This window comes from Pipistrellus hanaki, assembly GCF_964339955.1.
Source record: "Pipistrellus hanaki genome assembly, chromosome: 8".
NCBI lineage: Eukaryota > Metazoa > Chordata > Mammalia > Chiroptera > Vespertilionidae > Pipistrellus > Pipistrellus hanaki.
This window is the reverse complement of record NC_140510.1, coordinates 67,461,827-67,587,586: the sequence shown is the minus strand read 5'-3', so window position 1 is coordinate 67,587,586 and position 125,760 is coordinate 67,461,827. Positions and strand designations below refer to the sequence as shown.

Genomic DNA, 125,760 nt, shown 5'->3' with positions numbered 1-125,760 from the left:
CGCTGAAATAATGATTCCTTCCAAGGATAAATGAATCAACTTTTAAAGCAAAGGAATCTATGGGTGGACTAGAGCTATAATTTATATGCAAATGTATAGGCAAATTATATGCAAAATGTCATGTGTATGGGAATGTGACCTTTTCCAGGGAGAGCATCCACAGCTTTCACCAAATACTCAAAATGATGCTTGGCCCTCCTCCAAGGGAACAGACAAGGGTCCCAAATGGCTGTGGCTCCATCTCCTCAAATACTCTCTTCCTTTAGCAGACTTCCTTCAGCACAGACACCCATGTGTGGCTATCATCAATCTAATATCTTTTTTGAACATATGTATATTTTGCAGACAACTCAGTATTCTTCCCCAACTCTTTGAATAGCAATAACAAAATTAATAGTAAAATAAAAACTTCTATTGACATTTACTGAGCACTTACCATGGGCCAGGCAGTGTTGTAAGGCCTTCACATGTACTTTAATCCTTAAAACAGTTTATGAGTTGATCTGGCTTGTCTTTTATTTGGCCTAAAATTATCTCTTTTTAGGTTTGGGGGTCAGCTCTTTATTATATTACACTTTAGTAGACCATGTTATGGTCACCCTTTAGAAATTTTCATACTTCCATCAGACACTCTCCCATCCCCTCCCCACCACTCACCCAGAGCAAAAGATTCTGTTCATTCAAAATCTGTTCATTTCCTAATTGGCAGCATCTCCAAAAACTCTGATTAGATTCATTCTGTCTTAGATTCGTTCCTTCCTCCCTCCCTTCCTCCCTCCCTCCCTCCCTCCCTCCCTTCCTCCCTCCCTTTCTCCCTCCCTTCCTTCCTTCCTTCTTTCCTTCCTTCCTTCCTTCCTTTCTTCTTCCTTCCTTCACAAAGCATTTACTAAATGCCTGTTAGTCACTGGACAAGAAAGGTAAGGCCCCTACCTTCAATTGTGGTGTGTACATTCAAATGGAATTAAAGAAATGCAAGCTGAGGAAACAGAGAAGAGGGTCCCCTTACTTTTTGCTACTAGATGGCTTTGTAGTTTCATTAATGATTCGTTAATGCCTGTGAATTCAGGGCTCTGAAAAAGTCTCCAGTCAGCACATGGAACATCCCAGTGAGTGTAGAAGAAATGAGAGAGGATGAGGTAGAAAGCTGGCCCAGGTCAGTGTTTAGGGCTTAGAAGAGTGAGCACTGGTCCTGGAACAAGGAAAACTGGGTTCTGGTATCTGCTTAGATTCATTTGAGATGGGAAAGTTTCTCCAAATCCCCAAGCCTCAGTCTCCTAACCTGTAAAATGAGGGTTATGCTAACTATTTCACAAAGTTAACGCCAAGCTCAAATGAAATAAAGGATTTGTAAACATAGATAAACTTATGTTACTATAATTAACAACCATAACCTCCACATTGGCCCACACTACTCTTCCAAAAGACACACATCTGCAGTCTTTATGCAAGGCTGTGGTGTTTTTTCAATCAAATTTTCTAATTTCAAGGACTTTAAAAAATATATTGTCGGTTTGTTTTATTTTCTAATTTCCAATCTAAAAATTCCTAAATGACCAGTAGGAAAAGTGGCAGGTCGTTGCGTAGAGTTGGGGGAGGAAGAAATAGGTAAAATGAAGGGACAGGATTTACTTACAGCTGTTCCTCCTTTCTCTTCGGGATCCTACTCTGATTGATCTCGTCCAAGTCTCAGTTCCACGGGACTCTGAAGGGCAAGGAGGGGACTCCGGGCCACTTCACTGAGGAGGCGATCTCCGGGGCAGATAATCTTCCCTGGCCACTCACGCAGCTCCTGAATCCCTGAGATCAACGCTCAAAACTCACACTGCCGCCTTGTTGTCGTCTCCATAGATACAGGACGCCAGGGCGCGGATTCCTGGTATCCTAGGGCAACTACGGCAGCCCAAATGAGTCATGGCTCAGAGAAGGCGAAAGCGCTGCCCAACTTTTAATTGTTAATTTTACGACTTCCCTTGCAAATAGTACTGGGCTTCTACCAGTTGCAACATGGTATGTATAGTATAGTCCCTTATTTATCGCGACATCCTCGCAATCGCGACTTTAATTGACGACCAAATTCATAGGAAGCTATTACATGACTGTGGGAGTCATTCCTGTTCTTTCCTGACATTAGTTGGTGACACTGAGTCAGAATCTCAAGCGGAACTTCATTCTGTAATTGCAATTGTTAATTTAAAAGCAGCCCACAGCATTTCTCATTTGCACATTGCTTTGCAAATGGCTTCCTTTTGCTGGTTGATGAAAATGTGTCCTTATGTCCTGACCAGCACAAAGTTAACTCTTTGAAGGGATCTGAAGGTTAATGTATGAAGAAGGCACTGTTATACATATTATGGATTTCCGGACCCTTTGTTCATTAGTCTGGATGAATTGTGGGGGAGGGTCTCATTTGGTGAAGATGCCTTTGACAGTTGAAGCCAAAAGTCTCAAAGTTAATTCGTGGACAATCAAAGATGTTTTACTACCCAGGACAGTAATGGGGACTGGTGTTAAGGGGAGAAACCTTAATGAGTCTAGGGGTAAATCCAAAAAATAAATTCTCATTTTGGGAAAGTTGGGGTTTACTCATGAAAGGTAAAAGATAGACTTTGTTGACAAAGTGAACTGAGTTGGCCTGGGAGATCACATGGCCAGATGCTGGCTGGACTGGAGGAAAGGGACAGGCCAAAGGCCTGTTAAGTTATGAAAGCACAGTTAGGAGTTTATTTGGGATTAAGGAATGTAATAGAACTCTGAGCTTTGAACTGGTTTTAATGTTATTCTCAGAATCTGAGACCTGATATTTGGGCATGATAAGTTTTATGCTGTTTATAGTTTCTATAATGATTTCATTTTTGTTTTCCCCTATGCTCTTTTGAAATGGTCTGACTCAGCTGGAACGATGGGACCTGTTTTTTCATTTTTAGGTAAAACAGAAATAGGGATCAGTGACTCTGGGGCAAGGCTTGGTGGTGGCCTCAAGAATCTCAGAGACAAAACCACAAGCAGAGCCCTAGCCAGTTTGGCTCGTGGATAGAACGTCAGCCTGCAGACTAAAGGATCCCCAGTTCTATTCCAGTCAAGGGTACATTCCCAGGGTTGTGGGCTGGAGTTGCGGGCTAGATCCCTAGTAAGGGGCATGCAGAGGCAGCCCACTGATGAATTATCTCTCATCATTGATGTTTCTAGCTCTTTCTTACTCCCTTTTCTCTCTGAAATCAAATTTTTTTTTTTAAGTAAGAAGAAAAGCTCATGCTAGGAGCCCACTTGTGTCCTTGTGTGTCCTTGTGTCTCTTCACTGGGATCTGCCCAAACCTTGGTGGATTCTTGACTTGGGAATTCTTAGTAGCATTGACATAAGAAACATTCAAATGTTTTTATGAATTTATCTGAGCCAAACTGGCAGAAAGCAAAATTTCAACGAACTGAGAAAAAACTGCAGAATGGCAGTTTAGCAGCTTATTTTATACATTAGAATTAAAGGAGGAGACATAAGGAGGGTTACATAAAATACATAGATGGTAGATTAAGGGAGCAGGAGAAAGCAAAGTAAGGAAATCTCTAGGACTGAATAAAAAGTAAAACAGAGAGATGCTTACTTCTTTTGCATTGGTGGGTGCAACATAGTTAGTAATTAACAATTACAGCACATAGAGATGGTATTGGGGGAACAAGATAACAATGAGGGGGTCTGTGGCCTCGTGCTCTGGTATGGGGATTGTGCCTTCAGAGGTCTGGAAAAGGAGATTATTCTGACATTTCAAAGGTATACCTTAGATGCAAAAAGAGACCCAACCTGGACTTTGCCCCAGGAGGTGAACAGCATGGAAAAGAGCATGGCAAGGAGTTGAGCCTGAGGATGGGAGAGGATGTCCCCGCAATCATGATTTTAACTGAGGTTTGCTTTAGAAGCCTCTCTTTTCAGAACTTCAGAACCTATCTATATATAGGAAAGTCTAAGTGACCATTCAACCGTTTGACCATTTGGCCAGTAGTTATGATGCACACTGACCATCAAGGGGCAGACGCTCAGTGCACAGGCATGGAAACATGGAACAGACTGATGAATCTCAGAAAGAAGGGGGAGGGAGGTGGGAGGAAAGAAATTAACCAAAGGTATTAAATGCGTACTAGAGGCCCGGTGCATGCACCGGTGGGGTTCCTCGGCCTAGTCTGTGGAAATCAGACCGTAACCAGCAGTCCAACATCCCATGAGGAGTCCCAAATTGCAAGAGGGTGCAGGCCAGGCTGAGGTACCCCATCGGTGCATGAATCTGTGCACCAGGCCTCTAGTAGGAGATAATGGGTGCTGGATCCTAGTGTCTATATCCTTCATGGATCTAAAAAAGACAATGGGGGTGGTGTTATTTGGTTCAAGGTTATAAACAAAGGTGACTAATAATTCAGGAAATTGACAAAGACCAGGATGTAGGAGAATGGGAGGAAGAAGGATGAGTAAGAGATGGACTCAAATCCTTCCAGTAGGAAGCTGGGCATAGGGGTAATAAAGATAAAGTGCACACACACAAAGTGTCTTTTCTAAGTGTTTTTTCCACATACATCCACACCACCCATCACTTGCTACTCCCAACTCCCATGACTATGGAATAGAGAAGACTCTGGTTTGAGAAATCAGGCAGATCTGATATTAATCCTGACTCTGCCTCTTACTGGCTGTGGCTTTCGATAAGTCACATGACCTCTCTGAGCATCACTTTTCTCATCTGTTAATTATCAAAAGGCTGGTGATAATTATCAAAAAGCTGGTGTAAGGACTGAGTAATCATGAATGTGTAAAGTACTTGACACATGCTAGACAACAAAATTAGACACACATGCGCGCGTGCACACACACACACACACACACACACACACAGAGCCACTGATTGAATGGAAGGTCCCTATAAATAAACCACTTGGCCTGTGCACCCTCCTCTCTTACCACCTCCCAGCCTCTCTGCTGCACACTGGAGAGGTGAGAAGTTTTTCTCCTCTCCACATCCTCCTCTTGTTTCTCCAAGAAAGAGGCTGCCTTTCTGCTGCAGGGTGGAGAAAGACAAAAGGAGATGCCAGAGTAATCTACAATCCAGATGGCAAGGCCACCCAGCTCTAACACTTACAAAACTCTCTCCCACCTTTCTCTCCCTGTAACTGACTCCATTTGGAGTGCTGGTTCAGAAATCAGGTCTTCATCCAAGGCATATTTAATTTACAGGAAGGAGATAAGAGGTGAAGTTAGTGGAATAAATATTCTAAGCCCAGACCAAGGGGTGGAGAGTGAGAGAAGACTGCAGCCAAAAGGGCCACTGGATTGGTTCAGGACTGGATCAAGGAGCAGGCATGGAGCACTCTCTGCATTAGAGTGTCATGTTCCCCTGGAGCAGCAGGGGATGGGGAGAGCATTAAGAGATCTGAGATCCGATGGCACCTCCAGCTTGAAACAGTTACCATGGCACAAAACTAGCAGGAGTTTGGGGTAGGCTGCCATATGGCAAGAGAATTCAAAGAAAAGTGTTTTATTCTGCCTGGGACTGCCAAAGGGTTTTCTGAGTCTCCTGTGCCAACCCATGCCCCCTAGATAACTTCTCTTACTATTCTTCATCCCCACAAAAAGTAGATAGACATACAGGCCAATCATAGGGAGATGAAAGAAAAAGAACCTGAAGTTCGATCCAGAAGACTTGAGTTCAAGTCCTGATTCTAACATTTAGTAGCTGAGCAATTTCAAGCAAATTGTTCAACATTCTAGAACCTCACTTTCCGCATCTGTAAAATGGGGATAAACAGAGGTAAAATATTTAACAATTGATAAGGTATGGGCATGACCTCTGAGAAGGGGCCTTGAAACCAGAGCAGAGTTCTGGGAGCCCACATTGTGCCAGGCCTTAGCCCTTTAGTTGCTGGGTCATGGAGGAATCTGGGAGTACAGGGAGGGACTGAAAAAGCAGCCACCACAGCAGTGGAGGACTCAGTCAGTGACTATTTACCAACTAGTACCAAAGTATTTCCAGATTTCAATAATCACTATAGCTATACTGAATACTATTAGTTGCAAGTTAGCCCTAAAGGCAAATCCTACCTCACTGGCTTCTTTCTCCCTCTAATTCCTCCTCATTGGTGAAGGACCTGTTACCACATCTAACCGCTCTTTCCTTCTACTCTGAGCAGTGCTCCTTCTCTGTGTGAGACCTCCCAGCAGCCTTCCCCTACAGTCTCCTGCTGGCCCTCTAGTTCCAAGTCTTTCTGACCAGCACCCTGGACAGCTCCTGATGACCAGCCCATCCTAAGCCATCCACTTCCTCCTGCCTTCTATCTCCTCTTTCCCCACCCACAGTGCAGAAACCTTCAGGTACGAACTAAATGAGAGACACCCCTGAGAAGACAGTGCAATGGAGTGATTGAGAACAAGCAGATTGGATTTGAATCCCAACTGCGCCGGCTTTCAACTATGATCTTGTTCTTTCCATAAGCAGGGAAAACTTTAACAGCTCAAAGGTTGTGAAATTTAAGTGGAATAAAATATTCAAAGAACTTAGCACAGGGCCTGGCTCATTACAGGCTCTGAATGAATGGAGAACACCATTGTTCTGTTACTTTACAATTCTATCTAATTCCTCAAACCCTTTTCTAATCCATTTCTGACCAGGGTCTTCTCTCAAGTAAAGGAGTCATGACCACTGGCTTCCTTTGAGTATGGAAGTTTGCTTGAACTTCATGTATGCTAAAGGAGACCATCTTTGACTAGTCTATGAGATTCTATCCTTTAGATGTTTTAAAAATTGTGAGTTAATTTTAAATATAAATAAGACTTACAAAAATAGTATAGGGAATCTTATAAACCCTTCACCCATCTTTCCCTGAGGTTAACATCTTATATGATCATAGATAAATTCTCAAAACTAAGAAGTTAACCTTGCTACAATAAATACTGTTAATGAAAGTATAAAATGTATTAGATTTCACAAGTTTGTACACTAATGTTCTTTTCCTATTTCAACATCTAATCTGGGATCCCACCTTTGCATTTCCTGAGTTTTCGTAGTCTTTCATGACCTTGACTTTTTTTACGAATACTGTCCATTATTTGTAAAATTTTCCTCAATTTGGGTTTATTTCTTATAATACAGTGAGGTGTCCATTATGGAGAAACATATCAGAGAGGTGTTATGCCCTTCTCAGTGCATTGTATCAGAGGGTACATGATGTCAATATGTTTTATTGGTTATATTAACTTTGATTACTTGGCTAAAGTGGTGTCTGCCAGAATTCTCTACTGTAAATGTGCTATTTCCCCATCTTTATTAGATTTTGATCATTCCCATTTTGTGATTTTTCAGGATTATGAATTCAAAGCCAAGAAATCTGTCCTTTAACTAACCATTCCACCCCTACACTCCCAATCACTCCCCAGAGCCACACCCATGTCCCAGTATATGTCTGATCACTTTCCTCTGAATTTACTTAAGTTGGGCATTTGGAGGTGTGTGCAGAGCCAGATGCAAATACACTTGAAGTTTAGTAGGGCAGCAGGGTGCTTCTAGTTTGTTTTCATGGACATTTTTGTCCAGGCCCTGCAAGCTTCTGCTTGCAGGGGCACTCTGGAAAAATGTGGCCAACAACTGTCCACAGGAATATCAAACTATTTTCCAGTCTGTCCCTGATCTCTGAGCACTTCCTTTAACTTCTACACTGGGTTTTTTAAAACCTCGAATAGCATTTCCTCTTACTTGGCCATGTATAACTTCTTGCTGGCCACTGGCCCAAATACATGAGCTTCTTTTCTTCCAGAAAGTTCTTTATTCCTTCAAGAATTTGCTGTCATGAGAGATCCTGCCACAAGAACAGATACATGAATAACGTTTTTTCAATAAGTTGAATGTGAAGAGATGTGTTTATCAACTCTTCCCTTTGTCTCTATCTCTATCTGGCCCAAGCTTAGTCAGTGTGCCTTCTCATGCTGCCCCTTTAGAAGATGAAGAGGCATTACACCTCCTCCAACCTCATGCAGGTTCCATTTAAAAAGCTTTTATGTAAAAGTGTATTAAAGGCCCTGGAAAGCATTAGAAGATGCCTTCACCAGTTCCCATTCCTTCTTTGCCCTTTGTTCTGTTTACTATTGCTGTATAAGAAATTATTCCAGCCGAATCTTGTTTGGCTCAGTGGATAGAGCATCAGCCTGCGGACTGGAAGGTCCCAGGTTCGATTTCGGTCAAGGGCATGTACCTTGGTTGTGGGCACATCCCCAGTAGGGGGTGTGCAAGAGGCAGCTGATTGATGATTCTCTCTCATCAATGTTTCTAACTCTCCATCCCTCTCTCTTCCTCTCTGTAAAAAATCAATAAAATATATATTTTTTAAAAATTATTCCAAACTTCAAGGTTCTAAATAATCATTTTATTTTGCTTATGCATTTGTGGGTCAGGAATTCAGGAAGGGTGTGGCCCTGCAGCTCTCAATGGGAGTCTCTCATGCAGTTGCATTCAGAAGTTGGCCAGGCTGCAGCCATCCAAAGGCTCCATGGGGCTGGTCGTCCAAGATGGTGACCTCCATGGCTCTAAATTTGTGCCGGCCATCAGCTGGGCACTCAGTAGGCTGTGAATGGGAACACCAATCTATAGTTGCTTCAGCTTGACAATCTCAGGGTAGAACCAGGAAGAAGCTACATGGCCTTTTCTAGCCTCATCCCAGATTCAAGGGGAGAGGAGAGTCAAATAATTGAGAACCTATTTTAATAATTGTCACTCCCACCAAAATTAGATTTTCTCATAGTGTCTAGAACCTTATTCCTTCAAGACCACTTTCCCTCACAGGTTCTTGGCCACCCCCAGCCTCATCAGATCTTTTAGGCTGATGCTGGGGGTGACTTCCTCCCATCTTTCTGGGATGATGACTCATCAGTTCCTACCTCCCTCAGTTACTGCTGCAGAGGACTTGAGTTCTGGTTTCAACTACTGTGCCACCATGGGAAAGTGACTTCACCTCTCTGGGCTTCTGGACTTTACCTTTCTGCAAAGTAGGAATTAGGAACTCTCTCACTTTGCAGACTGCTAGGATTTAAAAAGATACTGTAAATAGCAAACCTAGCACAATTGATGCTCCTGATTGTGGAGTAAATAACTATGGGTGAGTCATTTTTCCTCTAGGAGACTTAGTTCATTTATCTCTAAAAGGGGGATAATCCCCTTAGCCTGCTTCCCCATCCAGAGGAGAGGTCTTAAATGAACAAAGGGAGGGTCAGCCCAGAGGTTAAGTCTTTCAGACCCAAACCTGAGCAGGAAGCATCCTGCATTTAAGCCAATCTGAGGGAAGTTCATTATGGGTGCAAGGCAGCCTGGGTGTGGTTTGGGGCTACTATTGGCCTAACTCAGCCTTATCAGGTCTGGGCTGGCCACAGCTCATCCCAGTAGAACAAAGAGACTTTGAGAACCAAGCTGGGGTATGGGATGTGGGGCCAAGCCCCAGGAGGTGCATCCCACCCAGAGGGCAGAGCAGGGTTAGGGGAGCTGCCACCACGAAATAGGCACCTCTTCATTTAAAAATGTCCCCTGAGGAGATCTAACTAGAAAAGGCAACTCATTTGGCCTGGCACCCAGAGACCCTTGTGCACGGGACATGGGTATGGAGAGGTGCCTATTTCCAGTTCCCACACCTGAGCTGCTGTGTTAGCAGCAGGCCTGGTTGCCTAAAGGGTTGGTGCATTGGGCTCTTCCTTTCCCAGCACAGCACCATTTACTGTCAGATGCCATGTGCGGGCAGGCAGCACCTTCAGGCTGTGTTGGGGAAAGGGGGGAGTGCAGGCCCACATGGCTTCAGAAGAGCCATGGCCAACGTGATTGAGTCTTTCCAAACACAACAGAGGAGCATGCAAGGACAACTTGGGGATGGGGATCTGAGGAGAGGTCTCTGCACAGGGTACAGCGGCCTCTATGTGGAGGTAGTCTGCTCCAGACGCCTCACAGCCAAGGTGGGATCTCAGGCTTAAAAACCTGAAATTAACTTGGGCCCTTTACTCACCCTTACTGCTCATCCAAATGGGCTTCAAGTCCTGGCCATTTTCCTGCCAAAATGTCTACAATCCATTGCCTTTTTTTGACCCCATGACCACCTCTTCAGTCCAGAAGTTAGTGAACTTTTTCACCCAGTATATAGACTCCTGCTTCCATAGCTGCCTTCTCTGGTCTGTCCTCCACACTGCAGCCGGGTGAGCTTTCTGAAACAATCTAGTTGCAAGTTCTCCCAGCTTCAACCCCTACAGGTGTTCACCAAAGCCTCAGGATAAAGTCCAAATGCATGGAACACAAGGCTCTGTGTAGGCCACTCACCTATCTACCTCAGCTTTGCCAAACCCACTTGCACTGAACAGCTTTGCGATGCTGACCTGGTGGTGGTTCCTTCAACCCCCCAGCCTCACTCAAGCCTGAAATCCTTTGCACTTGCTGTGTCCTCAGCCTGGATCCCTTTCTTTACTTGCCTGCCATGCAAACCCTTCCTTGCCCTCCCTGAATAGTCCTCATCTCCAGGACCTTTTCCTAGCTCCAGCCTCTCTGTGGCACTCCAATAGCCCCTATAAGGATGTCAGGCACAGCACTCAGCACATGGCATGGACATCCCTCTCCCTGTGCTGCTCCCTGCCATCCAGTTTATTGAGAACAAGGACTGCCTCTTTCCCTCACTCTGGCACAGCACCTGACACATGGTGTCCAGTAAACAATGACTAAAGGCTACAACTGTGAATGAAGGTCACAACTGTGGATGCAGCAGCCTTGGCTAAGGGCTGAGCATGAGCCATACTTTGGATCAGTAGCTGCCTGGGCCTAGACTCTATGATTGACCTTCCACTAAGCCTTGGCACCGTACAAAGGTTGGGCGAGCTGGGTTCTGGAGGGAGGGATTGGGGCCATCACACCACAGAGGTGGAGGGCGACTTTTTAGGTTGTTTCTCCTGGTCTCGCTGCTCACATAGTTTCCTAACACCTGAGGCCAGGATTCCCAGGAAAGTTGCAGGTCTCCACTTTCACTCCAACTCACATAGATTCAAATCCTACTTATCACTTGTTGTATCATCTTGAGCAAGTTACTAACCTCCCTGTGCTTCTGTGTTCTCGTTTGGAAAATGGTAATATTATAGTATATACCACAGTGGGCTGTTATGAAAATTAAGTGGGCGCTTCATGTGAAGCACTTCACAAAGCCTGGCAATGGGGAATCTTCATTAAATGATAACAGCTTTTATTCATCATAGCCTTGTGGGGGCCTATTCCCCAGATGACACAGTTCCCGGGGAAATGAAGTTTTCTCTGGAGTTTTCCTCTATGGAGATGGGGATTGGTAAGATAAGAATCTGAGCAGTCACCCCAGCACAGTCATCTCTGTAGGAGGTGAGAACCTTGGCAGTGGTAGGCTCCAACAACCAGATCACCACAGTGTGAGGAACCCTAATTTGTAGCATACACCAATTTCCATGGTATAAATAGTCCCACCATGGCCTATATCAATTGGCTCATGAAGTTCCTGAAAATTTAACAATTGTACCTCTGAGCCTGGGAATCGGCTAACCTGTAGTGAGCATAGGACCCTGCCTTGACCCCAAGATTGGTCTTTTGGGCAGGGCTTGCAAAAGTATCATCCTATTTTGGCAATAAACTGGGCCTTGGGCCATCTGCCATGTTTGGAGTGTTTGTAAAAGTAAACTCCTGGGCCATCACTCTGGATCTAATAAAGCAAAATCTTGGAAAGAGGGCCAAGAATAAGTTTTAACAAGCTGCCCAGGTGATTCTAAAGTTTTGGAAACTTCCAGGTTAGGGACCCCTGATTTATCCAAGAAGTCTGAAGGCAGTTGTGATATCTTCAGAATAATTTCATGCCATGGTCCATGATCACAGTGAAGAGTCAGAAACCCAGGCCTCAAGAAAGACTTGAGCACTGTGACTAGAGGTGGTGGTCTAGATGAGCAAAGTGACCATGAACTAGTTACCTCACCTCTCTCTCTCTGGTCCAACCTTGGAGTCAGCATGCTAAGGCATAAGAATCTGGCATGAACACAGCTTTCTTTTGAGACTTTGCAGAGCTTTGATGAGAATGGACCTGCAGAGGGGGTGGAACACTGGATGTTTTGTCCCTAGGGGAAGGTGAGCATATCTCTGGACAGGACCACCCCTGACTCCAGACTATGCAAGTATTGAACCCAGTCAGCATTCTGGACTCTATGGCTCTAACAACTTAAATAATTTTTATTACAAAAGGAAGAAAAGACCAAAACATCCCTCAAATTCTCCCATGGCTTCCCCCTTGGCGCCAATAAATAAGGTGGGGGAGACTGACCAGAGGAGGGGGAGTCATGGTTCAGCAGAAGAGGGAGCTTAGCCTGGGCAGGGATGGGAAGGACATCCAGCCCACTTCCCTGTCCCGGGCACTACGGTCACATTGGCTGGAACACAGAACTCTGCCCACTGACAGCAATAGTCTCTGGATGTGTCCCAAGGAGTGTGGCCAGGGAGGAAGAACATGTCTCAGGATGGCCAGGATGGCTGCCCGACCCTGCAGCCTTCTCAGTTCCAGGCAGCATTGAGTCCAGCCAGCTCCCTGCTGGCTCCCAGGGAATCTAGCAGCATCAACTGAGGTGCAAGCCCACCAAAGGGGGGGGCCTAAGACAGATGGAATGGGCTCTCCGCATTGAGGGAGGCAGGTATGAACAATCGTAGTGAGAGCTGGCTGGGTTGGGACCCACTGTGCAAGTCTAGAGGTCTATAGCTAGAAGGACAGACCACCCTCTTGCCAGCTCAGCTTGTAGCTCTGTCACTACACCAAGATGGTGGTGGAGGACTCTGGCATTGCCCAGCCGAGTCTCAATGGTATATCTCTGTAGGGGAGGCAGTGGTGGGATCCATTACCTCCGCTCAGGTCTCTTACAGGGCCAGTGCCCTCCAGGTAGGGAGGCCTTTGGATCCAGTTGGGCAGTTCCAGGAGGACAGTGGAGGGATCTTTTCAGGTCCCCGGCCCAGCCATGCCCAGTGAGTGAAAGCTGCTCTCTTCCAACAAGAGCTGTCCCAGGCGGTAGAGCAGCTGGGGGTACCAGTGCACACCCTCCCCCAGGGTCCAGCTGCCCCACGTCAAGCTGTGAAACAGTCGAAATGGCCAGAAGGCCAAGTGAGCCAGGCGGTGGTCAGCCACGGCCGCGAAGCAGGAGGCCACCACATCCTCTACCACCAGCGTCCCGTGCCTCGTTAGTGGGGCATAGGCCCCAAGGGCAATATGTGTGGAGACAGCTGCCACTCGGGCAGGCTGCAGGCCTGGCACCCCAGCCACCAGCACATACTGGCCAGGCTGCACTTGACTGGCGAACGTGGCCTGGAAGTGGGCCGCCGGTTCTGTGTGATTGTTGGCAGTGAAGAGCAGATGGGCAGGTGTGAGTGCCAGGCGTCTCGGGGGGTCCTGGGTCTCGATGACCTGGAAGGCCCTCAGCTTATCTGGCTCACGATCCAGGAAAATGAGCACATCGCTGAAGGTGGGGTTCCCATCCTCCCCCATGGCCAGCACCCGGTCTCCTGGCCTCACAGCTGACAAAGCCACACGTGCCCCGCTCTCCAGGCGCACCTGGGCTCCCGCAGGGAAGCAGCCACCTGTCTTGGCTGCAGCTGAGTGCTCTGTGGGAAGAAGGGACATGAAGGTGTTACTACTGTGGAGCTCAATTCCCAGTCATAGCACCCTTCCCAAGCCCAGCCAGTGCTCCTCCTGCTCCCAGAGAGTCCCCATCACCATATCTTGGCTCCTATCCCCTTTTCCCATGCAGCCTTGAACCCATTCCAACCCACAATGTGATCTCTGCTCTTCCCCCGAGTCTAATCCTTTGCCAGTGAGAGGAACATATTGTGGCTCCAGTGAGTGAGAAGGAAAAGGCCATCCTGAAGCCCAGATGAAGCCCCCATCTGTTTTCAATCCTGACAATGTTGTGCAGCCGTCAGAGAGGTCAGAGGTCAGCTGAGCCAAGCAATGGCCAGCTGTGATTGACACCCAGAAAGCTTCAGCCTCGTGGAGAAGGTGAGTCACTTAGCTCCTCTGGGGTCTAAATGTGCTGTTATTTCTCACTCCCCCAATGGTGCCCTCTCAGACTGAAATGCCAAGTTCTGTGCCAGAGCTGGCCCTTGGAGTCTATATGGAAGTGAAAGGAAGACCATCCGTGGGGTGAATATAGACTCCAGGGAAGCCTGGCTCAATGGCAAGGGTAAAATCACTGTCTCAATTCATGTGCTGGGTACTTATGCAGGAACAGGACACCGTGGCATCAGTGGGTGGGATGGAGAACGGTGTTTGGGGGTCAGGAATAAGGAATGGAAGTGGCCTCTCTGGGAGCTGGCACTGGGCCAGTATTTTCAGGTAAAGGGTGGTTGTGACTTGAAACAGATACCACGGGCAAGAAAGTGCTGAGGAGAAGGAGAAGGGCAGTGTGTGTAGGGGGGGGGGGGGGGGAGCAGGGGGGGTTGTCATCCTCTGGGCCCAGGTGGGATCAGGAATAGTAAAAAGGGGCCTGGTCTCCGTGTGCAGCGTCTGTGCATGTGACTATGCCTGGTACCAGCACTGAGGGCTGAGCCTGGAGCCCTGGGGCCAGGAAACATTTGAAGCATCCATAACTGGATTCAGTGTGGTGACAGGGATGCTGACAAGATTTGAGAGAGGGGCAAGGCCCCAGTGCCTGCCAATTCGGATCAACAAGGCGGCAAATCTGGGAAAATACACTTTATTGAGTCCACTCTGTTTATTCTGGCCCTCATGGTTGGCTTTGCCCCCAAATGCCCAGTTTCGGGGCCCTGAGGGAGAGGTGGGGATGCCTGCACCCCCTGGGAGGAGCCTGGCCTGCAGCCCCATTGTAGGTTCTGAACCTCTGGGTTCCTGGTTCCTGGTCAGACTTGCTGATGTCTGGGCAGCCCTGGCCCCTGCCCCTTCACCACACCCGTCTCATTCTGCACCAGGCTGGGTGGGGAGGCTGTCTCTGTCACAGCCTGGGTTCCACATCCGCTCAGCTCGCTGTCTTGAACCTCCTGCTGCAGGCTCTGGACTGTGGACCTCAAGGTCAGCACCCAGCAGTGCCAGGACAGGGCCCTGTCTCACTAGGCACCCAACATAGACACTACCAGGCACGGGAGGAGCAAGAGATCACAAGCGGAAGTGGGGAGCGCCGCCGAGGTCCTCTTTCCCGGGGTCCCCGCCTCCATCCCCGGGAGGGTCTCTTCTTCTGGGCCCCAGCGGGCCCCGCGCCGCCTGCCCACGCCCTGCGGCCCCGGCCCCGGGCCCAGTCCCCCGGCAGCGGCTCACCGGACTTGACGGAGCAATGCACGTGGGCCTTGGACTCATAATACACCCAGTCGAAGCCGGCCTCCACTGCCAACCGCGCCAGCAGCCCGTATTTGTTGCGGTCGCGGTCCGACGTGGTGATGTCCACCGCGCGGCCTTCGTAGTGCAGCGACTCCTCCGAATGGTGCCCGTCTTCGTCCCAGCCCTCCGTCACCCGCAGCTTCACGCCGGGCCACTGGTTCATCACCGAGATGGCCAGGGAGTTCAGGCGGTCCTTGCAGCGCTGCGAGAGGAAGGTGCGGGGTTAGGGGGAGGAGCTGACCCGTGTGCAGGTGGAGGAGTTGTGGCCTCGCTCTCCCAGCGCGACCGCCGCTGGAGGTGGGAAACCGGGAAGGTTTCTCTCTCTTTGGAACTCAGAGCCCTCGCTTACTTCCCTGTTAGCATCGGCTGCCCCGCGGTCCTGGACCGCAGTGACGCTGCAGAGCTGAAGGGCGTGGCAAGCCCTATACCCTGAGGGCTCCTTTCTCGGATAAGGGGCCCCTCTCCTCTGTGCCCCGCTGGGTACCAATTCCTTCCACAGCCTACACCTTTCCGTCCCCCCTGTTTCACGGAAGCACGGGAGACCAGGGACGGCCTGCTACCTGGAGGCGGGGAAGCAAGTGGCCTGCGGCGGGCCTGCTGGGCGTGCAAGGCCAGGGATGCCCAGTAGGTGTCACCGTAGCCTCAGGGCTGAGGCCCGGGGACACTAGCCCCGAGGCGCGGCAGGTGCGGAGACCCAGCAGCATGGGGGTGTGTTGGAAGGAAATCCCGGGGCATAACCTGGATCCCTCGAGCGTCACAAAACATTCCTGATGGGACTCTTTTACGTCCAAAATTTGCCCGCACCCCTGCCCAAGTAGCGCAGCCCTGTAACCAGAAGTTGGTAGGACTAGTGCCCGGCCTATTGAGAGCGACGCGGAGTGTCTCCCGCTACAAGGGTCTCCGAAGGGTTGATAATCTTAGCTAACGTCCCCCGAGCCCAGAGTCCTCCGCGTCCCGGCGCTGCTCCCGTCTGGGAAGGGACTCCAGAAATCGAACTCCTAATCTCAGGGAGCCGCCTCCACGCTCCGCCTCACACGGGGTGGGAGTAGAGCCGCGCCCGCCCGCGGGAAGGACGGGAGAGATCACCTGTCTGTGCCGACTCCCCGCGTGCCTGCAGCCCAAGGGACCCTGCAGTGGACTGGGGGGAGGGGCCGCCAGGGAGGGGGCCCTCCCACAGTCCTTGACTCTGAAGCTCGAGGTGCCGCCAGGCGTGGGTAGCCCCTGTCTCAACCTCCCCCCACCCCTCAGAGCCGGGCCCCACAGACCCTTGGACTCCGTCTCCCAGGAGCCAACAACGTTTACAGCCCAAGGCCCGTAGTCCTCCTCGGCGGCGGGCAAAGCTAGTTGGGGCGCTCACTGCCCCAGGGGGAGCTCCGTGTGCTCTTTATTGCCTCCAGGCTTCCAGCCTCCCACCTATGTTCTCGGGCGGCCCCTGCTCTCCGCCTCTCTCTCTCCCACCACCCCCCCTCCCTGCCCCTTCGGGTCCAGAGCTGGGGCGCGCGCTGTCAATGATTGCCCAGCCCGTGGCCCGGATCCTTATCTGCATTCCTATGCGCCCAGCCCGGCCCGGCCACCAGCCAACCTTCGCCCCGACACTGGCCGGCAGGCCCCGGCGCCAGGGCGCATGCCGAGGGCAGTGGTCTAGCTGCTTTTCCTAAAGCACTTAGAACATGGGCTGCCTTCCTAAGGGGGAGTGGGGGGGGGCGAGGGGGGAGCGCTGAGGAAGGGGACATAGGTCTCTTCCCCTGAGGACCTAGTTGCAATGAAGAAAGCTTGCGACTCCCCCCAATCCCACCTCCCCTAACCCCCCCCCCCCCCCGCCCTCCACTGCCCCAGCGCTGGTCCCAGCATGCAGAGACTGACTTTAGCTCTACTCCTTGCCTCCCTGCCACCCAAACCCCTCCCTTCTAGCCCAACCCGTCCCCACCGTCAAGCCCAGGAGTCCCCCAAGTTCGGCCCCAGCGCCCCAAAGCCCCCGTCCCCCACCCTTCAACCGCAGGGGCGCCTCTCAGCTCTCTGCACAGACACGTGGGCTCGCCCGGCAAGTTCTCTTTCCCACCTTCACCTTCCTCGCTGTTCCTTAACCCCAGTCCCCAGCGGGGACAGCGCATCTAACCCGCCAGGCGCAAACCTCCGGGACAGGAGCTGCCACCTCCACAGCGACTGCGAGGGGAGGAAAGGAGCTGCTTCGCCTCGGGGTGCCGAATGGCTTCTAAAATGAAAGAGGCGCAGCCGTGCGGAGGGTTAGGCCAGGAAGTACCGCGTGGATCCCGGTGGCGCAGGAGGCAGCCAGATCGAGGTGCCTCCGGGTGCCGGATGCCGCGTATGACCCGAGCTGCCAGCGCGCCGCGCCGGGCAGAGGGGCCGTGGCCAGCGGGCTGGGCTGTGGCGCTCGGCAGCAGGGGGCTCTTCTCCTAGCCACCGGCACGATCGATCGGGAATGCCGACACGCCTGCCGGGACCCCTGGCTGTCCCGTGTGGGCAAGAAGCAGCTGGGTTTGGCGAGAGGGGCAGGTGCCAGGGGGCGTGCCAGCCAGTGGAGCAAAAGTGCCAGGGAGGGCGGGTAGGGCCGGGCAGGTGGCGGTGCTTGGGCAGTGGCGCCCTGGGAGGGCGGGTCGCGCTCACCTGGGTCATGAGGCGGTCGGCGCCCGTGTTCTCCTCGTCCTTGAAGATGATGTCGGGATTGTAATTGGGGGTGAGCTCCTTGAAGCGCTCCGAGCTGCGCGCGATCTTGCCTTCATAGCGCCCGCTGGCGCCCAGGGTCTTTTCGGGCACGTTGGGGCTGAACTGCTTATAGGCGAGCGGCACGAGCTTGCGTGGCGGCCGCCTGCGGCTGCCCACCACCCGGCCCGGCCCGCAGCCCCGCGCCGCTGGCACCAGCAGCAGCAGCAGCAGCAGGCAGAACCGCAGTCGGGGCCGGAGCCGGGCGGGAGACATGGCCGGGAGCCCGGGAGAGCGGCGGGCGAGGGCGCTTGGTGGGCTGATGGGTGGGCTAGTCGACCCGGGCCCTAGGGGGCTCAGGCGTCGGGGTGGCTTCGGGGGGCTCCGGGTGGGGGCGCCATGGGCTGCGCAGCGCGGCGCGGGGCCGGCGGGACTCAGGTGCGGGGCGGGGGCCCGGGGCCCTGGCTGGTGGCGGCGCGCTGTCCCCCTCGGCGCCTCGACTCTGAGCTGCCCGGCTCGCCCGCCGCCAATAAATAGGCCGGCCCGTTTGTTTTGGCAACGCGGCGGCGGCGGGGGGCGGCGGACGGCGGGGCTGCGGGCCGCCGGGCTGGGCTGGGTTGGCCGGGCCGGCGGGTTGGCGGGCCCCGCGGTTAGCACCCGGGCCCGGCGGTCAGGCGGCTCGGGCGGAGCGGGAGCTGCTGCTGTCTGCGGCGCAGCCCGGGGCCGAGTGAGAGGGGAAATGGAAGAGATCCGGGCGCGGGCCCCGCGCAGACCGCACCCTGCCCATGTCCCTGCCTCCTGTGTGCTCGACAGCGAACCTGCAACAAGGGCAGCGCAGCCTCCTCCCCCTCCGGCGGGCGGCCCCCGGCACCAGCCAGCCCTCGTCCTGCTCGCTCCGCCACCGCGAGTCCACCAGCCCGCCCGCTGCCCTCAGCGCCCCCTGCGCTGCCTGAGTTTGCCCTCCCCGCCCGGGCGCGCCCCACCCCGCCTTGGCCTCGCCTCTGGGCTCCCCGCGGCTCCGGGGTGCCCCGCCAGGCGCAAACCTCCCGGACAGGAGCTGCCACCCCCACGGCGACCGCAACCCACGGCGCGGCCGGACGCGAGGGGTGGGGGGCAGTGGCCGGACCGCACAGCCGCCTACGGTGTCCCCTGCGGGGAAGTAAACCCAAAAGGCAGGAGGCCGCCGGTAACCTGGTGCCCCACCCTGGCGCAGGAGGCGCGTCCTCTCAGCCGCCGTGTGTGAGGCTGGGAATGCTGTTAAAAGAAGCAAGATGAAATTGCAAAGGGAGACGTACGCCAAGGTATAGAGAAGTGCAGCCAACATAGTGCCATCTACAGAATACCAGAGAAACCCCCACTGGCCACCATAAAGAGGGGGCAACACAGGGAGCTTGCTAAGAATGAAATGAAAAAAAGCCAGTGGCATACACTAAATAATTACTCTCTTCCTTCTACTTTGCAAATTAACAAGTACAGAGACTATGTAGAGGCAGCTGGAGAAGTAAACATTGGTTGTGTGTTTATTTTAATATGCCATTCAGGAAAGCTGAATGAATTAGGTTTCATTCTGCTAAAACAAGAAAAGGCAAGTATGTAAAACACACACACATCACATACACATACACATACACCCCCCAAAACTACATATATGATTTAGTTGTGTATATTCTACAAAGTCAATAGCAATAGGAATAAAAGGCTGAGCAATTAAAAGGTTTAAAAACTCTCATTCCAAGAATATGATACAACAGGTACATGGAAACTATTAGATATTATTACTTGCAATATTTAATTTAAACTCACAACCCCAAATGAGCTAATATCCCCATGTTATAAGTGAAGATTTTGAACTTCAGAGAGGATAAGCAACCTGCCCCTGGGGATTCCACTGGGGTTTGGGGAGGGTCCTCAGAGCAGATATATTGGCCCTCTCTCTGTGCAGCACCTACTCATTCAGTACAGCTCGGGTTTGGGGCTAAGATGGCTTTTCGCAAATGTACTCACATTTTCTCTAGATCAATTTTGTGAACACAGATTCAGAAAGGGGAGGGACTCACTCAAGATAAGGTTTAGCCCAAGCACTTCATATTACAGAAAAGGACTGAGGCTTACAGCAGGGAATTTAGGATGGCTCCACCAGGAGTGGAGTGGCATGTGTCTTTGGGAAACAAAATGGATTGTTTCCTCCCCTTTTCCTCCCCTTTTGCCCATACTTCCTCCCCATGCCTCATTCATTCTCGCATTAGCATGCAGATTCTAAGTCTCTGACTCACAGATCACGCTAATGTTGCTTCTTTTCCTTGAAAGCTTTCAGAGTGTTTTATGTTTTCCAAGGTTTAAGAATGATCCCTGCAATATCCCCCCTCCCCTCCGATTTTCTGGGACAGACCATGCAGCCAGCTCAGTACCTCTTCCAGTCCATACAGACAGGAGCTCCCTATTTTGATGGAGTTCCAAAGGAGAAAATCCTGTAGGGTTGCAAGGTCACCTACCCCAGTCTTTTATAATCATCTTCTATACAACTTTTGCCTCAAGTTCAATCTTTTCTTCTTCCTCTCTCTCTAATGCAAATTCATCTCTTTTTTTCTTTTTCTGGCCTTAGCAACTCGGGCTATTATCCTGTTTGTTCTCTCCTACCCATGGACTTGAAGGGTTGTTAGACCTTCAATCTTCTTTTCTTCAAGTGAAAGACTATTTCTTTAAGATCCTCTCAGAAGTTCTCCTTTATAATGATTTATTAATTTTGCCTTTGTTGCTCTTTATTTCTCCTCTTAAACTGTGGTCTTCTTGAATACAAATCTCTGGTAAAGATTGGATCAGTGTCAAATAAGAATTACTTATGTAGTGCTGATGTCGTTTGGATGAGGGTGCTTCTGCAGCTGCGTGACCTTGGCTTAGATTGTACTGCACTAAACTTAGAACTTCTTCGATCTGACGGTCTTTGGAGCAGTGATAAGGGTGTGTACTGGGAGAAGCAAATGGAGCTAACATTGACCAAATCTTTTCTATTATAGATGCTTTTAAACACTTAGTAAATCTTCACAATAACTCTCTGTACACAGTAATTATTATTCTCATTTTACGGATCTACAACTCTGGAGCTTTAGTAGTAAAGTAGCTTGCCTGTGATCACACAGTTAAGATTCGAACCTGGAGATTTTTTTACTCCAAAGCTGTAGTCTCTTCTCAGGACACAATGGTGGTTCAAGAGCTGAAGCTCAAATTTAGATCAACATCAGTCCAATAGCCTTCAGCAGAGGAAGGGGGAGAGGAAGTGAGAAACTAGAAGCATTATACCTTCTACTGCAGTGACCCTGCAGCAGTGTTAATCCAAGTTGGGCCTAAGAACCCTGATCATTTCTTGGCTGCCTATGTTCTTAGCTGTTTAGTAGATGTGTGGTAGCTTTTGAATTGGGCCAATCCATTAGATCTATCAAATAACTTCTGGCTCTCTTTTTGGACACTTTCAGGCTCTTGCCAGCAGGGAACCTGAGGAACTGAGGCATCCACTCTGGAGGCACCAAAGGCCTGGGGTCTGGGCAGACATGGCAGGGCCTGATTAGGGCACCTGATCTGGGTCCTGGGCCAACAGGTAAAATCACTTTCCTGCTCTCACTTTTAGAGCTCTGTTCTCCTCAAACATCTCTATTTTGAAAAGAACAAAGTAAAATATATTTCTTTGGATAACATGATAAACTTTTTTTTGTTCCCAAAAGTGGAAGTTGGAAAAAAATAGGTTGGAAGCAAAAGGAGGGAGGAAAATACACCATAGAACCTGATCATTTAACATCTGTTTAGTAAACTACCACATTAGTATTTTCAGTCAATCTTGACTGTAACGATCTCATACAAAAATAGTGTACATATAGTGATGTATTCATATATATATATATATGTAAATATATATGTTATGTATATATTCACATACCCACTAAGTCCATACTTCTATATTCAACTAGTCTTTTTTCTCCTAATCCTTCCATTTGACCAAATCAATTCACTCTAAATCCATGGGTGCTGAGCCACAACCAAAGTAATGTGGTCAGAAAAATATACTCCCATGACTCAGTGCACAGCAGCTTTGGCCAGTAGAAAGAGTGCTAGGCCTGGAGTTGGCAGATCTGTGCCTGAACACTGTCTTTGAGACTGACAACCTGCGTGGTCTTGGGTAAGTCATGGGACTTCTCTAAATTTTAGTTTTCTCATCTATAAAGTGAAAATTAATATCACCTACCTCGTGGGGTTGTTGAAAGGATTAAAGTACAAATCGCATATATAATTCATTTTTATTCTCTGCTGGGTCCACTAGAGGCAGCCTATTACCCGTCTAGGGTACTCATATATGTTCTCCCTAAAACAGTAGTGGGGATTAGGAGGCTCTACTACTTTCTATTAGGGAGCATCTACCATGTACAAACAAGTATTATAGGTTCATAAGGATAGAAAATGCAAACAGAAAAGTAGAAGACACAGTTGTTATTCTCAAGGAATTCATTATTTATGCCTAAGGATAAATCATGAAAATAAAGGCAGTTACAAATCCATAAATGCCACTCATTAGTGAGTACAGAATAATGTATTACAAATCATATAGGTTAATAGATAAGCTGAACTTGGTCTAGAAGAATATGGAATTGAGAAACGTATGCCTGATGATGTATGCTTGAAACTAATATAATATTGAATGCTAACTGTAATTTAAAATTTTTTAAGTTAAAAATAAAAAGAAACGATGAACCTGGGATGAGATCTCTTGCAGAAAGAGTCCATTTTGAAGGAGGAGGAGAAATGACTGACAAGAATGAAGAAGATCCACAGAAAAGGGCAGGGGTCCAAGCAAAGATGATGGCACTAGTAATGATGAAGAACCATGCTGGATGATCTAGTAAAGGGGAGAAACCCTATTATCATCTGACATAACCTTCATGAAAAACAGATGCAGTTGACACCATTATCTTCATTTTTATGAATAAGAAACTGAGGTGCAGAGCTTGTCAGTAAGGAAACTGAAGTTGGGATCCAGGCTTGTTTAACTCCATAATAATCAGTATCTTGGTGAGTGATTCCTAGGACAGGCATGTTGGGCTGTTGACCTTTGTTCAAGTCACTCATTTTCTCTCTACATCTAGGGGACTCTTCTGTTATCTTCATCTTGGGCTTTTAAGACTTCAAGCTCTATTTGACTGACCTCTTCCCCAGCTAGTTGGGTGCACTCTGAACTTCTACTTTGGATTTTTTAAGAAGTTAGCAGCTCCACCAAATGCAGAAATGGGAGCATGCCTGTCTTTCAAGCCTCAGATCAGTCCAGAATGCATTCAGAGATCCAATTAGAGCCACTCAAAACTAACAATGCTTTGAAAGCTAGCTATTGATTAGAAATGGGAATGTCAAGTTACCTTTGCCCAAACAATAAGCTCATTACAAGGCACTTCAGAGAGCTCCAAGCATTAAAGACCTTGCTTTGATGACTTTGAAAGGGGAGGAAAAGGCAGCAGAATTAGTTACAAAAAGAATGTGTTTTCCCCTCACATCAGAGACTAAAGATTGTGGGAAACTCTTATAGACAGGAAGACATACCTATAAATATGGATAATAACATATTTATCCAATAATGAGCTTTATTTCCACCCCAGTGTCTCTACTTGGGAAGAAAGAGTTGCTTAAAGAGAATCTTGGAAAACACTATCCATTGAATGTTCCATAAAGTGGGATAGGGGTACTACTCTTGATGCCCAAGTGATGCTCCTGGCATGCCTGTCGGCGTTCTGTAATTGGGTTTATGCTGGTCACCCGCCTCACCAGTCTCTCTTGGTAGAGATAGCACCCTAAGGATGCTGGGGCTCTGTAGCCAAATAAGGAAAGTATATAGGCACTGACTTTTTAATAAGTTGTATTCTTACCCTAGCAGTTTGGCTCATTGGATAGAGCATCAGCCTGTGGACTGAAGGGTCCCAGGTTCCATTCTGGCTAAGAGCACATACCCTGCCCGGGTTGCAGGCTTGGTCTCCAGTGGGGGGCATGCAGGAGGCAGCCAATCAATGATTCTCTCTTATCATTGATGTTTCTATCTCTCTCTCCCTCTCCCTTCCTCTCTGAAATCAATAAAAATATATTTTAAAAAATAAGTTGTATTCTTAGTTTCTGCAAAATGATAAATTTGCTCCCTTATGGCTATAACTAACAAAATGATATTTACCCAACTCTCACCTTACAACTGGTTGCTGCAAACAACAAAGATTACATCCATTTATCTCCACAATTTTCTAAAACCACTTCAAGATACTACTGGTGTGAGCAGATGTGTGTATTGGTGTGCATGTAAGAGAGATAATCTCTTCATTTACTCATTCAACAACTATTTTTGAACAACTACTAAGTGCTAGACACTGTTCAAGGTGCTTGGGGTGTGAGAGAACAATAAAAACAAAACCCTAGATTTCTGCTCTTCTGGAGCTTTATTCAAGTGGAAGGCAGTCAGGAGACAGAAATCAAACAAAAATATAAAAATAAGTAAAATATATAATGGTGTAGAAGAGATTAAGAAAAGACTCTGAGCACAGAATATAAAAATAGTGTAAAAGGATTGGGAGCACAGCCAGCTTGTGAGAAGAGGGTAAAAGGTCAGGAAGCAGGTGTTCTACCTGGTGGGGTGGTCAGTGGAGGCCTCACTGAGAAGGTGGGACTTAAGCAAAGACCTGATAGAGGAAAGGGCTTAGCTAAGTGGTTAACTGGGGGGAAGAGCATTATAACAGAGAGAACTGCATAGAGCAAAGGCCCTAACATGCTTGCATATTATAGAAGTAGCAAGGAGACCAGTGTGGTGGAAGATGAGGCTACAGGGGGAAATGGAGTGAGTAAGCTTGACTCTCTTTTATGATTTTGAGGGTGGTTATCAAACTTTTTATAAAGCTCAGCATGAAGATAATGTACCCTTTAAAGAACTTGGTGTTACATGGAAATATAGACACAATATAGTTGAGCAAAAGTAAAAGCAGGTAACAAATACCACTTATACATACAATTCTTTTAAACTTGTTTTAAAAAAAAAAAAGAAAAAAAAAAGAGGTACATAGTCATGGCTCTCACTTTGTATTTCATATGCTTGAAAATTTTTAGGAAAAAAAAAATCCAACCTTTTAAAATCATCTTTGGATTGTAGTTTCCTTGAAAGCAGGAGTATGTCTTTGTGGCCATATATATGTATGCATGAACATATATATGTAGCATAATGCCTATTGGTGAGATGATAGTGAGTATATTTATGACTTGAGTAAGTGCATTTTTAATTATTCCTGTTTCTTATTGAATATGAATTTTCTTTCTTTCTTTTTTTAAATTCTCACCAAGGTTATTTTTCCATTGATTTTTAGAGAGTGAAAGAGAGAGGGAAAGACAGAAATACTGATGTGAGAGAAACACATCAATTGGTTGCCTCCTGCACGCATCCTGACCAGGGCCCAGGCCAGGGAGGAGCCTGCATCTGAGTTACCGGGCCTCGACTAGAATCAAACCTAAGACCCCTGGGTCTGCAGGCTGAGCTCTATCCACTGAGCCAAACCAGCTAGGGCTTGAATGTGGATTTTTCAATCTCATTCCCCACACATTTCCTACAAGGCTGTGCCATCTCTTTGAATTCCTTTGTAGTGACCCAGGATTTTCCTGTTGGACTTTCCCATTTGCAGTTCAAGTCTATGTGTAGCCTAAGGTTAAACCAACTATTTCAGCTTCTTCATTTCCCCTCTCAGTCAGGAACATGGCCCATTCTCTGAAGCTTCCATTGGGGATCATTCTTCTCATTGAATTATTTGCACTAGTTGCTCAAGTTGCTCAACTGTTTAAATGTTTTCCATCATTAGATGTTGTTGTTTTTTAAATATTTTTATTGATTTCAGACAGGAAGGAAGAGGAAGAGAAAGAAATATCAATGATGAGAGAATCATTGATCAGCTGTCTCTTGCATGCCCCCCACTGGGGACCAAGCCTGCAACCCAGGCACGTGCCATGACCAGGAATTGAACCATGACCTCCTGGTTCGTAGGTTGACGTTCAACCACTGAGCCACACCAGCCAGGCTCATTAAATCATTTTTATGTCAGTTTCATACTTTCTACAATGCCATTTGATGTCTGCCATTAAGTTACTTTTGAGATTCCTATCCATGAGCAAACATACCTCTCACTATATTCCACATGTCTTTGTGGTGTGAAGCACAGCCCCCACCAAGCAGCCCCTGCTTTAAAATGGCTTTGATGAGTGATCCACAGGAACCATGTCAGGCCCTGAATTATCTCATAGCACCCTAGGTGAGAAACATCAAGTGCTCTTTGTTGTTCCTCCATCCCCATGCTGTATGAATAGATTAAGTAAATATAGTTTCATTTGGCACAGCTCTGCTATTTCATTCTTCAAATCCTAAAAATGACCCAGTGGTGCAGTTCAGTGGTTGGGCATCAACCTATGAACCAGGAGGTCACAGTTCGATTCCTGGTCATGGCACGTGCCTGGGTTGCAGGCTTGGTCCTCAGTGGGGGGCATGCAGGAGACAACTGATCAATGATTCTCTCTCATCATTGATGTTTCTTTCTCTCTCTCCCTCTTCCTTCCTGTCTGAAATCAATAATAAAAAAAATATTTAATCCTAAAAATGCACATTCACTTTGACCATTCAATTGTCCACGATGCAGCATCTGGGGCCTCACTGTGCTTTACCTCATTGACTGCTGACACTCCAAACAACTTGCGCCCAGTGCATCCTGGATGCTTGATAGCCTAGTATGATCTCGAAGTAGACTACTTCACAAGTCAGGTATCTATCTGCAAGAGGAACGTTCTCTGTCTTTTGGTGAACATATTGCCATGCTAATCCCCCCACCTTTACATTCTTTATTTTTAAAATGAATTTGATTGGGGTGACAGTGGTCAACATGAAGATATAGGTTTCAGGTGTGGGTTTCTATGTTACAAGATCTGTATATATTGCACCGTGTGCCCACCACCCAAAGTCAAATCTTCCCCTGCTACCATGTATTACAACCTCCTTCTCCGCCCACCCATCCAGACCCTGCATCCTTTTTTGATTCACAATGTCACTGTACAGCTTATCTAGTCCCATCCTGCCACATTTAATTTGTACTCTCTGTAGAGAACATAATGGACATCAGCACTGCCAGAAAACTCCAGTGAGGGTACCAGTATCACCTTCACACATCATCAGAGTATTGTTATTTATATTGCTTACACCAGATTACTAATCAAACACAAATCCTTTTTGCCAACTCCCCTTCCCCCAACCAGTGCCTTCCTATTTGTCCCATATGTGACATAGGACAAATTGGCATTGCTTTGTGCCTTAAAAGTGCCAGGCAGCCATAATAAACTGAAGCAGCAGTCTTTTCTGTCTTGGATAAGGGAACTCCTTACCACCCAGGATTCCCAGAAGTACTGCTCCTGACCCCTGAACACAGATCCAGACCCTGTGGGACTTCCCCACCAACTCCAGCTCCTTTCACCACCCCCTGCTCACCCTTCAAGGCCTAGGGTGGGAGGGGAAAGGCAGGATAGAGAGCCAATCAAGAGGATTACCCTTCCCCTACTCCATTCTCCCTTCTTCTCCCGTCACCAATTTCTGACCGCTGTCGATCCTATCAGGGGTCCATAAAGCTAGGAGGACTCTGGCCCGGGAGAGGGGGGTAGAGGTTAGGCAAACAGGCCAGGGAGGCAGTTGGTTGAAATTTAACCACAATATTCTTGGTCTCTATTGTTTTGAGTGAGGCCCAATATTTCCACAGCAGGATTATAGGATCTGATTAACCATGTTAGACAACAATGCCGAGCTGGGATGGGCTTCCCCTTCCAGCTGCCAGTATGAAAAAGTAAATACAACACCCAGATTTCAAAAGGGACTCGAAGCAGCCCCGGAGTCCTAGTCCCCAATTCTAACCCTGCTACTGATTTTGGCCCGAGTGCAGGGAGGAAGAGTATGGTACTGCATGCTCTTTTAACTCCTGGCCCTTGGCCCAGTCTTCCCAGGTGAGTCAATGGCTGGGTGCTCCCCACACCCTGGAGTTCTTCCAATGCCTCTTCCGGGTTCCCCCAGGCTAGCCCAGAGCCTTCAAAACCCATGAAACTTAGGTGAGGAGAAGTGAGCATTCATTCAAAGAGAGTGTGGAGAGCACAGCAAAACCTGCTGCCCTCCCAGAGTTACTGAGCGCAGGTAGGATTTAACAGGTTGGAAAAGCAATGGAACCTTTGCTAGAATGCTTCAGAAGTCATGCTACCTAATGACTCCCCATGAGCCTTAGTAGATACATGAGACCCCAGAATTGAGGGGAAGCAGAAAGGACCACCAAAGCAAAGTCTTAGGAGATGAGAAAGTAGTCCTCCAAGTTGTGGGGTGAAATAGGGAGGCTAGATGGGCTTGTGGTTCCTCAAGTAGACAGGGATTCTCTCAGATCCCTCCCCCTCAGACATGGACACCTCACACCCTCCCAATCAGGGTTGGACCTTTGAAGGCCCTGTCCAAGAGAACATGAAAAATAGAGCAGCAGGAGCCTTCAACAGGAATACCCAGTAGAAGTTCCCAGGTGGTCTTAGAAAAAACCCTTCCTTCCAAGAGTGGCTCCCTTCTCCTCTGGCATTTCTCTCTGTATCTAGGTGCCTGGCATGATCCATTAAAATTTTGTGAGTCTGAAGGTTTACTGATGTTGATACCAGGGACTAGGAACCAAGGGCCTTGAGCTCTGAGTATGGTGGCTTCCGTGTAGTGTGACACTTACTCCTTTTGAACAGTTTTTTCAGGAAAATTCGAAGGTTAGAGAAGCATCTCCTAATTGTATCAAAACCCAGTTTAAAAAAAAAAAAAAACACTGGGAGAAAATGGGAAACATAATAATTGGAAAGAAGAAAATGCACTGGTGACAATGTTAAGGAGATTGAATCAGGACCAGAAAAGGCATGACTTTTTATTCCTGCTCCTTCTGCCATCTTCCTATGGATAGTGACACATGGACTCCTGCTTATCTCCAGAGGACCAGTGAGGAGGAGGAGGATATAAGGGCTTCGGAAAATGGGAGGTCTTAATGAATTAAAAAGGCAAGAAAAGGGAGTTCAGATGTACCACAGGATAAAATTAAGAAGCAGGAGGGCTAAGTATGCAGGAGACTTGAGTATCTCACTGTGGGGACCTGCATTGGATGCGTGGGAGGCTCTAGATCTGACAGGGAGAGATTCCAGGTGCAGAGCCAAGGAGCACCAATTCACTCTCTGCCACCTCACACCCTAAGAACTCCAGGGCCAGCCTCAGAGTTCAGTAGGAAGACAGAGACTAGGCGCTCCTTCCTACCTTCTCAATAATGTCACTGTCCTTTGGAAACACTCCTTGATCTGGGAGACTGGCTGCCTGTCACGGGGGAGAAAAGAGAATGACCCCAATGGGATTTACCAGGACCCAGCTTGAGCTCTGCCTTCAAGGATGGCTGGGAGAGCCCTCTGTGAGGCCTGAGGAAAGGGAGATGCTGCCCAGCTGGAGTGCTAAGGGGTGAAGATTTCTCTTCCAGCAAAGAGCGGGCCAGTCCTAGCTGACAGTGGGGGAGGGGGGAGCCGGCCAGCCAGGCCAAGTAGGCCTTGCAGCCTAGGTGGCGCTATTTCTCTACTTTTTAGGTCAAGTTCCTGCAGGAACTTCCTCGAGGTCTCTAGTCCTGCTCCTGGTTTGCTGGCTGGCTCGTGTAAACCACCTTATATTATTTTTTTTTCTAAAAATACTCCAAAGCAATTGAAAGAGTCCCTTCTCCCACCAGCCAGCCCTGGCCCCAGCCCCGGCCCCGGGGAGCGGGCGGGCAGGCGGGGAGGTGGGCCACTGCTTTATTAAACACAGGGAAAACTAATATTTACGGAATAAAATTTATGGAGCAGCCACGAGAATTCGACCCTTTTATGTGCATGTGGAGTGGGGGTTGGGCCAAGCTGGGGGCCTTGGGGAGGGGCCCAAGCCAGGGGGCAGGGCTGGAATACAGCCTGGTTAGGCCAATTTGTCAAGGCAGGGATTTCCCTGGAGTTGCCCTGGGACGAAATATTCTCAACCACCACCCCTAGGTTTTGGGGGTAAGAGGTTCAGGGTAAGAATGCCTGAGGCAGGGCCTCTGGAAGCAATGTTTATAGAAGGTTGTGTTTGGGCAATATCCCCATGGAGACAGCAACTTTTGGGGGATACAGTGGGCAGTGGACAGAGAGGTGATTAGGCATATTTTTACTTAACCTTTTTTAAAAAAAAGTACACATTCTTTTGAGAACATGAAACAAAGTTATGCTTCTAGAATTTTACTTATAATTTGGGGGGACTCACAAACCCCAGAACCCCCTGTGATAAGAAAGGCCTACTCTGGAGACTGTGCTCTTAAGATAGAGGGGTTATCCAGGTGAAGAACCCATATTTCCTCCCAGCTTGCTGGGGAAGTCTTTCCACTTTCCATGTGGTCTCATATCTTGTAGATCCTTGAATCTGATTACCTAAATTATGCCAAAAAGAAACTAAAGAACAAAATGAGGCATCTATAGATTGATTTCACTTGATTCCCAATGACTTCATTTCAATGACAGTCACGACTGAGTACACCCTACGACACTGAGGTCTGGAGGTAAAGAAAGTTAACAGCAGCAACTGGGATGAGCTCTGGTGACACTCTCCAACTGTACCAGCAGGCAAGGACATGGAGGTAAGTTCCGGAGTCTTTAAAGTTTCCTGCCTTGAAGAGCAATGAAGACTGGAACATCCTGTTAAAAGTAGGCAGGGCCATTGAAGGATGTCACAGTGAAAGATAGGAAAGGAGAATCCGGCATCCTCCCAGGAAAATGTTTTCAGTAATGTATAGAATGTGGAACTCAGCTGCGTGGTTCAAATTCTTACTTATAAGTTGTGTGATAAGCCACTTAATCTCTCTCTCTTTTGTTTAAATATATCTTATTGATTTTTTACGGAGAGAAGAGAGAGGGATAGAGACTTAGAAACATTAATGAGAGAGAATCATCGATCAGCTGCCTCCTGCACAACCCCCACTTGGGATGCGCCCTCAACCAAGGTACATGCCCTTGACAGGAATCGAACCTGGGACCTTTCAGTCCGCAGGCCAATTCTCTATCCACTGAGCCAAACCGGTTTTGGCGCCACTTAATCTCTTTAAGACTCCATCTCCTAGTGGGTTAGCAGTATCTTCCCCATCTGATGCTGTGAGGAATCAATGTCAGGCACTTATTAACCTGGTATACATTAACTGCTCAATAAATGTTATTGTTATTTTCTTTATAATCATTATTTTATTATTGCTTGGACTGCCCACTCCCCCAGAACTTGACATAAGGACAGAAACACCAATCCCAGAGAGAATATGAGGGTGAGGAAGTATTTGACCACCATATGTAAATAAACCAGAAAAGGCCTCTGTGGGTTCTGCCCCTGAACCCCTTCCTCTACCCTACAGAGCCCAGTTACCATCTGAGTTCTACTTTCCTTCCTGTCTTTCCAAGATAGAGTTTCAGATGGTATACCCATATAGGAAAACTTAGCAGAGAAGGACAAGGGATTTTGCCAATCTGGTTTGCTACATTGTCCAAATCTGTCAGAGTTGACTTTCTAAGATTCTGACTATCTCATACAGCCTTTATGTTTTTTCTTACTAAGCACTATTCATTCTATAAGTCAATTATGTTGTCCCAGAGAACTCCTGTGGCAATTTCCTGTTCCCTGTCATCCTATCTTTTCTAGGTCTTCTAGTTACTATGTTATTTGAAGTGGAGCAAAAGATGGGAAGGTAAAAAAGTTTTTTCTCTCATTCCAGTGGGAAACTACCTTGGCCCTACTGTAGTTTAACCTGTTGTCTATGCCTTAGAAACACAAAAAACCACCACCACATCAATTAGGCAAAAGAGAGCATAAGCCATCTGCTCTTTCCTGTGCCCACCATGGAGACTGTTCTCAAGATCAAAGTTCCCACATGGAAGCTTAGCACAAGCCATATTAGAGAAGCATATGAGGAACAAAATGATTGGGCTGAGGCCCTAGACTTTATAAGAGACAACAATGGAGTGGGGTCCAGTAACGTGAAGTGGGTAATGTGTTCCAAAGGATAAGTACTCTCAAAAGCAGGGGAGTGTGAGGGCTTTTTGTTCCATGCTAAAGAGAGAAGTGGGTCTCTGAGGAGCACCTGGAATTGGCTAGGGACTCGAGAAAGGTAGGCAAGGCTTCCTAAGCATGTTGTGCTGACTTGTTCTGTACACCTAAAGTCCATGGTAGGGTCGTGGGTCTAGAGAGCCTCCACCAAAAGAGAGGAAGGTATGGGATTCCCAGAGCCTGGCTTCCACTGGGACAGGCCAATGCCCAATGGGTGGAGCCAAGATTCTTTCAGTTAATAGCACTCATTCAGGTGGCCTGTGAATATGAACTTTAGTGATCCAGCCTCTGATGACATAACTTTATCAGAGATCCTGTTGCCCCAGAAGCTCCTTTCAAAGTGGCACCAGTAACTGTTCTCCAGGTCCATCCTCAGCAGTTGAGACAGTGGCTTAACTGAAAAGCCCCCTTAGCTTCTTCCGCTTGACCTTGGACAGCTGAGGTCTCTTCACAGGGCCTGAAGTACCCTAGAGAAAAAAAGCAACCTAAGTTAATAGGGGTTTTGAACAGTTCTACTTCAGTTAGGAAAGGACCTTTCTTCCTCCTACAGCTCTGGTTAGGATGAGGCCTTCTTGAGGTGGTTGACACAGTGTTTTGGAGTCTATATGATAAAAAAACAAAACAAAACAAAAAAAACCCTAGGCAGGATGCCCAGCCAGTGAGGCTCAGTGGTTGAAGGTTGACCTATGAACCAGGAGGTCATGGTTCATAGGTCAACCTTCATAGCCCATAACCCAGGCATGGTCAGGACACATGCCTGGGTTATGGGCTCAATACCCAGTGTGGGCATGCAGGAGGCAGCCAATCAATGATTCTCTCTCATCATTGATATTCCCTCTCTGAAATCAATTAAAAAATATATGCAGTAGGTGCTTATATCCCTTCTCCTCTAGGAAATAACCTCACAGACCATCACTGGAAGTGGCTAAGATAGTAAAGAAGTCAAGGTCCATCCAGAAAGCCACAGTTTGGAAGCCTGGTGACAAATATCCCCCAATATTATTAAAGCAAAATAAACTAGGTAGCAATTCCAGGAACCACAGACTTAGAGGCTATGGACTTATCCAATGATTAGAACTCCATCCAGGAAGCTCCTCAGGACTCACTGTGGGCTCTTCTTTGTCAGGCACTGGGAGAGATGGTGATGAGGAAACTGGCTCTTCTGGCTGGTTCAGAAGTTGGCTATCAGTTCCTTGTGCAAAGGCACTACTTGAGGTCTGAGGATCTCCTAAACTCAGAAAGATCAAGGAAGATATCAGAATTTACCAGGCATTTGACAAAGGCTAGGATTGGTATCTATAATAATAAAAGCTTAATATGCTAATTAGACCAGACAGCCGATCAAACTCCCAGACGTCATTCTGGAAATCCTGTCCTTCCAGATGAAGCCACAGCAGCAGGAGCCAAGGCAGAGGCAGTTAGGGGTGATCAGGCAGACAGGCAAGTGGTTAGGGGCAATCAGGAAGGCAGGCAGAGATGGTTAGGGTTGATCAGGAAGGCAGGCAGAGGCAGTTAGGGGTGATCAGGCAGACAGGCAAGCGGTTAGAGGCAATCAGGCAGGCAGCCAGAGTGGTTAGGGGTGGTCAGGCAGGCAGGCAGGAGAGCAGTTAGGGGCAGTCAGGTAGGCAGGCAGAGGTGGTTAGGGGCAATTAGGCAAGCAGGCAGAGGGGTTAGGGGTAATCAGGCAGGCAGGCAAGTGGTTAGGGGAGATGAGGCAGGCAGGGTGAGTGGTTAGGGGTGATTAGGCAGGCAGGGTGAGTGGTTAGGGGCAATCAGGCAGGCAGGCAGGCGAGCAGTTAGGAACCAGCAGTCCAGTTTGCGGGAGGGATGTCTGATTGCCAGTTTAGGCCCTATTCTGCAGGGATCCCTGTGGGATTGGGCCTAAACTGGCAGTCAGACATTCCCCAAGGGGTCCTGAATTGCGAGAGGGTGCAGGCTGGACTGAGGGACCCCTCTCCCCGTGCATGAATTTCATGTACCGGGCCTCTAATTAATATATAAACAGACAGAAGTAGCCACACATGCAACTTCCAGCTGACTTCCAAACAGCTCTGTTTCTACTCTGAAGAGTCCCAGGCCCACTTTCACCAGATAGGAAAAGAGCTTCCTTGCCTCAAAATAGCCAACTGTTCTACACATTTTCTATCAGTCTCAGTCAGGCATGGAGATTCATCTTTCTCCTGGTTCTCTTACTAATTCTCCTAAGTGCCTAGATCAGTTTAATAGAACTTTCTGCAGTGAAAGAAATGGTCTGTATCTCTGCTGTCCAACTTGCAGCCTCTACGGCTGCTGAGCACTTGAAATGTGGCTGGAGCAAGCGAGGAAATAACATTTTCATTTTATTTAAGTCTTATTAATCTAAACTTAGTCACAAGTAGCTAACACAGATCTACACTGTACAAACCCAGACCCTAACTTTAACCCCGGGAGACCAAGTTCCTCTGGAGCTACTCACCAGCGTCCTGATGCTTCTGTCTCACTTGGACCTCTTGTCTGGTGACTGCCATATACAGATTTTGTAGATTCGTGACAAAGGGTCTCCCATCACCAACACTGCATGCCTCTGGTAGTTTCTATAGCAGAGAGGAGATGCTGTCATTGATTACATTGTTTCTAGAGAAAAGGGACTTGATATTCCACTGGCATCAACCCCAAAAGAATTGACATAAAGAAGTCAGATCCATATCTGAGGGCACCCATATCCAAGCCTGATGAGACCAATACATAGGACTCTTGAGTAATCTTCCCTGAAAGGCAAGTTCCAAATGTATATCTTTCTTTCCTCCAATATTTAGATCTATTATGTTTTACCATTAATACCCCATAAGTCTCTAGGCTCTTTCTTCTAAATGGGTGATCTTTAGAGGACTATTTTAGGAAATCACTGTCCCTAAATTATCCTTGAGCTGCACAGATTACTATTTTAATTAAGTTCACTCTTAAGTCTCCATACTAGAGAGAAAAATGATGAGCGATGGGATTTAGGTTAGGAAAGTGAGAGCAATAGGGGAATGACAGACTGAGGGACAAGAAAAAATTATGGAGTCATGATGTTTCATCAGAGGTGATGGGAGAAATATTGTAGTTTACAAAGCTTTGGAGGCTAAACTGACATATAATATTCCTACTGTAATCCCACTGTGATTTGTCATATCCATGAACTCACATGACAGATATTGCCCCCGACGGGGTGAAAATTGGTTCTTGAGGGGATGAAAACAATCTTACTCTTTAAAGTATAAAGCACAGATACGTATAAACATAAACAGAATTTTGGTATCCTTTTAATGTTAAGATTTGCTGAGGGGCGTGATTAGGGGAAAATGTCTTAAAAGGTTCCTTAGGGAGGTGATAATGAAAAAAAAAGTTGAGAAACATTGTTAAAATCACATTATATTTATGTTTCCTTCAATAAAGAATAAACTATGGATTTATATTCACAGCAAAATGCTTTGCCTAGTTTGACTTTCATATATTGGCTGAACTGAAGTGAAATAATACTGAAGACTGAAGAAAGTGCAATAAAAACAAGATGAAAGAGTATGGTATCCGGTGTTCCCAAACCTGGCTGCACTTGAGCCACTTGGAAATGGTCCAGAACTACTTCATCTATCCCTATGCATGCAAATTGTTATGGTTCCCAGCCAAGTTAGCAGGTCTCCAAGGAAGCCATGCCAGTAGCTCATATGGGAACCAACCCAAGAATCCTGGATTGGCCCGTATCTCTTGTCAAGGGCACTTTCTCTGGGCTATAAGGGCATTCATTTCTGAAAATGCACTGTGGGAGAAAGATAGAAGAGTTTGCAGGAGAAGCACTGAAGTAATTGTGAACCATAGTCAAGACTATACAGTTATCTTATGGTGGCAGCTGAAAAACTTGCTGATCCCAAGAAATGTAACATACATTTCTACTCTAACTTGATTCCCACCGGAAAGATTATACCAGTCTTGGACTTGCACCGAAAGCCACAGACAATGAATCAGAAGCCATGAGTGCAAACTTTACTCCAGCCAGTCACACTAGGAATAAAACAGCTGTCTTCTGCATCATTATCAGAGGAAAAAACTGAAGCAGGAAAGGCCAACTATCAAGCCATGCACCTCCACCTCACCTGACTCTCCTTCCAGGTTCAGCTCTCCAATCCCCAGGCCACCTCCTCCCCCAGAAGGTCCTTATTCCACAGCCAGAGAGCCCTCCCTTCTACCTCATGTCTCTAGAATCTCCCTTCATTTTTCTCAAGAGATGTGGCCTCTCTGCGTCATCCATACACAGCTTGGCTGGCACTGTACTGTTTGTACAAATGGGCTAGGTAGAACCTGGCAGCCAGGGTAATCTCCTACCCTTTCTATGGAACTAAACAGACTTATCCATTTTCCTGGGTGATCTGTAGTCAGCTCATGTACTTAGTCTCAAAATGAAGTGCCAGGACTGAGAGGCCACGAATGCCAGTGCCGTCCTGGACCTGAGTCCAAATCTAGAACCTATATATGTTAGCCCTCCCTCTATCCTTCCCCTTCTGAGAGAGATCTGGTACTACAGTTGCTGCCAAAGGACTAGGAAATGAATATTTGTCCATTTGCTGATATTTACTGTGTGTTAGACACTGTTCTAGACCATTTTGTCTTATTCACTGATATTTCCTTGGCACCTAGAACAATCTGGCCCACAGTAAGGGAGCAATAACTATTTGAGCATAAATGAACATGGTTGGCAATAGTATGTCCCATTTCCCCGAGGAAGCCACAGCTATTAAGTGATGGGACAGAGTTAGAATCCAGTCTGACTTCAGGGCCCATAAATATAATGACTACTCTACTTACTTCTCTGAATAGCAGAATTTTCATTAAAAGAGAAATGTAGCCCGCTGGCATGGCTCAGTGGTTATTAAGTGTTGACCTGTGAACCAGAGGTCATGATTTGATTCCTGGTCAGGGAATATGCCCGGGTTGCAGGCTCTATCCCCAGTAGGGGGCATGCAGGAGGCAGCTGATCAATGATTCTCTCTTATCATTGATGTTTCTATCTCTCTCTCTCCCTCTCTCTTCCCCTCTTCAATCAGTAAAATAAAATAAAATAAAAAAATTTTTAAAAAGGGAAATATGGCCTTTCCCAGGATCACAACCCTCAATCCCTCAAATCACAGATCATCTGCTTATATGTTCCATCCAGCTCAGGAACAAGCTTCCTCTGGTGACGAGAAAAAAAGGAAACATAAAAAAAGACAGCTGGCCCTCCCTGGAAGCCTCAGGAGTTGAAAAGCCATAACCTTAATCTTTTTCTAGCCATTCCCTGTCACCACTGATTCCTTGGGCAGCATCTGCAGAATGTGCTAGGGGAGAGAGGTGTAGAGGCCTGAGTCTGGGAAGGAGAAACTTAAGTTCCTTGCCCAGGACAATGGCAGGGGCGAGCCGGGGCGGGTGGCAGAGATCAAAGGGAGAATGCTGGAGTCAGGACTAAGAAAAGCAAATAGCAGTGCCCCTGCTCTAAGTATGACTGAGCCAGGAGCAAGGTGTACCAGCCACAAAGCGGGTCACTGCCCAGGATGGGGAGGGGAAGAATATTGTGTAATGTGTTCTACTGTATAATGTGTTCATCTGATTAACCAGAATCAATGCTACTCGGCAAAGGTGAGACTCCACCATGTGCCAAGCCCTGCATGACTAAGGGCAGGGAAATGGATGCATCAGTCCTCCCCTCCTCAGAAAAGGAGTGAGTCAGAGTCCCTGTCTCAAAGGGAGAGAAGGAGATATATATGAAGATACATTTTTTTCAAGTGTTATGCTATAAGAGAATTATAAACAACAGGTAATAGGAACCAGAGGAGAAGGGGACGAATCTTCACTGAAAGTCCTCAGAAAAGCTTGGGAGGTGGGGACATCAAGGTCAGCCTTGCTAGGTTAGACTATGAATGTGCTAGAAGTTTCTGAGGCACAAAGGTGTGAAAAGACAGGCTATACAGATGTATCTCCGGGGAATGAGACCAGGAGGCTAATTCATATCCACCAGACTGCAAAGGACTTTGCATTCTGAAGTAAAGATGTGCCAGTGGGAATTTCCTTTTGTTTTTCTACAATACAACTGCCTGACATGGCTTCCTTGGCTCCAAACTGATACAATAAAGTGGAATCAGAAGCTTCCTCTAGGTTCCCTTTTTAGTCTTTCCACTACATCTATGTGACCTCTTTTCATACTTTATTCACCAAATATTTACTGACCACCTACAGTGTTCAGGATGATTTAGATCACATGTGTCAAACACAAGGCCCGCGGGCCAAATCCAGCCCGCCAGGCCTTGCAATGTGGCCCGCACCGCGCTGTCATCACGGCACTCCGCTGTCAGTTTATGACATTGTCAGTTTATGACTGTTCAGTAAACCATTCGGCCCGCGATTTAGGCTGGATTTTAGATTTTGGCCCCTTCTCTGATTGAGTTCGACACCCCTAATTTAGATGCTGGGGATATAGTATGCTGAACAACAGAAACTTAAAAAAAAAAAAAAAAACCTGGAAGAAACAAAGATGGCAGCATAGGTAAACACCTGAACAACCACTTCAAAACTACAACTAAAAAACGGACATCATCCAGAACCACAGGAAGGCTGGCTGAGTGAAAATTCTACAAGTAGAAGGAAAAAGAAACGCACACTGAGACTCAGAGGAGCTGCGGATGTAAAGTGCAGAGGTATGAAGGTGCGCATGAGAACGGAAAGGGCTGGCAACTGATAATGCAGCTGTCTTTTTCAATCGGGAGGGAAACACAAGCTCCCGACTGCTCTGAACTCCAATTCCGGATAAGACTCTGGGAACCCACATTCATAAGGGGAGAAACTGGACTGTCTGGCATCAGGCAGAACTCTAGGGCGGCTTTCTCTCAGAGATGCTTGCAGCGATTACCAAGGGACACTGAGACCTGGGGGCCTCTTAGGAAAGGGTTGACGGGAAGTCATTGCTGTTTGTTCTGCCCTGAGACCCTGACCCACCCAAACTGTGCACAGAGGCTTTTGCATATGACTGGCCTGATCTTTTGAATTCTAAACTTACCTAACAAACTGCAGCTGAGATAGAGAGGCCCAGAGCATCCAAAAGAAGGCCTAAGGCCCCACAGTAGTTTGCATTGCTTCACAGCTGGGCCTCATCTGGGCACCTCCAAAACCCAAACAAAGAAGAGGAATTTGCAGATCTCTCCATAGCTCCTGCTGGGTGGCCTCAGGCAGAGGCTAAATTAGCATCTACTTGGAGATCCAAGAGCCAATGTACCCAGTGGTCAGAGTGGGAATATCCAGATTACAACTCCTCAGATTCATAAGGGACACACTCAGGGGGCAGACTCAGTGAGCACCAAAGCCCCACTGAAGCAAGTCTTGCCTCATAAGAGTGTCTCAAGCACTGAAGTTCTCACATGGTAGACACAGCTGATCCTCACAGCCAATTGGCCTAAAGGTCAATTCCTCCCAGTGATACCAACAACAATAAAGGCTTAAATTCAACAAGACTGTACACACAGCCGACAAAGGGATGCACCTCAAGTAACTGGAAAGGCTGAGCCACTGGGCCCTATAGGACACCTAGCACACAAAGCCACTCTATCAACATAGGGAAGCAGCCAAAATGTGGAGACAAAGAAACAGGTCACAAATGAAAGAAATGGAGGATATAGAATTCAAAAACACGGTTATAAGCTTTTTCAAGAATTTTCTAGAAAACGCCGATAAATTTAGTGAGACCCTTGAGGATATGAAAAAGAACCAACTAGAAATTAAGCATACACTGACTGAAATAAAGAATAATATACAGAGATCCAACAGCAGACTAGAGGATCACAAGAATCAAGTCAAAGATTTGAAATACAAAGAAGCAAAAAACACCCAACCGGAAAAGCAAAAAGAAAAAATAATCCAAAAATATGAAGGTAGTGTAAGAAGCTTCTGGGATAACTTAAAGAATACCAACATCTGAATTATGGGGGTGCCAGAAGAAGAGAGAGAACAAGATACTAAAAACCTATTTGAAGAAATAATGACAGAAAACTTCCCCAACCTGGTGAAAGAAATACTAACAAGCTCAGGAAGTGCACAAAACCCCAAACAAAAGGAATCCAAAGAGGACCACACCAAGATACATCATAATTAAAATGCCAAGAGCAAAAGACAAAGAGAATATTAAAAGCAGCAAGAGAAAAACAATTAGTTACCTACAAGAGAGCACCCATATAATTGTCAGCTGATTTCTCAACAGAAACTATGCAGGCCAGAAGGGAGTGGCGAGAAATAATCAAAGTGATGAACAGCAAGAACCGACAACCAAGATTACTCTCTTAGCTCTCCAGCAAAGCTACCATTCAGAATTGAAGGTCAGATAAAGAGCTTCAAAGATAAGAAAAAGCTAAAGGGAGTTCATCACCATCAAACCAGTATTATATGAAATGCTGAAAGGTATTCTTTAAAAAGAGGAAGAAGAAGAAAAAGGTAAAGATAAAAATTATGAACAACAAATACATATCTGTCAACAAGTGAATCTAAAAATCAAGTGAATAAAAAATATGATGAACAGAATAAACTGGTGAATATCATAGAATCAGGGCATAGAAAGAAAGTGGACTGAAAATTCTCAGGGGGAAAGGGGTGTGGGGTGCGGTAAGAGACTGGACAAAAATCATACACCTATGGATGAGACAGTGGAGGAGGGAGGTAAGGGTGGGGTGGGAACGGGGTGGAGGGGAGCTATGGGGAGTGGGGCGGGGGGAAGGAAGAACTCTAATAATCTGAACAATAAAGATTTATTTAAAAAAAAAAACTTGCCCTCTTGAAGTGTACATTCTAGAGAGGGAGATCAAGATCATGATAGCTCCATAGAGAAAAATAAATCTGCACAAGCATAATGGTACAGGGACAGGATTGTATTGCAACTTTATGTAAAAAGAGGTCAAAGAAGGCTTCACTGAGAAAGTGACATTTTTTAAAATTTTCTTTAACTATAGTTTGCATTCAATCTTATTTTTGCTAGTTTCAATTGTATAGGTGACGTTTTAAAAAGACCTAAGTGGAAGTGAGAGTATAATCCACATATCTGGGTCAAGTGACCAGGCTCTGTTTGCCTGGATTCATTCCAGTTTATGCTTATTGTTTGTTAACAGAGCTCCCTTTTTCTCTTGTAAGTGTCCCAATTTGGACAATAAATTAGATGGCCACACTATATCAGAGCATGGCAGGTATCCATGTGCATCTGTATTTATTTAAAACTAGATGCCCAGTGCACGGATTTGTGCACCAGTGGGGTCCCTCAGCCTGGCCTGAGCCCTCTCACAATCCAGGACCCTTCAGGGGATGTTGGAGAGCCAGTTTCAGCCCGATCCCTGCAGCCCAGGCGGAGGGATACCATCAATGCATGATTCTATGCATTGGGCCTCTAGTATGCATATAAGGTCTTTGGTTAATCTCTTCCTGCCATGTCTCCTCCCCCCTTCTCTTTGAGATTCATCAGTCTGTTCCATGTTTCCATGCCTGTGGTTTCCCCTCCTGCGTTGAACATCTGCCTCCTTGTGGTCAGTGCACATTACAGCTACCAGCAGGTCACTTAGGCTTTTATATATATAGATTGTGAAATAATGAAATCTATCAGCTTTTTCCCCCTGTAAGATGGGAAGCCGTTAAGAGTTCATAAACAAAGAGTGAAATTATATGGTTTACATTTTTTTGTTGTTAATCCTTACATGAAGATACTTTTCCATTGATCTTTAGAGAGAGTGGAAGGGGCAGGGGGTGGGTGGGAAAGGGAGAGAGAGAGAGAAAGAGAGAAAGAGAGAGAGAGAGAGAGAGAGAGAGAGAGAGAGAGAGAGAAAACATCAATCCAGGGACTGAACTCAAAACCTTTCAGTGCCACAGGACAATGCTCCAACCACCAACTGAGCCACACCAGCCAGGGCACAGCCAAATGGTTTTTCATAGGATAAAGAAAAAAAAAGAGAGAGAGAGAGAGAGAGAGAGAGAGAGAGAGAGGGAGAGAGAGAGATGGTGGTGATGTTCAGATTTTTTAAAGAAAAGCGTCTCCCTCTCCCTTCTTCTCACTTTAAATATTTGCATAGCATCTCACTTGGATGAGCTGTTTCTGAGTTTCAAGCAAGATCCAACCCCGAGGGGTTCCTCTGTTTTATTCCTCACAGAATACCCCTCTGTTCTCTCAGTTCATTGAGCACAAGCCTTGGTGATTTGGGAGAGAACACAGTACCCTAAATATACAAGGCACGCTGCCCTTGAAGATCGTATGTGAAGTCGACGAGACGGCTGACACTGCTCCTGTGTTTGGTCTGGTTTAGCTTTGTTTGGGTCTGTGCCGCATGAGGCCTACCCTGACCATTCCGCCTGCCGCCACTGACCTCTGCGTGCTCTCCCCTCCGCCTCTGACTCCTGAGCACCACCCACTCAACGCTGGGCTCGGCTAAGGAAAAACAGAGGCCTGAACTTAATCTTGAATTTGAAACTTGCAAATTAATTATAGTCTAGTCACCCCTCCACGCTTTTAAAGCAAGGTGGGAGGATGGATGAATGCACATATACATACACTCAAGCATGCATGTATGCAATCTAGTCAAATCATTAGTTCACTTGCTTTGTGGCTGCCTACCAAAATGGGTTACCTTTGCTGCTTCACTCTCTCTCTCTCATGGTCCTGGACATACAATGGAGATAAGATAGGTGCAGAGTTCAAAACAATTTGAGATTAAAGACCAGTCTTGTTGATATTATTTATGTTTTTGTAGTTCCACTCGAGACCTACTTAGCACCCTGAACTATACAATCAGAAGAGAGGAAAGGTGGGAAGAAAAACAACATAGAGAGGTCCAAACGAAATGCTTGGATGATATTGGTAAGATTGACATTTTGTGACAGGACCGGTTTGGCTCAGCAGATAAGAGCGTCGGCCTGCAGACTGAAAGGTCCCGGATTCGATTCCGGGCAAGGGCATGTACCTTGGTTGAGGGCACATCCCCAGTGGGGGGCATGCAGGAGGCAGCTGATCGATGATTCTCTCTCATCGATGTTTCTAACTCTCTATCCCTCTCTCTTCCTCTCTGTGAAAAATCAATAAAATATATATTTTTAAAAAAAGATTGACATTTTGTAATGCGTTTGAGGTACTAGGCACTAGGCTAAGCATTTAATGCATTATCCCAATTGATCTCCACAGCAACCCTATCAGTTAGACACTAAAATCATTCTCATTCTGTATTTGAGAAAACAAAGGCTCAGAGAGGTTAAGTAACTTGGCCAAGCCCACAGCTAAAAGTGGCAGTATGGGGAGGGGAGAGACCCAGGAAGCTGAGCTCCAGCACATACACTGAACCATTCACTCTGATACCTTTTAGAATCACCCAACGAGACCCCCATTTCTCCCTCCCACCCACCCCAGAAGAAGGCTGGTTCCTGTTCTGAAGTCGAGTCCTACTAGATGCTAGCTCTCACCTTCTTCCTTAAATCTCCAAATAGCCCAAAAGTCTGAAGAGGGAAAAGACACAATGCCCTCCAGAGAAGGAAAGCTGACTGAACCCCTTGAATATCCTCCAATGGCACCAGAAAACCAGGAAAACGAATCTCTGGTATGGGGAGGCTCTAGATTCTAAATTGCTTTTAAAATAAGTACAGCCCCTCAAAGTCATAGCAGGAAGGCCCCTCAGCTCTGCCCCAAAAGAAAAATAATGGCAAAGGGAGTGGAAGTGAAGGTGGGGGCAGGGGCCGCTGCTCTCATAAGAGCCCTTTGTGGTGGCTGCCTCTGAAAGGAGGTTTTGCTAGACAAGGTGGAACTTCTCAAGGTGACAAGCAAATGGTACAGCCTAAGCTGTGACCCTTTGCTCACTCCTTAAGCACCCCCTCCCCTTCGGGGGGCCAGAGCCCTAACTGTCCCGAAGCCCCACCCAGGCACAGCACAAACCAGGGCTTTCTAGTCTGGAGAGCGACTGACAGCAGCAAAGGGGCTGGGGGGACAAAAGTGGTTTCCTGGGAGGGGGCGGGGGGGGGGGATCCTCAGAGGCCCTCGGAAAGTGCAGTAGCAAACTCTCATTCCTTCTTTTCACTCCCCCCTCCTTCTCCAAGAAGAACAAGCAGTTCCTGTTGGCTCCGGCTCAGGAAGGGGGCTCCAACCAGCCTGGGGGGGGGGGGGGGGGGGGGTTGTAAGTCGGAATGATAGTTTTGCACCTCTCTCAAATCCAGCCATCTCACCAACCTTTTCCCAAATGGAAATGAAGCAATGTGGTCGAACGCAGGAAGGAAAAGGCATCAGATTTAGTAACAAAAAGAAACACACAGCTCCAAGGCAGGCATCTGGCTCTGAGAGCGCGGATCCCTGCCCTGTGCCACGAGCTCAGCTCGTAAGTGCCATTTCCTTTTTTCCTTTTCTCTCTTCTGTTTTAGTGGAGTCAGAGGACAGTCAGCTGGGGCTGCAGGGCACAGAGGTGATTTAGAGGACCCAGCAGCATTCTCTGTAGAACATCTACCACCAAAGGGATTCTCTTTCACTCCGGATTACACGCTTGACAGCTGGGAACACAGCCCACTGAGGTTGTGATCTCATGAGTTCCCTGACACCACTCTGCCTGCTCCCTGTAGGATGACACAGTGTCCTCTCCACCCTGCAACATCTTATTCTATAGAGTGATAGAATAATCACCACACATCACACCACACACACGCGCACACACACACTCATGTGCAAGGCCTGATCTCCATGACTTTAGGTGGGTAAAGATTTCTTAACAGATCATAAAGAAAAAAATTTTTTGATAAATTGGACTACATTAGAATTAGGAACCTCTAGCTGAATAGGCATATCTACAAAGAGGACATACAGATGGCCAAGAGATAAATGAAAGATGCTCAACATCATAATTATCAGAGAAATGCAAATTAAAACCACAATAAGACATCATCTCACACACGTGAGAATGGTTATCATCAATAAATCAACAAAAACAAGTATGCTGTTGAGAATGTGGAAAAAAGGGAACCCTCATGCACTGATGGTGGGAATGCAGACTGGTGCAGCTACTAAGGAGCCGCCTTGTGACCCAGTGACTTCACTTCTGGATATATATCTGACGAAACCCAAAACACTAATTTGAAAGACTATATGCATCCCTATGTTCATTGCAACATTATTTACAATAGCCAAGATAAGGAAGCAACCCAAGTGCCCATAAATAGACAAGTAGATTAAAAAAAAAAAAAAAAGTTGTGGTACATATATACAATGGAATATTACTCTGCCATAAAAAATGAGATTTTACCATTTGTGACAGCCTGGATGGACCTAGAGGGTATTATGCTAGGTAAAATAAGTCAGTTAGAGAAAGACAAATGCCATATCATTTCACTTATATGTATAATCTAAAGAACAAAAAAAATTAAAATAGATACATAGATACAGAGAATAGATTGATGGTTGCCAGAGGGAAGGGGTGTTGGGAGACTGGGTGAAAAAAGTGAAAGGACTTTGGTAGTTACAAAATAGTCACAGGGATGTAAAGTATAGCATATAATCAATATTATTGCAATAACTATGTATGGTACCAAGTGAGTATTGAAAATATCAGGAGGGTCCAGCCAGGGTGGCTTAGTAGTTGAGCGTCAACCCATGAACTGGAAGATCATGGTTTAATTCCTTGCCCAGTAGGGGGGCATGCAGGAGGCAGCTGATCAATGATTCTCTCTCATCATTGATGTTTCTATTTCCCTCTCCCTCTCTGAAATCAATAAATTTTTTTAAAGAAAATATCAGGAGGGCCCTAACCGGTGTGTCGGCCTGCAGACTGAAGGATCCTGGGTTTGATTCCGATCAAGGGCATGTACCTTGGTTGCAGGCACATCCCCAGTAGGGGGCATGCAGAAGACAGCTGACAATGTTTCTCTCTCATCAATGTTTCTAACTCTCTATCCCTCTCCCTTCCTCTCTGTAAAAAAAAATAATAATAATAAATAAAGTATCAGGAGGAACATTTTGTAAAGTATATAACTTTCATTTTTGTTAATTCTCACCTGAGTATATTTTTTCCATTGACTTTTAGAGAGAGTGGAAGGAAGGAAGGGGGAGGGGAAAGAGAGAGAGAGAGAGAGAGAGAGAGAGAGAGAGAGAGAGAGAGAGAGAGAAATAACCATGTGAGAGAGACACATCAATTGGTTACCTCCCTCACATGCCCCGATCCAGGCTGGGGATTGAACCTAAAACCTAGGCATGTGCCCTTGACCAGGTATAGAACCCATGACCCTTCAGTGCATAGGCCAACACTCTAACCACTGAGCACACTGGGCAGGACTAGTATGTGATTTTCTAACCACTATGCTGGTCACCTTAAGCTAATACAAAATAATATTGAATGTAAACTGTAATAGAAAAATAAAAAGTCTGGTTAAAAAAAAAAAAAGGTGAAAAGAATAAAATTAAGAACCTCTGTTCATCAAAAGGTCAAAAAAAAAAAAAAAAAAAAAAAAAAAGTAAGCTATAAAATGGGAGAAAATTGCAGCAACCTGGATGGAATTGGAGAACATCATGCTGAGTGAAATAAGCCAGTCAATGAAAGAGAAACACCACATGACCTCACTCATTTATGGATAATAAAGAACATTATACACTGATGAACCAAAAGATAGATATAGAAACAGTAAAACAACAAGCAGACTGTCAAATTACAGCGGGGAGGGGAGGGAGATCTGGGGGAGATAATAGATCAACCGAAGGACTTGTATGCATGCATATAAATACAACCAATGGAGAGGGAGGGTATGTATGGGAGGGGGGAGGGCAATGTTAAAATATGTATACAGATAATAATTTAATAGAAAAATGTAAAAGGAAAAATAAATAAATAAACAAATAAATAAATAAATAAAATGGGAGAAAATATTTACAATACAAGTAACCAACAAAGATTTGTTTCCAGAATATATAAAGAATTCTTAAAAATCAATAAGAAGAAGACAACACAACAGAGAATTAGCAAAGGGCTTGGTCATATCTAAATGACTAATATTTATATGCAAATGTACAGGACCTCAGTCATTAGGGAAATCAAAACCACAATAATGGCTAAAAGGAAAAAGACAGATAACACAAATGTTGACAAGGATATGATACAACTAGGACTCTCATAATACTGCTGGTGTGAGTATAAATTGATATAATCACTTTGGAAATAGCTACTAAATCTAAACATATGCATAACTACGAAACAACCATTCCACCCGTGTATACAGGGTGGGGCAAAAGTAGGTTTACAGTTGTTCATATGGAAAATGCTGTAATAATAATAATAAATAATAATACAAGAATAAACTGTGTTTTGCATACTCACAACTGTAAACCTACTTTTGCCCCATCCTGTATATCCAACATAAATGGATAAATAAATTGTGGTACAGTCTTACAATGAAATATTATACAGAAATGAAAATTAACCCAGCCTATGTGGCTCAGTGGTTGAGTATCAACTCATGCATCAAGAGGTCACTGGTTTGATTCATGGTGAGGGCACAAGCCCAGGCTCAATCCCCAGTAGGGGGTATATAGGAGGCAGCCCATAGATGTTGATGTTTCTTTCTCATCTCTCATCCATGTTCTATCTCTCTCTCTCCCTTCTCCTCTCACTAAAATCAATAAAAACATATTTTTTAAAAATTAACAAAGTACTGCTACATACTACATGGATGGATTTCATAAACATTTTGTTGAGTGAAAGAAATCAGACACAAAAGAGTATATACCATAAGATTCCATTTATATGAAATTCAAAATAGACATATTAATCTATCATGTTGGAAGTTAGAAGTGTGGTTACCCTTTGAAGGTGGTAGGTACCAAGTACTGACAATTTTTTAGTTCTTGATTTGAGTGCTGATTATATGGCTATGTTCATTTTGTAATAATTCTTTAACCTATATGCTTGTGATATGGGCACTTTTCTGTACTAATATGTACCTTATATTTCAATTAATAAAAAACTATTAATAAAAGGTAGACCATGATACAAAATAATTTTGCAGGTCCTCAAAAAGTTATATGTAGCCCTAACTGGTTTGGCTCAGTGGATAGAACGTCAGCTTGCGAACTGAAGGGTCCCAGGTTTGATTCCGGTCAGGGGCATGTGCCCTGGTTGTGGGCACATCCCCAGTGGGGGGATGTATGGGAGTCAGCTGATCAATGTTTCTCTCTCATCGATGTTTCTAACTCTCTATCCCTCTCTCTTCCTCTCTGTAAAATGTCAATAAAATATATTTTTTTAAAGTTATATGTAGAGTTACTATACTACTCAGCAATTGTACTTCTAAGCATATATACCCAAAAGAATTGAAAGCATATGTTCATACAAGCACTTGCACACACATCCTAGCTAATTTGGCTCAGTGGTTAGAGTGTTGGCCTGCAAAATGAAGGGTCATGGTTTCAATTCCAGGCAAGGGGAAGTACCTTGGTTGCAGGCTCCATCCCTGGTCCCAATTGAGACACATGCAGGAGGCAATCAGTCGATGTGTCTCTCACATCAATGTTTCTCTTTCTGTCTCTCCCCCTCCCTTTCATTCTCTCTAAAAAAATCAATGGGAAAAAATACCCTTGGGTAAGGATTAACAAACACTAGCACACAAATTTTCATAGCAGCATTATTCATATAATAATAACCTCAAAGTGAACACTACCCAATTGCCCATCACCTGACAAATGGATAAACAAAATATGAGATAGCCAAAAATTGGCATATTATTCTGTCATACAAAGGAGTACTGCCCGGTGATTGTGACTCAATGGTTGAGCATCAACCTATGAACCAGAAGGTCACGGTTCAATTCTGGTCAGGGCACATGCCAAGATTGCCAACTTGATCGCCAGTAAGGGACATGCAGGAGGCAGCCAATGAATGCTTCTCTCTCATTGTTGATATTTCTATCTCTGTCTCCCTCTTTCTGCTACATACTGCATGGATGGATTTCATAAACATTTTGTTGAGTTTGAAGGAATGAAGTGCTGATACTTGTCTTAATGGATGAACCTTGAAAACAATGCTAAGAGAAAGAATTCAGACACAAAAGACCATATATTATATGATTCCATCTGTATAAAATATTTCAAATAGGCAAATCCACATAGAGACAGAAAGTAGGTTAGTGTTTTCCAACAGCTAGGGGAAAAGGGGAATGGAGAATGACTGCATATGGGAACAGGGTTTCTTTTGGGGGTGATGAAAAGGTTCTGAAAGTAGACAGTAGTTATGGTTACACAACTTGTGAATATTGTAAAACAATTTATTATTGTAAAAACTATTGGACACTTTCGGTGTATACTTTTTGGTAAATGTTATGGTATATGGATTATTTCTCAATTTTGAAAAAGGATTTTAAAAAGGTAATCTCTCTACTCTCCCCCTTTCCTCTGCCTGTTCTCCATTCTGTTCCCTTTTTTCAGGAATAGACTCTCTGGCTCCCAACAGGCCTGGACAACTTTTGAATGACTTAAACACAGTCAGTGGAGCAGATTACTGCCTAGCGACTACGAGTGACGATAGTTAGCATAGAATGGGGACAGAGCACAAGAGGTAGAGTCACATGGGACTAGTTTTGAAAAAAAGTCCACCACTTACGTATTTGTCTTTATGATCTTGGCTAAGTTAACTTAATCTCTTTGAACCTCAATTTTCTCTCTGTAAATGAATAAAATAATTCTTTTCAATGAGCCTTGTTGTGAGGATTGTTAAAAAGAGATTGTGTATGTAGCATATTAAGTCCTTTCCCTTGAAAGTTCCAATCAATCTCAGCTACTTGAAGGCAACCAGAAAACACACTTTATTTAACCAAAACTGCGTAGGCTCTGGAATTGAACTGCTCAAACCCCAAGTCCATTACTTTACCTTGCTAAGCTCCAGTTTCTCCAATTGGATAATGAGAATAATAACACCACCTGCACCACAGAGTTAGGATGAGGATTAATAGAGATAACGCATGTGAAATGTCACTAGACTGCCTGGCACATAGAAAGCATTCAATAAATATTAACTGTTATTATTAATTCAATCATTAAACAAAATTGTTGAGTGGGCCAGATAGCGTGCTGTGTCCTAAGGAGAAGATGGAGTTCACTGCCTTCAAGGAGCTCATAGTCTGGCTAGGGAGTCAGACACATAAACAAATAATTGTTCTTCATGGCCAGGCACACACTGGAGCCTTTGATTCCCAGTCAATAACACTAGGGCTAAGGCATTATAAAACAAAGCTGGATATGTAAGGAACGGTGAGGGGTGGGGGCAGCGGTGAACAGACTAACCATGAATCAACAGTAGACCCTTCTTTTTTTCTATAAATAGCCTACAAAAATCTAGATAAATAGGCATGCAGACTGCCTCCTCAGCATTGCCATGAACTGACCAGGGGCTTAAGGGCACCTCCTATAGTACTATCTCCCCCGATCTTCAAGTGCTTGGTTCTTTCTCGTCTTTCAGATCTCAGTTTAAATGTCACTTCAGGCCCCTGACCATATCATCTAAAGTGTTTGCTCTTTTATATCACACTATTATTTTCCTTCGAAATGACTGTCTTTTTCAATTATTTATTTGTTTACTTGTTTCCTATCTCCCCCACCAGGCTGCGAGCTCCTAGAGTTCAGGTTCATTTAACAAATGTTTACCAAGTACCTACTATGTGCCAGGTTCTGAAGTGGGTGCTGGGAATTCCATTTAGGGGTGCAGACATGGCCACTGCCCTCACAGATGTTATGCGTATATACTTGCTGTAAAGCTTTGTGGTGGAAGACTACCCCAATCCTGGTGGAGGCCCTTCTTCTGACTAGACCAGGTGGATATGAGCCCCTGGTTGGCACTCTCACTGAGCCCAAAAAGCAAACGGCTGAATCTGGGGAGTTCTCAGCTCTTCCTTTTGCAGTCCTGGAACCCCATGCTCACAGCCAGTGAAGTTTAAGCTAGGGCCAGCAGCACAGCCTCAGAGCCATTTCTGCAAGTTCTTTCCTTATAAAGCTCTTCATATAGGCATTCTAAGGGCAAGAGCAGCTGGTATCAAGCAAGGGATGTACTGGCTGGGGAAAGGGGAGGGGGCAGCAGGTTGACGAGAGTCTCTCTAAGACCCACAGAGAAGGAATAACTAGACCTGGAAGTGCTGAGCCCACATCACCTTCCCACGTCAGTGTCCTGAGGTTCTCAGACCATTCAGCTTGACTTCAACCCAAAGGGTACTTCCTGCTAAAGCCAGCCTGAGGTCTAGGAATGCTGAATTAATCTCCAGTGAGTATATTCTACTATGAACTCTTAGGATACATCAAAAAGACACTGTTTTCTAGGACTGGAAGATAACAAATATCAAAGGATTATTGAAAAAGGTGCTTCAAATTCATTAAATGAACAAGGATGTGTTTATGTGTCTGTGTCACACACACACACACACACACACACACACACAGAATAAGTCCTTGCTTAATAACAGGAGATAATGTCCCGAAAACAGAATCAGAGGAAAACTCTCAAGCTACAGAAACAAATACATTTATTCATTCAAGAATCACTTACTAGACATCTCTAAGCCAGATTGTTCTAGGTCCAAAGAAATACTGAATGATTGTGCATTCGGGAAAAATATGTTCAGTTCTATGATAGGGGTCTGTGCACAGTCTACTATGAGAGAACAGCAGAAAGCAGGCAGGATTTTTCATCCTTGTCAGGGATTTCCTGGCTCCACCCCTCAAACTCCCTCCTTTTAATCTGCACTGGCAGCAAACAGAAGCAAGACCATGGGGTAGATCTGGAGAGTGGGAATGAGGTCAAGGTTTGTCCATTAAATCAGAATAGCATGTTGAGTTGAAAACAGAAGGCAAATCCACAGGAACTAGACAACTAATAGCCTCAGCCCAAATCACTGCTGCCAGGTCTAGCAGAATTAATGATGGGACCGTAGGAAAGCTGGCAAGGAGAAACAATGTTATGTGGGAAATGATGTTCTGCAACTAAATCTGTGTGAGAGTGTTCTCGGAAAATGAGATTCTCCGGAAATTCTGCTCAAATTCCGAACTCAGCCCAGCATTAATCTCGGCATTACTCTCCCTTGCCCCTCTCTGAGCAGGTACGGTCATGTTGTCCTCTTGGTGTAATGGCTTGCAAATCTTAGATAAATACACTGAGCTCTTCCATAATCAACATGGAAAATACTACAATTTGGAGAAAATGTGTGTGGAAGAGTGGCTCTCCTGAGATCCATGATCCTGAGTAAGGGAAGAGGGAAATATATTTTTTTCATTCAACATCAAAACTTTGCTATTATTCCAGTCACTACTATATTTTCTTACCATATCAATATAATGTAACTTAGTGCCATCAGTATGGCTCTTTCTAAATTCATATTGATATGTCTATACTCTACTTCCTGGTTCCTTTGATTATCAATAGCACCTATTTTCTAGATGGATGATACAATTTGACTATTGAAAGAAAACTGTTCTCTTTATCAAATAAAAATGAGTGCAGATAAACTAAGGTGGCCAACTCAAGAAAACTCTCTTCTTTGAAAGTATGTCCTGTTCACCCATAGCCCTCCTTGAAAAGGCAAGATGAGGGAGGGGGAAGATCTGTACTATGTGACCAAAATCCCCCAGCCCCAGAAAATTACACGAAAGGTGGACACCTGACCCAAAAAAACTCAATCCCTGGACCAGACTCTCTCCAGTCATGTGACCTGAAAGTCTTGAGCATGGATTCTTAGTTGTTGTTTTTATGCTATGGAATCCTCTGGCAATCTGGTGAAGGCTCTGGGTCCTTTTTAAATGCATAAAATAAAATATATAGCATTATCAAATAAACCAATTAATTAAAATTCCATTATCCAAAAATTTTTTTTTACAATATATATTTCTTTATTGATTTCAGAGAGGAAGGGAGAGGGAGAGAGAAGTAGAAATATCAATGATAAGCCGAGACCGGTTTGGCTCAATGGATAGAGCGTCGGCTTGGGAACTGAAGGGTCCCGGGTTCGATTCCGGTCAAGGGCATGTACCTTGGTTGCGGGCATATCCCCAGTAGGGGGTGTGCAAGAGGCAGCTGATCGATGACTCTCTCTCATCGATGTTTCTAACTCTCTGTCTCTCTCCCTTCCTCTCTGTACAAAATCAATAAAATATATTTTTTTTAAAAAAGAAAGAAATATCAATGATAAGAGAGAATCATCGATTGGCTGCCTCCTGCATGCCCCCCATGGGGATCGAGCCCACAACCCAGGCATGTGCCCTTAGGCAGAATTGAACCTGGGACCCTTCAGTCCACAGGCCAATGCTCTATCCACTGAGACAAAACAGCTAGGGCTATCCAAATATTTTTCAAAAATTTGTAATAACAGGTGTTTCTTTATTGACACATTAAATTACAAGATCTAGTAATGGCTCTAACAACTATCATATTTCAAGTAGTAATGAGCATAAACTCATTGCATGACATACCTAACAACTATAAAAATATTGAAAAATATCTGTGATTTCTTTGGTGACAAAATCACAGATACTGCTAGTGCCACAATAGTTTTGTCCAGTGCTCTTTCCACTGTTTGCAATTCCACTGAGGGCAAACAGGAAAGTCAGGGTATAAGGGATTGAATATTACTATTAATTAAGTGTTTTAAAATGCATTGAGTGATTGGTACATAATGTATTTTATTATTCTTTATACCTCATAGATTTTTATATGTATTAAATATTTTATAATAAAATATATATTTTTTAAATGGTGAAATCCAAAGAGGACCACATCAAGATACACCATAATTAAAATGCCAAGGGCAAAAGACAAAGAAAGAATCTTGAAAGCAGCAAGAGAAAAACAGTTAGTTACCTATAAAGGAGTACCCGTACAACTGTCAGCTGATTTTTCAACAGAAACTATGCAGACCAGAAGGAAGTAGCAAGAAATATTCAAAGTGATGAATAGCAAGAACCTACAACCAAGATTACTCTACCCAGCAAAGTTATCATTCAGAATTGAAGGTCAGATAAAGAGCTTCACAGACAAGAAAAAGCTAAAGGAGTTCATCACCACCAAACCAGGATTATATGAAATGCTGAAGAGTATTCTTTAAGAAGAGGAAGAAGAAAAAGTAAAGATAAAAATTATGAACAACAAAGTGACAACAAATACATATCTATCAACAAGTAGATCTAAAAATCAAGTCAATAAAAAAAATCTGATGAACGGAATGGACTGGTGAATATAATAGAATCAGGGGCATAGAAAGGGGGTGGACTAACAATCTCGGGGTGGGGAGGGGCGTGAGGAGTTCGGGAAGAGATTGCACAAAAATCTTACACTTATGGATGAGGACAGTGGTGGTGGGGGGTTAAGGCATGGGGGGAGGATCAGGTGGAGGGGAGCTATGTGGAGGGAAAAAAGAAACATTTGTAATAACCTGAACAATAAAGTTTTTTTTTTTAATGGTGAAATCCAAATCAAACATCCAAAGGAAAAGGTGAACATTATTTAACACAACACCCACTTGACTGCTGAAGTCCAATCACTGCAAGTCCATTGAGAGACATGCTTTCCAGACTGTACCCATGCCTGCCCCGGGGACTCTGAGTTTAAAGAAGCACAGGATTCTAAGGAGTCAGAAGTTCTAGGGGGAAAAACACCATTCTGGATATCAAGTCATTTTCCATAAAGTCAAGAAGACTGGCATTTGTGGGTTTAGGAAGTTGAAATGCTAGAAGGTCAATTGCTAGTTATTAATTCAAAATATTCATTCACAACAGGGCGCCTGCCTAATACATGGCTGAGGTAGCAATAGAAGGATGTAACCTAAAATTGTTCAAAGATGACTCTAAATTCTAATGCCTAGGAAAAACTAAGCAGGTCCAACAAGGCATTAAAGAGAAACCAGAAAAAATGAAATACAGGGAGGGAAAAAACAGATTAAAAGATAGACTTGAAGTCAGACCTCAACTCAGAGCATAAGTGTGGTGGCACGGTGGGGGCAGTAAGCGGGGTGGGTGGTGGGAGAAAGGGGCTGGAGAAGGAGAGAAATGTGCATCTGCAGGTCTGATTAGCAGGAAACTCTCCTACATGGATGTGAACAGGCCTGAGGCTAAAAGCTCCTTCCTGAGATTTCTGGCCCCTCGGGCCAGGACTTACACGTCCCCTGCCCTCTCCTGGCTATGGTACTGAAACCAAGAACTCCAGATCATTTGTAGGTCCAGTACATGACACACTCTTTTGGATCTAGGTTGTACTGAGGAGAAGAAAATGCCTGATTATCTAATTTAGCATTTCCTAACTGATACAGGAAGCCACAATTTTGTGGGTTTAAGATTCCCACTGCCCTAGCTGGTTTAGCTTAGCAGATAGAGCGTTGTTGGCCTGTGAACTAAAGGGACCCAGGTTTTAATAGATCAACCGAAGGACTTGTATACTTGCATGTAAGTACAACTAATGGACACAAAACTCTGGGGAGGGAGGGTATGAATGGGAGGGGGGGGATGGAAAGATATGTACACAGATAATAATTTAATAATAAATAAATAAATAAAATGTGTAAATAAGAAATAAAAAAAAATTAAAGATCAATAAAAAAATAAACTGAAAAACAAAAAGACAATAATAATAATAATAATAATAATAATAATAATAAAAAATAAAGGGTCCCGGGTTTTATTCCAGTCAGGATTGCGGGGACATGCCCAGGTTGCGGGCTCGATCCCCAGAAGGGGGCATGCAGGAAGATGCAGGAAGCAGCCATCAATGATTCTTTCTTATCATTGATGTTTCTATCTCTCTCTCTCCCTCTCTGAAATCAATTATATATATATATATATTCCCGAGTTGCTAACCCCCTATCCTCAGGCTCACTTAGAAAGCGAGAACAGGCAGCCCTGACACCAGGCTGACCCTAGGGAACAAAGCAGCTACTCCAGGGTTCATCTCCAGGTGAGGGGATGAAGGAAGGAACAAATCTAGGCTCTGGTTACAGGGCATCTTGATCACCTGTTGATAATAAAACATTATCTGTCAAGGCTCGGGCCCTCCAGCCACCAAAACAGAAGAGAGTGGGAGAGGAATTGTACTCCTTCTGATTCCCATATGAGGGAACAATACCATCCCGTCTGTTCTCCCCCCCCCCTCTCCCCCTCCCCCCCCCCCCCCCCCCCCGCAGGTCATTAGATAGAGCAGAAGAGCACCTAAGGCAGGATCTAAAGAAAAGGCTGACCAGGGATGTGAATGACTGTATCCATCCCTAACAAGAAAGGAATAGTAGACAGTGGATACAAAGAAAGGCTAAGGAAACACTGGCATAATCAGCTTTTTTCCTTTCTCATTCCCATTGAGTCTAACTACCAAGATGGCTTTTGTAAGAACTTGAAAGGATCACTCCACCTTCCAAGTTAAAAAAAGACTTTAGGAGAGTAAAGGAGGAAGCACAAAGACAAGTTAGGAGGCTAATGCAGTCATCTAAGCAAGAAATTATAGTGGCTCAGATCAAGGTTGTAGAAGCAGTGGCAAAGCCTGTATTTATTTTTAAGGAAGAGCCTAAAGAATTTCCTGATGGACTGTATGTGGGGTATGAGAGAAAGAAAGAGTCAAACATGACTCCAAAAATTTTAACCCAAGCAAGTGAAAGGATGGAGTTGCCATCAATTGAGGAGGAGGAGGTTAGAGGGGAAGTATGCTTGGAGTATGTGAGATAGGGAAAGGAGGAAAAATCAGGACTTCAGGTTGAATATGTTGAGTTTGAGATATTTTTTAGACTTTCAGGTGGAAATGTTAAATAAGCAGTTGGAAACACAAGTTTGGGATATGGGAGGATCTGGGCTAGAGATATAGTTAAAGATGGTATTTAAAGCCATGAGATTGGCTGAGACCGGTTTGGCTCAGTGGATAGAGTGTCGGCCTGCGGATTGAAAGGTGGGGTTTGATTCCGGTCAAGGGCATGTACCTAGGTTGTGGGCACTGGGGAGAAGGGGGTGTGCAGGAGGCAGCTGATCAATGATTCTCTCTCATCGATGTTTCTAACTCTCTGTACCTCTCTCTTCCTCTCTGTAAAAAATCAATAAAATATTTATTTATTTTTTAAATAAAAAAATAAAGCCATGAGATTGAATGTAATCACCAACAGAGTAAATATTTGTAGAGAATAGTAGAGGATCAAAGACTGAGCCTGGGGTTGGTGCAGAAAAGAAGGAATCAGCAAAGGAGATTGTGAAGAAGTAACCAAGAAGTAGAAAATAAATAGTGGAAGGTGCACAGCTCTGGAAGCCAAATGAAGTAAGTGTGTCAAGAAGGACTGGGTGATTATTAACATGAATGTGCACGACCCAAACTCAGTTAATAACTGAGATATTCCAAAATCCAGGAGTCCAAACAGAAGAAAATTCTACTCCTGTGCAAAATCGCTACAGAAATTAAGGAAACAAGAGTTCTGCGTTTCAAAGGTTGGCTTGTTGAACAAAGACATTTGGCTATATGCTTCCATGATTGGAAATATTTTTCTTTATTGTACGCTTAGTTGTGTTTTCTTCAATAAATCTCTCACAGAAGTCTCTACCTTAGGCATTGTTAGCTATGGTTAGTATATTGATACTGACATACTAAGCTAGGACTTTCAATTTTTTAAGGTAACTTAAATGTAAAATTCAACTGTTAACCAGCAATTTAATGTCATGTGGTGTGCTGTTTGGATATTGTATGAACAGCTAAGGAATTACCCACTCTAGTGCCAAAGATCACTTATTGCTAATTTTTTTTTAAGTTGATGTAAAACTTTATGATTGGGGACAGACTCTGTGCTTAAAGCTTTGTCTGTAGGATGATTATTTCAGTTCCAAATGTTTTGTCAATTCCAAATACAATATAGAAGACGGAGGAGGAGGAGGGGGAGAAAGCAGAGGAGGAGGAGGAGGAGGAGGAGGAGGAGGAGGAGGAGGAGGAGGAAAAGGAATAAGAGAAAAAGGGAAAAGGAGAACCATATGACCACTACATCAAAGGCTGCTTATAGACCAGATAAGATGAGAACCAGAGAGAACTGGAAGAGAGAAACACAATAAAAAATAAACAACTCTTGTAAGAATTTTGTAGCAAAGAGGGCAAAGAAGTAGGGTTGTCACTGGTGGGCAAATTGGGGTATCAAGAGGAGGATTTTTTAAATGGGGAACATAATAACACATTTGTATATTAATAAGATAAGCCTATAGGAAGAAAAAAGAGAGAGGAGAAGTACCAGACAGAATTCTTTGATAGGTGACATGGAATCTAATGCACAAATGGAGGGACTGCCTTCAGAAAGACAGACACCTCATTCATCTATGCAGTAGGCAGAAAGGCAGTGTATGAGGGAAAAGATATTAGAGTAAATATAAGTGATGGTGTAAGTCTGTTAGAGTTCACTTCTGGTTGATTTTTCTCTCCCCCCCCCCCCGCCCAGCAAAATAGGATGTAAGGTTAAGGTAATAGGGACTTGAGGAAAGAGAAAAAGGTGTGAAAGTCATCTAGAATGATGGGAGAATCAATAGATTAGGAAAATATTATGATTACCTGGCAGTATTAAGGGTGCATTTGAGATTCACATTCAAGAATTTAAATTAAAACTAGTCAACCTGGTTGTTATGTTGCTTTTTCTGACTATGCTTGACTGTATATGCAGGAATTGAATAGGTAGAAAATTTGGATTTAACTGTACATAACATAAGACACGGACAATAGAATCAAGTGTCCATGCAGGAAAGTGATTATAATGATTGACCATAGAATCTGGGTAAGGAAGGCAAGCAGGACATCAAAGGAGCCAGGACAATGAAAGGAGGGTAAGATCAATGAACTAACTGCAGGTCTCTGTGGGATTAAGGGAATGTCGAGTAGAGGTAAAGAAAGAGCAGGAACAATAGAGGAAGAAGTGGTTGAAAAGGAGGATGTGTAAAATTGAGCTTCTGGGGGGGTTGCAGTTTTAGTGATGACAAGGTCTAGAGTAGACTCTAGAACAGAGTTTCTAAACAGCAACACTCCTGACACTTTGGGCTGGACAAGCCTTTGCCATGGGGGAGGGGAGCGGGCATCCTTTGTACTATAGGTGCCAGTCTCCAGACATTGCCACTACACTAGATGCCAGTCTCCAGACATTGCCAAATTTCCCCTATGGGCAAAATCTCCCCTTGATGAAAACCACTGTTCTAGAGCATGCCCATAGAGATCAGTGAATGAGATGGAGCAGAAGTCAAGATAACCAGAGAAAACTGGAGAAAGTGGCAGTGAGTCAGGAGCTAAAGTCCTCAAGAAATGAATGGGAATGGCTCAGTCAGTGCACTACAACAATGAAGAGGACCGGATGATATGAGATTCAAAACCGGGCTTTTTATGGAGGAAGGAGAATGGTGAGAAAGCAGCAATTAGAAGCAAGGAGGACACACCCCACCTCAATAGTCAGTGGTTACAGGACTGTAGGAGAAAATACAGCCACCCTGTGAGAAGGGTGCAGAGAAAGAAGTGTCTTGAGGGCAAAGCCAGGTTTCTGAGCAAGAAGGAGAGAAGAATGCTCAGAGAAGAGACTGGAGATAAGATTTTGCTGATGATACACTATTAATTCCACAAGGCACAGGGGAAGGGTTCAGGAATTGGGGAAGGCTGGGAAAAGAGGACAGGATGAAGAAGTGCAGACTAAAAGGTGAGTCCAGTAAGAGGTCCTCTAAGGGGAGTGGGGGTTGGGGGTACAGAACACAGATCTTCAAAACCAGAAAAAGGCCTTCTGTTATTTTAGCAAGAAGGTAAACATAGGTAAGAATATACTAGGAATGTGGCTATGCCACCAGAAGTCACATTATTACCAACCCTAGGCTAGAACAAAAGGATAATCTTCTGAGCTTCACCAAAGAACAGTACCAGCTTTGATATCAGGAAGTCAACCAGACACACCTCTATCAAGAGTTGAGAACAGGTTTTCAAGGGTTCAGGAACTACGGAAATCTTCAAGAAAGGAGAAACTTGTGCAAGGTTAGTACAGATAGACTTAAAGCCATAATTAGAATTATTGGGACTAATTAGGAAAATGCATTCCTCATTCGAGAATTAGAAATTAGGGTGTTCTAAAAAGGGCAGAGTAGCAAAGAGACTATTAATATGGCCAAGAGGAACTCATCAGTGCTTACACTCTAGAAGATAATTAGAATGTAAATTCCCAGAGGAACTGAGAATCCCGCCCCCACTCCACACACACACACACACACACACACACACACACACACACTCCCAGCCCAGAGAGATTTGAAGAAAGGAACCTACACTAGTGAGCCCAGGAAGCTAAACCAGTGGAGCTAAGAAATGGCAAATGAATTGTGCTGCGTAAACTCATCCATTTAGCTTCCTCCCTTCAAAAAGTTACAAAACAAGCAAACAACCACACACACCACAAAATATACCGACTTAACACTTAAGTTTACGCTTAACATTAAGTTTAAACACTATGGAAGTATATAAGTAACAGACCCCCTCTCTTCACCTCCAACCCACTCCTCAGGGTAACCTGTACACAATTTGATATGTATCCTCCCAGACTTTTTTCTATTCTTTTTTTTATCCTTACCAAGGATATTTTTCCATTGATTTTTTTTTTTTTAGAGAGAGCGTGGAGGGGAGAGAGGTGTGTGGGACAGAAAGAGAGAAAGAGAGAGGGAAAGAGAGAGAGAGGGAGAGAGAGGGAGAGAAACATCAATGTAAGAGACATACATTGATTGATTGCCTCCCATATGCACCCCAATCAGGGCTGGGGATGGAGCCTGCAATCGAGATATGTGCCCTTGACTGGGAATCGAACTCGAGATCCTTTGGACCAACGACTGACACTCTAACCACTGAGCAACCAGCCAGGGCCTTTTTTTTTCTATTCTTATGCAAACATACACACACTGAGTGTTCCCTTCCCCCAAATGCGATCACATCACATATATTCTTATGCATTTTGCTTTTTTCACTTAATAGTTAAGTATATCATGGCCATCTTTTCAAGGTATATCCAGGTCTGCCTCATTCTTTTTAATGGGCTCACTGTACTACAGTGTTTGTACAAGCCATAATTTTTCAGATTTATGTAACAATGGGCATTTTACTTTTTTAAAATATATTTTATTGATTTTTTTAACAAAGAAGAAGGTGAGAGGGAAAGAGAGTTAGGAACATCAATGAGAAAGAAACATCCATCAGCTGCCTCCTGCACACCCCCTACTGGGGATGTGGCCACAACCAAGGTACATGCCCTTGACCAGAATCAAACTTGGGACCCTTCAGTCCACAGGCTTATGCTCTATTCACTGAGCCAAATCGGTTAAGGCAACAATGGGCATTTTAAATGTTGTCAATGCTGCTTTGAAATACTTGTGCATGTCTTCACATGTTAATAATTCTACATATTATATCCTCACCTTCTGAAGGAAAGTATATATCTGATACTGCCCAAAAAAATTGCTCTCCAAAAATCATGTATCAATTTACCTTCCCATCAAAATTGTATGTAGAATGCCCAATACCCCATACTCCTACCAGAGCTATAATAATCAATCCTAGTTTCTGCCAACTAATAAGAGGAGAGAATCTCATTTATGTTTTAATGTGAATGCCTTTTTGTTTGTTTTGGTGGAGGGGGATATATCAGTTTAAGAACAATAAAAACTATTTTCAAATTTGTATATTTAAACATTGAACCAAGAGGACACCATCTTCATGAAATATACTGATTGCTAAAGGAAAAGAAACATGAGAATAATAATAACTACATACATAGCCAATACTTTTGAATTAAGCCCAACCGCATGACTCCAGGGCCATCATACTTATGTGAATGGAATTCACTGGAGTTGTGCAGTACAAAACCTACAGAGCTGAGTGTGGGCCCCAGGACCAGATACAGGCTGACTAATGGAAAAGGGAGATTTCTCCCCACAATTAGGCCAGCACAGTGTCCCCTAGTGGTTGAGAATAGTGTTGTCAACTACAAAGATCTAGCTAGAGAGCTCCAGTACTGATAGAACTAAGATAGTTGCTGATTTAAAATCAGGAGACATGAAAACAAATTGCTGCTTCCTCTAACTGGAGTGTTCCCACAAAAGAGAATGCAAGATAAATCAAGACTCCTCTTTGGGGAATCAATGGTCCCTTAGGCCACAAAGGGGAACCTAGAGTAAGTATCACCAACAGCCCAGGTCTCAAGAATAAGATGCCTGCACCGTAAATGAAGAAAGAAAAGGAAATGATTTTACTACATGAGAGAAGGAGGTAGAGAAGCAGAGAGATAGACATAAATAGACTCAAGACTAGATAATCAGCCCTGGAAATGTCTTAGTAATCTTCCAAAGGGCACCCCTCCACCGCCACCAAAATAAAATAAAATAAAAATAAAAAGCCACTAGAAAATTAGGAGAACCTTGAAAATATTCTCAAGGGGGAAAATGATGCTAAAAGAAACCCAGATGTGGTGAATATAAAATGAATGGAATTTTGGATTCATTCCTACTGTCAGCCTCTCTTAGAATTGAGGCAAAGGCAATTGCAGACTTGGGGAAGAAAGGCTTAACTTGACCAAATTAAAATGGCCTAAAGCCATAAAGCGACCACGGGTAAAACAGAAACACACATTAGCTAGGCAAAAGATGGGCCCTGAGGATCAGCACAGCAACTGGAAGAAATGGAGGAGAGTCAACCAAGGTAAAACACCATAATAGTGAGTGCCAATCACTGGCTTGATTGAGAAGGGAAATTCTAGTTAATATTTACCATTTGCTACTCATACAGATGATCCATTTTCAAAGAATTTGAAAGTATGTTGTAAAATAAAAGTAACCCTGAAATATAAGACACCACATAATCTTCCAATGACCTGGGTGTTTATCAAAACTATCAATTGTCACTACTGTCTAAGGAAGTGACAGGATCCGGTCTCAGTTACTCACCTGGCAAAAACCCGGCTAGAAAGAAACAATCAAGAAAGATGTAGATGGCATCGAATAAGGAGATGACAATGCCCAAAGGGTTATGAGACATTATTTCCTTTGTAGTTCAAAGACCTTAGTACCGTAAAAAGGGTAGTGAATAACTGCAATGGGAAACAAGTACCACATTCATTTTGACAACTCACTAGATTGTAAGTTCTAGGAGAGTAAAACTTGTTTTGGTCATTGCTCTGTCACTGCATCTAGAACAGTAACGGACACAGAAGAGGCACTCAAATATACTTAAAGAAACAGTGCCATTCATTGAATACTCCCTTTTGCCATGCTCTCAAAAATTATACCTGGAAAGAAAGAATGAATGCTGCTCACTCTAATATCCTTTTTCACATTCTCTACTTAAAGAAATTCTTATCCTTCAAGCTCCAGCTTAAATTTCTTCTCTTTCGCAAAGTCTTTCCTGATTGCTTCCTGCTGCCCACAAACCTACCTCCTTCAAAAAGCCAAAGTTCAACCTTCTTTATTCTTTTCGTCCAAAGTGCCTTACTCGGACCTATATTTGCACTCGTTTCCTTCTGCACTGCATTGTAGTTTAATGTTTACATGTCTGAACCTCCTCCTGGGTTATACGTTCCTTGAAGGTAAATTCTGGATTCAATTTTCTTGAATCCCCATCTCCTAACATAATGCCTTGCAAATAGCAATTACTTAAGTGTCTGCTAAGTTTAATAAAACAGAATTATATTCTTGGTATCTAATAAGAAGCCAGCACAGTATAGAGGCTCAATAAATGCTTATTACATAACTGAACTGAAAGAAAGATAATACAGCAAAATCAGGTTCTTTGCCTGAAAACCCCCGCGGCTAAAAGGCATCAGACCTTGAAGACAGAGAAATCGTCTCTTTCCCTTGGTGTAAGGAGACCTTGCCTGGTTCATGTGCCCAGTATCGGGCACTCCGGCACCAAAACCGTAGAGATAAATGTGAGGGAATTCCAGGAAGAACATAACTGACCTGGGTGGGGGAGGGAAGAATGAAAAAGGAGCGATTGGGGCTTAAGCAGATGGCCTAAGTGATGTCTGAGACTAGACACGATAACCTTCTGCTAACATCGGGAGAGTGTAAACACCAAGTGGAGAGTAATTGTTTAGCTTGGCCCAAAGAGCTCAAAGTAGGAGAAAGGATGAAACAAGGATGGAAGATCAAAGTCCTGTGACAGAAAAGCCAACCAGGAGAGACATGGCTCTCCTTGGACCCAGAGAAAACAATACATTTTCACAGATACCAACAAGTGTTATTACCCTTATCTTCAGGCATAAAGGAGACTGCAAACAGATGGATTATTGAAACTAGAAGAACTGAAACTGAATACAAAGAGCCTATGCCTGGAACAGAAAGTCCTTTTGCCATTACACAAAATATAGCCCCATACTCCGTGTCATTAAAGCATTGTCCCCAGAACCCACCGATGTAGAACTGCACCCTTAAGTCAAAGCACCTGGGGGTGAAAGAAGAAAAAGGAGCGAGAAAGAGAATCAGCAAAGCAGTGGGACTGGAAGGAGTCCCATGGTCAGGTAAAATGCAGGAAATCTCCCCTCTGTGTTCTCATTCGCTCTTTTCCATTTTACTCTAACAAAGCCACCTCTCAAAGTGGAGTTTGCTGAAAACATATTCATTTCTTCCCATTTCCCATTCCACTCCAGCCCGCCTGCCTGCCTGCTTCTCAGGAACTTTCAGTAGGCTTTGATTGTGCTTACAAATCAGCAGTAAGTGCTGTGAGTGGTAGAGCTGGAAAAGATATGGTTTCCTGCTTCAAAGAACTCGTAATCTACTTGCAGAGACAAAATATAAATATGTGAAAATAGCAAGAAAATAATTACAAAGAAAGAGATGATAAATACAGGTGGAAATAGGACAAACTATTGGTATGTAACTCCTCGTGGTCTGTGAAGTGAGAGGAAAATAAGATTCAGCTGGTAATTCAGGGAAGGCTTCCTGGCAGAGGTGAATTTCACCTGGCAGAGGTGAAAACAGAAATGGACTGACTGAATTCAATTTATGGGTTTATAAAAGCTACAAGGAACCTTAGGGTGTGTTTTATGAAAAGTGCTCATTGACAAATGAACTAAACAGAAGCCTAGGGAGCTTAAATAAAATATGTCCAAGTGACAAATAAGTAAGTGGAAGAGCTGGAATTCAAATCAAATTATTCTGACTTCAAACCCAGGGCAGGTGACGGGAACAAATGCAGAGGAGCAAGAAGGAGCAATGCCTGTAAGGAAGGTGAGCAGACTGGCTTGGCTGCCACAGAGACCACAGTATACTGAGTACTGAGGTCCTTGGTACTGAGTTCCATAGGGTACTGAGCAATAAGAAGCCCCGGTCTACTCCCAAATGCTCTGAGTGGCTCCATCTGAGACTCCACTTCTCTCCCTCTTCAGGAACATCCAGGACTCCTCAGTGACTGGAGCCCTGCAGAACTTCTGCATTTCCCACAGCACATGTCCTGCTATGAGACCTTAACTTCTAGCAGCCGCCATCCCAGATGCCTGCCAAGGACCCTGGAAGCTCCAAGACACACATATAACAAAACTAATCAGAAAGCTACTCCACATACGCACTTCTGGTTCTGCTCACAACCCCACCCTCCTCCTTTGCCCCCACCAACACGGAGGAAACCAGATGTACAAATGGTTAACAGAGAAAAAAAAAATCCCACCCAGACCACTTGAAACGCGGCTAGTCTGGCTGGGCTTCGAGTCCGCTCAGCGACTGCTCCACGTCTGCTATTTATAGCCTCTGGGTGCCCAGCCCAGCTTCCAGGTCACTAATTGTGGCCCAGCCCCGAGCCAACCCCACACCTCCTCCCCCGCCCTGCAACACAGGGAACAAGAAGCAAATCCAGCTTTGTCCGGCCCAGGGAGGATAGCGAGGAATGAGATTTGAATCCAAGACCCTGATTATAAACAGAAGGCCCTGCCCTCGTACTACACATCTTGGAAATCTGAGCTATCCCTTCCTTCCATAGCAGGTTCCTCTTGGCAAAAAGACTCGGCTTTCTCTTAGTTCTGTATCCATGCTACATTGGGCAATAACCAATGGGCCCACATCCCGACTAGCAATTCCATATCTGAAGCCTTGTGTCCATCCCAATTAAACCTGACCATTGTCAATGAAGTTCATATTCAGGGCAAAGGACTGGGACTCAGGTGAGGGAAGAATTAAGAGGCTCACAGTAAGAAAGAGAAGTCCCCTTCCTTTCTCAGTGTTATTGTTACCATTCTTCTCAGACAGCCCAACAAGCTGCCAACCCTGTACGGCCTTGACCGATACTGCCCAAGACCCTACATCCCGATGTCAGTCTTCCCCTTCTCATTTGGGGGTTCATTTGGGCCACTGGCTAACATGCCAGGGACTCTGGTTATTGGAGCCAGAACCAGAATGCTGCTGTGCTATCTCATCATCACCCACGAATGCCAATTCCCAGCCCCAAATGGCCCCAAATCTTTCCTCCCAAGACCACAAGGGGAAAAAAGTTTCCAAATTAAAAAACTAAAACTGGCAACAAAGGTGCCCCATGGCAGTAACCTTTAAAACTGGCCATTAAAGTTTATAAGTCAGACGGCACCAACGTGAACGATCAAGAAGAGAAAAACAGCCCCCTCCCTCGGGGACCCAGAGCCACAGCCTTCCCCCTAAAGCCATGGAGCTGATGTCACAAGAAGCACTTGCTGCCATCAAGGGCTCTCTGTGTCCCAACTACAACCATTCACAATGTAGGCAGCCTCTGTGTGCTGAGGCTGGGAATAAAGGAAAGGGGAGGGTAAGGAGGCATTGGCTGGGGGTATACAGGAGGTAGGAGAAGATGGGAAGGGGGAGAAAAACAACAAATCTCTTCCTAACCATGATGGCTGCCTGCAATTCGCAGGCCAGGAGGGGACAGGCCTGTCAGGCTGCCTAGGACAGTGGTTCCCGACTTTTTTCCACCCAGCACACGTGAAGCATATCACCAATTTTCCTCAGTAACTTTAAGTCATTACATCATGATTCCTAACCATCCTGGGATAGAGGGGACATATATCATAATTTGTTGGCAAGGGTATGAATAGTTTGAAAAGGCCTCCAAATTATTCTGACCACCTCCCCTATGGGCTATGTGTCCCGCCCCCCTGTGAAGAATCCTCCGTTTAGGGAGCCTACTTCTCCTTCCCTCCCTTCCTTCCTTCCATGTATTCAACAAACACATTTTAAAAGCTTCAATATGCCAGGCATTGTTCTAAGGACACTGGGGTGACAGCAATGAGCGCACAGACAAAAATCCCTGCCCTCATTGAGAATCCATGCCTTCGCAGGGGAGAAAAACAACATAATAAAAAAAGCAAAATCTGTGGTATGTTGGGTAATGATAAGTGCTGAGGAGAAAAACAGAGCAGGAAAAGGGAACGGAGAGTGCTGGAGGGGGTGGGGATGACATTTTCCAGAGGGTGGTCAGGAAGTCCTCAACTAGAAGGTAGCAAATGAAAAAAAGAGCCAAACAAAGAGAAGGAGAGGGGCCACGCAGGTCTCTGAGGAAAGAGCATCCTCAGCAGCGGGACCAGTAAGTGAGAAGGTGCTAAGGTGCGGCACATATCCAGTATGTTCAAGGGACAGTCATAAGGAGGCCACTATGCCTGGAGCCCCTGTGCCATTCTTGGTGACAGTTCCTCCTCCATTGTACATCCTATGGCTCTGAGGAGCTGGGCCGATCACCTGTTGGACTAAATTGTCTAAGCCAGGGACGTGCTCACAAGCAGGAGGAACTTAAGTAGCTTGGTGAGAGGGGACACAGGTAGGTAAGAAGAGCTTAGTATTAAAGTATTTCTCCTTGTTTAAATGGCGCAGAGTTATTTTAAATAAAATCTCATCCATTCACACAAGATCCTTGTAAGGAACAAAAATCGTATCCCCGAAGAAATACTCTTTTAAATGAGGTTAAAGCTAGGAACTGGAATAGAATTTACTCTTGATACCCAATCCAATGCCCTAATATTCATAAAATCACAGAATATTAAAAGCTGGAAGAGGCCTTAAGAGATAATCTTATGCATTCCCTTCATTTTACTCCAGAAGCATTTGCTGAAATTAGAGCCTAGGGTTCTTGGATAAGGGGTGAACACACCTTAGAAAGCAATGTAGGACCCAGCCAGTGTGGCTTAGTGGTTGAGTGTCGACCTATGAACCAGGAGGTTCAATTCCCGGTCAGGGCACATGCCCAGATTGCAGGCTAGATCCCCAGTACGGGGCATGCAAGAGGCAGCCGATCAATGATTCTCTCTCATCATTAATGTTTCTATCCCTCCCTCACTCTCCCTTCATCTCTCTGAAATCAATAAAAACACCAATCCTGCATTCTAGAATCTCTTCTGCAAAGGATGATATGGTGATGGCATTAGGATTACTGAAGACTAAATAGTGTTCTCTGTCCCATGACCTCTAGAAAAAAAGGTTGTGTTGTCTCCACATGCTAAGGTCACTGTTCTTCATCTAACTCCCTTCAGCCCAAATGTCCTTGGTGATACACAACCCAGCCAAGCCCGTGGCTGCAGGTTCTGAAGGCCAGAACTGAGTCTACAGTGTGAACACAGATACACACACACAGACGCATACAGTCAGTGGGAAGGAGGGGAAAGGAAAGCACACACAACACAACACACTAGGGCAGCTGCAGAAAACAACTGCTTGTTAAGTTAAAATTAAACTCTGCACAAATATTGACCTTTGGAGGGGACAGAAACTGGTCCCATATTTACCAGTTTTATAAATGGGACTGACCACAGCTGCCCCACGCGCTTGGCCAGCACGATGGCAGGATGGGGCGAGGCCATGCTTTGGGGGTGGGGGGTGAATGAGAGGGGCAGGAGAGATTTTAAACACTCTCTTAAACGCAGTTACTACTGGTAGGTCAAAGTTCCCAAAAGCCTTAAGAGAGAAATTTCTAGGAAAGCAAATAAGGCAGTCCCTGAAAGTGGGGGGTCAGAAAAGTAGGAATAGAGAGGAAAAAGAAAGTGTCAGAAAGAAAAAGTTTACTAAAACTAGTGAAAAATATAACAGAGATTGAAACTGAACGAAGAGAGCACTAGGTGCTTATCCTTTTGAACTCTGGCCCTTGGTCAAACCAAGAGTCTTAAGGTAGGAGACCAGGTGACCAATTTAACCTAATGGAACGATGGAAACTAACCAGGTCTGAATCTTGGCTCTGCTGCTTCATTGCTATGAAGCTTTGGGAAGCTGAAGGACCCCTCCCCACCCCCACCCTCACCCCCACCCTGTTTCCCCATCTACATAATAGAGGTAATAATACAAGTACGTTGTCCTAATTCACAAAGACAGAACCCAAAGAAGACAGTGAGAGTGAAAGCACTTTGCCAACTGTAACACCACTCGGATATAAATCATTACTTTTATTAATTCTACCCCAGCTAACCATGCACCTTTATACTCCAAACTGGCCAATGAACTGCCGTCTCTATAAGAGCAGAGCCAGGTCAGAAGGGAGAACTTGAGCTTCCCCTGAACTTGTTAAAAGCCTCCTAAAAGGCTTTCTAAACCTTTCTAAAACCTTCTCCCTTCTAAACCTTTCCTTTGCTGCAGAATAACGAGGAGGCCAACTTGCTGAACGATGCCCCAAAAGCCATACTCCCAGCGGCAAACGGTCCCAATACAAAGGGGAAGGAAGGACTCATCAATACTATTTTCCTGATGGCGGATCTGACAACCCACGGTTTTTTTCAGGAACAAACTTCACAGCTGCTGGGCTACTTAGTTCTGTTCCGAATCTCTGCTGCCTTCACTCTCTTTTATATTTTCCTTACACTCATGACTTCCACGATTAATAAGAAGCATAAAAGTCTGACCCAATCACCACCACGTAGAGCGTGACAACACCCTCCCCCCAACACCGTGCCACCAAGAATCACAATCTGAAAATATTTCAAATAAATATACTTTGAAAAATACATGAAAAGATGTTGCTGAAATTAGTTGCCCGGTTTTACAGAAAGCCCCTGTGCCTTTATGTGGTATACTGTTTACACTCCACACCTTCAAAGCCCAGGGCAGACAAGCGTCTGTCACTTTATGGAACAGGGAAACTGCAGTGATGAAGTTAAAGTCCTTCGCCTCCTCGGGCAGACCCAACATGTCACTAGTATCTCTTGACTCTGCTTTACTTGTTCAATGTTTGACCTTAATATATCACAGTTTATATTGTTAAACGTGTGTCATAAAACAGAAACAATGTACAGCACCATGTCAGCAATTCAGGAAGAATTTCCAACGCTGCAGTCTCCCCGGTCACAGGGCAGGGAGATGTTTTGCATTTGGTGCACCAAATGTGTGCTACACGGGACTCCAAACAAACTGCAGAGGGGGAGGCAGACAGGGAAGAAAACGGAAAGCCAACAGGGAAATCATACTCCACGTGGGGAACCAGCTTCCTTGAATTCGGGTCCAAGGTCTTTTTACAAAATGTAATCCTTATGAATTTCCGTAACCCTCTTCCTGCGGCTCCGTCCTTCTCCGGGGGCTCCAGAGGAGTGACATGCCTGCAGGTGCAGCCACTCAGGGCCCCTAAGGCTTCTGTTTTTCTAACGTAGAAGAGAGGCCTCTCCATACTCCAGGCCCATCTTTTCCACGAGAAATGACCTCCACAGGTCTTAGTTCCATCTTCTATAAGCAATGGAGAAGCTGAGATAGCTGACTTTCCCTGTATGGCCTAAGACTCCCAGTCAAATCTCTTAAGCTACAGCCAGAACTGATGTTAATTTCAAGTATACCATACTTCTAGGAAAGGAGAAATGAGCATCAGCATGACTGTCACCCACCTAATACTCCAAAAAAAGTTCATCCTTCTTACTCTAAGCGACAGAGCTCACAGGATAAGTCCTAAACAGAGCCCATTAGTCTATCACTCTTCAAGGTCCTCCTCCCACCATGTTCTCATCCAAATAAAATCAACGCCCCAGACAGGGAGGTTTCTAGGCTAGAAAAATGGTGCAGGTGCTGAAAACAAGCATCGTCAAAAACAAAATATTCTTAAGGGGAAATTCAGAGCTAAGTAAATCTCTGAAATAAAAATATATATATATAAAATAAAACTAAAAAAAAAACAATAAAGTCCACAATGGGAGAAGCAATTATCATCCAGCACTTAGAAGTGATATGCCCATGATGCTTTGCCTGTGAGGGGGTCCCTTGACTCTCTAACCACAGCTCCATGTATGAGACCCTGCTGACCCCCTCCCAGACTAAAACAGGCTGCCTACATCCAACAGAATCTAGCAAAATGCAGCCCCACATAGGAGGTCTAGTCCAATGTTGTTTGTCTCCTTGGTCTCCTGCTCTCTCCTAGCTAAACCGGGGTAGACTGACCTCTCAGAGAAGTCCCTATGCAGATCATGTGTCAGAGCTGATTCCAATTTAGAACGCCTTGACCTAAGCAAGCGAAATGTCATTCTAAGGAGGCTTCAAGACAGAAGAGCACTTCAATATTAAAAATAATACCAGGGAGACATGGGAGGGGGTGGCATCTATAATACTCTCAACAATAAATTTTTTTTTAAGATAATAGCAACATAAGTTTTCCAAGGCCTAAAAGAGATAATGCTAGCAAGGCCTAAGAAATAGGAAATGGACCAGGCTGGTGTGGCTCAGTTGGCTGATCGTAGTCCCAAGCACCAAAAGGTCACTGGTTTGATTCCCGGTCAGGGCACATCCCTGAGTTGTGGGCCGGATTCCAATAGGGGGTATGCAAGAGGCAGCCAATCAATGTTTCTCTTTCACACAGATGTTTCTCTCTCCATTCCTCTCTCTCTCTAAAATCAATAAAAACATACTTTTAAAAAAGATAAATAGAAAATGGAAGCCAGGGTCCCCAGAAAAGCTCTGATATAACCCGACAACAAGGACAACAGGACTAGAAGGGGACTCTTACAGGGACTGGATAAGACTGAAAGCAGACTGAAAGCACAAAGAAGAGATCCAGAGACCTGGAGAGCACCTCCACACACAAGGGAATGTCTATTTTATATCTGAGGCCCAGGCATTGTAGAAGCATTTGCTTGTGTAAGCCCTATGTCTGGGGCCCAGAAACAACTAAATTTCAGACCTAGTAGGAAGCATCCCTCCACTGTAATCTCTGAAGCCCCTAGAGAAGCAAATAAGGAAACATTGCTACCGGGTACCAGTGTGTGCTGCCGACTCACCAGCGCTAGGAAATGTCTGAACAGAGTCTTATTCAAGCCAAGGGAAAACGCTGTTAAAACACACAAAACTCCTTTGACTAATGTGAGAGGGGGAAAGAGCCTCTATAATTAACAGAAACTGTCACAGGCATTGGGGGCCTCCGACGTGTTCAACGCAAACCACTTGAAAAGGCCCGGTCTTCTCGGAGAAGGCTGGGGTTTGTGAGCGGGGCTCCAACAGGCTGGGGACAGCTTTTCCAAAAGAATCCCACCGTATTAAAAAAGAAGAAGAAGCAGGGGGAGAAGGAAAAAAAAGGGGGGGGATGGGGGAAAGAAAGGAAAAACCCAAACCTCAGCTGAATGTTTTTCCACCACTGGAACGAAAAAGCAGAGCAGAAGAAGAAAAGTCCAAATGCAACCGGTTTTCAATTAGGGCCTAATTAGAAAGAAAAGTGGCGGTGCTATTATTACAGATCTGGGGAGGAAGAAACGCAGTCAATGACTTGAGTTTGGGCTGAGCCATCCACTTGAAAGCTGTGATGATTAGAGGGACACTTTATGGTGAGAGATGTTGGAAGGAGAGGGAGGGATGACAGAAGAGGACTTAGAGGCTGGCTGATTATGTCCATCAAGAGCCCAAAAAAAGATAGTTTAAAACATTTATTGATCACCCACAATTTGCAAAGCATTATACAAGGGGCTATGAGGAGAAATAAAGACCCTAACAGCCATAACTCTGACCTGAAGACTGTCCCTGCAATGAGTATCCACCTCTCAACACTAGGCCACTGCGTACACATGCACAGTCTGCAGAGAATTTAACCTCGACTTCTTTTTATACTAAGTCCACTCTGGCCACTCATGTGGCCTCTCTCTCTCTGCATTTCTCCCAGCTCCCTCCTCATTTCCGTACATGACACACAGAGACATCCCCAACCCCCCAAAAAAGATGCCATCGTCAACTATAATTCCTGAATGAAGTTATCAGGATTCGCCTCAGCCCTCAAGAGAAGCCAAAGTCTGCACCCTGGCTCAGGCAAGCTTGAGACCCTATACCACGTGGGGGGGAATCTCAGAATAGCTGGAGGCCATCTTCTGCTTTTTGTCTGATCCCAAAGGATTCCGGTCCAATTTCTAGGTAAAAGCCATCATAGATGAGAACAAGCAGAAAGGAACTAGGGATGAGCATCCTTGTTGATGGCCGTAGGAAGGAAGTTCCATTCCCTATTTGCAATAAAACAAAGCAATCTGGCTGGCAGAAGCATGCGTACTTTCTTCCCTTGCTCTGGGGTACCCTCTCCCTTGTTGATTTAGTTCAGGCGACTTGGAGGAGGGACAGGAAAGGCCAGGGCAAACATGTCACAGCCTGCAGTGAATAGGGCCAACAGAAAGGAGAGGCAAAGAACAGAGCTGAGAGGAGAGGAAAGGAGGAGAGGCCTCTCTTCCCATCCCACAACCTGGGCTCCATCCAACACAAAGTTAATTCCTAACCTCGGCTCACCACCCTGCCCACTGCTTGTATGATTTATCTCCCTATCTGCCTGCATTGCCTTTACAAGCCTCCTAGCCTTGCACACCATTATAAAAGCTGTCTGTAATGCTGGCTCGACCTGACCTGGCCTGGGCTCCTGCCATGGTAACCCTTCCCCACCCCTGAATTTTACAAGCCTTCCGCCATCATGGAAATCTGAAATCCCACGAAAGAACAGTAAACAAAGCAGGGAAAAGAAAATACCTAGCTCGGCCACGCAGGACACAGCAAAGTCACAGATGTCTCTAAGTCAGGGATGAAGGCCTTTTAGGCAACGACGGTGAGCTTCCTTTTGGCCTGAGTTCATCCGGATAATAATACAGAGATGCACACAGATGGGCCTACCTTCCATGGGTCATAGCCAAGCACCCCAATGCCCTGGGAATTCCCAGGCTCAGGGAATCAGCCAGAATGTCAAGAAAGCTCACAAGTAAACACAGGTGTAAGGTTCGGAGAACCATGTGGAAATGTGAAGTTTTAAATAACGGAAAGAGACTAAACATTATTCAGACCACAAACTAAGTCGGCATCAGCTCTGTCACCTTCTTATGGGCTCCTGGGGGAGGTAGCATGGTGTAGTGGAAAGAGCATGGGCTTTGAAAGCTGGCTTCATCACTTATTTATGAGCTATGTGACTCTGGTCAACTTATACTCTCTGAATCTGTTTCGCTTTCCGTACCATGGGAAAATACCAACTCATAAAAAGGTTGTGAAGAGTAACAAGATTTACAGCCAGAGGGCCTGGAACTCAACAGGTACAAAAATTGCAGCTATTCCTTGGGATGTTAGACATCCTAAAATGTGTTCGCGATGGGTGTCCTATTGCTTCCCCATGCAAATCTTAGCCCTGCTTAACAGGTTTCCCTTTATTCTATGCACACTTTCCCTTAATAAACCAGACTCCATCGGCCCATCTCCTGGCCAGAGAATGAGCCAAAAGGGGGTCTCTTGGGGAAGTATTCTTTCCTACCACCTGTCTTGATTCCCCTTGTCCCTTTATCCCTTTGAACTCATATGACCCAGTTCTGGCCCTGACCTCCCTCACTAAACTCCCATTGGCTCCTCCAGCCTCTCTTCAGAAAGGCTCTTCTTTCTCTTCTTCTTTTTTTTTTTTTATTTTAATATATTTTATTGATTTCTTTACAGAGAGGAAGGGAGAGAGATAGAGAGCTAGAAACGTCGATGAGAGAGAAACATCGACCAGCTACCTCTTGCACACCCCCTACTGGGGATGTGCCCGCAACCAATGTACATGCCCCTGACTGGAATCTAACCTGGGACGCTCTACCACTGAGCCAAACCGGTTTCGGCTCTTCTTTCTCTTCTGATGCCTCAAGAGAACCTGCCAGCACACACCGGGTTCCATTCTTTTCAAGAAAAGTCCCACTGCCCTGTGACAGCATCTAAGCCAGAAGTCAGGGTTCATATCTTCCCTGGCCAGCTCAGTAGAGAGAGAGAGACACTAAAGCATTCTCCACGAGTCTCTGGAGTTCCAAAGTGCCCTGCCAATGAGGCTGAGTGCTCCCCAGAGCTCTGTTATTCACTTGGGGGTAGGTAGTGGGGAGCCGAAGGGGAGGGCCGGGGGAGGGCAGGAAGAGAAGAGAGCCTTGATTCAGGGGCCAGACTGAGTCCGCCACAGGCCAGGCTCCGCTGAGGTTTCTCGGGTGAAACACGTCTCTGTGATGGCTGTGCCTGTGAAGCGGATGGAAATGCCCATAAAGCCCTATCAAACCCTGTTCACAGAAGGACAGGGATATATATAGAACCAGGAACCAAAGGGGCCACAAGGGATTCGGGCGGACAGCTCCGCCCAGCCCTTAAACCCGCCCAGGGAAGGGGGGCGGCCCAAGGAACAAGCTCAAGGAATGAAGGCTGGAGACAGCCCGGCGGGTTTGCGAAGGGAGTGGGGAAACGAGGGGCGTCAGGGACAATGCTGGAAGCAAGCTCGCGCCCAGGCTGTGGGAATCAATCAGGCTGGGAGCTGTGCCTGCTCCAGCCTGTGGCCGCTAAAGGGCCTCACTCTGAGTCTGGGCCAATTTAGAGGTGACTTTTAACTCTTTGCTTTGGCGTCCTACCGCCTTGGTGGTGCTCTGCTTCCTTCTCAGAACCAATGAACCAGCTTTCCCTGTCCTCCTCCATTCTCAGGGACCAGCACCTCCACTCCCACCCTTCTCCACTCCCACACCCTTAACCCCACTCCCAGCCTCCCAAAGAAACAGGGGTGGGAGGCAGGTGAAAAACAGAAATCTATCCATAAGGAACATGTCCTGAAACAACAACAAAAAATATCCTAAGATGGAAACCTGTCAAAAGATAGAAACTGATTCACAGAAAATAAAAAGAGGCTCACAGAACAAGGCAAGAGCCTTATAAGAAACCGGGGCATCTTAGAGCATCAGGCCCTAAAGGAGACACTGTCACGCAGGGGCAGAAAGTGAGCAGGTTCTTCTTCCACTCTTTGATTTGTGGACGCCCCTCTCTCCACCAATCCTCTCCCAATGTAGGACACTGCAGGTACAGATACTGGCTGATGGGAGCAGCAAACACTGAGCCACAAGGCTTTCCTACCTGAGCAACAGCCAGAGCCCCCTCTGACCCCAGTTCAAAAGAGAATCCTTCCCAAAACTAGCATGAGATGTATGACAATGTTTTGGCGCCACCTGCTGACCTTTTCTGACAGATTAGTAGAATAGACCCTAAAATTGGATGGGCCTCAAATTCACCTTCTTTAATTCATCATAAGCCCAAAAGGAAAGGAATCCCAGAAAAAAGAAACCAAACTTCTACCAACGGGAATACTCCCACAGCATGCAATGGCCAACTCCAGCGCCCACCTCCTGTCTCCTGGGACAGAAGTCTTAGGAATGCCAACCAGCCGGAATCTCCTCAGTGGGTTTTTAGGTCCGGTCTTAACAGCCATTAGTCTATGAAGGCCCTTCTCCAAGAGTCTTTCTGATTTGAGAACTGTGGATACTCAGCAAGCCCTTCTCTGTTTACTAGAGTCCATATACATTAAAATTATGTCTCTATCACAGTTTTGGTTTTCTTGGTTTTAGGTAGAAATTCTAATTTTGCGCCGAGATGACATGACCCTTTGTTATCACACAGTAGAATGAAAGCAGTGTCACCCAAAGAGCAACAACTTAGATATTTTACACTGCTCTCCATTCCTGTGGTCCTCAGGATGGTCTGGGCAAACATTTAATAAGCAGTAAGCTCGCTGAGACGTTAGTTCATCTCACAAATATAAACATTTGTTCATGCATTTAACAAATATTTCTGCAGCACCTGATATGAACCAGGAACAAGCTGAAGGTACAGTGGGGAGTACGACACACTCTCACAGAGCCTCCACGCTAGCATCTTTACCTGGTGTATGAAGGAACGTTAGCAATTTCTCACTCATCTTAAAGAATACCTGTGTGAACAACAAAGCGCAAGACAAAAATGTAAGCAGACTTTGTAAAGAGACAGAATAACAAATATAAAAGGCTACAGAAGTAAGGATATACAGAATGGGACAATGAATGTGTACAATATTATTCTTTCATCATATTCCTTATAGATAAGTTTTTTTTCCCCTCCCACTAAAACCCACTCCTGGACCTAACTCTAGAAACTGCACGCAGCTTCCAAAGTCAGCTTCCTCAGACCTCAAGATTTACAAAGCCTTCAGCAGAAATTATGGAGAGATGCCTGGGATTGACAGTTTAAATTACATGCAAGTATTTTCCCAAACGTCACCACAGGAAATATGTGGGGCTCCATAAAAACCATTGTCATCTGGTAGAAGGAGACACTTCTGATAGGCCTTGGCATGGCCCAGTAAAGCACGGGGATGGAGCCAATCATTCCCCTGATTTACTAGGCATGCCCTCGCCTACTCTTGCTCTCAAATTGTATCCCAGCAGCTCTACACTACACCTGTCATTAGGAAAAGAATCTTCCTTCCAACCCTTCCGCACCCCGGTTCCCAAGGAGTTTATTTGGGTAAACCAGGGGATGGGGAGGCCCTGCATCTAAAATAAGGTGTTGGGCCTCTTGGTGTTCAAGAGGTGAAGCGTGGCTCATGCTGGCCACTAAGGACCCGGTGGGGCAACAGGAACTTGATCTTGACGTTGTGGAGCTGCTTGACTGCTGGTCAGCAGCACTTTCTGGCTGCAATCTCCTCCATCTTCATGATCTGGATTGAGTAGGCACGGGCACAGTGCCAGTACCCATGTCTGGGTGGCACTGGGCGACGGTGCCTGCAGTGGTCAGGTCCTGCTACTCCCGGTACATGTTGTGGATGCCAATGCAGGAGACAAGTTGTAGCGCAGCCAGATGCCCAAGTCCTTCACCCGAAGGGTGATTTCCCTGAAGCTTTCTTCACCTTCTTTAACTGAGACACAAAGTACCAGGAGCGGGACTTGGCAACGACATGGGTAGGTGCAAAGATGCGCGTGTGGTAGAGGGGTGGTGTGTGGTGGCACTTGGGGGTGGGCAGGCAGCACCGCATCACCTTGTACTCTTGCAGCGTGCCTGTGCCCGAGGCCTGCACAGGGTTCTCTCTGCGTTCACCACCACCCACAAAAGGAAGTCAGGAAAATAATTTTGAAGAATTCTAGGAAGGGAGTTTCCAAAACTTTCCTAGTAGCAATCTAGTCAGGTAGAAAACTCCTCTCTCTACTTCACCTTTATTCTTATTGCTACAATTCAAGTTCATCCTTTCTTGTGTTATCTTGAGTGAAATGCAAAAAAAAAAAAAAAAGCTATTTATCATCCTGCATGTGCTAAATCTTCATATTTTAAAGACAGAGCTACTGCCCCTAATCAATCTACTCTACAAATTAAATAAGCCCACTTTCCTTGGATACTTTTTTTAAAATTGTTTCCATCCCTTTTATTATTGTCCCAATTTTCCTATGGGGTCAAGCATGACTCCCAAATCCTAGGAGGCTCACTAGTGCTAAATACAATAGGAAGGCGGCCTCAGGATCTCACGCCCTTCTTTTATTTACACAATCTGGAACGATGTTCATCTTTCTACTCACCCAAACTACGCCAAAGACTATGTCACAGTTGGGAGCGTTTCCTAGTTAGATCTTTCAGGAAAAAGGGGGACATTTTCCCACCTAGGAAATAGAAGATACTTTATAGGAAAGACATTCTATTACATAAGACACTGGAGTAGCTAAAGCATCTGATAAAAGCAGTAGCAGGCAAGGTTGGTGAGCAGGGAGCCCAGGAGGGCATTTAGAGGGGGCGTGTGCCTGGCTGAGGGCTAATAAAGGAATCAGAAGTTTCTGCTTTCCTTTACTTAGATCCACCCCCTTTTGTTAGGAACTCCCTGGAAATCCTTCACCAATTTCCCCACAGAGAACAGCACTTTCACCTTGGAATGTAGGTTTATAAATAAGCACACCTACCTGTCTCCCCTTCTCCTCCATGTACTTCGGGGCAGGAGTCACGTCAGACATTGCTACATCCCTGGCACTCACAAGTACTTAACACTGCTAGTTCCCTTGCCCCCGAAGCGCCTTGTGCAAAAGCCTAATCCCGGGGAGAGTCCATAAACACTGGCTAACGATGGTAATATTACCAGCAGCCATCCAGCACACCTCCACTATGCTGTCAGACCAGTTTAGAATATTGGCTTGGAAACTCCTTTTTTCTCTTGGCCCAGACATTTACTCTTAAGGTTTGCCTCTTCCTCAAGAGACTCCAGGAAACAGGGTTAGTTTTAAGTCCTAGAAACTCCAATCATTCCTGTTTTCTTCAAGCTAAGGGCCTACAGGAAGACTACAGATACCCATGAATATTGATGAACCTTTGCGGTCACATGAATATTAACAACACCCTGTGGTTTTCGGGAACAGCAGCCCAGCAAGAAGGTCTAATATTAACCTTGGCTAAGCCCAAAAGGTGGGAAGAGCATATGCCCATATGTCTCCATGGGGAGTAAAGGGTGCGTGGCAGAGTCTGGTTTGGGGGTTGGTCCCTATGCAAACACTGGACACAGGGCAGTTAAGAGGGGACTCAATGTTGTACCCCAGTCCCTGGCACTGAGGGCTCTGTTAGCTGCTATCCAGGCAGAAGTCCCCAATCCTCAAGCTTTGCAGCAATAAGGATGCAGAAACAGGTCCTACTCAATTCAAAGGAGAACAGGTAGACACACTGACCTAGTTCAATCACTACAGTAGAGAGAGAGGTAGGAAGGTTCAAAGTCAGATCTCTTTGGGCAAATACCTGAATCAAATAAAAAGGCTCAATTAGGCAACAAAATACACAGTTAGCTAGTCACACATTAACAGTAACAAAAGACCTACAGACTGAGGAGTTTCTAGCTCCACGCCTTTCACTAAACCAGTGGACACAGAGAACAATGGCTTAGGCTTAAGAAGAAAGATGTCCCAGGGCTGAAGCTTCAAGAGATGGGAGGCGAGAGAGAGAAAGAGAGAGAGAGAGAGAGAGAGAGAGAGAGGAGGCATCAGGTTCTTTCAGCTCTGATAGCTTCTGAACCAGGAGATACCAGAAAGAATGGTGCCTATTATTAAAAACTAGAGGCCTGGTGCACGAAACTCATGCATGGGGGAGTAAAGGGTCCCTCAGCCCAGCCTGCACCCTCTCACAATCTGGGACTCCTCGGGGGATGTCTGATTGCCAGTTTAGGCCTGATCCTGCAGCAGTTTAGGCCCGAAACTGGCAGACAGACATCCCTCTCGCAATCCGGGACCACTGGCTCCTAACCACTCATCTGCCTGCCTGCCTGCCTGATGACCCCAAACTATTCTGCCTGCCTGCCTGATCGCCCCTAACAGCTTGCCTGCCTGGTCACCCCTAACCACCTCTGCCTCAGCCCCTGCCATGGCAGCTTTGTCCAGTAGGACATCTGGAATGACGTCCAGTAGGTCCTTTGGCTGTCTGGTCTAATTAGCATATTACGCTTTTATTATTATAGATAAATAAATAAAGGAGAAGTGCTGTGAATCAGAGTCAACCAAAGAAACTCATGCCCCCTGAACCTGGGTCTAAGTTCAAAACCTATTCAATGGCATGTGACCAAACTAGTAAAGGAAAGGCAGGTTAAGTGGCCTTATGCAGTGATTAGAATTAATGCTAATAATAAGATTCCTGTTGTACTCACACATCAGAACAGACTGTGCTTAAAATTAAAGAAGTGCCTCTGCTCCTCTGCCTAATCCTACTCAAAGGCCTTGACCCCTCAGCTCTGCCTGAAAGTCTGACCCAGCCCCCTTCACACACACTTAAGAGGAATGGAGAGGCCTGCTGGCCTAGCCCTAGCCGCGGTGGTGAGAGGCCACACCTAGGAAGAGGGTGGGGGCTGCTCCCGGGAGCTGTGTTCTGTCACACAATTACCATATTATGTAGCTCTAATAAAAAAAAATACTTGAAGTTTTACTAGTGCCATATAATAAAGTATTTATAGAATCCGGGGGTTGGGGGTGGGCAAAGGTAAAGGGGGGGAGAGGGAAAAGAAGGAATCAGAATTGTTAGCGAGAGCCCTGGCAACAACAACTCCCAGTATTCACCATTGAGGTAAACTTCAAAGCCAGCAGCCTGGGACATCCGGCTCACTCTCATTAACCTAGATCAAGGTGGCTTACTGTTCCCCTCCTCTCCCTAACAGTCTGTCTCTGACTTCTTCCTGGTTTACAAAGAGAAGAGATGAGAAAACTGGAAGGCACAGGAAGGAAGAAGAAGGAATGTCAGCGGAACTGTGCGGAGCCTAGGCCTGAAAAGTCTGGGGACCAGAGTAAAAGGGTTGTCCGCTGAAAAAATGAATGGAATGTGGGTTTTTAAAGGTTCCATTCTGAGGCCAAACTTCTAGGTCTCACCATCCAACGTACCTGACAGTTGAAATTTGCCAAACTAGGGTTTCCCATCATTGCACTTGCCCTTTTGCACACCTCGCACACTCCCCATTCCAACCACACTATCCACTTGCCACGGCCACCACGAGGGCAGAGTGCTCCACACCTACACAACCACGCCGCATGCACCCACAGCTTCTCCCCGACCTCCCCTCCTCACCCATGGTCCTTATAGCCACAGTGTCACACACACAACGAGCTCACCACAACACACTCCTCCGCAAGAGCACTTGCTGCCTGGATTTCCTAGGCATCTTCCCAACTTAAGACACATCCTAGATTAAAAAAAAAAAAAACATTTTCTGAGCCTCTTTAACATTTCAAAATTTTCTATTACCCAGAAAATCTCCCCAAAGAGAGAGAACAGTGAGGGCTATGGCATTATTACAGAGGAGACTATAAACAGAACAAATATAGAGCTGCTTTATTACAAGGCAGTGTGGGGTTGGTGGCTGGCTGATTACAGGGACACTCCCCAGTGCTCTCTGCAATCCCAAACCTCAATAAAGGCCAGACTAGAGCTGCTTTCAACCAAAGGGCAGGCAATTGAATCCAGGGGGCCCCTAGAATCCCTTCAGATTCCAGTCCAGGATATGATACCTGCCTTGGTTGAAGATAAGAAGGAAAGCAAACACAATCTAAGAACAACCCCACTTAGCAAAGAGCCCCCACGCCATCTTCTCAAAGGCAAACACAATTAGTATGGTTTGAGTCTCTTGCAATCAACAGATATCAACCTTCAGATTTAAAAAAAAAAAAAAAAATAGAAATCAAAAACAAATTGGTAGACGAAAAACCCATACAAGTCAGGAACAGTACAGAGTGAGAAGCAAGAATAGACTGGAAGGCAGAGAAGCAGTGCAGCCTGAGTGACTAAAACAACCATATTACGCAAAACATCATAGAAGGAAAGAGTGGGAAATCCACAAGTCCTCTCTTCTGGGCTCTGGGCACACGGCGTCCCTTCCTGGGTGACTCACGGTGGGGTCACCTTCACCCCCTGCTTCATGTGGTAAGGGCCTCTTTATAAGGAGACACACCACGAGCCTTCTCCTCCTCCATCTCTGCGAGCCAGGAGAATTGCGTCACTGACCTCTACACATACTCACTCCCTCCTCTTTCCAGCCGGCCACCACACAAGGGATCTTGTCTTGTGGTCCCTGCGATCCTTTCATCTGGGCTCCAAACCCACTGTCACCTTGGCCCTGAATCACTCCCCAGGAGACACTGGGAAAACATTGCTGGACAAAGAACGTCTGGGTCCTGTATGGCTAGAATTTACTGATCCCTGCTGGTGAGGGAACCCGGGCCATGCTCTCCCCTGCCCAAGGCCAAGGCCCAGGAATAATTTTGAACCTGGCCTGTGGCCAGCTCTGCTACAGACTAGGTTTTCGCTGATTTGGGGGATACCAATTCCCTCCAGCTACCAAGAACCTAAGGACTGAGAGGCAGCCTTAAAGGTTCTAGCTTATCTACCTTGCTTGTTCAGAGGCCAAGATATTACTAGAGTTGGGAAGAGAGCCAGCAAGTATCACTCTCCCCAACCCCCCCGGTTCTGTTCTCATCCCACTTGGCTATCCTGTTCTCAGGGCGGCCCCAAGGAAAACATTTTGGCAGCTGAAAATGTCAGTGTTTCTCAGATCCTTCTCCAAGATAGAGGATTCCCCTCCAACTGTGTCTCAGCTCATTCCATGTCTCATGGTCCTAACATTTTTTTCTTGACCTTCTATGTGATGATACTCCAGTTTGGTGCTTAGCCATTTTTCTATAATTTCAGGTCTCTGTTTCAATGGGCAGATTTAAGAAGTTACAGGAACACTTCTTAGTCTCTGAGCATCCTCTCTTCTCAAATATAGTTCATTAGAACAGAGCCTTTGAGACGGTGTGAGATAGTGGGAAAAAAGCTCTGTACTAGAAAGTCAAAGGATGAGGTTCTGGTTTCAACTGCAATTACTTGTGGGATTCAGGATCACTTAATTTCTCTGAGCCAGTCCATCAGAGCTCCTCATCCTGAAGTGGTCCTATGAGGTAAAAAAAAAAAAGGAAATTTGTTCTTTTTTTTAGTTTTCTTTTTATCTGAGTAGTTGATCAGTATATTTGTGTTGAATGTTACTCAGTGAAGCCCGATCATTTCACCAGGTTTAAATTAAGTAATAAAGACAAAAATTCTCTGTAGAATGCATAGCACCACAAAATGTACTGAGTTCTTACAACAGAGCAAACAAGTTAAACAAAGATAGATAATATTCCTGGCCCTCGGGGTACTTACTATCTAGTGGAGGGAGTCAGGAAAACCAGTAATTACGACGCAGTGTTGACAGGGCCTGTGATCGATCAAATAAAGAGGCACATAAGAAGGGCAACTAAACTGAACTGGAGAGCCAGGGAAAATTCCCTAGAGGAAGTAACATCTTCACTGAAATCTAAACAACCAATAGGAGCTATGCAGGTGAGAAGGTTTGCTGTGCTGCCAGGGGGTTTCCAGAGAGAACAGCATGTGCCAAGGATCAGAGATAAGAGAGAGAATAATGGGTTCTAGGAACGGACAGTAGTTCGATGTGACTGAAGCATAAATTTGGGACAGAAGGTAGAGAGTATGAATGGGGGCAGTATAGCCTAGCAGAAGAGAAGATGAAGCCTGAAAAGGAAGTATACGTATATCACATTAAAAAAAAAAAAAAAAAAAAAAAAAAAAAAGGCCTAATGGCCTAGCTGGCTTGGCTCAATGGTTGTCGACCTATGAACCAGGAGGTCATGGTTCGATTCCCAGTCAGCGCACATGCCCGGGTTGCAGTCTCGATCCCTGGTATGGGACATACAAGGGGAAACTGATGAATTATTCTCTCTCATCATTGATGTTTCTATCTCTCTCTCCCTTCCTCTCTGAAGTCAATATATATATATGGTGTTTTTTGTTTGTTTGTTTTTGAAAGGGCCTTAATGGTTTTATTAAGGAGTTTGGACTTCATCCTAAGGTCAATAGCAAGGCATCGATCAATTTTAAGAGGGACACGTGGCTAGAATTATTTTAATCAGGGGCTTCCATCTGGTTTCTTTTCCTGATTGCAGATCCCTGAGGTTAGTGAGGGAAGCAGAAGTGAGACTGGGCCTACTTCTTTTCCTTCCATTCTCTGGCAACGGTGGAACCCAGAAGGTTCATGCTCCCTTCCTCATGGAACTCTCTAGCCCTTTAAAATCATGTCTTGAAAAAAAATTTTTTTTTTAATAAATAAATAAAATCATGTCTTGTTTTCCAAACAGTTTTCCCTCTCCGTCCCCTTATTCCTCTCTCTGGCAAAGAATAACCTTTGACCGTGTGCCAAGTCCTTCCAACCAGCTTTGCTATGGACCTGGGCTATTAGCCTCACCCCACCCCCAACTAGAGCTGTCAGGTAACCCTGCCAATAATCCACATTTCTAATCAAAGCCCCATTTCTTATCTCTTACTTGAATTCCACCAACTCTGCCAATATTTACTTTTCCCTTCAATCCTAGATCTCTCAACTTTTAGAAACAATTTGGTGGCCTTCTAACAGAAGATTAAGATAATGCTGACCAAACACATGATCAATCTGTAGAAGAAAGACCTCATATCCAGGCAGTAATGACACACTAGTAAATAAGCTCTATGGAAAACATAACTCCTTTTCTTTCTTTACCTCATTACGTCACCTAGAGTGGCAGTTGAGGTTGGAAACAATGCCCCAAGGCAATGATTTTCAACCTTTTGGCACACCAAAAAATATTTTTGGGGGCCAATCTGACAAATAAATAGGTATACTTTTGATTCATTCACACCAGAAGGCTATTGTTGTGTTGGCTGTTGTCATTTTTAACTTGACAATCTAAGGGGAAGGAGGTCAGTGCCCCTGACTAAATGGTCAGATGCTGCATGCTTTAAAAATTCTTTCAGCACACGGTTGAAAATTGCTGTTGCCTAAAGGAAAATCATCGTGGTCATTAACTTTATCTCTTGGCCTCACTGTTTAACCTTAGAATAACAGAACCTCAGCGCTGGGAAAGAAAGAGTGAACCCTCTAGTCCAACATTCTAGCTCAGTGTCAGAGTTCTTTGGCATGGCATGGCGACTGAGGTCAGATTATTTCATACTGCCTAAAATGTCCTTAATCACTCCTTTTTCTATTCGTCTCCTATGAAACAGGGTTAGGGCAAGAGCTCTATGTTCAACAGAGCTCAAACTCACTGGGTCTTAAGGTTCTAGAACAATGCTATTCAGTGTGATCAGCAGCCTGGTGCTAATCCAGGAACTCTTTGTTACTAGCCCATAATGAGGTAAGGATAGAGACTGAATGTAAGTATTTCAAACACAGGTTCAGAGGACTCATTTCAATGGCCAAGGTATAAAATGGTTTGAGTATTATTCATCTTGTCACATGTGGCATGTGCTGCATATTAGCTATGCACAGTAAAACCATGTGTCAGATTATTTTGAAAAGCACTGTTCTAGAAGGTTCCATGAGAAACCAAGAGGATAGATATGGGGGGTAGGAGTGCTAGCTCTCCTCTCTTTCCCCCTCTGGATACAATAGAGAGTGAATCTGCTCTTGGGATGAGGAAGAGGAAGCTGCCCCCACTAAGGCCCTGGATGCCGGGGTGAAGAAGAGGGCAGGAGTTGGTGGCCAGGTTATCAGGCAATAACAAACTCAGCATCCAAGCACGCTACTTCCAGCAATGCAAGGAGCTTCCTTTGTTTTGGGAAAACAAGAGCTGCAAGAAGCTTCTCCTTGACACGTTCTTGCCTGGCTTCGGAGAAGCCCAACCACCCCTGACACACAAACAGGACAGTCCTGGCCAATGATAGACAAGCCAGTACCCTGACCACAACCCCTGTTTGCTTTTCCTTTTCCACCACTTCCTCAGTTGGAGGGCCAGTGTGGGGCCATCGGTAGCCACCAGCCTAGGTCACCATTCAAGAACTTCACCCCCAATGACCCAGCACCTATTCTACACAACCTTTCAATGCCCTTTATACAGCCTACTTTCTCTCCCCAATATAGTACTTTTTTTTCTGAGACCAGGGGCTTCCGGCCCCTTCCATAGAGTGGTAGGTAAAGCTAAGCCTCCAAGCACCACTCTGACAAACTCCATGATATGCTCTACCAAACCATGTTTTAACTCTAAAACCAAGAAGATCTGCATCATCCCCCAAGAAGAACAAAACATGAGGTCTCAAAAATATCTGGATCAAGTATTATTATGTTACCTGAACAGTCACTTGATTATATTAGACCCCCCGCTTTAAGAGCCCAGTTATCACCTAACCTATATAAAGCAATGTATCTCTTCATGATGCAGAGGTTGACCAAACTAAACTTCCAAGTAGGTTGCTAGGAGTTTAAGACCAAAGACAAAAAAAACAAACAAAAAAAACCAACAAACCTAGGAGACTAGCTCTTAAGGTACAAACAGAATAAGAGCATCAACCTCTATAGACACATGAGACCAAAGACATCAGGGATTTTCGCCAAGAGTTTTTGGCCTTCTAAGACCAAAGACATCAGGGATTTTCGCCAAGAGTTCTGAGAGGTAGAGCTTGCATGTCCCACTTTTTCTTCTTTTTTTTAATATATTTTACTGATTTTTTTACAGAAAGGAAGAGAGAGGGACAGAGAGTTAGAAACATCGATGAGAGAGAATCATCGATCAGCTGCCTCTTGCACCACCCCTACTGGGGATGTGCCCGCAAACAAGGTACATGCCATTGACCAGAATCAAACCCGGGACCTTTTAGTCCGCAGGCCGAGGCTCTATCCACTGAGCCAAACCGGTTTCGTGCAAGTGCCACTTCTGACTCTGCTATGAACCATCAAGAGCCTTGGGGGCCAGCAAACCTTCCTCTCTTTCTGATTAATCAAGGGAGCTTACTCTTTACCCTCAGGGCCCAAGAGCCCACGTTCCTATGAAGACTCATTTGTCCAGTAAGGGAGGAGTGTGGGGGCGGGACTCCCCCCACTCCAGGCCGCCTTCATGCCAAAGGAGGAGGAAACAGAATAAGCAAAATAAAATTCATAAAGTGAAGCAGTAATTATGGCGTGGTCAACAAGAGGCTGTCCTCAGGCCCATCATTATGTGGCTAAATTTAACGCCCTGCGCGGCCAGGGGAGCCGTGCGCCCGGGGCACCGTGTGTCCACACAGACGCCAGCTCCGCCACCTTCGCCCGCTCCACAGCCGCCAGGGCTGCCAGAAAGCAGGTCACAATTTTTTTTATAGTCTGTTTACCAAGATGCTGTTTTTACTGCCGAGGTTTCTCTCATTTTATCTCTTTTTCCCTTTCCCCCCAAACAGACTGGCCTGTATTTTCTGCACTGTTTTTTTTTTTTTCTTTCTTTCTTTCTTTCTTTCTTTCTCCCTCTCTCAGTACTATTTTGAGAACTCTAATTTTATATGGTATGTCCCTTTTTTTTTTCTTTTTTTTTCTTTTTTTTTTTTTTTTGGTAAATATTTGCCATGACTAAGCCAGGCACATCCAGTTTAAAAGGCTCCGTCCCACAAAACATCGGGTATTTAATGATATGCATCTCATTAGCTTGTCCCATGAAAGGGGGTATAGAAAAAAAAAAAAAAAAAAAAAAGCAACTTACAGACTCTCTCACTTTTTATATCTAGAGAGACCTATATTTATATATAAGGACAAGCTGAAAACTGACATTCTAAGCCCCAATACGAATTGGTACAATGGCTATTTGATTCAGGCTTTTAGGCCTCAGAAGTAGTTTCAGGAGACAGGGGCTATGGTCTATATAGCACTGCTAGTTGATCCAGGTAGTTCTGACCAGATCAGAAAAGCTAGAACCATTTTCAAACTCTGGGGTATTTGACTCTTGATTAGGGCTCACTACATCAAAACTCTGGGATCTCCTCGACACTAAATTTCATAAAATGAGAAAAGAAAAAGAGGTAAAAGGGGTACTTTCTTCACTGGTGGATGAAGTCAAAGAAGGGAACCTATGAGTTAAGAGAGTGCTGAGAGAGACCCCCTCCCCACCTCCCACTCACCATCCAAAGGGCCTCTCCAGCTGGGCAAAGCCCCAACATTGATGGGAGGGTTTCTTACTGCACATGGCAGGTTCAGTGAAAGGAATTGTATGGTCAAGTCCGCTTATTGCACTGAACAAAAGGCACAGCATCCGATAAATAATCTCTGTTACTTTCCTGCAATGCTTTTTTTTCCCCCCCTTTGATTGGACCAATTTATTTTTTATTTTTTATTTTTAATAAATCTATTGCTCAGACCTGCGATGCTTTTAAAGCCAGATTAATACTCTAAAATGGAGTTAGAGGAACCCCAACATTCAGTATTTGTTGGGGGAAGCCCTAGCCAGTTTTGCTCAGTGGATAGAACGTCAGCCTATGGACTCAAGGGACCCAGATTCAATTCTGGTCAAAGGCACATGCCTGCGTTGCAGTAGGGGGCATACAGGAGGCAGCCAATCAATGATTCTCTTTCATCACTGATGTTTCTATCTCCCTTTCCCTTCCTCTCTGAAATCAATAAAAATATACACTGAGTGGCCAGATTATTATGACCACCCCATCAGTACTTCATTGACACTTCCAAAAATACTGAATATTGAAAACTTCCTAAGAAAATACTCTCAAGGTTTTATTATTATTATTATTATTATTTGCATAACTAATTCACTTTATTGTACTGATGGGGTGGTCATAATAATCTGGCCGGCCATAATAATCTGGCCACTCAGTGGTATATATTAAAAAAAAAAAAGAAGTGTTGGGGGAAAGGCAATGGATACATGGACTGAGAGACCCTGAGTGGCTGCTCAAGCAGCATCTCATGGGGAGTCCATAGGCATCTGCAGGGGTGACCAAAGGTCCAGAGTCCCTAACTTGGTGTTCATTAGTTAATTTAGGATAATCATACTCTAGAGTAGGGGTGTCGAACTCAATCAGAGAAGGGGCCAAAATCTAAAATCCAGCCTAAATCGCGGGCCGAATGGTTTACTGAACAGTCATAAACTGACAATGTCATAAACTGACAGCGGAGTGCAGTGATGACAGCGCGGTTCGGGCCACATTGCAAGGCCTGGCGGGCTGGATTTGGCCCGCGGGCCTTGTGTTTGACACATGTGCTCTAGAGGGTTAACTGATGCTATCTTAAATCCTAAGAGAGTACTTTTGAAATTAAAATGTCAATTTTACAAGGTGGGGGCTCTACCATTCCAGTGACTGATATATCTTCAGCTGATTTTTCCTGGGAAGCTGAATAAACAGTGAGAGTGCTACTAGTTAAAACACAGAAAAAGGCAAAGAAAAAAAAACAGCAAATGACTGTATGGGATAGCTCATAGACACTGTGTGGAAAGAGCTATACATTATTAATATGCATTCTACTATAGTATTGCTCTAGCACCGTGCTATTGATAGATAAATTAATAAAGTGTAACTCTATTGGTTTTTCTTTTTTAATTCTATACCATTCTGCTCCTCTATTAGTATATCTCCTCAAATGTCATGAATTGTTTAACAGTTTTTCTCAAATTGCATATAAGAGCCTCGAGGTGTGTAAGACCAAGAGTTGGAAGAAAGGAATGTAGAATAATAAATGAGGCAGTACTTGGAGCAGAGTCCTCTAGCCATGCACCATTTTCCTATCCTGCAATTAATTTAGGTCTCTATACTGCTCAGAAGTGGGACCCAGTCTTGCCTGCTGCCCACATAAAGTTCATATGTAGCCATGTAACAAGTGGCAAGGCAATGGAAGAATATTGGACTGGAAGTTCAGAGCCTTATGTTCTAGTGCTAAATTCTGAGTCCTGGTGCCAAAATCTACTACCAGTTGTCTACACAGGAGTTCTTTTATCTTTGTGGGCCCTAATTTCCTCATAAGTAAAATGAAGAGGCTTGATATATTCTTAAATTGATAAACTCCCTTAAAGCTCATAAAATTTGATTGCTCTAATCTCTGTACAAGGTATCAGAGATGTCATGATTCGCTGCATTAAGGTACTAGCCTAAGCTCTTGATGAAATTTGCAATCTTAGGAGAAACAATTGTAATAATCTGAACAATAAAGATTTATTTAAAAAAAATAAAAGTAAATAAAAAAGATTTGCAATCTTGTCTCATAAGCAATAACATATATACAAACAGTTGGGTGAGTTACTTCTATAAATGGCTAATCTCATCCATTTTATATTGATTCTTACTTATCTCATTATCAGAGGCTACCCTAAATTTGGAGCTGGGGACTTCACAAAATGAAATACCAAGATGATGTTCAACTGTTCTTTCTTTTTTTTTTTCTTTTTTCTTTTTTTTTTTTTAAATTTTTTTTTAATATATTTTATTGATTTTTAACAGAGAGAAAGGGAAAGAGATAGGGAGCTAGAAACGTCGACGAGAGAGAAACATCGACCAGCTGCCTCCTGCACACCCCCCACTGGGGATGTGCCCGCAACCCAGGTACATGCCCTTGACCGGAATCGAACCCGGGACCTTTCAGTCCGCAGACCGACGCTCTACCACTGAGCCAAACCGGCTTCGGCTCAACTGTTCTTTCTTTAAGCCAAGATGTGTTGTCATAATATTATCTCAAAGCTCCTCCTCATTCCTAGCTTTACTCGCATCAACTCAGAAGGCGTTCTTTGGAGTAAAAGATTCTAAGCGACCATGTACAACATCAGAACTGCTCTGGCTTCAAGCATAAGAGTAACAGATGCCAAAGAGCTTTTGAAGGATTCCCTCAAACCACCACACCTCAGGGGAACCTCTCAGATTGTGTAACTGAATAAAACACCCAGTGTGTCTTCCCTTCAGCAGCCACTTATTATACAAAATCCCTCTGAACTCTTAGCTCAAGATTCATCTCTTCCATAAATACCTTACCCAAAGTAACCTGGTATGAACCCTAGATCCCATCCAAATGAATCTATTTCTTCCTCCTCTCGAATAACATACATTTTATGCATTTAGAATATTCTTTGCATATGTATAAATTCCAGTGGTCTAATCTCTTTTAAAAGTCCATTTTTCAAGGGCAGAAACCAAGTTTTAATTTTTTCGTATCATAAAACATTAACTATCATGGTTTAATATTTTCGATGGTGCTTAATAAGTACTATCCACATAGAACTGAAGCTTCCAAATAGACTGAAGATCTCCCATGCAGAATGAAAAAAATGCTTCCTGAGACTTTGTAGTGATGCTTGCCTTGACAGTTTTCTATGGGCGATAACAAGGATGCCCACGAATTCTACATATTGGACAGCTAGCCCAGCCACTGAGGCTCACTGGTTGATTTCAGAGAGAAAGGGAAAAGGAGAGAGAGATAGAAACATCAATGATGAGAGAGAATCATTCATTGGCTGGCTCCTGCAAGCCCCCTACTGGGGATCAAGCCCACAACCCCGGGCAAGAATCGAACTGTGACCTCCTGGCCGCTCAACCACAGAGCAACGCTGGCCGGGCTGATCCTCTTTTTAAGTAAGGCAGACTGGATGCCATTGGAAAGGACTTTATAATTCTGGGGTGAAAAAGCTACATCTCCTGGGGAAAGAGGATGGAAATAGGCAGAAATCAAGTCACCCATCTTCAAATACATCCCGTGCCTCCATGCCATCCACAAACCCTAGAGGAAGTATTAATCCTTCCACTTGCTCAGCTCAGCAGGTCCCTGCTTTCACAATTTCCTTTTCCAGTGGCTTCTCCTGTGATTTTAAACATATGTGTCTTCACATCTTAAGAAAGGATTGTACTTAAACCACTTCTAGCTCTCCAGCTAGCTCTCATTTCCTTTCATTGTGAGCCTTCTCTGATGAGGGTTCTACATTCGATGTCTCCATGCCTGATCAACTGATTCTTCTTAAACTGCCCCAATCTGCTGATATTGCCCAGATTACAAATCACCTAAAGGCTTTTTCCTCGGACAGTCAGGCAGTTGCCCTTTCTCTTTGGTCTCTCTCCTACATGTGAATTGCCCTACTTGGTTGGACAGGAAGAGCATGGGTAAAGACAAATGAGAGTAAATCAGCTGAGTGACTTGAAACCAATTACATAACCCTTAAGCCTCTTTATCTTTCAAGTGAGGATAATGTTACTAATCTCACAGGTTTGTTGTAAGGATTAAAAGTTATAATTTAGCCCTAGATGATTTGGCTCAGTGGATAGAGCATCCACCTACGGACTGAAGGATTCCAGGTTCGAATCTGGTGAAGGGCACATGCCTGGGTTTTGGGCTGGATCCCCTGCAAGGGGTGTGCAGGAGGCAGCCAATCAATGATTCTCTCTCATCATTGATGTTTCTATCTCTCTCTCCCTCTCCCTTCTTCTCTGAAATTAATAAAAATTTATATTTTTTAAGTTATAATTTAGATAAAGCACCTAGCACTGTGTCTGGCACAAGCACAGTATATACTTAATAATGGTTACTTCCTCTTTCTTGGCTAATTTACTCCTCTATCCAGATCTTCATCCTATCTCACTCACATTTCCTTCACTGGCACCTATGACTCATTCCAATTATGTCTGTTCCCAAAATCTCATCATTGGACTTTTGTTCTTTTTTCCTTGCTCTTCCCAACAAAAGATACACCCATTCTCCAATTCTGCTCCTTTGTACATGACTCCTAAATCTATTTCTATAGGTCCTTTTCTTCAACCTAAGCTTCAATCCTATTTTTTAGACTTTCCTGAATTCCCCTTGTATGTCCTACAATCTATTTAAATTCAGTATGTATTGAAAAAGATCTTCATCTTGCCCAGCCGGTGTTGCTCAGTGGTTGAGCATCAACTCATGAACCAAGAGGTTACTAGTTCTATTTCTAGTCAGGGCACATGTCCAGGTTGTGTGGGCTGACCTCCAGTAGGGGGCATGTAGGAGGCAGCCGACTGATGTTTCTCATCGATGTTTCTATCTCTCTATCCCTCTCCTTCCTCACTCTCTAAAAAAAAAAATAATAATAACTATTACAAATAAAATTGCTGTAATTATATTTTTAAAATAAATAAATAAAAATAAATTAATAAAAAACATTTTTTAAAAAGATCTTCATCTTATGTTTTCAAATTAACATTAATTATATAAGTCACCGATTTTTTTTTTAATAAGTGAAGGCATTATTAAATGGGCATACAGTAACCAATGGAGTTTTGTGAAACCTTTCTCTACCAGAGAAAAAGAGGAAGATTCAACTGTGAATCACAGCAAAATGCCCCAGAGGCATGTGAAGCTTATAGGTTAGGCTTAAAGGGGCTAGATATTTGCCAGAAATAAGGCATCAATCAGCACTGCCTCAAACTCAATTCTGAACTAAGTGCATTTCTCAGACTGGAGATTAAAACCACCTGATAGACTAACAGTAGATTTGGTGAAGCTAAACAACAAAATAGTTTTGTTTTTTTTAATTTTAGAAGAGCTGGTAACATCCTTTGAATGAAGTGAGACACACAACTCCCTGCAGCAGTGTATGTTAAACTGTGCTAGCCTATCTAGGTCTAGAAACAGGGGGATATATGATTTAGTTTTTCATAGGCTCCCACAAATCTCTTTTATCTTTTGTCCAGCCAGATACACGTATTTATGATATGTACCTATAGGCATCTGAGTTTAAACATTTGGTTTTGAATTTTTTTCAGGTAAGAGAATTTGGAACATGATAAAGTCCTTCACTATTGAGATTCCCAGAATCAGAAGCCTGACTTTCGGAAACGCGTCATTTTACCCATTGTATTTTCTATATTGATTTCCTTTTCGTTTTCCCTCTGATTTTAAATAAATTTCCTTTTGAAAGTCTAAGCCCTTATAAAGCTTTGTAAAAGGAAAATAAAGAAAGGGGCCTTTTTACATATTCTTGGGCCCAAAGAAAAGAAGTGGTGTAACCTGGCAGCAGGGCTCACTGGTGACTCTAGGAGTCACAGTGAGAAAAACCCCAAAGAGAAGGCAAAATTTAGAAGAAATATAGTTGAGAAACATGTGCAGCCATCCCTTCCTCCCTGGAGATTTTCATTCCAGAGCTCAAATACTGGTGGATTTGTGTTTTAAATAAGGAAAACCATTCCTTTATATGCCCAAGATTAGATTTAATTGAGCCCCACCCATGATTTTTCCCAGCCTGTCAATGGTACCACTATTCTTCAGATCACACAGGCATACCACTGACAGCCTAATCTTCCTGAAAGATTACTTTCATATGTCAATTCTTCAGTCAAGACTTTCAATGGTTTCCCACTATCTACAACAGTAATTAATAACTGTGAGAAGGAAGTGCCCCATCTCCTTTCTAGGAGACGTGCCTCAGTTTGAGAAATACTGCATGTAATGATAGGTGTTAACAGGACTGAAATGGGCAAATAAACAAATTCCAGGCAGAAAAATAGCTGAAAAACATTTACCTTCAGAACAAAGGGCCCATCTTCCAGACCAGCATCTAAGGCCCTCCACAACCTGGCCTCTAATTATTATCTTGCAAACTTTATTTCCTACTAATCCTCACCCACTCTTGTTTGTATCATATATACTTTGCCTATGTACTTTCCACCTAAATTACCTTCCAAATATTTCTCTAGCAAAACTGAAAACAAATCCTTACAGTCCAGTTCGTTCAAGAGCTGTCTTTTACAGGAAGGTTTTTTCAATCGGTCCACTACTGTGCCCCTACTATCACTCATTAAGCACAGTACACTCTCTGATGACAGTATTATCAAACTTTATATGCTCACAGAACCCAGCATAATGCACGTGCACTAGACTGAATTCCAGAAGAATGGACTAACTGCAAGTGTCTCTGGATCAGAGAAGTGACACACACAATGGTATGGAGGACATTCTGATGCCTCTAGAGTTATCCTTCTGGATGATACCAACTCGGATACTGACAAACATGCTCTGAATCCTATGTCTTCCTCTACATATTGAACAACAGGTGCATGGCAGAGGAGCAGTGCTCCCAACTGGGGAAGTAGAGCCTAGAGAGAGGAAAGACTGAAGAAAGAAGAAACTTAACTTACTTTTGGCTCTATGACTGTTTTTTTTCAGGGTTTTGTTAAGTTCTTATTCCTTTGGCTTTTGAGATACTTTTTAACTGGGTCTAGAAAAGAAGTTCTAGGGTCTTTCCAATGTAAGAGATTAAAGGTTTATGTTTCATCTCAGAGTTGGGAACTCTCTCTCAGTAAACTAAGTTTCAAAGAAACGAGGCAGGCAATAGAATGGCAATCTAACAGCGGCCCTCTCATTAGGCTACCCATCCATTTACCACAGGACTGTCTGAGCCTCAGGCTACCAACAAATGATAAGTTGATGGTCTATTCATAAGATAGGGAAACTAAAAAGGAATGGGAAAATGTGATTCCTTCATCCACTCAACAAATATTTCTTGAGGGCCCACTATGCAGAGACACTGAGCTAGGCACTTTGGATGGATCGGTGCACAAAATATACACCCTTATCCTTGGTGAGCTTGCACATTCTAGCAGGGAGGAGGAGACAGACCATACTCAATAAGCAAGTAAATGGATATTGTGGTAATATGTTGGAAAATAAGAGCTAAGGAAAAAACAAATGGCAAAGTAAAATGGGAGTGCCAGTGCAGAGGGGCAGGCATATGGCTCACAATTTTAAATAGAATAGTCAATGTAAACTCCATTGAGGAGATTTATTTGAACAAAGACATTATTGTAGTCCATACAGATACATCCACATTTTTTTTAACACATCTCCCCTTAAGAATGGAGCTTAATTACCCTCCCCTTAAGTATAGCCTGATTTAGTGACTCATCTCTAATAAGAGAATACAACAAGATAGTGATGAGATGTCACTTCTGAGATTGGGTTATAACATGACTACAGCTTCCACTTCGACCTTGACCTTGGTCTTAGTCTTGGTCTCTCAGGGATTGCTGGCTTTGGAGGAAGCCAGGGATATTCATGTGAGTAGCCCTATGGAGAGGCCATGTGACAAGGAAATGGCACCTCCTGCCAACAGCCACATGAGAGAGCTTGGAATCGAATTCTGCAGCCCATGACAATGCCTGCATTCCCATCCAAAATCTTGAGTGTAACTTCATGAGAGACCAGGAACTGGAATCGCCCAGCTAAGCTGCTTACAGATTCCTGACCCTCACACACTGTATGAGATACTAAATGTTTGCTGTTTTAAGCCACTAAACTAGATTTAGAATAATTTGTCATAGAACAATAGATAATTAATACAGACATAAAGGAAGTGAAGGAGTTGGCCACACAAATATCTGAAGAAAGAGCATGGGAACAGGCAGCATAAAGGTCTAAAGCCAGGTGATGTTTACAGTGTTAGAAAAACATGAAGAGGCCAGTATGGCTGCAGTATGTTAGTGAGGGAGAAAGTAGTAGGAGATGAGGTCAGAAAGGTAATGAGGTCCAGATCATGCAGGGTTTTGTAGGCCATCGGAAGGTCTTGGTTTTACTCTCTAAGTGAGCAGGAAAGGAGTATGATGTGATTTGTGTTTTAATAAGATCCTTTTGCTGAAACCAGTTTGGCTCGGTGGATAGAGCATCAGCCTGCAGACTGAAGGGTCCCAAGTTCGATTCCAGTCAAGGGCATGTACCTTGGTTGCGGGCACATCCCCAGTTGGGGGTGTGCAGGAGGCAGCTGATCGTTGTTTCTCTCTCATCAATGTTTCTAGCTCTCTATCTCTCTCCCTTCCTCTCTGTAAAAAAATTAATAAAATATTTTAAAAAATAAATAAAAATAAAAATAAATAAGATCCTTTTGTTGGCCAGAAGCTGATTCCTGGGAAGGAGAAGCAGCAGGAATACCAGTAAAGAGGCTATTGCAAAAATGCAGGAAAAAGACGACAGTGGCTCTGACCAGAGTGGCAGAGGTAGGGTACAGGTGGCTGTGAATAGTAGGATAGCATACCTATGCTTGGAAGAAGAGTGGGCTGAGGAAAGGAAAAATTGTCATGGAAAACTCATAAAAGTGATGATGCTTGAGCAGAGTTGGGAAAGTTAAATAGGAGCTTGTCATGGGGACAAGAGCGAAGAGAATACAAAGCAAATGGGTCCAGAGATGTATGCACAGGAATTGTCAATACTTCAGGATAGTGAAATTGGGGGTACTATGGACAAGTGACTGAGGATCAGGTTGAAGAGGTCAGCAGGACCAAATCATGAATAATGTTGTGTGACATGCAAGAAATGTTGAACTCGATCCTAAAGGCTACTGAGAACCACTACAGGACTTTCAGCAAGAGAGTGACATAATCAGGTTTTGTTTCAAGGAGATCACTCTGACACAACTGCAAGTTCAACTCGGGGGGGGGGGGGGGGGGGGCAGTACTGACTGGGAGAAAAGTTAGGAGGCTGTTGCATGGTCACACCAAAAACGGAACAGGGCCTGGTGAATCTAAGGTCATGGGAGCTAGCCGAAATCGGTTTGGCTCAATGGATAGAGCGTCGGCTTGGGGACTGAAAGGTCCCGGGTTTGATTCCGGTCAAGGGCATGTACCTTGGTTGCGGGCACATCCCCAGTACGGGGTGTGCAAGAGGCAGCTGATCGATGATTCTCTCTCATCGATGTTTCTAACTCTCTGTCCTTCTCTCTTCCTCTCTGTAAAAAAATCAATAAAATATATATTTAAAAAAAAATAAGGTCATGGGAGCTAGAAAATAGAAAAACAGCAGATTCAAAAGACAGCTGACAAGTTGGGCTTTGGAAGAAGCAAGGACAAACAGCAAAGTACATAACTCCCACTTTTTCTACATTTCTAGCTAGACAACTGAGTGGGTAATGGTACAATTCCCCAAGATAAGGTACATAGGAAGAGAAATAGGTTTGAGGAAGCCTAGTATTAATTTGGACATGTTGCATGTAGGACATCCCGGTGGACATGTCAAGCACACAGGAAGAAATATGGCCTGAAACACAGTGGAGATAGAAACCTGGTGCTCAGTGGCGCACCATGAGAGTTAAAACTAGGATCTGGATGACATAACTCAGAAAGAGAGTGAAGGGTGAGAGGATCAAGGACACAATTCTAGGCAACGCTAACATTTAAGGGGCAGGTAAAGAATGACAAGCCAGTCCTCCAAAACCAAGTAGAAGCTGCCTGTGAATGAACCTAACAGGATAGCAATTTTCAAGTTAGAGAACTCCCCATCTTCAATGGGTGTCTCTGATATAATCTTCCTAAGAGCGGCAACCAATAAATTCATTGCAATGAGCAGCTCCATTGCTTGAAAAGATCTGCTCTAGAATCAGGCTGAACCAGACAGTGGATGAAGATAGTAACTAAAACTAGACAGGACACAAAGACCATGGCTACATTTAGGATGCTGAGTCAAATCAATGTTAACTGTAGTTATATAACCAAAACTCTATAGTAGAAGTTGGTTCAAGTATTATACTGAGCAGATTAAGTCTCACAGAATGCAGCAATAGAAGTGATTGCTCTGTTGAATACTCTCCTCTGAAGAGAAAGGAGAGAATTTCCAAATGACTATCTCTGTTAAGGCTCCCCTCCCTAAGAAAGCCGACTTCATGCAACTGCCCAGGTTTTGGTGTCAAGGGCTGATTCCTAGCCAGGGGTTGCCAGCTGCAGAGGGCGGGGCTCTATTTTGGGCTGCCTGTCCCTGAGCCTGGCCAAGTCTGGTTTGAGCAGCATGCAGCCCCAGTGACTCACACACCCATGCAAACCGCCTGTGGCTCAGTGGCCTGGCCTCGGAATGCCAGCCTTAGGCCAGCTCCCTCCTCACCCCATTACACTGGGATAAATAAATAAAGAGCCCCGCCAGCAGCCGCATAGGCTGATGGCTACCAGATGGAGAGAGAAAGGCATGGACAGGGACAGGGGAAGGAACTCCCTCCAGTGGACTAGACTGAGAGTGGGCTGTGCCAGCCCAATTATTCTCAAGTTCCCCTTTTACATAGTTCCTACTGTCATGCAATAACAGTCCCCAGTTCCTTGATTCATCTTCTACTGCTAAAGGTGACTTTCAACCCCTAGTCCTAGGAAATGCTCTATATGGGGCTCTTGCCCTCTCTTAGAATCAAGCCAGCAGCCACTCCACCCAGGTGACTTGTATCAACATTGCAGGTATTCCCCCTTTAGTTAGGCCACCATCAGCTGGCCCCCTTGGGCTCCCTGGAAATGAGAGATCAGAGGCTCTTGGGGGCTAAGGGGGAGGGGGGAAGGACTAAATATGGAGAAATAACCCCTGTTCAATCCTTAAATATTTTTCCTGGTCTTAGTATTCTAGAAACCTCCCTGTCCTACTGCCCCTTGCCCTATCTCTATGGCCTCTTATCCAGCAATAGTCCCAACGCGAACTAGGGAAGACAGAGACCCCAGGCACTGATCACATGGCCCTCTGACATCAGTCCTGGCCCCCCTGAACCTTCATCCCGAGCTCTGTCCCTGGTTTGTTTAACTTCCTATGTTGCTTATTTTGATGGCACATCCTTTTAGCTCAGTCTTGAGTGACCCCGTGACCCTTCTGTGTCCTGTTTATAGGACCCCAGGCAAGCAGAGTAACTGAAAAGTTGCAGCGGCCATCAGAGATTCTGCAATCCCATTAGGAAACCTTTCAGCTCTAGCAGCAATGCAGGACATTCAGTAATCCCAGAGGTCATAAGAATTCCACATTATCCTAGCCCTTAACTCTCCTCTAATTGGTATGTACAACCAAAGTAGCAAAACAAAATAGGGGTAGTCCTATACAAGAAATGTAGGAGGTCCCAAACATACAGCTATAGTTTTATGTCCTTAGGCAAGGCACTTAACCTCTGAGAGGCTCAATTTCTTCTCTTTTTTTTAATATATTTTTATTGATTTCAGAGAGAAAGAGAGAGATAGAAACATCAATGATGAGAGAGAATCATTGATTGACTGCCCCTGCACACCCCCTGCTGGGGATCTAGCCCTCAACCTGGGCATGTGCCCTTGACTGGAATTGAACCTGAGACTCTTCAGTCTATAGGCTGACACTCTATCCACTGTCAGAGGCTCAATTTCTTAACCCATGAAATGGAAAGCTACAGCTATCTGTCTCTCAGATCATTTGCAAATATAATAAAATTCTACAAGTCTATGAGGTTTGGATGATATCCACCCAAAGCCTAAAGGACCAGTATTCTTGAAGTGGTTGGTTCCAAAACACTGAGATCCTTCCTTGGACTCGCACCTGGATTCTATATGCTTTCTTTTGTGGTTTGTGTGCATGTGTACATGTGTGTATGTGTGTGTTATTCTCACTCGATGATATGTGTGGGTTTTTTTTTTTATTTGTTTGGTTTTTTCAAATTGAATTTGAGAAAGAGAGAGAAAATTTAATCAGTTGCCTACTGTATATGCCCCAATCGGAGATCAAATCTGAAACCTAAACATGTGCCTTAACTGGCAATCGAACCCAAAACCTTTTGGTGTATGGGATGACACTCTAACTAACCAACTGAGCCTCCAGCCAGGGCTCTATATGCTTTCACATTCAGGTCTGTAGGTTTCTACCCACTCCAACAGCATGGAAGAGATTAGCCTCCAATTTTACCAAGGTACCACAGTAGCAGGGATGAAGTATTATCTTTAAAAGCAGAGTCCTAGCCCTAGCTGGTTTGGCTCAGTGGATACAGTGTTGGCCTGTGGACTGAAGAGTCCCGGTTTTAATTCGGGTCAAGGGCACATGCCCAGGTTGTGAACTCGATCCCCAATAGGGGACATGCAGGAGGCAGCCAATCAATGATTCTCAACATTGATGTTTCTAGCTCTCTCTCTCCCTCTCTGAAGTCAATAAAAATATATTTAAATAAATAAATAAAAGGAGAGTCCTAAAAGGTCTCCTAAAGAGGCTAAAGCTGACACTTAAAAAAATAATAGATGCCCTGACTGGTTTGGTTTAGTGGATAGAGCATCGGCCTGTGGACTGTAGGGTCCCAGGTTCGATCCCAGTCAAGGGCATGTACCTTGGTTGCAGGCACATTCCCAGTAGGGGGTGTGCAGGAGACAGCTGATCAATATATCTCTTTCATCGATCTTTCTAACTCTCTATCCCTCTCCCTTCCTCTCTGTAAAAAGCAATAAAATATATTTTTATAAAATCAATAGAAATTTACAAGGTAGTTAGTACAGGGCATCGGGCATTCAAAGGGAACAATGCATACGGGGCTATAAAGTTAGAGAAAAAGCACCTTTGGTGATTAAAAGTCATTCTAAATGACTGACGCATGAGGTACACAAAGAAAAATGTCAAGAAACCAAGCTGGACAGTGTTGTAGGCACTAGATCAGGAAGGGACCCCTCTGCTGAGTTAAGAGTAAGTTTTGCAATGTTTAACTAAGGGGCTGATGTACGAATCATGTCCGCTCCAGCCTATGTTAACCTTATCACCAAACTTATAGACAAGGGAAGCTATCTGACAGAAAATGACCTAGGAAATCTCTCTCTACTATAAGTCTAGGTTTAATGGTCTCTCTTTCCCCATAAAGACTTGAAACCTTTTCTGCTTCAGGACTTAACAATATATGCTTTCCTTCTCCAGAGTTACAATTGCTTTAATGAATGGACTTAGCACTCAACTCGCATTTTTTTCTGTCCTTAGTGTTAAGACCCCAAGCATTATGGAGTTATTGCTCAGTCAACGCACAGAGGCAGAACAGGAAGTCCCACCTCAAGAACACCTGCTTTATGCTTAGCTCTATGGAAAGCACTAATCTGGGGTTCAAAAGAAGTTTGAGTGACAGCCCCTACTCACAAGGAGTTTACAAATTCCCTTAGAAGACAAGATAGAAAGAGGAATAGTTTATATATAACATAGTATTATAGTAGCATTATTTACTTACATAAGAAAGTACCAACTTGAGTAACATATACAATTAGAAAACAGGGCAATAATACTGAGGAACTAACCATACAACCAACAAGTCCCAGAATCGTTAGAGAAGAAGATCAATATTGACTGGGATTATCAAAGGTCACTATTAATAATACTCCCCCTGTTTAGCATTTAACAGATATTTCTTTTGGCCAAGCTCAATCCTTAGAAGGGAAACCTAGGCAGGAGCTTCTGACAGGCCACAATTATCTACTCCCCATTCATTCCTTTGCCAGTCCCCTTGTATAAACACTGTGATTTTCCACAGCCTACTGTGCCCACAAGACAGTCCCCAAATGGTAGCCCTGTGCTTTCCACCTTCCTTTACTGCGGGATGTTAAAGAGGCCTCAACAAGTAATAATAATTACCCCTCCCCCCCCATACTGATCCACAATCCAGAATTGTGATCAGATCTTAACAATCAAAGACTTAGCAACTGGGCAACCAAGCTTCCCAAGGTTAGAAAATTCCAAATGAAATACCTAGGTACGCCGGAACTGGTTTGGCTCAGTGGATAGAGCGTCGACCTGTGGATTGAAAGGTCCTGGGTTCAATTCCAGTCAAGGGCATGTACCTTGGTTGCGGGCACATCCCCAATAGGGGGTGTGCAAGAGGCAGCTGATCGATGATTCTCTCTCATCAATGTTTCTAACTCTCTATCCCTCTCTCTTCCTCTCTGTGAAAAATCAATAAAATATATTTTTTTTAAAAATACCTAGGTACTTTAACAGAGATGTTTTATGAATGTTAATTGGCCCACTTTGCCTTTTGCATTCTTTCCTCTTCTTTCCCCCATCTCCCCCATGTACATCTCAAGCTTTATCAGACTTTCTACAGGCAAGTTTTCCAAAGAAAGGGCTTTCCAACCATGCAAGCAACCTAACACCCAAACACAAGTCACCAGTTGGGCACCTGGAAAAAGGAAGTAAAGCCAAGTTGTACAGGACAAAGGAAATAACAAATACTCTACCTCTACCATAAACTGTTCCAAGAAAGAATTTTCTTCAAATGGTTCTGTCTTCAACCGATCTGTAATAAGAAGGGATACAGAAAAGAAACGTGAGTCTTAGGACAAGCTTCCTACCTGTGAGATGGAAAGGAAACAGAGCCCAAAACTTCTTCTTGGTTAAGAGCACAAATATGTGATACCCAGACTCACCTAGTCCAGTGGGAGAAGGGATGAGAGGGTGTGGGCAAACAGGAGGAGCAGAGGATGACTAGCAACAAACAACAGGTTCGGTGGCAGCATGTGCTCCAGGAGTTATTCCCAACATGAAGACAAAGGTCAAACTGAATTTTTATTCTGAAGTTGGAGCTATGCAATTTCCTAAAGTCCCAAGTTCATGTTGCCCTCGTACAATTTTGTATAGCTGCTGGCCCCTAGCCAAAGTCTTTCCTTGCCAATGCCTAGGGCATGTCTGGACTTAGTCACAGCTTCTATTGGCCAGTTGGGTGCCAGCCAGGTGTTCCAGGCAAAGAGAGGTGTCACCAAGCATCAAGTCTCTAGTTTTGGTCAGAACCTAGTGCCCACCCTCGGGGAAGCCCTCTCTGATGCAAATAAAGCTCCTCCCCCCCCTTTTCATGGGCACCTTTGATTATCTGTACCATTTCCCACTCAGTATCTCAGAGAATGTCCTCTCACCTCGGCTCAGTGTAGCCCCGCTCTCCTGGTAGTCCTGGATCTCTAGATCTTTCATACGAAGCAATGTTGCCAGCTCCCTCACTTGGCACTGCAATGCCAGACTCGTGCCCATCAGAGGACGAATCAAATGTTGGGAGACCTTTCATGGAAGAGATAGCAATTAGCCAAGAGCTACATATAAAATACTCCCTAATACTGCATTAGGAACTAGAAAAAAAATACTGAAGAATAAATGTTTTCACAGGAACTTAAAGTGTCATAGGCAAGCAATCCATTTACATGAATGTATACACAAATATAATAATTAAATAAGTATATTAAAGAAGTCCAAGGATTTTCTTTGAGTCACAGACAAAAAAAAGATGGGAAGAATAAAAAATACTCATGAACCAGCTGGTGTTGCTCAGTGGTTGACCATCAACCCATGAACCAAGAGCTCCGTCGTTTGATTCCCCATCAGGGCACATGACTGAGTTGATGGCTCGATCCCCAATAGAGAGGCAGCTGATTGATGTTTCTTTCTATATATCCCTCTCCCTATATCTCTCTCTAAAAATCAATAAAAACTTTTTTTTAAAAAAGAATATTCATGAATAGCTACCTAGAAGTGTGATTTCAAGAGAAGGATGTGGTGCAGCAGTTTCTGGCAGAGACTAAAGCACAAAAGCAGAAGAGCCAACTAACCTTCAAGAAAGTAATTGTGGCTGCAACAGAGTATGCTAGCTGGAGTATAAAAGGAGACAAAAATCACAGAAAGTAGAGAGACTTCAAAGTCGAATTTGATCCAGACACCAATGAAGAGTCATTCCAGGGCTGATGATAGCTCAAAATGAGCCCAGACTTTCAATCTGTTTCTACCAATGCCACAAAGTCTAAGGCCATTGTCATAGAAGCAAGACAGTCACTAAGAGGCCAGCCTAGGAGGATATAAACCACCAACACACCTTGGTCTTCATAAGAGGTAAGAAGGCCGCAAGCACAGCCATACTGCAGTGCAGCTAGGATGATGTTACAGCAATACAAAATTATCATTTAATTCGCCATTGCAAAGTGTCCATTAGTCTTTGAAAGATGAAAGCCTTAGCCAAAGAAAACAACTAAAATCAATAATCTATTTGTGGCTCGAGGATGTTATCAGAGTTTCTTTCCCTTCCCCCAAGGAGATGAGCTGAAGGAGGCACTAAGAAATGCCCTAGACCAGAGGTCAGCAAACATTTTCTGTAAGGGCCAGAGAGTCAATATTTTCAGTTCTGCGGCCCATAAGTCCCTGTCGCAATACTCAACTCTGCTTTGGTAGCATGAAAGGAGCCACAGACAACATGTAATAAATGAGCGTGGCTGGGTTCCAACAAAACTTTACAAAAATAGGCAGCACGCCAGAGTTGGCCTGCTGGCCATAGTGTACCAACCCCAGCCCTCCATCTAAAACAGAGAACTTTTAGACAAGATACCCTACACAGGCTTGAAATGGGGAAACGGTCTAGGGGTGTCCTATAAGATGTGCAAGCCATGCCCTAGCTGATTTGGCTCAGTGGATAGAGCGTCAGCCTGCAAACTGAAGGGTCCCAGGTTCGATTCTGGTGAAGGGCATATGCCTGGGTTGTGGTCTCAATCCCTAGTACGGGGTGTGCAGGAGGCAGCCAATCAATGATTCTCTCTCATCATTGATGTTTCTATCTCTCTCTCCCCCTCCTTTCCTCTCTGAAATCAATAAATATATATTTTTTTAAATGTGAAAGCCAGACTTATTCAATCAGGATGAGAAGTCTGAACTCTGCAGATTTTTGTGTTTTTGTTTTCCCTTAATTTTCTAGTAAAACTTCCTACTAAAACACTCCAATTGTATTGTGGCTCAACTGGAGGGAAAAGGGCTTTTTCCACATTTCTCTCATTGGGAATGGGGGGTGTTAGGTGTTAGGCGTTAGTGCCAGCAGCTTTTGTACCAGCGTTGGGACCCAAGAAATGCTGGGGCATTGGCACAAAGTGGAAGGCCAGAAACCAAGTCCAGTTATAGGTACCAGTCACTTCTCTCCATCGCACAGCACCTCCCAACTGCTGCTGTCTGCCAGCAAGATCCTTAGTGTAAACTTTAGCTTCCAGGAAGTACTGTTCAGAATGTGACAGTTATGCTTTGGGAAAATTTATCTGCATTAGACCCAACCCTCTTTCCTAGGAATTGTTTTTGGTAACTTTGGTTCTATTCAAGATCAATCAGGGAGAAAAACAGGTGAATAGTTGTATGAAAGCAAATCAATATTTGGTGGGCTGAACTGACTGCACTTGCTACCCAGCCAGTGTGGCTCAGCAGTTGAGTGTAAATTCATGAACCAAGAGGTCAGGGAACATGCCTGGGTTGCCGGCTCGATCCCCAGTCGGGGGTGTGCAGGAGGCAGCAGATCAATGTTTCTCTCTCATCAATGTTTCCATCTCTCTAACCCTCTCCCTTCCTCTCTCTCTAAAAAAAATCAACAAAAATATATTTAATAGAAAGTAATTGCACAAGCAGCATCCCCAGCCATTTGGTGACAGCCTTCAAATAACAGAAACTCCTAAAGTTAATTAAGCAGCCTCCCTCCACCTTAATAGCAATTTGTTAAGTATTAGCAAGGATAACAACATGAAACATGATGAGAAACAGGTTTTAATCATTGCCATGTCTAATTAAACATGGTAATGCTATACCAGGCAACTAAAATGATCTACTGGACTCCAGGGTCTATACAGCAAGGGACAGGGGAGCTTTTTATCAGTAAATATTTTAACTTCTAAAATATTTCATAGGCTTGAGTTACATCACTCTGAATCATTGGGGTATAACTCACTTCAAAGTTAGATGAACACTAACTTAGATCAGTTAATCAGAACAAGGCATTGCGGCTGAAGGAATGAATTTCAAAGCAAATCCACAGACACTACAAGGAAAAATCTTGAAATGCTTTTAGAGGGCAGGGGCACACCCACCCCACCCCCTTCATTTTCAGACAGCAATACAAGAAGAGATGCAGTTCAACAAGTTAGTGCAACAAATACCTACTGTGTGCCTAATATGTGCTCTGACCCCTGACCTCAAAGGGCACAAGAGTTAAGGAGATCAGGAAGTGTGTGGACACAGAAGCAGGAGTTGGCAATCTTCTCCAGAGGGAAAGCTGTTTATCATTTCCCACAATGTCTTCAGATTTCTCATAGAAATGTTCACAAGTCAAAGGCAGGAGAGCAGAATGGCAGTTATCAATCTCAAGATGAATCGTATTAGGACTGGATATAGTGAAAAGGGTTACAGACTTGGAATTAGGAGACCTCAGTTCTACCATGTTTCCCCGAAAATAAGACATCCTCCGAAAATAAGATCTATTTACAAGTTTCCTTCTGAGTGAAATATAAGGCATCCCCCCGAAAATAAGACTCCCCCCTAGGCTAAACATGAGAGATTTGGTCCACTGATTCTGAAAGAAATGGAGTCACAAGAAATTCACCAGGAAATTCAGGAATTGGATTGTTATGATGATGTTCCAGAAGATGATGACATGATTGTCATTGAATAAATGAGTAAATTCTTGATACTGTAGGATTCAGTTTGTCTGGTTTGTGTTGACAATTACCGTACTACCGTACCGTATACAGGTAATAAATTTCCTTTACTTTCATTTAACAATAAATGTGTACCATATTCTTCTTCATGGAAAAATAAGACATCCCCTGAAAATAAGACCTAGCGCATCTTTGGGAGCAAAAATTAATATAAGACACTGTCTTATTTTCGGGGAAACAGGGTAGTTCTGGCTCTGGGATTACCTAGATGTAAAAATGGCTTAATCCCAAGTACTCTCATGGTCCCAATTCCTGCTAAAAAATAAAAATTATGAAGTTGGGAGTGTTTGCCCTCACAGGTCCACTGTAATGCTAAGGCTAAGTAATATTCCATATATCCTCTTATTTAATCCTCATAACTCCATAGTAAGGTTATGATTGGTATCTCCACTTTACAGATAAAGAAACTGAGACTCATAAGAATTCAGTAATATATCTTAGATCATATAAGTAATGAAAGTGGCAAGGCTGAGTTACAAATTCAGGTCTGCTGGTTCCAAAGCCTGTGGTCTTTGCTTTTCCTAACACACACACACACACACACACACACACACACACACACACAAACCAAAAAAGAAAAAGAAGAAAAACTTGGCATGTGAGTCCTATGAATTATAAAATGGCCAAAGAGGAAACACATTTAAAAGTCAAAGTATGGAATACCAAGAAATACATTGGAAAATATATATATAAACAACAAAAAGAATTACATTAGATACTAGAAAGAATACAGAGTGGAAAGGAAGAGAAGATAAGAGAGGTTGGCCAGAGTGAAAATAGGCTCAGACTTGGAAAACAGAGACCTGAAGCTTTATATATTCCATAATATCCTGCAGAGACCTGATAACTATTAAATCATTAATGTGAATACACTATGTTGTAGAGAGGAAACAGGTACTCTCCTACTTTCCTGCCCCCAGGCCTATAATACCCTGACTGACTAAATGTATTGTGATGTGTGATTTCTAAGTTCTACACAATTAAGTGAAAAAAGCAAAGAACTGTGTAAAGAGTGTGCTGTCATTTGTGAAAACACATACATATACCCAGATAATATTTGATTGTGTGTACATATACATACGTACATACACATATTGTATATGTACCTATATATAACTTTCTTTAAAGAATTCACAAGAGCCCTAGCTGGTTTGGCTCAGTGGATAGAGGGTCAGCCTGCAGACTGAAGGGTCCCAGGTTAGATTCCGGCCAAGGGCATATGCCCAGGTTGCAGGCTCAATCCCCAGTGGGGGAGGGGGATGCAGGAGGCAGCTGATCCATGATTCTCTCTCTCATCATGTTTCTTTTTTTTTTTAAATATATATATTTTATTGATTTTTTACAGAGAGGAAGAGAGAGGGATAGAGAGTTAGAAACATCAATTAGAGAGAATCATCGATCAGCTGCCTCTTGCACACCCGCCACTGAGGATGTGCCCGCAACCAAGGTACATGCCCTTTACGGGAATCGAACCTGGGACCTTTCAGTCCCCAGGCCGACGCTCTATCCACTAAGCCAAACCAGTTTCGGCTCATCATGTTGCTTTCTCTCCCTCTCTCTTTCTCTCTGAAATCAATAAAGATATTTTTTAAAAATTCATAAGAAGCTGATATCAGTAGTTACTTTAGAGAAGGAAAATGAGAGATTGGGAAAGGGTGTAGAAAGAAGACCTATTTTTTTTTCCACTGTATATCCTTAAATGTCTGAAATGTTTGCCCTTTCATGAATCACTCATTCAAAAAAATTTAAAAGCTATCACAAGAATGAGTAACAAACAAAAATTATGACTGTGTGACCTCACAGACACACACATGAACTTGAAATAGTATCCACCTACGTCCTAGCCAGTGTCCACTGGCTCTAACTTTTTCCCTATAAAGTTTCCTCAGGTCCTGGGATTTCCCTGCGATGGCATTGTTCTTCTTGTAAAAATAATTATTTCATTTTACATTAAAACATAATCACTAATCAACTGTTCAATACTCACTCCTCCCACAGCCAACCAAGACTCATTTCACTCAGAAAACTATTGCCTCTTATTGAAGCTCCCCAATTAGAGGAACTGGCCTAGAATAGTTCTTTCTTTAGATATTTTCAATTGTAACATCATTATTCTTTTAAAAGAAAAAAATCTTAGAGTTCATCCGCCTCCAAGGAGAACTGCCTCCCCAATCTCACTATTCTGAGTTTCTAGGGCTGTGTGGTGCAAATTAACCATCATTTGGACTTCTCAAATGTTTTGGTCCCAGGACAAGCATTATTGAGGGAACAATGCCCCCTGGTGTTCCTTAGAAAAAGTTACAGGAGTTTTAAACAAAATAGGTAAATTCTGTATATAAAACAGGATGGAAAATGTCCCAAGAAATTCAATTAAAATCATTCCAAAAAGGAGCTAGCCATCCCGACCCCTACCCCGTGTTTGAATTTCACTTACCAAGGAAGGGCTAGCCAGGACACAGTGGAAAGTCCAATGGAAGGGGAGACCAGAGAGCTCACTCCGCACCTGTAACATCAGTGCCCCCACCACACGCTCACAGGAGAAGGTAGCTTTTCCAGGACAAACAATGTCCTTCAACAGTGGGCGAAGCAGATCATCCAAATGACAGAGAAAAGCCTCAGGGGGAGCAGTCAGGCGCTTGTTCAGCTCCTAAAAAGGCGGCAGGAGTTGTATAGTGAGGGTGCTAAGAGGAAACTGACTCCTTCATAAGTAACCTCAAACGAAAGCTCTGATTACCTTGAAGACAGAGGCATGAGAAGAGAGATCAACTGGCCTACTTCACAATTCTGCCTTGTACTGTATGCAGCACATACGGTAAATTAAATACAGAGACCCTGTGGAGAGATCCCAGGGCTATCGGTAGAAGCACATGACGTTAAATGGAATTATCTCAACCTGACTCAACCTTCCTTGACAACTGCAAGGCTAGCAAGCTGGTTGATGTGAATGTCTGCTGGCCATCCGTAGTACATAAATTATACCCATTACCACAGCAGTACTTCCCTTCGCACTTACCTTGGCTCGCTGGCTGACCACACTTGCATCCACCTGTTCATGCCACACCTCTTGAAGATCTGAAACCAGCAAGGCATAGCCCTGCTTGGTGATATAAGCCTTAGCCAAGAGGGAGTTTTCGGCAAGCTGTAGCCATGCCCATGGCTGCATCAATAGGCCTTGCTCCAGTTCTTCCATCTGCAGGAAAGTCTTAATCAGCAGACTTTATTATAGGCCTGGGGGCAGAGAAGACCAGCAGGAAGTTCAATATCAAATAAGTCTCATGGAATTCCTCCCTAATAAAACAGAAAACATGGGTTATTTATTCTACCCCACTCATCACCCCCAGCTCCCCAACCCCAGTATATAACCAATTGAGCACCAATCTTGGTACCTCTTTGCCACTAAAAATCTATTTAGAATTTTGAGGAATTTTTTTCTATATTAAGTTCCTAGAGGGCATAAAATATCTCTTTCTGCAATAGTGTTTAAGCCTCAGCATATTGGTATTAGTATTTTTGCTTTTTAATAATATAACTTAATGTGGAAACCTAAACCATTCTTGTTGCATATTTATCACATTCCTAAGAAATATGTCAATGTTATCTTTTCCCAAAACTTCTAGAAGAGAATGGATAGTTCTTGTCTCAGAAAACATTATAAATCATAAGTGTCATCAGAGAAAATTCAAATTATTTGATCCTTATCTAAAAACAAAACTCTAGAAGCTCTCAGAATATATATATATTCACTAAACAGAAATACATATTCTATAAATATATACAATATAATGTCAAATATAATAATAGATGATATATGTAAAATAATATAAATATCTATTCCCTAAGACAGATTCTTAATCTAGAATCTATGCATGTGAATCCTCTGTAATTGCATGCAAAATTTGTGCATACATTCCTATATTCATTCAGGGAGAAGAAGTCCACAGCTATTGACAAATTCTCAAAGGAATCAATGACACACAAATAAAAAGCAAATAAACACTGGGTCCAGAGCAAACTCGAAAGCTCAAATCCCATTTCAAGAAGAACCTGAAAGACTAAGACATCATGAATACAAGACAGAGTACATCACAGAGTTAGAGATGAACACCCACTTCACTCATTTCAGAATATAAATACAAAGTGAAATGGGAGGGAGGGGGCGCCTCAGAATATAAAGAAAATTCCTTGGGTTTCATTAACAAAGTTAACATGGTTTGCTCCAATCATTTCCATCTCAGTCAAAGCCAATATTCTTGTGGGTAGACAAATGAAATATTGTGACTTTCTTTTGCAGCAGCTTCAAAATTTGTTTCTTGAATGGTACATCAGTCACCTTGCCTACCATGCTGCTCCTCCCGGGAAGAAAAGATCTTGGAATGATTAAGCTACTCCTCACTGTACCAGAACTCATTGACAAAGGTCGCAGACACAGTGAAGTCGCCAAACCCTTCTCTCCCATAGTGGCACTACCTACAGCGTACTGTCTGATGCACCAAAATTGGGTTATCCTGGCCGGTCACTTCAGAAAGCCCTGAAGCTCAGGAACATCAAACTGTGGAGCTTGTGTGTAGTTTTGTTTTGGAGGTAGGGGAGGAGCTTAAAGTGTGGCCAGGGTCAACAGGCCCCATAAAAAGGTCTGAGATAGCGTCACCACCGGCCACCCGCATCCTGTTGGGTCTGAGGTTCTCTATCCCTTAAGATCGCCTTTAACCCTCACGTTAACCAGATTTTCCCGCTTATTAAATATATTTTTATTGACTTCAGAGAGGAAGGGAGAGGGAGAGAGATAAACATCAATGATGATAAAGAATCATTAATCAGCTGTCTCCTGCATGCCCCCCCAACTGGAGATCCAGTAGCAACCCGACATGTGCCCTGATAGAACCCAACCCTGACCTCCTGGTTCATAGGTCCAAGCTCAACCACAGAGCCACCCGGAAGACCCTTTTATTATTCTTGAAGGAAGTGAGGGTGCACCCAGAGCCAACAGCAAGGTGAGGTCACCGCGGAAGGCGGATTTGCACCAAGCCCCGCCCCTCGGCCTGCAGTTCGGCGCAGTTCCCTCGCCAACCAGCAGAGGGAAGCAAGGCCCCGGCGGCTCTTGGGCTGGGCCACGCCCCGCTCCTGTGGGAGGGGCGAACCCTCGCTCCAGGGACTGCAGCCCCAGCCTGGGAGCCGCGCCCGGCGCCCTCGCTGGAAGGGCCTCCGCCGTCCGCCTTAGCGTTTCTACAGCTTCGGCTGCACTGCGGCGCGGGTCGGGACCCCTCAGGGGCTAACAAAGCCAGCCACCCGCTGCCTGATGCGACAAACCAGCCCGCCGAGGAGCCGTCCCCCCGACCCCGCCTCGCGGCCGGGAGGCGGGCTGTGCGCGTGCGCGGCCCCGAGGCCCCGCCCACCCCGGGAGGTCGGGCCGGGAGCGTGGGCCGCCCGGGCCCCTCCGGGGACAAAGCGCCCGTGGCCGCGGCAGCGCGCAGGGTCGGGGTAGCCCCGCGCCGCTCGGCCCGGCTCTGGTCCCGGTTCGAGCACGACCCCACCTACCGTGAGCGGCTGCAGCAGCTCCCACCCTCCCCGCGGCAGGCCCGCCGCCCATGCAAACCGAAAGGCCTAGACTAGAGCCATTCCCCACCCCCACGGGGAGGCGGGCCTTAGGGACCTAGGGCGGAGCCCGGGCCCACTTGGGCGGGACATCTGGGCCCTCGGAGCTGATGGAAGGAGCGCTCTGACCTGGACAGGTCCACCTTGGCGAGCTGGAGAGGCAGGGCGGCCCGCTAGTGGAGAGGTGGAGGGGGAGCTGGCCCAGTGGAAAGAATGTCGGGTGGCCCCGCTCAATGGTTGAGCGCCCACCTATGAACCAAGAGGTCACCGTTAGATTCTGGTCAGCGCACATACAGGGATGGCAGACTCGATCCCCATGAAGGGGTGTGCAGGTAGCAGCTGATCAATGATTCTCTCTCATCATTTTTTTGTTTGTTAGTTTTTGTTTGTTTTTTATAAAGCCTGGTAGAAGTAAATGTGATCATTCTTTTTTTAAATATATTTTATTGATTTTTTACAGAGAGAAAGAGAGGGATAGAGAGTTAGAAACGATGCCCTTGACCGGAATCGAACCCGGGACCTTTCAGTCCTCAGGCTGACGCTCTATCCACTGAGCCAAACCGGTTTCAGCTGTTTGTTAGTTTTTTAATGCTCTGTGAGGTGCATGGGGAGAAGTCCTGTATTTGGACTTAATGAATGTCACTTCCCCTGCCTCCCCTATATTGCCATAATTCGGCTTCATTACCACTGAGAAGCTGGAAATCCCTCAAATCATCTTGTACTTTGTACAACTTATGTTTTTTTTTTCTTGAGCTGGATACCTGAGCTGAAAAACTCTTCTGGTGCATTTTCCATAGCCCCAATCTTCCTCTTGCTAAGGCCAGTTTCAGTGCTGCATCTTTCAATAAAGCCTTTCCCATTATCCCAAGTCAGAATTAATTGCTTCTTCCTCTTTGCTCCTATGACATTTTTTAAAATATATTGATTTTTCACAGAGAGGAAGGGAGAGAGATAGAGAGCTAGAAACATCAATGAGAGAGATACATCGATCAGCTGCCTCATCGATCAATGCTCCCATAGCATTGTTTTAATCTTCGATACAGACTGCCTTCTGCTTTGGATTTTAGTTAATAATTACATAAGTCTTTTAAAACCATAAGTGGGTTTTTTAAATATATTTGTATTGATTTCAGAGAGAAAGGGAGAGGGAGAAAGAAACACCAATGATGAGAATCACCAATTGGCTGCCTCCTATGAGCCTGCAACCCAGGCATGTGCCTTTGACCAGTATTGAACCTTCAGCCCGAAGGCCAACACTCTATCTACTGAGCAAAACCAGCTAGGGCAAAACCATGAGTGTTTTTTGTTTTTTGTGGTTTTTTTTAAATATATTTTATTGATTTTTTACAGAGAGGAGGAGAGAGAGATAGAGAGCCAGAAACGTCAATGAGAGAAACATCGACCAGCTGCCTCTTGCACACCCCCCACCGGAGATGTGCCCGCAACCAATGTACATGCCCTTGACCGGAATCGAACCCGGGACCCTTCGGTCCGCAGACGGATGCTCTACCACTGAGCCAAACCAGTTTCGGCCAAAACCATAAGTGTTTTGAAGGCCTTGCACATGGGAAGCACTCAATAAATATTTAAGTGAATTCTGGAGTTCAAGTATAGATAGTTTACAGGCAAAATCTTATTTATTCATTCATGGCCCCTGCTCTGAAACAGTTGGACCTAATTAAGAGAAGGAAAGGCAACATACCTATTGGGAAACAAGACCCTTAGGTAGACTCATTTTGCATACACACACACTCCCTAAGAGAACGTCGAACCTGAGAGCTGACTCTCCAGCAAGCTGGGAGATAGAGCAATCTAACCAGAGCATATGAATCCTGGAATTAGTGGGGCCTAAGTTCTTCTCTGCTAGACCGGGGACACTGTTCCCCAAAACCAGGCAGCAAGTCGGCTGTCTCTCCTGGCTCAGCGGGCCCTCCTTCCTCAATCCCAGGGTCTTCAGGCAGTGGGCAGAGGCAACGGGCCAGCTGGGGAACACAGGGACACAAGTTTTGGAGGGGGAAAGGAAGCTCATGCTCTTGAGGAGCCTTCTCCCTGGAGTTCTGATGCATCCAAGCCTCTTGGGCAGTGAAAGGGGATGGTAGCCCTTGACGTAGGCCTCGTTCAAGCCGTGTGCCTGCAAAACAGAAGTCGGTCAGGCCATTGCCCAACCCAGGGAGTGATGACTTCCTGGCCATTCCCAGTCTAGGGCGTGACCTCAACTTACCAGGAATGGTGTTCTCTAGGAGGAAACCCAAAAGGCCCGCCAGGAAGATGTGCTCTGTGAGCAGCGAGCGAAGTAACACATCCAAAGGGCTCCAGCCTATAGGAGTGGGACCAGGCAAACTCTGATACTATTCAAAGTCAATGAGTATCATCCTTCCAGACTTAAATCTAAGTCTTGGACTAAGGACAGATCTTTCTGAATCGCAGTTACATCCCCTTTGTCCTTTGTCCCTCTCCACCCTGGCCCTTCTCACAGGATCCCTGCTCAACACCCTATCTTCTGAGCATCCACACGCCCTCCACATTTGCTTTGCTTGTTCCAGGCGCCCTGTCTCTGGAAAGTTTTGTATTAAAATCCCCAGCCTTATTTCCCACTTACCTTCTATGCTCTAGCCTGGGTTTTTCAACCTCAGTACTACTAATCTGTCTTGTGCACTGTATGATTCTAAGCAGCATCCCTCTACCCACTACATGCCTGTAACAATTCCCCATCCCCTTTTTGTAACAGCCAAAAATGTCTTCAGGCATTGCCAAAGTCATTCTCAATGGAGAACCACTGCGGTTTGCTAAGCTGAACTAACAAACTAAGCTATTTCTGCTCTCAGGACATCCCCTATGACTTCCTACTTCTACGTCTTTATGATTCCTCCACCAGGAATGACCTTCTCACCAAATGTGCTTAAATCTTAGCATCCTTCAAGACCAGCTCAATGTTACTTTCTCCATAAAACTTACCTGGGTCATCTCAAACCATAAGTCATCCATCCCTTCACCACTAAGCAGCACAGCTCTTTATCTGAACCTTTCCTGTTATGTGCCTACACATCTAATTTCTTTTACTAGACTGTAACATCTGGAGGCACCTTTTGGATTCCAAGGAACTTGCATGGAGCTCAATAAATATTTGCTAAACAAGTGGATGAACTATTTATACGAAAGACCAGAAAAGGGTATAGGGCCTGCAATTCAGAGAGCCTCAAGCCTTAAGCCCTGGTTTCCCAATACTGAGCAACTTCTCCCCCGTCCCCTCCCTTCCACCTGTGCTTAGTAGGACCGGAGCTTCCCGAAGCCATCTTGGCAGCAGCAGGGCCATGAAGATGGTGAAGCCAACAATGAAAACATTCCGCCCAGAGTCAATGTCAGCCAGGTGGAAGTTGGAGAATCCAGTAGACAGAACCACCGCCTGGGTCACGCCCAGCACTCCACCTGTCTCATAGGAAAGTCATCAAAGGAGTTGAGAGAGGGCTGGCACTGCGGGGAGTATTGCAGGGTGGGGCAGATTGTGACGGAGAGAGATGATCAAAAGGCCGGTTTCTGATTCTGCCAGAAGCCAAATCAAGGGCCTCTTGTTGGTCTGAGAAAATGAAGGCAGCTGTATCAGGGAGACTATTCAGAAAAAAAGGGTGCCAGCCACAACAACAGCTGGGCCACTAGGTCAATACTAAGGAGATAGTAGTGGGGGATCCTAGGTCAATACCAGTTCTGCTGATACATTCACTCACCAAGAACAGGCAGTGGGATGGTGGTGAGGAGGTGGGCCAGCCTCGGGGAGAGTCCAAGCCCCACACAGAGCAGCCCCACCAAGTAGGCCACTCGCCGAGATCCAGACTGCATGAAGAAGAGACATTAGAAAACACAGCTACCTCTTTGACTATTCAAGGTGTTTGCCTGGTGGCCTCTTCTCACCATTTGGATCCCAACTCAAATGTCACTCTTCCATGGAGCATCCCCAAGCACTCTACCTAAAGGGGCCTTCTTTACTCAACCACTGTCCCACTAACTGCTTTGTTTTCAGGAAATTACCTTATTTATGTTTTGGGGTGTGTGTGTGTGTTTCTCAAATTGTCTGCCTCACCGAAACCAGTTTGGCTCAGTGGATAGGGCGTCAGCCTGTGGACTGAAAGGTCCCAGGTTCGATTCTGGTCAAGGGCATGTACCTTGGTTGTGGGCACATCCCCAGTAGGAGGTGTGCAGGAGGCAGCTGATCGATGTTTCTCTCTCATTGATGTTTCTAACTCTCTATCCCTCTCCCTTCCTCTCTGTAAAAAATCAATAAAATAGCAGAAACCGGTTTGGCTCAATGGATAGAGCATCGGCTTGGGGACTGAAAGGTCCTGGGTTCGATTCCGGTCAAGGGCATGTACCTTGGTTGCGGGCATATCCCCAGTAGGAGGTGTGCAAGAGGCAGCTGATCGATGACTCTCTCTCATCGATGTTTCTAACTCTCTATCTCTCTCCCTTCCTCTCTGTACAAAATCAATAAAATATATATTTTTTTTAAATCAATAAAATAAATTTAAAAAAAAAAATAGTCTGCCTCTCCCTTTAGGAAGACCCCAAGAGAGCAGGGACTTTATCTGACACATTCTTCACTGGAACCCCAGCCCTGATACAGTGCCCGAGGCATAGAATTTTGATTTTTTTTTAATAAAGAAAAAAATAAATCTTTATTTTTAACCAGATAAAGAATTCCAATAATTTTTTCATCATGGAGTGGGAAAGAGTATTGAGATACTCACCACCCATATACCTAGGAGCCAAACCTATAATGGTATGTTCAATCCTAGGCATTTCTTTTCTCTCCCAGCTACTGATGGCTCCACGTGTTCCTTGGCTTGTGGCTGCCTGCGTGGTCACATAGCCTTCTTTCCTGTGCTTGTGTTTCTCTTCTTGTCTCTATTATAAGAACACTAGTAGCCCTGCACATGAATCCATGTACAGGAGCTCACTGCCACCCTCCAGTAGCTCTCCAAGAAGTTCGATATTGATTTGGTGTCTTCCTTAAACTCCTAGCCCCTTACCACTTCTAGGCACCTCCCTGAATGAGAACACTGATGTGAAGTGCCTAACAGAGTATAGCACACAGCTGTCAATTGGTCAGTGTGAGTTCCCTTCCCCTCTCTGCATCTCCAGTACAGCCCTCCCCACCCCCCCACCCCCCTTCCATCCCATCCACATACCTGGATAAGACTAACTGTGCCCACATTGGGGAAACTGGATGCAGTGCCTATCGGGCTCCCCAGCAGCCCTGCCAGCACACTTCCCAAGCCCTCCAGGCTCAGCCCTCGACTGCAGGCATGTGGAGGCAGAGAAGGCAAATGCAGCAGCCAGCCACACAAGGCGTAGCAGCTCAGGGAGCTGATGGAGGTTGCCAAGGCCATGGAGATGCCTGCAGCCAGAGCCCAGGGGGTCAGCAAGGGCCAGACCCACTCAGCTGAAGAGAGAGGAAGAGTCACTTTGGGGCCAGATTCAAGTCTGGAGCATCCCCTTACCTCCAAAGGACTGTGCTAAATAAATTCTAGAGGCCCCATTGCCTTTGAAGATGTCTTAGGACAAAACCATCACACTCTTAGAATAAAAACCATTCTTTTACCATGGTCTACAGGTCCTCTTTGGTCTGACCTTACCTCTGTCCCTCTAGCCTCAATCCCCACCACACTCTGCCTGACTTCCTCATTCCAGATACACTGTCCTTGTTTAAGATCCTTATATTTGCTGTGCTGCTGGTTACCACAGGGCTTTTGCATATGCTGTTCTCTCCACCTGGAATGATCTTCTGTCTTCCTTCACCCAGTTAGCTCCTACTCATCTCTTATGTCTCAGCTCAATGATCACTTCCTCAAGAATACCTTTCCTGCCGAAACCGGTTTGGCTCAGTGGATAGAGCATTGGCCTGCGGACTGAAAGGTCCCAGGTTCGATTCTGGTCAATGGCATGTACCTTGGTTGCAGGCACATCTCCAGTAGGGAGTGTGCAGGAGGCAGCTGATCTGTTTCTCTCACATGGATGTTTCTAACTCTCTATCCCTCTTTCTTCCTCTCTGTAAAAAATCAATAAAATATATTTAAAAAAAAAAAAGAATACCTTTCCTGACTCTCTGATAAAGTCAGACTCCCCATTATAAGCTTTCATCACACAATGTACTCCTCCCCTCCCACCCCCACCCCCATCCCGCATTGTTACACTTGCCACATGAAATTTTGCATTACTTGGATGCCTACTTAGTTAGGATCTGCATTGCCCAATAGATTATAAGTTTCATGAGAACAGGTACTATGTATGTCATGTTTATCACTGTGTCCCCTTATCAAGTACCTATTAAATGGATGAATGAGCAGATTTCAGATACAACGCCTCAAAAGCAATCTTTATATACAGGTCACTAACTCAAATGCCTGTGGGGTAGGTAACATAATTGAGTAAATTGGGTAAGGAGTATCAGTAGAAGTGCAGGGGATTGCAGATATCTCTTAACACTAAATAAAACATCTGTGGTGAGGGGCTTGCATTGATCCTGAGAATGACAATTTCTCTCCCCTGTGTGTTTTGAGAAAACACAGGATTTGACTCAGAAATTAAGTTCATTAAATCTTGAGTTGATGGACAGAGGATCCAAGATGGCTGCTCGGGTAGACACCTAACCGCAGCAGCACACAACAATTTCAAGGGAATACAACTAAAATGTAGAATGGACATCGCCCAGAGCTACAGGTAGTCGACTGACTGAAAATTCTACAACAAGAAGGAAAGAGAAAACCAGAAGGAAAATCAGAGGAGCTGAAAAAAAGCCTAAGGTACGGAGACATGCTGCGCGCGCGCGGAGAGGTCGCAGCCGGAGAGGAGGAGAGGGCTGGGTGCTGCCTGGCGTTCCCTAGCAGGAAGGAAATAGAACCCCCGGCCTGGGCTGAACCCCCGAACAGGCAGCGCTGAGCCCCAGTTATGAGCCAGACCCTGGGGACCCAGGCTCCGGCGGGGGAGACGGGGCTGTGAGGCGGAATCCCAAGCGAGCAGCGAAAAGCAGGGCCCCTGGAGTCACACGCACATTGCGCGCAGAGGACTGAATGTTGACTCTGATGCTGGATTACCCTAGCGCAGCGTTTTTCAACCGCTGTTCCGCGGCACACTAGTGTGCCGCGAGATGTTGCCTGGTGTGCCGTAGGTGCAGACAAGACAAGAATTTTATAATTTTTCACTATTTTGTTTACTTAATATTTCATAATAAAGTAATTATAAAATACTTTCTTTGTGTTTATTTGATTCCTATTCAAGAGAATTACTTTATATATAGTCAATATAGGCACAGAGTTAAATTTTTTAACATTTTCTAATGGTGGTGTGCCTCGTGATTTTTTTCATGAAACAAGTGTGCCTTTGCCCAAAAAAGGTTGAAAAACACTGCCCTAGCGGGAAGAAACAAAGCCTCCGGCGGCGCTGAGCCTCAGTCCGGACTGCTCTGAACACCAGTCCTGGACCAGACCCTGGGGACCCAGGCTCGGGCAGGGGGAGACGGGGCTGTGAGGCGAAATCCCAGGGGAGTGGCGAAAAGCGGAGCCCCCAGAGTCCCGCGTACTGCGCGCAGAGGATAGTCTGTTGACTCTGATCCTAGACTCCCCTAGCAGGAAGGAGAAAAAAAAAAAGCTCCAGACTGGAGGAATGCGACAGGGAGCAGGAGCCCCTGCCGGACACCAGCCAGCCGGGCGCTGGCAGGGAGCCGGGCGACGGGGCCCCTAGGGTGGGGGGTGCCCCTGAGCCTTCAACCTCTGAGCGCGGGCAACGGAGCCAAGGCCGGGGGCTGCTTCCTGGGCGGCGCCGACCCCAGCAACAGGCTGGAGCAGTGCGGGAGCCCACGGAGAACAAAGGGGTGCCACAGGCCAACCTGCTGAGCTCCCAGGACAAGGAGGAAGAAACCAAAGTTCTCAATGTGAAGAAATCAAGTGAGAGCAAAAGATAGTAAAATTACTTAAGAAAGAATACAAAGAAGATATTGAAAAATCAAAGACTAAGTCAGAACTCAACTCACCAGCCAACATTGCAACATAAATGAGTTTTTTAAAAAAAAAAAAAAAAAAAAAAAAAAAAAGGACAGAATGTTGGAACAGCGGCGGCCAGGCCTAGAGTGCCCAGGCACAAAGCAGTGGCAACCGGGCCCGGAGCAGCAATGGCCAGGCCCCAGAGCAGCAGCAGCCAGAACCAGAGCAACAACAGCCAGCACTGGAGCAGCCAGACCTGGGGCAGTGGCAGCCAGGCCTGAGGCAGAGGCAGCCAAGCCCAGGGTGGCCAGTCCAGGAACACCCAGACCCGGAGTGGCCGGGCCCGGAGAAGCCAGGCCCAGAGCAGCCAGGTTGGGAGCAGCCAGGCCCAGAACAGCAGTAGCCAAGCCCAGAGCATCCAGGTTGGGAGCAGCCAGACTCGGAGCGGCCGGGCCCGGGGCAGCTGGGCCCAGAGCAGCCGGGTCTGGTGCGGCCAGGCCCGGAGCAGCGGCTGCCAGGCTGGGAGTGTCCAGGCCCAGAGCAGCCGTGTCTGGTGCGGCCAGGCCCGGAGCAGCGGCTTCCAGGCTGGGAGCGGCCAGGCCCGGAGCAGCAGCAGCCAGGTCCAGAGCAACTAGGTCGGGAGCGGCGGTGACCAGACCCGGAGCAGCTGGTTGTGGAATGAACCAGAGCAACAGAGGCCAGACCCGGAGCAGCCAGGCCCGGAACAGCTCGCTCCTCGCCTGCCCCTGCCCCACGGCTGCCTCTCAGACATGGCTGGAAACTTTTGTGGGAACTTGAGGGTCTGCTGAATCAAGTGATGAAGGCTTAGATCTGGATGTGTTGAGTTAGTATAGGGCTGGGGTGTTGATCTGTGAGTGCCTTGGGTGGGGCCTGGATGAGGCTGGTTGACCTATTTGGAAATGTCTTTTGTGTGAAATGTATCATTGGGCATGTGGAGGTATTATTGATATGAGAAAATGCTAAGTAACTGATTTACTATCTGAAAAGGGATTTACTATCGGGGAAAGGGAGGGAGGAAGAGACTGAACATAAACTGCACCTATGGATGAGGACAGTGGGGGATGGGGAGGGGGCGGAGGGTGGGGTGGGAACCTGGTGGAGGGGGGAAGAAATGAGGAACCTTTGTAACAATATGAACAATAAAGATTGATTTAAAAAAAAAAAATCTTGAGTTGATGATTCAAGATTTTAACAAGAGGATGGAGGACTAGGAGAAAACGTACTTGGGTGAGGCAGCCAAAGCCACGGTGCCTCAGTGGGGGCAGACAGCTCCAGGGGGGTGGCGCTGAGACTCAGAAGGGCAGAGATGATCCACACACAGGCCACTGGGACCAGCACCTGAGGGGCAAGACTGAGATGGAAAAGAACCTCCCTCCACCCCCCCCCGATCCTTCCGGGCCAGCCTTAGAGGAGTAACAGAGGCCAGATAGTAGGGGGTGGGTCGAGCAAGTGTCCCATGCTGGCCCTTCTAATCTTGACTGCCCCTGCCCGGATCCCCACATACCGAGAGGAGCCGGAAGGCAGGGATGCGAGTGCAAGGTGAAGCTGGCCTCCAGGGGCATGGAGGTAACTGGCAGGAGCCCAGGTGCTGAGAACAGACCACCATGAGCAGGATAAGCCTAGGAGAGGGAAGGCATCCTGAGGCGGGCAATGGAGACAGGAGTGGCAGAATACCACAAAAGAGAAGAAAGACTCCCGTGGACGAGGAAGGACGGCCTTTGGGGGTCAGAGGAATAGAAAGTTAGACCAAATTAGTCCACAAAGCAGTCCCTGCTCAGAGAGCTGCTCAATCTGGTAGCAACTTTGCCCTACCCCCGCCCCCTGTCCTCCACACCCCACTGGTCACCACCCCACGCCTCTCAGGACTTACGTACAGCAAGGCCAGCCCCCAGTGACCGGAGCAGAACAGGGCCACCTCCCTGTAGGCAGAGAGCCCTGCCACAACCAGGCTGGGGGCCAGTACCAGGGGTCCGCAGTGAAGAAACAAGTGGCCTGGAGCCCCCAATAGTCCCAGTGTGCCCTGCAGCAGCCCAGACACCACCACTGCCCCAGACACCTGGTGGAGTGGAGGAGAGGACAGAGAAAACATTCTGCTTGACCGAGTTGACCTTGGCTGGTCTTCCTAATCCCAGGGTGGGTCCCTTCCCCAGAGCACCCCCTCCTCCCTCTTCTCCCAGAGCAGTTCACTCCCTGCATAATGGAAACCAGAGCCTCCCTAGCCCCAGGCACTACCTCTTGGAGAGAAGTATTCCAGAGCTCCAGGCGATGGCAGCCAGGCTCCTCACACGGGGGCAGCTTGTGGGAGGCTGGAAAGTTGGGGGCACGGAGAGGAGGTAAAATGGAATGATACAGCTTCAAGACCCCCAAGTTGCCTTTTCTCAATTCTGTCCCTACCTACACCTGTATGCTCAGATTAGCCCCAACCCCACCCTCACCCTTGCTTGGTGCTCACAGTTTCCAGGTGTCTGGAAGGCCAGAGGCAGCTTCTGGTTGGTCAACACCAGAGCAGGAGCAAGGAACTCAAAGGATGGAGCCTGGACAAGAGGCAGCCTGTAGGAACAGCAGCCCCAGCAGGTCTGGAAACAGGTGGCAGCCAAAAGGACTTCCCAAGGTTCTCCTAGCCACCCCCGGGACCTGCCCTCTCTCTCTAGGGAGCCCCTCTTACCTGCTGCCCATCCAAGTTTGCAGGATGGTAGACACACCACATGCAAAGAGGCTGGAGGCCAGGAGGTGGGCAGGGGAGTAAGAAAGTCCTCCTGGGGGGAGACTTCGAAGCAGAAGCAGGTGTGAGGCACAGAGGAGAGAAGCCAGGACCAAAATGTGCTGCAGGTGGAGGTATGGAAAGGGGTGGTCTTCAGAATTAGGCAGAAATACCTATTTCCAGAGAATCTCTAATGCCACATCTATCCCCCAAACACCCCCTTCAGCACCAACTCCTGCACCTCTGCCTCCTACCTGCAAAGCCAGAAGACAGCCGAGGCCCCAGGGAGGAGGCCCACTGAGAGAGGCCCAAGAGTGGGAGGAGGGATTTTGGACAGCAAGCTGTGGAGACAGGGGAGCCCGAGTTTGCTGGGAGCCCACAGATCTGAGTTGGATGGTTTGGGGGTGTGATCGGCTCATGCTGTCCTGCCTTCCGTCTTGTGTTGACTGCCCTGAGCCAGAATTAAGTAGAGTAAGAGGTCAGAGTTTGGGTGAAGTCAGAGTTTGGCTGCTGGAGTGGGGAGGTGGTTGGAGTGCCAATGAAGCAGAACGAAGGAATGAGAGATTTGGGAGAGACACGGCACTTTCACCTTTGCCCAGTTCTTGTGCAAATTCCATCACCCATTAACTGAGAGTCATGTTCTGGACCCCTCCCCCAAGAATCTCCATCTAGATCCCTTGTTCCAGTCTCTGTAAAGCAGGATAAGAAAGGTGAGGAGACCTAGAAAATAACCTGGAAAGATTTTAGACTCTATTCCCTCCTCTCCAATGCAATTTAGAACCATCATTACACTACAGTCCTCTACCCTTTCAGGGTCAAAGCCCTGGGACTACCTTAAAAGGTAATGGATGGGTAATGAATGACATATATGACAACTTAAAATGCCCTTACTGTAATATAAAGGAGAAATAAAAATAATTTATGCCGAAACCAGTTTGGCTCAGTGAATAGATTGTCAGCCTGCAGACGGAAAGGTCCAAGATTTGATTCTGGTCAAGGGCATGTATCTTGGTTGCGGGCACAACCCCAGTAGGGGTGTGCAGGAGGCAGCTGATTGATGTTTCTCTCTCATCGATGTTTCTATCACTCTCTTCCTCTGTTAAAAATCAATAAAATACATTTAAAATAATAATAATAATAATAATGATGATGATAATAATGATGATAATAATAATTTATGACAAAAGGTATTTCATTATGTGAAAGTTGAGGCCCAACTAAGAGAAGGCCATGAAGTGATCCAGGCCCCACCCCCATATGAATCCCTGTGGATGCAGTAGCCACGATGCCAATACTGGTCCTTTCCCGTCCACTCATGGACAACAGGTGGTGCTGTCATTGGTGAACAAGTAGTTTGAACTTATGCTTCAAAGTAGTGAACAAGTTCATGGTAAAGTGCTAAAGCAAAGTTAAGTTTTAATTTGCAAGGAGGTGCATTCCTGGAAAACGGAGTCTTTTTCAAAATGTGCAAAAAGGACTTTGTGTTTACATGTGAAGTTAGATGGTTCTAGGGTCCAATATAAACAGGGTTTTCCTAGCAGGATGTGCAGCCGGTCACTCCAAAGTCATAGTGGGAATTCTTCCTAATAAGCGGGGTCCTGAGCATCTCATGTGTCTAGCATTCTGCCCAGGGCAACTGAATGCCAGTAGCATACCTTCAAATTTTTGCATCAAAAAA

General features: G+C 45.1%; 3 protein-coding genes across 7 annotated transcripts; all 3 read right to left on the bottom strand.

Moving 5' to 3' along the window:
* Positions 1–12,208: 12,208 nt before the first annotated feature.
* On the bottom strand, positions 12,209–18,303 carry IHH (Indian hedgehog signaling molecule; the record flags this gene model as incomplete). Its single annotated transcript, XM_084892840.1, has 3 exons — positions 12,209–13,640; positions 15,307–15,568; positions 17,992–18,303. 3 exons carry the CDS (start codon positions 18,301–18,303, stop codon positions 12,982–12,984), a joined length of 1,233 nt encoding a protein of 410 aa, XP_084748966.1. The 3' UTR covers positions 12,209–12,981.
* Positions 18,304–32,272: 13,969 nt separating this feature from the next.
* NHEJ1 (non-homologous end joining factor 1) lies at positions 32,273–113,430 on the bottom strand. Of its 4 annotated transcripts, none has more exons than XM_084893105.1 (8): positions 113,334–113,430; positions 110,812–111,026; positions 110,233–110,445; positions 104,211–104,349; positions 103,539–103,597; positions 34,644–34,761; positions 33,295–33,416; positions 32,273–32,655 (listed from the first exon to the last, which is right to left on the bottom strand). In XM_084893105.1, the coding sequence occupies exons 2-8, from the start codon at positions 110,986–110,988 to the stop codon at positions 32,581–32,583; spliced, it is 903 nt and encodes a 300-aa protein (XP_084749231.1). In that variant the 5' UTR covers positions 110,989–111,026; positions 113,334–113,430; the 3' UTR covers positions 32,273–32,580. The 4 variants fall into 4 exon arrangements, with proteins under 4 accessions (XP_084749231.1, XP_084749234.1, XP_084749232.1 ...); XM_084893108.1 differs by having other exon boundaries at positions 110,812–110,988; positions 113,334–113,416; XM_084893106.1 differs by having other exon boundaries at positions 110,812–111,086; positions 113,334–113,388.
* A 1,306-nt stretch (positions 113,431–114,736) lies between these two features.
* Positions 114,737–124,621, bottom strand: SLC23A3 (solute carrier family 23 member 3). Of its 2 annotated transcripts, XM_084892161.1 has the most exons (12): positions 124,337–124,621; positions 124,047–124,204; positions 123,834–123,931; positions 123,614–123,687; positions 123,256–123,437; positions 122,886–123,000; positions 122,605–122,719; positions 118,571–118,824; positions 117,113–117,218; positions 116,649–116,816; positions 115,612–115,707; positions 114,737–115,521 (listed from the first exon to the last, which is right to left on the bottom strand). In XM_084892161.1, exons 1-12 carry the CDS (start codon positions 124,499–124,501, stop codon positions 115,229–115,231), a joined length of 1,824 nt encoding a protein of 607 aa, XP_084748287.1. In that variant the 5' UTR covers positions 124,502–124,621; the 3' UTR covers positions 114,737–115,228. The 2 variants fall into 2 exon arrangements, with proteins under 2 accessions (XP_084748287.1, XP_084748288.1); XM_084892162.1 differs by lacking the exon at positions 118,571–118,824 and having other exon boundaries at positions 122,605–122,650; positions 122,886–122,969.
* Between the last annotated feature and the right edge of the window lie 1,139 nt (positions 124,622–125,760).

Coding starts and splice junctions, on each gene's coding strand:
- NHEJ1 (XM_084893105.1), bottom strand. CDS start 110,988: ATGGAAGAACTGGAGCAAGGCCTATTGATGCAGCCATGGGCATGGCTA. Junction 110,446..110,811: donor TGGTCAGCCAGCGAGCCAAG/GTAAGTGCGAAG, acceptor CCGCCTTTTTAG/GAGCTGAACAAGCGCCTGAC. Junction 32,656..33,294: donor CTGACAAAGAAGAGCCCACA/GTGAGTCCTGAG, acceptor TTTTTTCTCTAG/GGTACTTCAGGCCCTGTGAA.
- SLC23A3 (XM_084892161.1), bottom strand. CDS start 124,501: ATGAGCCGATCACACCCCCAAACCATCCAACTCAGATCTGTGGGCTCC. Junction 122,720..122,885: donor CTGCCTTCCGGCTCCTCTCG/GTATGTGGGGAT, acceptor CTTGCCCCTCAG/GTGCTGGTCCCAGTGGCCTG. Junction 117,219..118,570: donor GCACAGTTAGTCTTATCCAG/GTATGTGGATGG, acceptor TTCTTCATGCAG/TCTGGATCTCGGCGAGTGGC.